The sequence below is a fragment of the Bos mutus genome, chromosome 3, assembly GCF_027580195.1.
Source record: "Bos mutus isolate GX-2022 chromosome 3, NWIPB_WYAK_1.1, whole genome shotgun sequence".
NCBI lineage: Eukaryota > Metazoa > Chordata > Mammalia > Artiodactyla > Bovidae > Bos > Bos mutus.
The window spans coordinates 83534398-83670492 of NC_091619.1; the positions used below are offsets into that span (position 1 = coordinate 83534398).

At 39.5% G+C, this 136095-nt stretch overlaps 1 protein-coding gene across 3 annotated transcripts; it reads left to right on the top strand.

Moving 5' to 3' along the window:
* Positions 1 to 37400: 37400 nt before the first annotated feature.
* C3H1orf87 (chromosome 3 C1orf87 homolog) lies at positions 37401 to 120508 on the top strand. 3 transcript variants are annotated; one of them, XM_005891229.2, is made up of 12 exons: positions 37401 to 37537; positions 38738 to 38867; positions 60295 to 60529; positions 64181 to 64321; positions 64884 to 65147; positions 68641 to 68756; positions 72139 to 72328; positions 80093 to 80190; positions 96422 to 96486; positions 106423 to 106502; positions 110767 to 110974; positions 118256 to 120508. In XM_005891229.2, exons 2-12 carry the CDS (start codon positions 38761 to 38763, stop codon positions 118414 to 118416), a joined length of 1665 nt encoding a protein of 554 aa, XP_005891291.1. In that variant the 5' UTR covers positions 37401 to 37537; positions 38738 to 38760; the 3' UTR covers positions 118417 to 120508. The 3 variants fall into 3 exon arrangements, with proteins under 3 accessions (XP_005891291.1, XP_070224039.1, XP_070224040.1); XM_070367938.1 differs by having other exon boundaries at positions 72160 to 72328; XM_070367939.1 differs by having other exon boundaries at positions 72163 to 72328; positions 118256 to 120507.
* The last annotated feature ends 15587 nt before the right edge of the window (positions 120509 to 136095 follow it).

Sequence of the window (136095 nt, forward strand, 5' to 3'; positions counted from 1 at the left end):
TTGCACAAACTCATGTCCAAGGAGTCGTGATGCTATCCAACCATCTCATCCTCTGTCATCACCTTCTCCTCCTGCCTTCAATCTTTCCCAGCATCAGGGTCTTTTCCAATGAGCCAGTTCTTCACATCAGGTGGCCAAAGTATTGGAGTTTCAGATTCAGCATCAGTCTTTCCAATGAATATTCAGGACTGATTTCCTTTAGGATTGACTCGTTTGTTCTCCTTATAGACAAAGGGACTCTCAAGAGTCTTCTCCAACACCACAGTTCAACAGCATAAATTCTTTGGCACTCAGCTTTCTTTATAGTCTAACTCTCACATCCATACATGACTACTGGAAAAACCATAGCTTTGACTAGATGGACCTTTGTCAGCAAAAGTAATGTCTCTGCTTTTTAATAAGCTGTCTAGATTGGTCATAACTTTTCTTCCAAGCAGAAAGTGACTTTTAATTTCATGGCTGCAGTCACCATCTGCAGTGATTTTGGAGCCTAAGAAAATAAATCTATCACTGTTTCCATTGTTTCCCCATCTATTTGCCATTAAGTAATGGGACCAAATGCTATGATCTTCGTTTTTTGAATGTTGAGTTTTAAGCCAGCTTTTTCACTCTCCTCTTTCAATTTCATCAAGAGGCTTTTTAGTTTTTCTTCACTTTCTGCCATAAGGGTGGTGTCATCTGCATATCTGAGGTTATTGATATTTCTCCCAGCAATCTTGATTCCAGCTTGTGTTTCATTCAGCCTGGCATTTTGCATGGTGTACTCTGCATATAAGTTAAATAAGCAGGGTGACGATATACAGCCTTGATGTACTCCTTTCCCAATTTGAAACCAGTTTGTTGTTCCATGTCAAGTTCTAACTGTTGCTTCTCGACCTGCACACAGATTTCTCAGGAGGCGGGTAACGTGGTCGGGTATTCCCACCTCTTGAAGAATTTTCCACAGTTTTTTGTGTACGACACAGTCAAAGGCTTTGGTGTAATCAATAAAGCAGAAATAGATGTTTTTCTGGAACTCTCTTGCTTTTTCTATAATCCAACAAATATTGGCAATTTGATCTCTGGTTCCTCTGCCTTTTCTAAACCCAGCTTGAACATCTGGAACTTAACATCAGTCACCTAGAGTCAGACATCCTTGAATGTGAAGTCAAGCAGGCCTTAGGAAGCATCACTACAAGCAAAGCTAGTGGAGGTCATGGAATTCCAGTTGAGCTATTTCAAATCCTAAAGGATGATGCTGTGAAAGTGCTGCACTCAATATGCCAGCAAATTTGGAAAACTCAGCAGTGGCCACAGGACTGGAAAATGTGAGTTTTCATTCCAATCCCAAAGAAAAGCAATGCCAAAAAATGTTCAAACTACTGCACAATTGCACTCATCTCACACGCTAGTAAAGTAGTGCTCAAAATTCTCCAAGCCAGGCTTTAACAGTATGTGAACCATGAAACCTGAATACACTCTGTGGATTGTACAATGTCAATTTCCTGGTTTGAATGTTGTAAGTAATATAGTTATGGGAGATGTAACCATTAGGGAAAAGTAATTAAGAGGTGTACATGGGATCTCTGCGCATTTTGTTTGTTTGTTGTTACCTCCTATGAATCTGTAATTGTTTCAAAGTAAAAAGTTTTTTACAAAGCCAGGAGAAACAGTGGAATAGAAACCAAAGAGACAGCAAGAGAGAAATTAGTAAGACACTCATCACAGAAGTCAAGGCATAGACCAGGAAGGTGGGGAAGGTGGGAGCGGTGGCAGGAAACCTCCAGGTATTGAAAAAGGCTGAATGAAGCCTGGTAGGAAACAAACACCTGTGAAATGCTGATGCTAAAGCCTCGAATCTCAGGCCATTTTCTCTCACAGCCTAGAAATTTCGTGCCCAGTTATTATTCTATTCAGAAGACTGTCTCAAGACCCAGCCAGATCAATGGCTGCACATGAAATAGGTAAATAGGAACACAGGATCAGAACCAGAGGGTGCACTGTGGAATGGAGAAGAAGCAGAGGAAAAAATAGTGGCCACCAGAAAACAGCCCCAAAGTGAATTATTCATCATGCTGCATGCGGTTTTACATGTGTCCCAGAGCTTGCTCTGAGGCAAATCTTGATGCATTTGGCTTTCAGGCAGATTGGTGATCGTTTTCTTGTTTATTCAATCCACAGAAAGGTTAATTATGCTAGTGACTGTGGCTGGGAAACAATTCTTAGAAAATGCTTTGGTAACAACAGGTTGGCAGTGTATGAAAACCATCTGCTTCCCACAAATGTTAAGGTAAACTTTCAAACTTGTGGGGTTAGCAATTACAGATTGTATAGTAGTTTAGCACAGGGAAAATACATGCTGTGTTGATGTAGACTTTCTGGATCTTCTTGACACCCAGCCGAAAAGGAACACCCTGTTATAAGAAGGATGGTCTTTGAGCATATAAAAACTTTGAGTAAGCCATCTTTGTTTGCACGTATTAAGGCTAACAGAACAAGAACATCACACAGGGGAATATAGTATTTATACTGAATGTCTCCTAAGTAAATTAAGCCTCTCTGGTTTGCTCTCGCCTTGACCCACTAATGGGAACAGGATCATAGATGGAAGATTTGCTTCTTATAAAAATATTCAGTTTATTCTACAAAGGAGCATAAAATGCTGCTCCTCTGACCCCATGGCAGGAGCTGCTCTCAAGGGCGGCAGTTGTGGTTGTTTCAGCTGCTTTGTCATGAAGAGGTCCACTCTCCAACTCTTCCAATAGCAGGGTGGAGGAAGCTTCCACCTCCACTCTGAAGGAGAGAAACGGAAAGGGCTAATGGGCTCCCAACTTAGCAAATGTTGTCAAGGCTTCTAATCCATCATTCTAAGGGTACTTCTCAAAGAGACATATTCTTGCAAAAATCATTCAGCTGAAGCTGAGAGGGAATATTTTAAGTAGAGTGGAGCTCAGAATTATGAATGGCAGTAGAGACTGGACACAAATCATATTTGCTAATGGAAGTGGAAAATCCAATTGGTCCCTTGTGGTTTCATCTTGAATAGCAACACCTTATAATGCTTTAGGCCCTAGGTGGTTTGTGTCCATTACTTATTGAGGAATGGCCACATAAATATATGAATTAAAGCTTTAGGCACGAGTCAGACATGACTGAGCAACTTCCCTTTCACTTTTCACTTTCATGCATCGGAGAAGAAAATGGAAACCCACTCCAGTGTTCTTGCCTGGAGAATCCCAGGGACGGGGGAGCCTAGTGGGCTTCCGTCTTTGTGGTCGCACAGAGTCGGACACGACTGAAGCGACTTAGCAGCAGCAGCAGCAGCAGACCTATAGGTGATTAACACTCTGCCCACAGCACTCTTGTCCTAACTGAACATTTGTGATGTTTCTGCTAAGATCTGAAAAGGCAGGGTGAAGAAAATGATGATATCTCCCTCAATCTGTATATGTGAACATCTTATAAGGGTGGTTATAAAAAAAAGAAACTTCAATCTTTGTCAGAAGACTGGAGGGCATTAAATAGAGCAAAGATTTAATGCTCTTTCCAGATTGCTCTTACCTGGAATGAGAAGGTATTTATTTTAATAGACTCTACCACTAAATAATTGACCTGGTGCTAGGTAGTTGAACTCTGTAAATCACATAATTTTCATAATTAAAACTAGATCAATATCAAAAATATGCTTCTCATGTATGCATACTAAGTCACATTAGTCGTGTCCGACTCTGCGACGCTACGGGCTGTAGCCCACCAGCCTCCTCTGTCCGTGGGACTCTCCAGGCAAGAATGCTAGAGTGGGTTGCCATGCCCTCCTCCATGGGATCTTCCCAAACCAAGGATCAAATCTGTGTCTCTTAAGTCTCTCCTGCATTGGCAGGCAGGTTCTTTACCACTAGCGCCACCTGGGAATCCCACGCTTCCCATAGAACTGCTATATGAGACACAGCTGTCGCTCCAAGTGATCTATTATTTCCTTCTTCTTTGTTAATCAGGTCACAGTTTTGCTTAGGTGTTCACTCTCCCTGTCTCTAGGCTCAGAGAAAGGACCCCTCCCCAGGCCTAAGTGGGGCTTGACTAATCTTAAATCAAACATGGTCATCCTGTTGCCCCTAAAAAAATCTGGTTTAGGCATAGGCAGGTGACAAAGTTCTTGCCAAAGAGACATGAAGGCAAGGCTTTGGGAGAAGGAGGCCTCTCCCAAATAATAGAAATGGATTATTTACCTTTACACAGAGCCCTATAAAGACAACTTCACTTTCCTATCTCAAGATAGTGTCAGCTACATATGATACTCATAACCACTTCTGCTGCTAAGGCGCTTCAGTCGTGTCCAACTCTGTGCAACCCCAGAGACGGCAGCCCACCAGGCTCCCCTGTCCCTGGGATTCTCCAGGCAAGAACACTGGAGTGGGTTGCCATTTCCTTCTCCAATGCATGAAAAGTGAAAGTGAAGTCACTCAGTCGTGTCCGACTCTATGCGACCCCATAAACAGCAGCCTAGCAGGCTCCTCTGTCCATGGGATTTTCCAAGCAAGAGTAGCCATATAAATCATGAGAATAAAGCTAAGAGAATTTTAAACATCTAAGCTAGATACAGGATACATTTATGAGTTAGCAAAGAGCCATCCTATCTCTGAACTTCTCATTATGTAAAATGCTAAATTTATTCTGTTTAACCTACTTTTTGTTTTATTTGCAGCATCCCAGGGAATCCTATCTGATAGAATTTAAGAATCAAATAAATAATGTCTATGGAGGGCTATAGGCTTCCCAGGTGGTGCTAGTGGTAAAGAACCCACCTGTCAATGCAGGAGATGCAGGTTCGATCCCTGGGTGCAGAAGACCCCCGGAGGAGGACAAGGCAACCCACTCCAGTATTCTTGCCTTGAGAATCCCATGGACAGAGGAGCCTGGCGGGCTACAGCCCATAGGGTCACAAAGAGTCCGACAGGACTGAGCACTCATGCATGGAGGGCTACCCTCCAGATATGGGATGCATCATGCGTGCTTACTTGCTCAGTCATGTCGAGCTCTTTGTGAGCCACTGAACTGTAACCACCAGGATCCTCTGTCCATGGGAGTCTCCAAGTAAGAATACTGAAGTGGGCAGCCATTCCCTTCTCCAGAGGATCTTCCCAATCCATGGATCGAAACTACGTCTCCTGCATTGCAGGTGGATTCTTTATGGCCTCAGCCATCAGGGAAGCCCAGATATACACAAACCCAGCTTCAATGCAACCCAGTCTCAGACTGTATTCATGTGATCTGTCCTCTATTGACCACATGGAGAAATCACTCCAGAGGGAAACGACATCACCAAGAGCTTCCACAAACTCCCATAAGCAATGTCTTACATTCAAATTAAACATTCTGAACGTATCAACAAGCAACACTAAGAGGAAAAACACAGACAGTAGAAAAAGACCTGGTTTGGGAATCCATCAAATATGAACTTTAAAATAACTGTCAGTAAAATATTTTTAAAATAGATTAACTGGCACTTACAAAATAAATAAATAAATTTTAGAACTAAAAAATATAATCATCTAAATTAAGAATTCAATATGGATATAAAAGTGACCCAGGAGTTAAGTTGATAGAAACTATTCAAGCTAACACAAGGAGAGCAAGAAAAGACAAAAATTTTAGAAAGTATCATGAAAGATACATAAGAGAGGATACAAAGGTCTACCCTGTATACAGTGGAATTGTGAAGAGAAAGGGTCAAAGGAAATACTTGAAAGTCAATAGCTGAAAATTATCAAAAATTGACAGTATACATTAAGTCACAGATTAAAGCAGGACATATAAAAAGAAAATCACACCTAGATATATCATAGTAAGACTGCTGCTGCTGCTGCTGCTAAGTCGCTTCAGTCGTGTCCAACTCTGTGCAACCCCATAGACGGCAGCCCACCAAGAACCAAAAACAAAATCATTTTAAAAGTAGCCAGAGGGAAAAACACATTTACCTTCAAAGGAGCAACAGTAAGATTTAATTCCTGACTTTTCAATAGAAACTTTAGAGGCTATAAAACTATAAAAATGCTTTTTAAAGTGCATAAAGGAAATAACCATTAACTCCTCAGACTGAAACCAATTAAAAATGATATTACACCCAATAAAAATAAGTGCTTATGTCCTACAAAGAGAAAACCTGTACAATAGTGTTCATCATAGCCTTATTACTAATAGCCCAAAATGAAAAGCAACCCAACTGCTCATCGATAACAGAACACATAAATGAATTGTGATATAGTCAATGAGATACTACATGACAATTAAAAAACAAAACTACTATTACACATAAGAGATGATTCCACAGACCAAACACTGAGTGAAAGAAGCCAGAAACAAAAGTACATATTGTATGATCCCAAAACTAACTCATGGTTGGAGAACACAGAATTGTAATCACTTCTATAGGAAAGGTGATATCTGTGAGGGAGAGGGCTCTGTATGTTCAAAACCTTAATTCGGTGGCACACTTAAAAATTCATCAAGCTGAACACAGAAGTTTTGTGCTTTTGTATGTATGTAAGTTATTCTTCAATAAAAAATGTTACTTATATAAGGAAAAAAGCAAAGAGGAAATACAAATATTTCTATATAAGCAAACAAAAAAACCCTGAGAAAAAAATTTGTCAACAAAATCACACTAAAAAAAAACACTAAAAAGAGTTATTTAGACAGTAGGAAAATGATTCTAAACCATAAAATCAAAATTCAGGAAAGAATTAAGGGCAATTGGTATAGGTACATTAAGTACATAAACCTAAATGAATATTGTCTATGCAAACAATGATAATAATGTGAACTTTAAAATGTATATGTAATTTTGCTTAATATTAATAACAAAAAAATCAGGAAAAGAATAAATAGAGCATAGATGTTCTAAATCAGCAATATTTAAGAAGTAGTAAAAGATCTAATTTATATTAGACCTAATTAGTTAAGGGTACTTGTAATTTCTAGGATCCTCACTAAAAGTACAGTAAAAGAATATATAAGTAACAGGTAAACAGAGGAGAAATAATAAAGATAGACATGAGAGAAAACAGAACACACAAATACCAGCATACACATTAAATATAAATGAACTAAATATTTCAATTAAAAACAAAAATTAGCAGACCGAATAAAACAAAACACAGTAACATGCTCCTTGTAGAAAGCATATTTAAATGTATAAACAAATTGTAAGTAAAGATAGCTTCCTAGGCTGGCTTTCCTTCGAAGAATTTGAGTGTAAACAGTTTACTACTATTATGTGATGGCAAGATCATATGTAAAGAAATGATAAAATAACACAGGCAAAGGAAGGATACTGGATGCATTAATGAACAGTTTAATTCTTGTGGCAACTATAACTGAATTCTATTATGGACTGCTGTAAGATGGTATAAAACATATATCAGGGTTGTCTCAAGTGAGGTGTGAGAAAACTGAAGCGTTCATCTTTAAACTCCCACACTTTATTGCTAAAGGACTGTGCCTGGAAAACTATTAACTCCCCCCTGCTTCCTGCCTGTCACAGGAGTCAATTAAGATAAGAATGTCAGGCAGAGAGTTGAAGGTGCTTTCAGAAGAACTCAGCAGAATGCTTTGGCATTTCCTGGAAGAGTAAGTGCTGAAAGAGATACAAGTAAATCCACTTGCTCCAGAGAGAGGCAAAGGCTTCAGGACATTTGATATAGAAGAGAAAAACAGGAGTAACATTTGTTCCTATGTAGATTTGATGTTGGTACATAGTAGAAAACCTCAACAGACGATTGATATTTGGTCTGGGTTGCAGAGTGCTCATTTAAAATGTGGAATTATGTGCAAACTATATTTTACATAGAAATGTGTCTCAAATAGTTCCCATTTGTGTTCTCTTCCATTAAAGTTCATTTCTTTGTAAAACCATCAAAATTGCCTTTATAGGTCATGTCCATTTGACGGCCTCTAAACCCTTCAGTTCAGATAGTAAAGCGTCTGCCTGCAATGTGGGAGACCTTGGTTCAATCCCTGGGTCAGGAAGATCCCCTGGAGAAGGAAATGGCAACCCACTCCAGTATTCTTGCCTGGAGAATCCCATGGACAGAGGAGCCTGGGGGGCTACAGTCCACGGGGTCTCAAAGAGTTGGACACGACTGAGCGACTTCACTCACTCTTCACTCAGCCATAAATGAAATGGGTTTCATAGCATGAAAACACTAATTTTTTAAAAGTTAGTACAGCTATATCTGACAATGTAGGCAAGACATTTTTAGAAATTAAAAAATTTTTCATAGGATAAAAAGATGATTTAGCACTTATTAATTAATATGAACTCAATTGCATAACTTCACAATATATGTGAAATATAAACTGGCATAAGAAAAAAGAAAAAAAAATCTATAAACATAGCCAGAAATATTAGTATGTCTCTCTCAATAATCAATATACTCACTGACAAAAATATCAGTAAAAACAAACAAAAAAAGATCTGAATAGTACCAATAATACTCTGGAACTAATTGACAGCTATGTGTACGAGTTGCTAAGTCATGTCTGACTCTTGGGACTCCATGGACTGTAGCCCTAGATCACTGCAGCTGAAAGCATTAATAATAGTATACACATTATCTTCAACTGTATATAAATATATGTCAAAACTGACTACATGCTAGACTATAAAGCAAGTCTAAATGACTTGAAAATAATATAATTTATACATAATATATTCTCTGAACACAGCAGTTTATAGCTAGAAAACAATAACAAAAATCTAAGTAGAAAATTTCTGAAACTGATGATTATGCAAAATAATTCCAAATGAATCTTGGGTTAAAGAATAAATCACAATGAAAATTAGAAAATATTTTATACTAGATAATTAAAAAACATATCAAGACTTGCAGAATGCTGCTGAAATATAGGCTTAAAGGAAAATGTATAGCCTTAAAGGCATATATTTCAGAAAAGAAATTTTTAAAAGCCCAAACCCAATGTTTTAAGTAGTTAACTGAAAGAGTAGAAAGAGGGAAATAAAGAGAAGAAATAATAAAATGGAAAAAATACAATAGAGGAAATAAGCAAAGTGACAATTAAAATAACAAAAGGAATAAATCCTTGACAAAACTGATCAAGAAGAGAGAGACAGAGACAGGAGGAGAGGGGAGGGGAGTGTAGAGAGAGATTTGATAACCAGGTATGAAAAAGAACATATCACAACATACCTTGCCTAAAAATTTTTAAAAAAGAAGGAAGGATAATATGAGGATATTATAAATAACTTCATGCTAGGAAATTTTAAAAGTTAAGTGAAATTGCCAAATTCCTAAAAGAAGAAAACTTGCCTAAGCTGACACAAGAATAGAAAACTTGAATGATCTATAGCTATTTAAAAAGTTATATTTCCAGTTAAAACATTCCACCCAGTGGAGAAGTCCCTAGACTCAGACAGCCTCATTAGTTAATTCTTCCATATATTTAAGGAGAAAATATCAATCTTGCACAAATTTTCCCTCATAAGAGAAAAGAGTAGCTAAGTTTATGAGATCAGCATAACTTTTAGTCAACAACCTGGCAAGGCTATTGGAAAAAAGGAAAATGTCAGAGAAATCTCTCTCAAGAACATGTAAAAAATTCTAAATAAAATATCAACAAGTCCAGTTCAACACTATATAAAAACGATAGCACCCAGAGCAACTAGGGTTTACTCCAGAAACAAAAATTCCTGGTTGGTTTAGCAAAGTTCAATCTATGTAATTTCGTACATTAAAAGAAAAAGAATAAAAAATATGATAACTTAAATACATGAAAGCATTTGGTAAAATCCAATACATTTCCTTCTAAAAATCCCTAGCAAACTTGGAATGTACTGAACTTTCTTAATTGGATAAATGCTATCATTATCATTCAAAACCTCACACCAAATATTCTTTGCAGCCCCATAAACTGTGGCCCACCAGGCTTCTCTGCCCATGGAATTTTCAAAGCAAGAACACTAGAGGGGGGGCCATGCCCTCCTCCAGGAGATCTTCCAGATCCACAGACAGAACCCACATCTCTTGCATCTCCTACCACCAGCACCACCTGGGAAGCCATATCAAATATCATACTTAGTGAAATATTGAAAACTTTTCCCCTAAAATTGAGAATGTGAAAAGAATGCTTGACTCTACCATTTCTATTCAACATTGTACTGAGCACTGGGCTAGAACAATAAGAGAAAACAATTAAAACCATAAGAACTGGTATGGAAGAAATTAAAAATTCCTTATTTACAGATGACATGATTATATGCAATAGACAATCAGAAAGAATACACAGTTAGAATAAGTGAAAGTAGCAACATTAATATTAAAGTGTTTACATATAGCCATAACCAATAGAAAATGTTTTTTTTAATTTAAATTTTTTTATTTTAATTAGAGGCTAATTACTTTACAATATTGTATTGGTTTTATACTAGCAAAGACATGAAATACTTCAAAAATAAAAAAAAAAAGATGTGTAAGACTTCAGATCTCACAACTATGAGACATTACTGAGAAAAAGGAGACCAAATTAAATGAAGTGATATACCATGCTTATTTATTGGAAAACTCATACTATTGGTTCAATAATACCCCATTCAACATCTGCAGCAGGACTAGTTATTATTGTAAACAAAAATGACCAATCAATTCTAAACTTTATAAAGAATTACAAAAGGCTAAGAATATTCAAGAAAATCTTGAAAAAGACAATGCTGTAAGATTTACCTACCAAATATCAAAACTTGTTTAAATGTATATTGATTAAGACATTGTAGCATTGGTGTACAGAGAGACAAATATACCAATAGAAAAAAGGGAGTATTAAAACCTAAGCTTATATGTATATGGTCACTTGGTTTGGATAGTCTCAGCACTCAGGAAATAATGGACTTTGCAATAAATGCTTCCGGGTCAACTGGAAATTATTATGGAAAAAGTGAACCCTGATTCCTTCTTAGCAACCAACAAAAACTAATTCCCAATGAAATGTAGATCTAAATGTGAGAAAAAAAACAGATTCACTGAACTAATTTGTACAAAAATCTGTGCAACTGCAGCAGTCACTTAACTGCTAAGTACCAAACCCTGTGCTATTCTTCAATCACACCAAGTAGGTATTTTATACCCATTTTATGGGTGAGTATAATGAGTCTTCAAGAGATTAGATACCTATGAAAAGTTACAAAACTAGGAAAGACAGAAGCAAGGATATGAATCCCTGTCGATGTGATTTTCAGACTATATTCTCAACTGACACCCTCTCCTGCTAACCCAGCGGTCAATAGTTATCTATTGTGGAATGGGGGAAAGGGAGAGAAGCCCAAGAGGGAGGGGATATATATAATAATAATCGATTTACACTGTTGTATGGCAGAAAGCAACCCAACATTGGAAAGCAATTTTCCTCCAATTAAATAATTTTTAATAGTTATCTAGAGACAGATTTTGAAAGGCTAATAGCAAGGTCTAAAGATCTCCTACATCCCAAACTGTGTTCCTAAGTATTTATCTTCCTTTATCTTTGATGAACAGAAAAGATGTTGCTCAGGAAAGGAAAAATGATGACGCAACAACCACTGACGTTCTCCAAAGCTCTTTGGAGATGGATCTCTGGATGTGTTTGTGGTTTGCACACGCAGGTGAAGGCAACAGGACTCTCAAACAATGTGACTCAAGTACACTGACTTCATCACTCACTAAAGAAAAGCAGTCCTGTGCTCTGGAAACAAATATGTTCCTTCCATCACTCAGAAAGGCCTCCTTGCTTGCAAGCTAACGTTGGTCTCAGGCTGATGTGGCACCTGCAATGTCAAGACCACACTGAAAACCCTCAGAATGATGTCATCATTCCCCTGTGCACTTCTTCCATCCTGACAGCACTTTCCCTTGACTTGTTTTAATACCTTGGCATTCAGTGTCCTACTCTTCTGGAAATCTAATTAAAACATGTTTGTGGCTCACCTAAGTGGTGATCTGATGGCCTCATCACAATTAATCCTTATTACACATCTTTGGGGTAGCTTATTAGATTCCCATTTCAAATTGGAGGAGAGTGAAGGTCAGAAGATGTAAAGGGGTGTGTTCAAGACCACTCAAATATTAAGGGACATAGCTAGGATCTATCATATACTAGAGACAAGACTTTTTTTTCTACATGTGCCTATGCAATGCCTGCAGTTGGAGACCCGTATGAATAGCAAAATGTCTTGAAAAAGAGGGAGGAGTATGAGAAACAAAAAATCAGACAAACACAAAAACCTTAGTGACCTAGGGCTAAATGAAGGGCCAATCTTGCCTATTTCAGTAGCCTCTAAAACATTCATAATTGAATTGCACTAGAATTAGTCAGCTTCAATTTACAGTGAATCAGGTCCACTTATACATGCATTCATTAGTCAGGCCTTTAGTTAACAGTAGATACCAGGTACTAGGCTAAGAAATGGAATGATGATGATGGTGACAATGAGAGAAAACTACCTACCCTCGCTGACCTTACCATCTAACTAGAAAGTTAAACAATTACATTAGCAACATGATAAAGTGTGTTGTCTGTTATGACGGTGGAAATTATGATCCAGGTCAAGTAAAAAGTGCAATCATGATTAGAGTTTTGTTGTCAAGAAGGCACAAAGGTGTAAATGAATATAAAACAAAATTTATTAAAATAAGTCTGGAGCATTTATATGTACTTGCCTTAATAACTAGAAAAATGTTAACTTTGGGGAGATAATCAGAATAAATAAGAGATTTTTCTAATAAGATGGATAATTGGCCCTTGTTTTACAGTAAAATCCAAGCTCATTAACATGTCCAGTTCTACCTTCTGTGTCTAGAGAAGGTCTTTGGAGGCACAAACACTGAGCATAAATATCAAGCGTGTCATTAATTTTTTCTGGTCCTTTTTATTCCTATTTAAAAAGTCATTTCATTGATAAGAATATTGGGCCCAGAGTTAATAAGAATCAAGGAAAATAATGTATATAAACAAAATGTGTTACTCAAAAATTTTTCAGTTGAAAATGCCAAAAGTCTAATTCTACTAGCTTTAAAATTACGTTTGTTAAAAACTTTGATCTACACACAAAGCTGCACACATATGCTTATAGGAACTTTAGTCATAAATGTCAAGACCTTGTAGCAACCAAGGTGCCCTTCAGTAGGTGAATGGTTAAATAAACTGTGGTACATCCAGACAGTGGAGTGTTATTATTCAGCTTTAAAAAGAAATGAGCTATCAAAGCTATGAATAAACATGGAGGAAACTTAAAAATGTATTACCACATGTAAGAAGCCAACCTGAAAGGGCTACATACTATATGATTCCAACTATATGACATCTGAAAAAGGCAAACCTATGGAGACAGTGAAAGAATCAGTTGTTGCCAGGGAGGAGGAGAGAGGATGTGGGTAAATGGAGCGCAGAGGACTTTTAGGGCAATGAAACTACTCTGCACCACTTTTTCCATTACAGCTTATGGGGAAAACCTGAACAACCTTACTGGCCAACCCATTAGAATGGTGGAAGCATATTATAAATTTGTCCAAATCCACAGAATGTACACCACCAAGAGTGAACATAGTGCGAATTATGGACTTCGGGTGATTATAATGGGTCAGCGTAGGTTCATCAGTTGTCACAAATGTTCAGCCCTGGTGGGGATGATGGGGTGAGGCTAACCACGTGTCAGGGCAGGAGGATATGGGTAATCTCTGTACCTTCCTCTCAACCTTGTGATGCACCTAAACCTGTTCTAAAAAAAACAGCCCTTTTTTTAGTGGTACTTACTGACTCTGAGGACTGGAAAGCGGATTTACTGTGGTGGATCTCCCCTCCAGCTGTGCTGGGTCTAGGAGCTTAAAGGATGCAATCAGAATGCTCTCCATCTCTTGCCTTTGTTATTCCATTAACTTCATTCTTTCCTATTGTAAGCAGTCTTCTTATGTCTGTTTACCATCCTGGTTGGCAATCCTGCAGGAGAGACAATCTCTCCTTCCACTCTTACATAAATCTTAGGGATCCTGGCTGGCCAAACTTTTCTCTTGTAGCCATCCCTTAAGTTAGTAAATACAGGGATCCCCAACCTCCAGGACCTAACGCCTGATGATCTGAGGTGGAGCTGATGTAATAATCATTATAGAAATAAAGTACACAATAAATGTAATGTGCTTGAATCATCCCCAAACCACACCTCATCCCACTTCCGTCCATGGTAAAATTGTCTTCCAGGAATCTGGGCCCTAGTGCCCAAAACACTGGGGATTGCTGAGTTAATAGGACTGCTACTGCTAAGTCACTTCGACTTAGTCATGTCCGACTCTGTGCGACCCCATAGACGGCAGCCCACCAGGCTCCCCCGTCCCTGGGATTCTCCAGGCAAGAACATAGGAGTGGGTTGCCATTTCCTTCTCCAATTCATGAAAGGGAAAAGTGAAAATGAAGTTGTTCAGTCGTGTCCGACTGTTTGGGACCCCATGGACTGCAGCCTACCAGGCTCCTCTGTCCATGGGATTTTCCAGCAAGAGTACTGGAGTGGGGTGCCATTGTTAATAGGACTAGAGTGAGAGTATTATTGTGACTGGGTAGGCCTGGTCACACTCTTACCCTGTGGTGACACAGAAGGGCACATGGGATTAGCAGTTCTATCAGAATACTGTGTACTTTGTTCTGAAGGAGGGGTGACTCCCCAAGGAAGAAGAGGGGATACAGAAAAGCATGTTGGAGAGTCAGATCTGCACAATCCAGTATACATAATGTACTTAAGATCTGTGGATTTCTACATATACTTCACGATACCTTAGCTATGTGATCTAGGCCTACATATTTCTCTGCTCTGTGCTTCATTTTCCTCATCTAAAAAATAAGGCATTTCCTTTGTTAAATGGAATAATAAACCCCAGATGCTTGGGACCTTGCACATAGAATTGCTCTATAGAAGGCAGCCATTACTAACAAGATTAATTCCCATCTCAAAGACCTGGGAACAAAGGCTCAGAGAGGTTCTAATTTGCCCTTGGCCATGTCCATTGAACACCCCCATGGAGAAACAGAAAAATAAGCACAAGAGCCTGGAGCCTTGCAGACATCCTCTGCACTCTGGGAATTATACAAATGATTTCTCAATGATGACATCTGGTCCTGAGGGAGATAAGGCTCACTTTTAGCTGTGCTTAAGGACAATCGTATGATCCTCGTAATGTCTTGCGCTGCATGGTGCTTTTATTTTTCAAAGTGTTTCCCATCAATTACATCATTTTACTCTTAAATATCCCTATGAGTCAAGGAAGACATTACCACCATTAGTTGTTGTTCTTATTATTGATTTTTTTTAATGCTCTGCTTGTTATAGAGCAAATATAATCTTACCCATTTTTAAACTGTTTCTAATATATTGTTTCATGAATTCTGGTGCTTGGCTTTCTCTGGCTTGAATTGTTGTCTCCAAATTGAAAATGGCAAATTTCCTTGACAAATGCACTGCAAGATAGTTTAGGATGAGACTAAGGAGTAGGAGAGCTGGAAAATGAATTTTTACATATAAACAAATGACAAAAACTGTGTTTTCCAATCCTGAATTTCTGTAGAAGCTGGAGTCAGGAGGACCAAGGAATCTGTGAACTAGCTAACACCACAAGTTAGCAGCTGTTCACATGGGGCCCTGACAATTGCCAAATGAATACATTTCTCAATGTAAACAGAGCCGATGGAAAGTCTGGGTCTTGTGAAATCCTGAAATCTGTCAGATTACTCCAGCTGCATGAAAATGAGTTCTTACTTTCTTTTTTTTTTTTTTTTTTTATTTTTAAACTTTACAAAATTGTATTAGTTTTGCCAAATATCAAAATGAATCGTAGAAAGTCTGGTGCAGAAAAGAGGTTTATCCAGGAAAAGGTCGGGAGTCCCAGATCCTAACACTCAACTCTGCCACTGACTGCCTTTTAGGAAAGGGACACAAGCCCCATTTGCTTCTGAAGAGTGAAAATATCATGAACTTCTGAGGAAGGTAGGTCTGAATGTAAATCTAGCTTTCCTACGTTCTGAGTGCATAACATGCTATATCATTATCTGAGCTCTAATTTCATCACATGAACTGCTTCTATTTGAAGATTAAACACCATCAATATGTACAAAGACCTAATACAGTGTTTGCTGCATAGTAAGGATAAATAATTATTAGTTTCTTTTTCCCTAGAGCAAAACAAACAATTAAGTCTATGCATATATATGATAAATAGCTATATATGCATAGGTAGATAGATACTCTAATTGTATTCATATATAATTATTGTGATAAAATTAAAACTTTCAGTTATTTTAAATCATTACCAATACAATTGATATGCAATATATACTAAACATTTTATACTCTGTATTATTTCAAATTCTCAAATATTCCATCTTCAAAAAGAATATAATTGTGTACAAGCCAGGATTAGGATCACTATTTTCTCTCATATAGTAATTATTTAAGGACCCCTTATGCTCCATGCATCATTGGAGAAGGAAATGGCAACCCACTCCAGTGTTCTTGCCTGGAGAATCCCAGAGACGGGGGAGCCTGGTGGGCAGCAGTCTATGGGGTAGCACCGAGTCGGACACGACTGAAGCGACTTAGCAGCAGCAGCAGCATGCTCCACGCATATGCACGTGTGCGTGATAAGTCGGTTTCGACTCTTTGTGACCTTATGGACTATAGCCTGCCAGACTACTCTGTCCATGAAATTCTCCAGACAAGAATACTGGAGTGGGTTGCCATGCCCTCCTGCAGGAGATCTTCATGACCCAGGGATCGTACCCACGTCTCTTGTGTCTCGTGCATTTTCAGGCGGGTTCTTTACCACTAGCGCCACCTGGGAAGCTCTCCATGCATATAATGACTAGCAAAACAGATGAGTTCTCCACCCTGCACCTAAAAGTTTAGGCAATGAGAACAAAGAATTGTTCCTCCCTGGAGAAAGTACTTAGGAAGGATATCTGGGGAACACATTAAAGGGCCATCAAATTCATCCTCAACAGCATTTAACCAGGTGAAAGCATAAGCAGAGGATTCTAGATAGAGCAAAGGGCACGTTCGCCTTAGCTCTGTGGAGGAAGCCAAGAGATGTTCCCTAAGGCAGAATCCATGGTAAATGATTGGCCAGAGACAAGATCCTTATCTGAGAATATAAAATAAGCAGTCAACATATGATGAAGGTCTACCTTCTCAAGAAATTTTATCTTTTTCTCTAAAATGATCGGTGCACACATCTGCAAAGACAGAAAGAAGCTGAGCTGCTCAGCTTGCTTTTTGGTTTCCAAAAATTCTTGAACAGGTCTCAGCCCATCCAATGCCTTATGGGAAATCTAGTTTCACAGCCTGATTAAATCACTCACCGGTCACATGTCTTTGGGCAAGTCATTTAACACTGAGGCCTCAGTTTCCCCATTACCCAAGGTTGACAGTCCTCAATCAATTCATTCTTCTTTCAGACACTCACAAGAAACCAGCACTTTAATGAGAAAGTGTATTTTGATGTCACCCCTGCCCTATGATTTTATGCATTTATCATAAAGCCTGATTTTATCATCAGCTGGTTACTGCTTATTAAAAAAAATGGAAACATCCCTATATAATAAGACTCTTGTGGGAATGGGAATGGAATTGGAACTCACTTATAAAAATCACGTAGCAAAATGTTTTAGCTGTTGGTTCATTCCAGCCTAGTCTGTGCTTTGCATGAAAAATGAGCTCATCTTCGAATGTAGCAAATTCTGCTTGTTTGGGTAGTGCTTCTGATCGAGACATATATATTTTCTCTCAATCACAGGAAAACAAATTGTCAGTGGCATATTGCTTTGATATTTCAACCATTTGCTGGATTTCCAACCTCCAAAATATCTTAAACAGAAGCATGAAGCATGAACAGGCCAAACTAGAGAACCCAGTATTTGTGAGCCTATTCGAACCTTGTAAAGATCTGATCAGCAAATATGCCAATTGATACACCATAATGTTTTACAACTGCAGTTGTCTTGGTCTATAAAACTTGTAATTCTGAAGGGATTTCTGCTTTCTTTGCAGACATTTCTGTTTTACTGCCACCTCGTGATGTGTATTAGATCCAGCAGTATTCCTGCTAGAATTTTAGAAGGCAGGCCATTGAAAAAAAAAGACACAAATGATCCTAACAGGCATCTTTCTTTCCTGTCTCACTCATCCCACCTTCTCCATCCAATAACCCCTCCACTTACACACGTAACCACAATATTCCAGGCAATATCTGTTAGGCTTTAGTATGGATTATGACCTAGGAGGTAGAAAAAGCCCCAAATCTGTCTGAACCCTGACCAAAGAGCCCTGACCTTTCTGATCTTTAATGTCTACCAAACCATAAACAAAGCTGATATTTTTACTCCCACTTGGCTCCTCTTTCAAATATGCCTGCCGACTTCTGACAACAGGCACGGAGAAGGTGGTGGTGTGGAAGGGCCAGAATTGGTTTCTCAGGTGGATACCAGGCTGGCCATGGCAGACTCATTGCTCAGGACCAGAACATCCCGATGAGGATGTCAAGCAGAGTTCTTTCCTAAGAGATTCCTAGGGCAGCCAAAGGAAGCAAAAGAAGCCCAATCACATGTATACTAAGCATACAGAGAAAAGGCAGGTCCTACATTACAGAAGCTGTAAGGCTTCCCACAGAAATATTGGATCTATGCCTGCATAGCAATGTTGAGCCCCATCAGACCAATGATTTTCAGCCTGAGGAAGTAGAACCCCCACAATAAGCATTTGAAGTAGGGTTGGCCTATATTTTGATTGCCACAATGAATGGAGTGTGTCCCTGGGAACTAGTGCTCATGAGTTGCGCAAATGCAGGCTGTTTCTTCAGTCATATCTGACTCTTTGTGACCCCATGGCCTGTAGCCCACCAGTCTTCTCTGTCCATGGGATTCTCCAGGCAAGAATACCGGAGTGGGTTGCCATGTCCTCCTCCAGGGGATCTTCTCAATCCAGGGATGGAACCTTTGTCTCCTGCCTCATTATCAGGCAGATTCTTTACCACTGAGCCACTTGGGGGGACGGTGGGGGTGGTTCTAAATATCCTTCAATGGTCTAGACAGTCCTGCACAATGAAGAATGTTCTGTCCAGAATGCCAATACTATCTCCCACAGAGAAACAGCATTCACTCAAGGATGGGGTTGATTCTTCACTTGTTGTATTCTTTAATAAAGACTTTTCTGAGCTCCTTCATGTCAGGCCTTGGGTTAGAATCTGTGGATCTGATACTAAAGACACAACCTCCCATAAATTTCAAAGGACCCCAGTGAGTATTCCATTCATTCTCACCCACACTGTACTTCTGTTGAGTTTCATTTTCTCCCTTGGGGATATGGTAACTAGCCAGGAAGCCACATGAAGACAGTGCAGCCTTGTCACACTCACAGATGAGGAGGCTTACCAGGAAGATGTTGATTATGTTTCAAGCATGCTATGGTCCAGCCTCAAGCACACTCTAAATATCACAACCCTTAAGAGACTCCAGCAGTGCTGCATTCTGATTCTCACTGAGTTCATACTAAAGTGGAAGGGAATACTCTTCTTTTCTCTCCTGTATTACTATTTGTCACTTGCTTACCAAACAAGTGCTGCTTCTGTCTCTGTGTCTCAGAGTCTCCCCATGTCGTCTCCTTTACCATCTACTTCTAGCTATGTATAGACTTGAGTACGTGGATGGGGCACCTAATTTTCAAACAGCATAATGTCCATCCTCTTTCAGGCTAATTCCTAGACATCCACATGGAAGCACTTTATTATTTTCCTTCAGCAACCTCTGGAAAAAATCCCTCGCACAAACCCACCTGAGGCCATATTCACCAGGTCAGTTAATCAGATACATTAAATCCCAGTTTAGACTCAATCTGGAACACCCACTCGCATTGCATAAGAGCTGAATCAATGTCCTTATGTTGATGAGAAAGAGAGAAAGGGAAAGATGGATAGAGGATAGATACGATGTGATAAAATACCACACGTAAAATGTTTGAGACAGACTAGGCTCTTAATTAAATGTAGCTGTTATCCTTAAACCATTTTTGCACAATTTTGCTATTATCAATGCCATTTTAAAGATGAGAAACTGAGGCTCAAAGAGCAATTAGTTCATAAAGTCAGGATTCTGGCGTATTGCTCTCTGACTCAGGCACTTTTGACAAAACCATATTAGCTCTACATTCCGTTCTACATAAGAGAAAGATATTTTAAGAGCATGTAACATGTTAATATCACATTCAGGCAACTGCATATATACACATTATGTTAGTGTTCTTCTTCCCTTAAATGTGGCTTTCTTTCTCATCACATTCTGATGAGGAGACGTCCTGTGGAAGCTGTGGTCTATACTGGTTACATTGAAACTTGCAGCTGAAGCCAACCGATGTCCCACACAATGTACACCAATTTGTGCTGCTCTAGAGATAATAAAAGTTATGGAAATAAGTATATATCTTTCTTTCACTATGTGTGGTGGGTGGATAAACCATAAACAACATTTCCTTCATTTGAAAGTGATAAATGCAACAGATGGGGAAATTTCTGTTAATAGTACATTAGAAACCTTACATCTCTCTATTTTGTTTGTAAATACAATCTTGCTCTGAATCACAGTGATTTTCTGCAAGTGTGGGTGTGGTAGACATTACTTGGGCTCCTCAGTATCCATGTCCTCCTCATTTCCAGACCATACTTCCCAGGCCCTGTTTGCATTAGGAAGAGCCATGGTACTCATCTGGCCAATGGGTTGTAAGCAGAAGCAGTGTACATGTGGTTTCCAGAACAGAGTGCCTTAGCTCCAGGTGGGTAACCTTTCAGAACTTTCTTCTTGCAACAGCCATCACGGAAACATGTGTTGAAATGGAGGTGCCATAGGGTTCACAGAGACCAGATTACTGAGCCAACAAACACACAGGATAATTTTCCTGGAGAGTTGCCCAAGTCCACAGCAGAATTTAAATAAATAAAAATAAACTTTTGACTTTTGTTTTCTTAAGCCTCTGAGACTTAAGCGTTGTCCCTTAACAACATAAGAGACATGACTTAGACTTGCTTGACTAACCCTGTGGGTGAGGTCAATTTCATACCATAAAATAGCATACACATCCTTCTGGCCTAAACCAGAAAAATAGATGTATTTTAATCTCATACTCAAGGTCTTCTACAAACTGGCCCAAACCTACCTTCCAAAATTATCTTCTACCACCTCCAAATGAAACTAGACACCATTTTTTTTTTTTTTTTTTTTACCATATCTCACAATTTCTTACAGCTTCCCAGGTGATGCTAGTGATAAAGAACATTCCTGCCAATGCAGGAGACATAAGAGATGCAGGTTCAGTTCCTGGGTTGGTAAGATCCCCTTAAGGAGAGCATGGCAACCCACTCCAGTATTCTTGCCTGGACAATCCCATGGACAGAGGAGCCTGGCGGGCTATAGTCCATAGGTTCACACAGAGTCAGACACCACTGAAGCGACTTGGCACACAAACACACAATTTATTGCTCTTTTAAAAAATCTGTTATTCCCTTGCATAGCATATTCTCTTTCTTTCACACATACCAAATTAATACCTATCTTTAAAAAGGCCCAACTCATATGCCAACTCTTTCAATGAAATCTCCCCTAATCCTACTATTCTGAAGTAATATCTCTTTCCTTTTCTAACTGTGTATATTGTAGTATGATTACTTTGCATATAACTATGTGAGTTTCAGGTGTACAACATGAAGATTTGAAATATGGATGTATAGTGAAATGATTACCCCAGTTTACTCAATATCCATCACCACACACAGTGAAATTTTTTTCTTGTGATGAGAACTTTTAAGATCTACTCTCTTAGCAACTTTCAAATATACAACACAGTATTATTAACTACAGTCACCATTCTGTATACCGTATCCCCATGACTTAATTTATAACCTGAAGTTTGGACCCTTTGACCCTCTACCAATTTTACCACCCCCTACCCCCTAACCTCTGGCAACCCAACCTGTTTTCCATATCTATGAGTTCAGGGTTTGGGTTTTTTAAATTTTTATTTGTATTTTTAGATTCCACAAATAAGTGAGATCAGACAGTACTTGTCATTCTTTGCACTTAACATCCTCAAGGTCCCACCATGCTATAGTGAATGATAAGATTTTCTTCCTTTTTATGGCTGAGTAATATTCATATATATGTCAAAACCTTTGCCTATTTTTTAACTGAATTAATTATATTTTTATTGTTGAGTTATATACCATAAAGTTTTAATTTGTCTTGCCATAACTTTTTTCTATTACTAGAGTATGTTATTTTTACTGTATGTTTTTAAGTGAGATCTATGACATCCAATTTTAACTTGCTTTTTAAATTTAATATATTGTGATTATCTTTTCATGTGTATATCTAACTACACCACTTCTAATGGCGTAGAAGTGGTTTGTGGTTCGTTAGATGAATCTTCTATAATCTGAAATCTAATACTTTAAATACAGGATTTATTTAAAAGAAAAAAATCGCCATACTACATCTTTGAACACTTGTACAGTCATTTTTTAATCAGGGTATAACTGACACATAACATTAGTTTCAAGTATACAATATAATGATTTGATGTTTGTATGCATTGATACATGATCATCGCAAGTCTAGTTAACATCTATCACCACACGTAGTACAATTTTTTTTCCCTTGGTATGAGAACTTTCAAAATACTTTCTGAGTAACTTTCAAATATGCAATATAGTGTTAGAAACTATAGTCACCATACCATATATACCATGACTTGTTTATAACTGTAAGTTTGTAACTTTCGACCCCCTTAACTTATTTTACCTGCTACATACCCCCTACTTCTGGCAGCCACTAATCTGTTCTCTCTACTTATGAGTTTAGTTTTCTTTTGCTTTTTGTTTGTTTGCTTATTTCTTGTTTAGATTTCACATATGATATAATACACTATTTTTCTCTATCTAACTTTTTCCACTTAGCATAATGCTTCATCCATTTTGTCACAAACGACCAGATATCCTTTTATATGATTGAATAATATTCCTATATCTATAGAGAGATACATTAATTACATTTTCTTTATCCATCCATCAATGGATACTTCGTTTGTTTCCATGTCTTGGCTATTGCAATAATGCTGCAATGAACATGAACATCTTTTCAAGTTAGAGTTTTAATTTTTTCAGATAAATATCCAGAAGTGGAATTGTTGGAAACATACATGAGTTCTGTTTTTAAGTTTTTGAAGAATCTCCATACTATTTTCCCTAGCGACTGCACCAACCCCTTACCAATATATAATTTTCAAATATCTCCTCTCACTTAATAGGTGTCCTTTTCATTTTTTTGGTTTTCTTTGCTCTTCAGAGCTTTTTAGTTCAATGTAGTTCCAATTGTTTATCTTTGCTTTTGTTGCCTTTACTTTCAGCATCAAGTTCAAAAAAATTATCACAACACCATTTACTGAAGAATCTATTTTTCCTCATTGTATATTTTGGCTCCTCTGTTATAAATTAATTGACCACCTATGCATGATTTTGTATCTGGGTTCTGTATACTATTCCATTGATCTAGACATCGATGTGTCTGTTCAAAACAGCTGAGACCATACTGGTTTTATTACTACAGCTTTGTAACACAGTTTAAAATCAGGAAACATGAAGCTTTCAGCTTTGTTCTTAGGATTGCTTTGGTTACTCAGATTTTTGCGATGGTTGTTCCATACAAATTTTAGAATCATTTGTTCTATTTTTGTGGAAGATACCATTGGGTTTTGATAGGGATTTCACTGGATCTGTATATTGCTTTATGCTGTATGGACCTCTTAACAACATTAATCTTTCTAGTCTTGTATTATTATTATTTATGCCCAATATTTAAAAGATACAGATATCAGTGATACTAATACAGTAAGTTTTATCATAAATTCAACTTGCTCTATCAAGAAGGGTTCTTTCTCTCAATCACTTTCTTACTTCCCACCAAAAAGAGGGAGTCTTATCCCAATCAAGTCACTTTAGTAGTGTGGGGGGTGCAGGTGGGATGTTGGGCACTAAAAAGTCCTGCGTGTGTACACGGTCCCTCTTCTAGACCATGAAGCAGGATTAGGAAGTGGAGCAGGCTTCCCTCTTTTCTCCCAGCATTCATAAATTGAGGAGTTTATGGCTCTTGAGCTTCATGGCTACTAGTAAGAAGACTGGAAGTGGGAGGAGAGTCATGGCAGCAGCACTAATATTTACTAAGAATTAGGGTGTGCCAGGACCTGTGATAACTGCTTTATGTATACTTTATCATTTGCTCTTCCCAAGGCAGCTGGTAAAGAATCCGCCTGCAATGTGGGAGACCTGGGTTCGATCCCTGGGTTGGGAACATCCCCTGGAGAAGGGAAAGACTACCCACTCTAGTATTCTGGCCTGGAGAATTCCATGGACAGTCCATAGGATCGCAAAGAGTTGGACATGACTGAGCGACTTTCACACACACACAAGAGAAGCAAGGAGGTGTAGAACATGGTGGATGGTGTATAAACTCTAAAGTCAGACTGCAAGAGTTTGAATCCCAGCCCTATCACTATGTAATTATATAATCTAGGACAAGGTACTGAATTTTCCTCTGCCTCAGTTTCCTTAATTGAAAACAATACTCCCTACCTCACAGAATTATTAATAGACTAAATGTGTTGGTAAATAGAAAAAAATTTAGAAGAGGGCCTGCACATAAATGCAAAACAAATATTGTTTTGAAAAAAAATAACATTATTACGATCCTTTTACAGATTAGAACAATGCATAAATGCTAAGCCCATTGCCTAAGAATAAGCAACAGTAGTGTTGGAGTTGATATTTAAATCAATCTTCCGGTCTCAGAGACAGTGTTCTCAATTCTACCATATAGCCTCTTTGAGGCCTTCAGAATAATTGGGCAAGAATGTTTCAAAGAATATCAATGCATGGGTGGAGGGATAATTACATGAGACAACGTCTGAGACCGCCTTTCAACCTTGAGATTCTGCGATTTACAGTTGTGAAAACTTGAAAATCAGGTAAGGCTCCTAACAATCCAGGGCAGAGGTGACCAGAATGGTCTTTCTGTGATTTAGAATTCCTAGTCAGAAGTCATTCTACAGATAGATGTGAATATGAATCATTGTCCTTCCACTAATTTGTTGCAAGACCTTGGGGAAATTATTCAACCTCCTATGAGACTAATGTCTACCAGGTTCCTGAACTTTGTAACTTTCTGGATACTGTTTCTTCCTCACAGCTAAGGACTCCTCCAACAATTTCGTTCATGTTTCTGCTTTTATTTTTCCCCAGTGAAATAATTCATTGGTTCAGATGAATTGACATAATCCAAACTAGTAAATAGAAGTAGGAAATTCTAGGTATACCTATCTCTTAAATGGAAATAATATAAACTCATGAATTTTGTGGTGAGTGACTTTTTTCCAGAAGGCATGACTTCTCCCAGAAGGCAAGGGTTTGGGATATTTATGGGATACGAATCATGAAATGGCAGGTCTGAGGCATGGGGAGCAGGGAGAGGTTATTGGAATAAGGTGCAGTACTGGTCATTCTGCACAGGGGTTAGGTCATTTTGCCAGTTCAAAAGGTCACTGAGTGGACGCTCACGTATGCCCAATTGAAAGGCCAGTGGTCCTACCCAGTCTTGACTGGCTAGGCTCAAACTAGACACAGCTGACTCCAAGTTTCTAGAAAATAACTCAGGCAAACATCTTATTTAGCTACCTGAAGGACAAGCAAGTCTTAAAACGACCTTGATTAGTGAAATCAAGTGAACGAGATTTAACCCCCATGGGTTCATTAATACTATTAGCTTACTGAAGATAGCAGACCTACCTGCCTAAAGACATTGGGAATAGATAGCTTCACAGAATTGGTAACAATTGTTCTTACCTTGAAAGTTAGAAACAGGGTCATGAGGAAAACATCTCAAGGAAAAACAACAACTTCTGCAAAGGCATGAGGGATAAAACTCCATGGGAGGTTTTTAAGGAACTGCGGACAATTTAGTGCAGCTTCAGTTAGGTGGGATGGAGAAGAAGAGGGAGATGAGATTGGAGAAGTGAGTAACAGCCAAATCTGAGAATGCATAATAAAGTACGTGTATATCATCCTGAGAAGGAAGGCTAATGACAAAACCTCACCGTACACCAAACACTGTCCTAAGCATTTGTTAATTCCTTTCAGCCTTACATGATTGTAGGCATTGGTACTATCCACAAGGAAATTAAGTTTAAAAAAAAAAAAAAAAAAGCACAAAGCAGCTTGTCTAAAGTAACACTATACTGAATACAGAGTCAAAGTTTGGATCCAAGCAGTTAGGACTTCTTATGGATTGAATTATGGCTAAGTTAGGTGAAGTTACAATAACAAAAATACCATAGATTTTAAACAATAACCATTTATTTCTCAAAGTTTTAAAGACAGAGAAATCCAAAATCAAGGTGCCAGCCAACTCAGTTTCCAGAAAGAACTCATCCTGGTTTGCAGAGGTACACTCTCTTGCTGTATCCTCACAGGATGGAGAGAAAGAGCTCTGGTCCTTTCCTTATAAGAGTGCCAATCCCATGACCTCATCTAAACCTAATTACTTCCCAAAGTATCAACTCAAATATCATCATATGAGGGTTAAGGATTCAACAGAAGAATGGGAGAGGAACACAGACATTCAGCCAACAGCAAATTTTAAGTCCCACAAATTCACACGCTGAAATCCTAACCCCCAGTATCTCAGAATATGACCTTATATGGAAATAGAATGACTGCAGAGGTAATTAGTTAAGATGAGGTTATACCGGAGTAGACTGGGCACAAATGTGCACATGGTGAAATATCATGTGAACGTGAAGTCAGACATTACAAGCCAAGGGAACACCAAATATTGTCCATAAACCAGTAGAAGTAAGGACGCAGGCATGGAAGAGATTTTGCCTCGTCACCCTCAGAAGCCACCAACCCTGCTGACACACCCTCTTGGACTTCTGGCCTCTAAAATTGTGCAACAATCAATTTCTGTTTTTAATTCACCCACTGTGTAGTACTTGTTATGGCAACCTAAGTAAACTAATATGGGGCCCAAAGTCAACCCATCTAAGCAGTACGATACATGACCTTATTTTTCCAGAGCATGAGAGCATTTTAAAGAGAAAAGAAACTTGGCCATATTTGCGTTGCGTTCTAAAATCAGCCTGCCCTCACTCGTCTTTTTACCTGACATCCCCCATTAGTCATAAAAGATCATTGGCTTGGGTCCTCTATGTTTCTTTGGCCAAAAAAAATGTATTATATAATGCCCATATTCTTTGCAACGCAGGTCGGTTTACATCAATATTCGTCCCTTCTCTTTTTGGACAGGGACTTTGATGCAAAATGCCTAGTTTTATAAATCTTTGATTAAACTGTTCAAAAGAACAGTGCTTTTTTGCTTCCTATTTATAAATTCATTCTATTCTGACTTCTATGGGCAAAAACAAAACACTGGAGACAATTTTTTCCTCAAATTACTCCACCACCAACTCCCATCCTTACTCATCCTTACAGAGTAAGGTAAAAATCATGAAGTTTTAGGAGGGGGCATTTTTTGGTCCACTTATTACAGCTATTCATCTTTTTTGGTTGGAGTGGGGAGCTGACTCTCTTGGATGGAGATGTTTCTCTGGAATCTTTCTCTGGTGACTCATAATCTAAAGCTGTTGAATTCAAGGAAGGCAGTTTCAACTGAACTATTTAATCTTATGGAGACATTTATTGCACAGTTTTTTGTTTTGTCTTGTTTAATATAAACCACTGGAGAGATGTTTCCTGGTTATGTCATTTCATAAAGCAGGGTGTAAAGTAAAAAATTCCCAGATAAGAAAAGGCCACTGCTTCTTAAGTATTCTGTCATAGAATCTGCTTCTCTAAGGGACTTAGAGCCTTAAAGCAATGCCAATAAGAATATTAGCATTAATGGTAACAATAACATGGCTAACTAACATCCACAGAGGAGATATAGACTTGTGGTTATAAGGCTACTTCTAGAGTCAGACACACCTAGATTTTCACTGAAGCTCTGACTCTTCCTAGTTATGTTCCCTAAGTTTTTTAATCTTTTTTCTTCTTCAGGTTCCTCATCTCTAAAATGGGGATAATAATGTCCTTATTTCACAAAGTTTGCGGGAAGATTGAATGGATATTGAATGAAAAGCTCTTACCACAATGACTACCATATAATAAATATTCATTAAACATTAGCCACTATTGTTATAAACAAGAATAGCATTTATTGGAAGCCTATTGCATATTAAAGGATAGGTATGCCTGGCAAGCTGTAGTCCATGGGGTTGCAAAGAGCTGTACATGACTGAGCAACCAAACAACAGCAACAAATTGCATATTAAGTCTCTTAGGATGTTATCTCTAATCCTGATAGCAATCTTCAGATTAAACATTGTTTGTCTCTACTTTAAAGATAAAAGAGTTACATTGCTTGTTCCAGGTCACTTGGCTAGGAAATGGCAAATCAAAGGCTTCCTGGGATCTGAAAAAAAAATATCAAATTTCATCTTAATACCTCCAAAATGATAAAAGAGCTGCATTATCGAAAGCCTCTTTCCAGTGTTATATGTTTCTAGTTAGCATATATAAAACCTCTAAGCCAAGATAAGGTCAAAGGATACTCTTTGGTAGAATACTGGATTTGATCAGGATCAATTTATTCCATCAAGCTTTATCACAGAATTTATAGTGAAACTTTAAATACCATTCAATTTTTTAACTGCACCCCACATATAAATCTTAGCAACATAAAGTTTAAGCCTTTACATTAGTCAGAACTCTCTGGATAAAGATTAATGAGGTCCATCTCAAAAAGTCCTAAGTAAAAGGGAAATTTATCACTCCTCTGTTTGGGAAGTCTAGACTCTAGCTTCAGGTACAGCTGGATCGAGGCTCTTTGTCTTGTCACCTTTCAGACACTGACTCCATTGTAAGTTCTGATCCAGTTTCCTCCTCTTCTACTGAAAAAACAGTATTTATTGATATAGATCTCTGCCAGCAGCCTCAACACCCTATCCTCAGTTAAGTTCAGTTCAGTCACTCAGGCATGTCCAACTCCTTGTGACTCCATAGACTACAGCACGCTAGGCCTCCTTGTCCACCACCAACTCCCAGACTTTACTCAAACTCATGTCCATTGGGTTGGTGATGCCATCCAGACATCTCATCCTCTGTCATCCCCTTCTCCTACTGCCCTTAATCTTTCCCAGCATCAGGGTCTTTTCAAATGAGTCAGATCTTGGCATCAGGTGGCCAAAGTATTGGAGTTTCAGCTTCAACATCAGTCCTTTCAATGAACACCCAGGACTGATCTCCTTTAGGAAGGGCTGATTGGATCTCCTTGCAGTCCAAGGGACTCTCAAGAGTCTTCTCCAACACCACAGTTCAAAAGCATCAATTCTTCGGTGCTCAGTTTTCTTCACAGTTCAACTCTCACATCCATACATAACCACTGGAAAAACCATAGCCTTGACTAGACGGACCTTTGTTGGCAAAGTAATGTCTCTGCTTTTTAATATGCTAGCTAGGTTGGTCATAACTTTCCTTCCAAGGAGCAAGCGTCTTTTAATTTCATGGCTGCAATCATGATCTGCAGTGATTTTGGAGCCCCAAAAAATAAAGTCTGACACTGTTTCCACTGTTTCCCCATCTATTTCCCACGAAGCTCTGGGACCAGATGCCATGATCTTAGTTTTCTGAATGTTGAGTTTTAAGCCAAGTTTTTCACTCTCCTCTTTCACTTTCAACAAGAGGCTCTTTAGTTCTTCTTCACTTTCTGCCATAAGGGTGGTGTCATCTGCATATCTGAGGTTATTGATATTTCTCCCAGCAATCTTGATTCCAGCTTTGCTTCATCCAGCCCAGCATTTTTCATGATGCAGTCTGCATATAAGTTAAATAAGCACGGTGACAATATACAGCCTTGATGTACTCCTCCACCTATTTGGAACCAGTCTGTTGTTCCATGTCCAGTTACTGTTGCTTCCTGACCTGCATACAGATTTCTCAAGAGGCAGGTCAGGTGGTTTGGTATTCCCATCTCTTTCAGAATTTTCCACAGTTTATTATGATCCACACAGTCAAAGGCTTTGGCATAGTCAATAAAGTAGAAATAGATGTTTTTCTGGAACTCTTGCTTTTTTGATGATCCAGCGGATGTTGGCAATTTGATCTCTGGTTCCTCTGCCTTTTCTAAAACCAGCTTGAACATCTGGAAGTTCACAGTTCACGTATTGTTGAAGCCTGGCTTGAAGAATTTTGAACATTACTTTGCTAGTGTGTGAGATGAGTACAATTGTGTGGTAGTTTGAACATTCTTTGGCATTGCCTTTCTTTGGGATTGCAATGAAAACTGACTTTTTCCAGTCCTGTGGCCACTGCTGAGTTTTCCAAATTTGCTGGCATATTGAGTGCAGCACTTTCACAGCATCATCTTTTAGGATTTCAAATAGTTCAACTGGAATTCCATCACCTCCACTAGCTTTGTTTGTAGTGATACTTCCTAAGGCCCTCAGATCATGAATTCAGTTCAGTCAGTTCAGTCACTCAGTCGTGTCCGACTCTTTGCGACCCCGTGAATCACAGCACGCCAGGCCTCCCTGTCCATCACCAAATCCCGGAGTTCACCCAGACTCACATCCATCAAGTCAGTGATGCCATCCAGCCATCTCATCCTCTATCGTCCCCTTCTCCTCCTGCCCCCAATCCCTCCCAGCATCAGAGTCTTTTCCAATGAGTCAACTCTTCACACGAGGTGGCCAAAGTACTGGAGTTTCAGCTTTAGCATCATTCCTTCCAAAGAAATCCCAGGGCTGATCTCCTTCAGAATGGACTGGTTGGATCTCCTTGCAGTCCAAGGGACTCTCAAGAGTCTTCTCCAACACCACAGTTCAGAGGCATCAATTCTTAGGTGCTCAGCCTTCTTCACAGTCCAACTCTCACATCCATACATAACCACAGGAAAAACCATAGCCTTGACTAGACGAACCTTTGTTGGCAAAGTAATGTCTCTGCTTTTGAATATGCTAGCTAGGTTGGTCATAACTTTCCTTCCAAGGAGTAAGCATCTTAATTCCTTATTGCCAAATTCAGACTTAAATTGAAGAAAGTAGGGAAAATCACTAGACCATTCAGGTATGACCTAAATCAAATTCTTAACGATTATGAAGTGGAAATGACAAATGGATTTGAGGGACTAGATCTGATAGATAGAGTGCCTGATGAACTACAGACAGGGGTTCGCAACACTGTACAGGAGACAGGGATCAAGACCATCCCCAAGAATAAGAAATGCAAAGAAGCACAATGGCTGTCTGAGGAGGACTTACAAATAGCTGTGAAAAGAAGAGAAGCCAAAATTAAAGGAGAAAAGAAAAGATATACCCATTTGAATGCAGAGTTCCAAAGAATAGCAAGGAGAGATAAGAAAGCCTTCCTCAGTGATCAGTGCAAAGAAATAGAGGAAAACAATAGAATGGGAAAGATTAGAGTTCTCTTCAAGAAAATTAGAGATACCAAGGGAACATTTAATGCACAGATGGGCTCAATAAGGGACAGAAATGGTATGGACCTAACAGAAGCAGAAGATATTAAGAAGAGATGGCAAGAATACACAGAAGAACTATACAAAAAAGATTATAACCCAGATAATCACGATGGTATGATCACTCACCTAGAGCCAGACATCCTGGAATGTGAAGTCAAGTGGGCCTTAGGAAGCATCACTACAAACCTTATCCTCACAGGTTACTAAACTGTGAGCAGTTAGAAAACTTGTTTATCTTCTGATATCTGTGTACTGGTCATTGATAAGAACTGTTCGGCCTACTGAAGCCACAGAGTGTGATCAGATCTATAAAGGCACAGAGTTGTGCCTTGGAGGACTGATCGGGCATTGCATTAATTTCTTATGGCTGATATAATACATTATCACAAACTTGATGGTTTATAGCAGCACAAATTGGAGCCCAGATACCCAAAAGCATTTTTACTGGTCTAAAGTCAAAGGATCAGCAGGGTATGGTTCCTTCTGGAGTCCCTAAGTGAGTGAAGTCAGTCAGTCATGTCCGACTCTTTGAGACCCCATGGACTGTAGCCTACCAGGTTCCTCCATCCATGGGATTTTCCAGGCAAGAGTACTGGAGTGGGTTGCCATTTTCTTCAAGGGATCTTCCTGACCCAGGGAGATTGAACCTGGGTCTCCCGCATTGTAGGCAGACGCTTTACTGACTGAGACACCAAGGAAGTCCTCTTTGAGGAGTCCCTAAAGCAGAATCCAATTCCTTGCCTATCCTAGTTTCTGGAGGCCACCTGGATTCTTTGGCTCAGGACATCTTCTTAAAATGATTCTAATCTCTTGCTTTCATGGTCATATCTCATACTTCCTCTTCTACAGTAAAAATCTCCTACTGCCTCCCTCTTTAAAGGACATTTGTGATTATATTTGAACCCACTTGGCTAATCCAGGATAATCTCTCCATCTCAAGATCCTTAACTTAATCACATCTGCAAAGTCCCTTTTGCCTGAGAAGGCAACACTAATAGGTTCCAGAGATTAGAATGTGAACATCTGGGGGCCATTATTCAGCCACCAGCATAGACCAGGAAGGTATGATAACTACTCAAACAGGCAAAGAAAGACACATTTTATAAGAGAGAAATCAAATTATTCAGAGAATGGAGAAATCCTTTTCAGCTTCTGGGATTTGGTTTGGCTTCTTGACAGATAATTATAATAATGATGCAAGCCAACATTTATATTGCTCCTTATGTGTCAGGCATTGTTCTAAATGCCTTATTTATACTACTCAATTAATCTTTATAAAACACTGTACTCATTTTATAGAAGATGAAACCAAAGTACAAAGACATTAAATGACTCACCCCAAATCACACTGAAGTATCAGAGCCAGAATTTGAACCCAAGGTATCTGATTCCAGGTACATACTTTTGACAATTTGAGATGGAAGGAGAGCAGGCTGACACAATGGGAAACATGAGTACTGTGGACAGCTCAGATCATGAACTCATTATTGCAAAATTCAGACTTAAATCGAAAAAAATAGGGAAAACCACTAGACCATTCAGGTATGGCCTATCAAATCCCTTATACAGTAGAAGTGACAAACAGATTCAAGGGATTAGATGTGATAGACAAGTGCCTGAAGAACTATGGTCGGAGGTTCATGACATTGTACAAGAGGCAGTACAAAGCCAGACCCAAGGGGAAAAAAAAAATTCAAAAGGCAAAATGGTTGTCTGAGGAGGCCTTACAAATAGCTGAGAAAAGAAGAGAAGCTAAAGCACAGGAGAAAAGGAAAGATATACCCATTTGAATGCAGAGTTCCCAAGAATAGCAAGGAGAGCTAAGAAAGCTTTCCTCAGTGACCAATGCAAAGAAAAGAGGAAAACAATAGAATGGGAAAGGCCAGAGATCTCTTCAAGAAAATTAGAGATACCAAGAGAACATTTCATGCAAAGATGGGCTCGATAAAGGACCAAAATGGTATGGACCTGACAGAAGCAGAAGATATTAAGAAGAGGTGGCAAGAATACACAGAAGAACTATACAAAAAAGATCTTCATGACCCAGATAACCATGATGGTGTGATCACTCACCTAGAACCTGACACCCTGGAATGCAAAGTCAAATGGGCCTTAGGAAGTATCACTATGAACAAAGCTAGTGGAGGTGCTGGAATTCCAGTTGAGCTATTTCAAATCCTCAAAGATGATGCTGTGAAAGTACTGCACTCAATATGCCAGCACATTTGGAAAACTCAGCAGTGGCCACAGGACTGGAAAATGTCAGTTTTCTTTCCAGTCCCAAAGAAAGGCAATGCCAAAGAAAGCTCAAATTACCGCACAATTGCACTCATCTCACACGTTAGCAAAGTAACGCTCAAAACTCTTCAAGCCAAGCTTCCACAGCATGTGGAATGAGAACTTCCAGATGTTCAAGATGGATTTAGAAAAAGCAGAGGAACCACATATCAAATGTCCAACATCAGCTGGATCATAGAAAAAGCAAAAGAGTTCCAGAAAAACATCTATTTCTGCTTTACTGATTACGTCAAAGCCTTTGACTATGTGGGTCACAAAAAACTGTGGAAAATTCTTAAAGAGACGGGAATACCAGACCACCTGACCTGCCTCTTGGTAAATCTGTATGCAGGTCAAGTAGTAACAGTTAGAACTGGACATGGAAAAATGGACTGGTTCCAAATTGGGAAAGGAGTACATGAAGGTTGTATATTGTCACCCTGCTTATTTAACTTATATGCAGAGTACATCATGCAAAATGCCGGGTTGGCTGAAAGCACAGTCTGGACTCAAGATTGCCGGGAGAAATATCAATAACCTCAGAAATGCAGATGATACCACCCTTATGGCAGAAATGGAAGAGGAACTAAGGAGCCTCTTGACAAAAGTGAAAGAGGAGAGTAAAAAAGGTGGCTTAAAATTCAACATTCAAAAAATGAAGATCATAGCATCTGTTCCCATTACTTCACGGCAAATAGATGGGGAAACAATGGAAACAGGGACAGACATTATTTTCTTGGGGTCCAAAATCACTTCAGATGGTGACTGAAGCCAAGAAATTAAAAGATGCTCTTTGGAAGAAAATCTATGACCAACCTAGACAGCATATTGAAAATCAGAGACATTACTTTGCTGACAAAGGTCTGTCTAGTCAAAGCTATGGTTTTTCCATTAATCACGTATGGATGTGAGAGTTAGACCATAGAGAAAGCTAAGTGCCAAACAATTGATGCCTTTTAACTGTGATGTTGGAGAAGACTCTTGAGAGTCCCTTGGACTGCAAGGAGACCCAACCAGTCAATCCTAAAGGAAATCAGTCCTGAATATTCATTGGAAGGACTGTGCTGAAGCTGAAGCTCCAACACTTTGGTCCTGGTGCAAAGAACCGACTCGTTGAAAAAGACCCTGATGCTGGGAAAGATTGAAGGCAGGAGGAGCAGGGGATGACAGAGGATGAGATGGTTGGATGGCATCACCAACTTGATGGACATGAGTTTGAGCAAGCTCCGGGAGTTGGTGATGGACAGGGAGGCCTGGTGTGCTGCAGTCCATGGAGTTGCAAAGAGTTGGACACAACTGAGCAACTGAACTGAGCTGAACTGAACTGACCTGAGACAGAGGGAAGAGAATGAACAAAGTCCCAGAGGCAGAGAAATGAAAGGCAGATTCAGGCCAGTGAGTACACAAGGTCTGATGGAGGTTAGAGAATCTGAGAGAAGTAGTGGGACAGCAAGCTACAGCTAGAAGACTTCCAGGGCTTAGAATACTCTGAAACCATGGGCCATCTCCATGGCTGATGGGAGCCCTTTGAGACACTGGACTAGAGTTGTGCCTTGGGAAGACTGATCTGGTGACCATGTGAAGGCTGGATTGGAGAAGTGGGAAGGGAGCTTCCCCTTCTCCTCTACTCGCCTGGCCCTTTGTACATAATAGAACATGCCTATATGTCTTGCCCACTAGAGAGTGAGCCCTAAAAGGGAGACCAGTGTATCATCCATCTCTGGCAGCATGTGCCAATAGCTGATACAGTCAAGCACAAAACACAATATAGCTAGAGGGGAGGGGGCAGGGGGTGTGCATGCTGGGGCTGCTGCTTCTTCTGATGAAAATAACATCATTCTGTAGTCAATTTGAAGAGCCTTTATCCACATTTGTTGAAGGCTTTTAACATAATTAAAAATGCCTAGAAATCTTGGAATATGTAGGATTATATTCAAATCTTGCCTCCATCAATTGCCTCTGTGGGGTCTTGGGTAATTTCTAGATATCTCAAGCCTTGTAGTCTTAATCTTTAAAACAGAAAAAAAAAAAAACTTTATTGGTAATTGTTAAATTATAATGTTACTAAAAGGAACTAAAGCACCTCTTGATGAGGGTGAAGGAGGAGAGTGAAAAAGCTGGCTTGAAACTAATATATATATATATATATATATATAAAACTAACATCATGGCATCTGATCCCATCACTTCATGGCATGTAGAAGGGGAAAAGGTGGAAGCAGTGATAGATTTCCTCTTCTTGGGCTTTAAAATCACTGCGGATGATAACTGCAACCATGAAATTAGAAGACGATTGTTTCTTGGCAGGAAAGCTATGACAAACCAAGACAGTGTGTTAAAAAAACAAAGACATCACTTTGCCAACAAAGATCCATATAGTCAAGGCTATTGGACTTCTCAGGTGGCTCAGACAGTAAAGAATCTGCCGGCAACACAGGAGACCTGGGTTGTATCCTTGGGTTGGGAAGATCCCCTGGAAGAGGGCATGGCAACCCACTCCAGTATTCCTGCCTGGAGATCCCCATGGACAGAGGAACCTGGTGGGCTGCAGTTGGGTCGCAAAGAGTCGGACACGACTGAGCAACTAACCACAGCACTTGGTCTTTCCAGTGGTCATGTACTGTTGTGAGAGCTGGACCATAAAGAAGGCAGAGCACCAGAAGAATTGACACTTTTAAATTGTGGTGCTGGAGAAGATTCTTGAGAAGAGTCCCTTGGACAGCAAGGAGATCAAACCAGTCAGTCTTAAAGGAAATCAACCCTGACTACTCAGTAAGAGTATTGATGCTGAAGCTGAATCCAAGAATTTGGTCACTTGATGTGAACAGCTTACTCACTGGAAAAGAGCTTGATTCAAGGCAGATTCAAGGCAGAAGAAGAGGGCGACCGAGGATGAGACAGTGGGACAGCATCACCGATGCAATGAACATGAACTTGGGCAAACTCTGGGAGATGGTGAGGGACAGAGGCCTGGTGTACTGCAGTCCATCGGGTCTCGAAGAGTTGGACACGATGAGGCAGCTGAACAAAAAACGTATAAGGTAATAGTCATCTGTCTCAAATGGGGAATGTGGCAAATTATGACTACAAATTAGTTTTTTTAAATATTCTTATTTAATTGAATCACCAACTTACCTTTATGTCCCTTTTAGTACTTTCCCCCCATTTTGCAGTTATTTGACACTGAACCTCAGGAAAAAGAAGGGATTTAGCCAGACAATGAAGGAGCTTGGATTTAAAGAGACAAGAGGAAGATTTTTGGCTGTATGCACACCTCATAAAGGGAAATGAAGCTTAAGGGAAAGAGAAGGATAGACGCGACCACACAGGTGAAAGAGGTGGACTTCAAGAAGGAAGCTCAGATTTGAAAAGAATATCCAAACTATTCACCAGTCAACAGCCACACCCTGGGAACACACAGCCTCAGGCAGGTAGAAGCTCTGGTCCCCGCCCAGCCCAGCAACAGCCCTCTGCGTCCTTAACTACCTGGGGCGGGAGCTGCCTCCGCCCGGCAGCGGGGCCTGTGATTGGCCCGACTCCTGAGGGGCGCCCCCGCCCCACCTTGGTCCCCACAGGCCTCCTCAGGTCTTAATCCTGGGGAGAAGCACTGAAGGCGCACCCCTGAGCCTCCGGAGCGGTAAGGCAGCCGGGTCTCAGCGCCCCGGGGAAAGGACTCAGGAGTGACACGCAGCTCTTGGGTGGAGGGGACTCCACAATCACTTCTGGTCCTTGAAGCTTCCAGACAGATTCAAAGAATCTATCTGGGGGGCTAACCTCGCAGAGCAGATCCAATTGCTGACCACACACTAAGTGAAACTGGGGTCTTGGGAAGAACCCTGCTTTAGTTATCAGACCGAAGTACTGGAGCCAGGCCTGCCGTCAATCACTGTGTGACCTTGGTCAATTAACACCCTCTCTGGGCCTTGGTTTCCCAATCTGTAAAGAGAGCCTTTGGAGGCTATTCTCTGTTGCGTGGCAGCCTGGATGGGAGGGGAATTGTGGGGAGAATGGATACATGTGTATGTATGGTTGAGTCCCTCAGCTGTTCACCTGAAACTATCACACTGTTAATTATCTATACCCCAAATTAAATACAAAATTTAATGTTTAAAAACCTTCATTTAAAAAAAAGAAATTATTTCTAAAGATCTTTCCATTTCTAAGAGGCTCTAACAGGGAATGGTTAGTCTGGGACCAGGTTTATAGAACTTCTGTTTGCCCTGGCAGCAGACCTGATTAAACTCCCAGTGAATATTAGTGGAGGGTCTCAATTTTAGATTCACTGCATTGTAGAAAAATCAGATCAGCAAAAAATCCCTCTTTTCTATGCACATTGCTCCTTCAGATGCATGTTGTCATTGGATTGTTACTAAATCCAGAGGGCAGCACAGGAATTCTTCTGGTTTCATAAATGGAGATACTGAGCATCAGAACTGAATTTGAGTTCCTCACATGTCCTTGTAAAGCCCTACTTTCCTCTCTGACCTCATTAGAACCCATCTGGTGACTTGTAGAATAGGAAGACAATCACCGAATGGCTCAGTCAACCAGTTTCGCAAACCTCTTAGATGGGATTTCCAATTCTGCTAATTACTGTTATGTGATATTGGAAAAGTTACTTAGCTACATTATGCCTGTTCCCTCAACTGTGAGACAAGAATGATAATAGTAATTAAGAATATCTTTCTCATGCTTTTTTTGGAACGATTAAGTGAGATTATAATATAGGTAATAGACTTGGACTCGCTATTATTATTGTTGTTATTATTGACAAGGATGTTACAGTTGCCTAGTGGAAAACCCAGAGGAATAGTTTTATTTATTTTCCACCCCCAAGGACTTGAAGAGGTTTGGAGAATTATGTCTTCAGTTTGGAAGACTCCCCGTGGATCAAATGCGATGCCTGAGATGATGGTAAAAATCATTGGAAGTAAACACTTTCGATACCTTGTGGAGAAGCCAAAAATGTAAGTTTACTCTTTGAAAAATATGTTTTGCTTGGGTGATAATGAAGTTTAGGCTTTTCTTAATCTAGAAATTTACATTTTAAAAATGCTCTCTGTGGAAAATTAAGTCATTAAGATGCAACCGTAAAAGTAAAATAGTGTTGATAACTTCTATGCACAGTGTTTACCTGAATTTTTCATCTTACAAAGATGCTCTTTCCCCATGCTCTTTAATTACTTGAGCTGATTTTCCAGATAGATGGGAAATATAAGCATTGAGCCATTTATACATATTAATGGGCCATTGCTGCTTCTCCTTATCAAGTTTGTAATCTACCACATGTAGTAATTTTTTGGGGGTGGGGAGAGGGAGGGAGGAAGGTTGTTAGTCAATTTGTTATGAATTAAAGGAGTGGGATTAGTAATTAATCATAAATTTAAGAGTTTCACTTACTTTTGCTTGAATTCCATACTCCTGTAAGCAGGGGCTTCTAAGAACATAACTAAGAGGGCTTTCTTCCTCCAAACTCATCACAGTCACATTTGAAGGGGGACACTCACATATCTCTAAAATTCACTCATTTTTTGACCAATTCTTCCTTGTGGAGTTTTGATAGTTCACATAAGAAAAAGACAATACTAGACCTGCCTTTCTTCTAGTAGACATTCCATAAATAGTAGTCAATAAGTGCCTTTCCCTCCTAAAATCATTTCCTTAGCTCTTTCTTCTCTTTCAGAAACCCACAGACCAAACAAATAGACAAACTGTAAGATCTAGCCTCAATGAACATAGGTTCAGAAAGCAGTGGACACCAAACCTGGCTATCATCAGGTGGAGAATCCTTATCATCACCTGGAGAATCCTTAAAAATAAAGATGTGGGGTTCAAGACCTATTAAGTCAGAATCCCTGAAGATGAGACTATTAGGACTACTGTTATGGAGTATGGGCTTTAGAGAGGAAATGGGCTTTACCTCCCTACCATCAGTACTAAGAGATTGTAAAGTGAGGGCCCCAAGAGATTCCAAAGTGACTACTGTGCTGCTGCTGCTGCTAAGTTGCTTCAGTCATGTCAAAGTCAGTACTGTAGTCAACTAGTAATGTCTGCCATGGCACAGGAAGTGAGCTTTGCAGCAGGAGTCATGTATTTGGAATCCTTACAGACTTAAGAGATGTGAGTTTGAATCCTGCCTCAGTGCCTTTCTAGCCTTTTGACATTGAAAAAGTGAGTTAACATCTCAAGCCTCAGATTCTACAGCTATCAACTGAAGATAAAGCTCATCTACCTAGTAGGGTTGTTATGAGAAAAAAAAATGAGAAAAGTATGCAAAACATCTTTCCAGTGCCTAGAAGTATATATAGTGTGTGTGTCAGTTGCTCAGTTGTGTCCGACTATTTGTGACCCCATGGACTGTAGCCCATCAGGCTCCTCTGTCCATGGAATTCTCCAGGCAAGAATACTGGAGTGGATTGCCATTCCTTTCTCCAGAGGAATTTCCCAACCCAGGGATAGAACCCAGGTCTCCTGTATCACAGGCAGATTCTTTACTGTTTGAGCTACAGGGAAATCATATTCCACATGCTTAATAAATGGATCTGCTATTATTATTGAAGCAAATGTTTCCATAGATATGACATTAATTAAAAAATCAAATATCTTTCTATGAAACACTTGCCATCCCTTTTATATTCTATGCCAGTTTATCTCTGTTTTGTAGATGAAGAAACTGAGACACTGATGAGTAAGTGATTACTTCAAGATCTTGACAAATTCGTCATTATCCAGAAAAGTAAATAAGATCACTAGGAATGCTTTGCTCAATTCTCCTTCTACCTGGAAGACATTGTTAGTCTACTAATTCCATTCCTCTTTGAGGTTGTTTGTTTAACCCCAACATCCCCAACTCCTTCCTTTTTCCAATGGTATCAGAGTCTAATGTGTTCCTAATCGGGTGGTGAGGAGAGGAAGGGTCCTTTTCCTTTTAAATTAGAGAAAAATTCCATCTTTCTTATAAGAAGGTGCCCTTATTTCTCTTTATTCTTTAAATTTTAGATTCTGGAAATAAGAGTACAGTACATCAGTTACATTAATTGGGAAATAAAAAACACAGTTCTGTTTCTTCTGTGACAGACAATAAGATAATTGTTATTTTTTAATATTAAGATAAGTTTTGTTGTTTGTTTCTATGGACTTGATGTTACTGTTGCTGGAATGACATAGGACAGTTAACAAGCTTTCCTAAAATATTCTTGTATGGTTCAAAAGTAAATAACTCTCAAGAGGCTTCTCGTTGCTGAGGTAAGGACAGACCCACCACAAGCATGCTTTGCATGTTCCAGAGTCTGTCTCTAAAAAACATTCAAATCATGCTACATCTACACCCTTCAGCCCGGGTCTCAAGATGGTATTTTCTTTGAGTTGAATCAACTGATCCTATTAGTAAAAAAAATCTACATAGAAAAATAAATAAAAGCCAAAAGAGAAAGAAATCTCTAAAAGAAAAGTCTGGATTAAAAAGAAAAATTATAAATTAATATTGGATGGAAAAACAGAAATCTTCTTGTGTAATGACATTTATTAATTTATTTGAATTAATTTTATTGGAGTATAGTTGCTTTACAAATGTGTAACCACATTTAGTTCAGATGTCTTACAGGTTGTGTGGAAAGATGGATGGCGTGTCAGACATAAATATGATCTTCAAAGTACAAACCAAAATCAGTCTGTTAGTTTTCTAGGACCCCTCTATGACCACACCAAAAATGGGTGGCTTAGACTAACAGAAATGTATTGCCTCTCAGTTCTGGGGACTAGACAGCTGAAGCCAAGGTGTCTGCAGAGCCTTGCTCATTCTGACGCGCCCAGGAGGAATCCTGCTGTTCCAAGTCTCTCTCCTTATTGGAGAAATAATATGTGTCTGTGTACAGGTTTCCTCCTTTCATAAGGACACCAGTCAGTTGGCTGACAGCTCTACTATTCTAACATGGCCTCATCTAAACTAATTACTTCTGCAGTTACCCTATTTCCAAATAAGATCACATTCTGAGATACTGGAAATTAGGACTTAAAAATATGAACTGGGGTAAGGGGATAGAACTTAAACCATAACAACCAGTCTCCCATTTTACAGATGAAGTGAAACAACTGAGGTCTCAGTGAACTTAAAGTGAGGCCACTTATTAAGAACTAAGCCTGGAATTTACTCCTCTCATTTTTTAGTTTAGCCTGTACAGTGATTAACAGGAGATAAACAGAAAATGATCAATGCCTACTTAGAACACATATTTTTCATCAAGGAGATCAATATATAGGTTTAAGTGTCCCTCAGTTTGTGGCATCATTATTTTCCTCATAGACCCCTACACCAGCCTTCCAATCCTGATCCCCACCTCTCATCTCATTCTCTGATTCATTCTCTGGATCCATGCTCTTCAAAGTGTAGTCTATGGACCATCAGCATCAACCTCACCTGAGAGCTTGCTAGAAATGCAGACTCTCAGGCCCCTTTCCAGACATATTGAGTCAGAATCTGCTTTGTTGTCAATTCCCAGGTGAGGCCTTTGCATCATTACAGATTGAATTACAGATCGAGAAGACTAGTTCTTAAGTATGGCTAGCAACCACATAGAGTCCCTTGGATTGAAAGGAGATCAAACCAAGGAAATCAAGCCTGAATATTCATCAGAAGGACTGATGCTGAAGCTGAAGCACCAAAACTTTAGCCACGTGATGCAAAGAGCCAACTCATTGAAAAGATCCTGATGCTGCAAAAGACTGAGGGCAGGAGGAAAAGGGGGTGACAGAGGATGAGATGGTTGGATGGCATCACCGACTCAATGGACATGAGTTTGAGTAAATTCCGGGAGATAGTGAAGGACAGGGAAATCTGGCATGCTGTAGTCCATGGAGTTCCAAAGAGTTGGACACGATTTAGCAACTGAACAACAATCTTTTTTAAAATGCAAATCTAATCAGGTGTCACCACCACCAGCCCTGGATTTGCCTGCTTCCCTCTCCCGTGACCCCCATAGCATCCTTAGGGATCGCCGTGCTCAATGACAATTTTCTATGCATTTATGTGTCCCCCATTTAACTGTAAATTCTGTGTGCACAACCTTACCCTCAGTACTGAGTGTAAAGTCTTGTACATATTGAAAGCTTAATGAGTTAGAATACAATGGTGGTTTAGTCGCTAAGTCATGTCCAACTCTTGCGACCCCATGTACTGTAGCCTGCCAGGCTCCTCTGTCCGTGGGATTCTCCAGGCAAGAATACTGGAGTGGGTTGCCATTTCCTACTACAGGGTATCTTCCCAACCCAGGGACCTAACCCGAGTCTCTTGTAGCTCCTGCAATGCAGGAGGATTCTTTACCACTAGCACCAACTGGGGAGCCCAGAAAGACAATACTGAGTGCTTTAAATCTATATCTAAAGGCACATGTTGCTAAAATAGCATGAAGTTGTTACTATGGAACCCTGATGATTAATGGGACAGCTGATCCAGGAGAAAATACGCCAGATGATAGGAGACAAATATTCTCATTTTCTTAAAAGAGATAAACATTGGTAGTGAAATCATGGAACTTGAAGCTTATAGACAATCCCTGGCAAAATCACAGGCCAAAGAATTAAATATATTAGATGTGACTACAAAACACAAAGGCCTTCACCACTGAGAGTTAGTCCATTTTGACCAAGAACAGAACATGCCAAACTGGCCCCATTCTCTTTATTGATGAAGTTACTGTGGTGCAAATGAAGGGAGTCATAAAGCATAGTCTTTGTTGATTTCAGTGAGTTACTAGGAACACGTTTCTCACAAAGTTTTGAAATAGGTAGAGAGTTCTAGACTGGATAGTATTAAGATAGATGACAAACCAACCTGGTAGTGATTGAACAATGGATTTAAACACAATGTTCTGGAGGTGGAGAGGTTGGCAGGATTTGTGTGTGACTCAGTTCTTAGTCAACATTTTTTAATCCTCAACTAAAGGAAGACAGATAAATCACTTCAGTAAGCAGGTAAATAGTAGAATGCTTGGAAAATATAGCAGGAAAATGAGCTCAAACCAACAAGATGACATCTACAGAAATATACACAAAGTCTCTAGATGAGGGCACACATACATAATTATATACAATAAATGCTTGGGATTTACTTGCTACAAAGTAATAGAATATATGCTGGGCTCTGGGAATTCCCTGGTTGTCCAGTGGTCAGGACTCCATTCTTTCAATGCCAAGGGCCTGGGTTCAATCTGTGGTTGGGGAACTAAGATGCTGCAAGCCTTGTGGCATGACCAAAAATAATGATAATTTTCTTAAAGAAAGAATACATACTGGTCTCTGATCCCACCCAGTTCCTGGCATGGAAGCTCCTAAAACTCTCTCAATTTTCTATGAGATAAGAACACTAGAAGTATCATTTGTTTTACTATTTGGTCTTTGATTCTGTTCCCTGACACAAAACTTGTAAAGTCCTTAGAATTTCCTGAGTGATCAGGTGTCTTTTGTTCTAATGAGGATACACTCGGTGGGCTCCTGGATGGCTTCAGGATGGAGGTTGTGACCAGAAAGACCACACATTGACTAAAAGCTTAGAAACTTTCAGCCCAAACTTGCTCCCTATCCTCCCGAAGGGAAGAGAAGCTGGGTGCTGAGTGAAAGATTTATCCCAACTACATGTTGAAACTTCCTAAAAATCCCAAAAGTATGGGGTTCAGAGAGCTTCTGGGCTGCTAAACACACCTATGTGCTGGGAGGTGTTATGTCTGCAGAAGCCATGGGAGTTCCATTCTCTTTCCCACATACTTTGCTCTCTGCATCTCTTCCATCTGGCTGTCACTTAGTTGTATTCTTTAACAGTAAACTAGTGACTCCAGCCACATAATTAAAAGATGCTTACTCCTTGGAAGAAAAGCTGTAACAAATCTAGACAGTGTATTAAAAAGCAGAGACATCACTTTGCCAACAGAGGTCCATATAGTCAAACCTATGGTTTATCCAGTAGTCATATGTGAATGTGAGAATCGGACCATAAAGAAGACTGAGAGCTGAAGAACTGATAGTTTCAAATTGCGGTACTGGAGAAGACTCTTGAGAATCCCCTGGATAGCAAGGAGATCAAAACAATCCATCCTAAAGGAAATCAACCCTAAATATTCATTGGAGGAACTTATGCTGAAGCTGAAGCTCCAATACTTTGGCCACCTGATGCAAAGAGCAAACTCACTGAAAAAAAAAAAAAAAAAACAACAATGCTGGGAAAGATTGAGAACAGGAGGAGAAGAGGACAACAGAGGATGGCATCACTGACTCAATGGACATGAGTTTGAGCAAACTATCCGGGAAATAGTCAAAGACAGGGAAGCCTGGGTGTTGCAGTCCATGAAATTGCAAAGAGTTGGACACAACTTAGCAGCTGAACAACAACATCATCTAATGAGTAAATGGTTTGCCTAAGTTCGGTGAGACACTCTTGTAAATTAATCAAGCCTGAGAAGGAAATTGTGGGAACTCTGATTTATAGCTAGCCTGTCAGAGATACAGGTAACAGCCTGGACTTGTGCCTGACACCTGAAGGAAGTAGGGCAGTCTTGTGTGACTGAGACCTTAACCTGTGGGGTCTTTGCCAATTCCAGGTAGATAGTGTCAGAATGGAATTGTAGGACACTCAAGTAATGTCAAAGAATTGCTTGGTTTGGGGAAAACCCACATATATTTCATGACCAGAAGTAGAGTGGAAGATAAAATGGAAGGCTCCCCCAGTACACTTGTGTTTAATAAGCTCAGCATGAACCAAAGGTGTCCAGATAGAGGAATGTGGGGGTGAGGGGGTGGGCATCATACTCAGAACTAGATCTGTCACCAGGGGATACTGTGCTTCATCCTGGCACACTGAAGGTGCAGGCACTAAAAGCGTAGCATTATGGAATCTCCAGGGTGTGAGGTTTGGCCTAGGAGAACATTTATAGAACCTGGGAATTGAGTTGTTAAATAAAACAGGAATTGAGTTCCTTTCAAGAAACTCCTGTGAGTAGAGATGCTTCCAATGAATACAGTTGGCCTCTATAGTTCCTTCCAGTGCCAAGAATCAGTGACCCAGAGCATTTTATTCCATAGTTACACTGCTGTTGGTATAGAATTGTTAAGCACAAGGGAAGCTGACTCCTTTATGGGTGGTTTAGTCACTAAGTCATATTTGACTCTTGAGACCCCATGGACTGTAGCCTGCCAGGCTCCTCTGTCCATGGGATTCTCCAGGCAAGAATACGAGAGTGGGTTGCCATTTCCTTCTCCATGGGATCTTCCTGACCCAGGAATTGAACTTGGATCTCCTGCATTGCAGGCAGAGTCTTTACTGACTGAGCTCTGAGGGAAGCAATAAATACTTGCAACTGTGTATCACATATATTGATATTTAGAGTCAATAAATACAAAATTCTGATGTTTTTCCACATGACTCTCCTGGAGCCCATATTCTGTCATTTTTTAATCCCTCAAAGTCCTTCATATTAATACAATATTTTGAGTTTCTTTTTTTTAATGAGTTATTTATTTTGGCTGCTCTTTGCTGCTGTGCATGGGCTTCCTAGTTGAGGTGAGCAGGAGCTATTCCCTATGATGCATGGCTTTCTCATTGAGGTGACTTCTTTTGTTGAAGAGCACATGCTCTAGGGTGTGCGGGCTTCAGTAGTTGTAGCAAATGGGTTCAGTTGCCCCAGGACATAAGGAATCTTCCAGGACGAGGGATCTAACCTGTGATCCCTATATTGGCAGATAGACTCCTAACCACTGGATCACCGGGGAAGGCCAGTATTTCTGAGTTTCTTGAAATCTTTTAAAGTATTAATAGTTTTAGAAAGTAATGTATGTATGGAATCAGCATCTTTTCAATTAACAAATATTAATTGAGTATCTGCTGAGTGCCTAGCCTTGGGGACCCAGCAGAGTACCCAAAGTTCTAGTGACAGAAGACACACAACAAATATATAATAGTAAGCATTCAAATGAAGATAGCGCAATGAGGGAAAATACAGTAGGCCCAGAGGGTATGTGAAGTCACAGGGGTGCTCTCAGAAGGCCTCTCTAAGCAAGTGACACTTAACTGAGACTATGTAAAGATGAGTGGGAATTATCCAATGAGATTTATTCATGGTTAGCTAGCAGTGAGCTGGCTAAGACTGGCATAGCTTTGTCCCAGTGCATGAGGCTTTCCATATTTCAATCTTCCATAAAACTCATAGTTTCTTCTTCCTTCTCCTGCCCTAGAAGAAGAGGCTGCAGCTTCCCATGGGCCCCAGGTTCTCCAGATATTTCTCTTTCCCAACAACTGCTACAAATAGCACCTAAGATGAGCAGCACCTGGAGCCCAAGTAGATCTTTTTTGGTACACGGCCACCTTTTGCCTGCCTCAAAAAAAAGTACCACATCACTTTCCAGGAACACAGCTCTCAGAGATCAAGGCAATCATATAGCTGCTGATTTTTCACCCATGAGATCCAGTCTGTACCCAGCAACACCACAGGTGTTCATCATTATCTGCTAGCCTCCACAGTTCTACACAGTTCTACTTCAGCAAATAGCTGAAGACATCATTCTGGGCAGCAGGGACAGGCAATGAAAAGCCTTTTGGCATGCTTAAAGAGGAGCAAGGAAGTCAGTGCGGGTGGAGGTAGTGAAGAAGGGGAGGAAATGAGGTCAGGGAGGCCTGCAGGACTCAGATCATGGGCCACGTGGTCCACGTTAGAAACTGGATTTGTTCTGTGTACAATGGGAAGACATGGAAAATTGAGAGCAGTGGAGGACACAATCAAATTTACACTTTCTAAATAATGGTTCTGGCTGCTATGTGGAGGATAAACTAGAAGAGACAGGAATATTAAAATGAGAGAGACCACTTAGGAGTCATTATGGTAATCCAGGCAGGAAATGGTAGTGTCAGGCGAGTGTATTCTCATCATAACAAAGATTTGAAGTGATGGACATTAAAGCCCTCGGCACACCACAGCTCTTGGGTCTTGGACAGACCGTGTTATAGCTCTCAGGTATTGAACAGACTGTGTTATAGCTTTTAGACAGATCAGTGTTACAGCTCCATGTTACAGCTCTATTTTATTTAGAAAATAGAGGGAAAATCCATCCTCGAGGTGTGAGGGCATGCCAACCCAAAGATGCGAAGAGAAGAAAGTGGGGGAGCGTGCGAGCATGCAGAAGAGAGAGAGAAACCTGGCCCTTTGGCTCCTCATTTTGTATGTCTTTTCCTCCCCCCGGCCCTGCCCTATGTAAATTGGGCTAGCCAGGAGTGCTGTTTGTTCTACCTGAGGTCCTCACTCCGGTCCTCGGACCTTCCTTTGTTCTATTTTCACTGGCTTTTCCCTTCCTCGTCTTTTAGCCACTGCCATTTTGGACTCCTGTTTCCTATTCTAACTACCTAACAGTAGCAATAATCAATTATATTCCCTATATAAAACCTGGGTAAACTTTGTGATTTAAAAATTCACATACCTACTCATCCTATTTTTAAAAAGTAATAACTACTTGTAATATCTTATCTTTGTTTATTGCATTTCATTCTATATAATCTACATATTACCTTACTCTCCATGAACTCAGTCTCTCCCTAAAACAGAACAATATCAGAGAACAAACTATTGCTTTTATTTTCACAAGTTCAAAGAAATAAAATAATATGCTAAAATCATACTTCTCCTATGACCTTTCCGCTGTGTTTTTTTTTAATTAATCTCCTACAATAGGTTTTAAGTTATTATCATTATTCTAGCACTATGAGAAGTATAAAGAAGCATGAGATATTGTTTTGGACATATGCCTCCAGCCCAAAACATAGGCATAGATCTTTAAATAAGAGTATATGGCTTTGTGTGAGTGAATGTCATATCAATGTTATAAAAAATAGGTGGCCATTGATCTTAAATCTTGAGACTGTGCAGTAAAGGTTGGTACTTTACCATTTAAAATTCTACATTTCCAAAAATATGATAAGTAGTAAAAGGCAAAAACAAAATGCTATTTAAAATATATATGACAGGAAAAAATTATTCCTCTTATGTATAAAGAGCTCTTACAAATCAATAGGAAAAATATGAGCTGCCCAGTTTAAAAAATTGGCAAGTCATAAAAGAAGAAAAGAAAGAACATTAGATATATGTATGGTTGAGGGACTGGGGTGGGGAATTAACCTGAGTGGTAATAAAAGAAATTTAAACAACAATGAAATATTATTTTCTACCAATCAAACTGATCTTTTTATAATGGAAATATCCAGGGTTGACAAGGGTTTAGGAAAAAGAGTACTCATATGCTGCTCGGTTTTTAAGTATACTTATCAAAAGCTTTAAAAGTGTATTTCTGTGGCATAAAGTCTTCTTCTAAGAATCAATTCTGTGGAAACAATTATTGGTGGATGTAATGGTTTGATATCAAATATCAAGATATATACTAGTCTGTGTCCAGTAGGAAACAGATTATATAAATTAAGATAATTCAAGGAGGATTTGGTTACAAGAGTAAGAGAGTTGCAAGACAGGGCACAGGAATCATGGGCTAGCAGCTGCAAGGTTATCACAACCATGGGTCTGCAGAGATGGGAAGCAAGTGTTCTCAGTTATGTCAGACTTTTGCAGCCCCATAGCCTACTACGCTCCTCTGTCCATGGAATTTTCTAGGCAAGAATACTGGGGTAGACTGCCATTTCCTCCTCAGGGAATCTTCCTGACCCAAGGATGGAACCCACATCTCCTGCATTGGCAGGCAGATTCTTTGCCACTGAGCCACCAGGAAGCCAAGATGGAAAGAGGGGAATGTTAATGAGGAGGGAACAACATTCTTGAGCTAGAGAAAAATAGTGACCTTCTAGCAAGAGACACAAGTAGTTTGAAGCACTCTTACAGGGAGAGCCATCTCTCCCAGGAGAGCCAGGGCCAAACCAGTCAGAATCAGAGGACATGAGAGCTGACCGGCTAATCAGTCCATAGCAGTCAGCTTCTCGGAGTTGAAGAGGAGGCAAGGAAGTAGGAGCAGAGGAAAACGTCCAGCAGATAAGCAATATTTAAACTAGTAAAAACCTGGAAACAGTAAACATTCTCAAATAATATAGGATGAGTTAAATAAACTCATGTATATCCATACAATGAAAAACTATCTAGATACTTCAAATGTTCTTGTGGAGATATAAACATTGATGGATAAGGTATCCATGTGATATTGTCAACTGGAGCAGATTTTAAAAGATCACAAAATTGTATAACCACAGTTTGGTTTGAGAGTAAAACAAAACTTAAGCTCGTGTGTGTACGTGTACATATATATCTTACTGCGTATAGTGTAACTACTTATAATTTTGAGAAAGCACAGATTTGTGTTAATGTAATACTTCTTTTTGAACTTTATTTTCCAGAGCAGTTTAAAGTTCATGACAAAATTGAAAGGAAGATGCAGAGATATCCCATATATCTCCTGCCCTCACGCACATGTAGCTTTCCCCATTATCAACATCCCTTACCAGAGTGGCGCATTTGTTACAATTCATGAACCTACACTACCACATCTTAATCACAAAAATTCCGTGGCTTACCTTAAATTTCACTTTTGGTGTTGTATATTCTATGGGTTTGCACAAATGTATAATGACATGTGTTCATCATTATAGTATCATACAGAGTACTATTGCCCTAAAAATCTGGTGCTCTGCCTATTCACCTTCCCCTCCTTTCCTAAAGTGCAGTTTTCAAATACATGGTCTTTTTACATACCCCTGTTTAGTTCAACATAATTAAACAAAATCACATATTAATCATTATTGCTCCTCATTCCCATAGACCCTGTGGATGTCTCCAGAAGGTATTTGCAGAAAGGAGAATGGTTTGCACTTCATCCTCTGAGGGTGGATAGAAGCCCTGCCTCAGAACTGTGCCTTAAAGCACAGAGATAATTGATATAGAGGCCAGGCAGTTTCACAGTCATCTTGTTTAGAAATGTAAGAATACAAGTGCAAAGGACTTTAAATTTCAAGCCTATAGACAGCATGTTAAAGAGCAAAGACATCCCTTTGCCAGCAAAGATCTGTATAATCAAAGCTATGGTTTTTCCAGTAGTCATGTATGGATATAAGAACAGGACCATAGAGAAGGCTGAGCGCTGAAGAATTGATGCCTTCAAATTGTGGTGAAGACGCTTGAAAGTCCCTTGGATAGCAAGGAGATCAAACCAGTCAATCCTAAAGGAAATCAACCCTGAATGTTCATTGGAAGAACTAATACTGAAGCTCCAACACTTTGGCCACCTGATGCAAAGAACCAACTCATTGGAAAAGACCCTGATTCTGGAGAAGAGGGTGGCAGAGGATGAGATGGTTAGATAGCATCTCCAACTCAGTGGACATGAATCTGAGAAACTCTGGGAGATAGTGAAGGACAGGGAAGCCTGACATGCTGCAGTCCAAGGCGTCACAAAGAGTCAGGCATGACTTAGCGACTGAACAACAACAAACAGTTGAAACTGTCAACACAAAGATTTTAAAACAACACAGTTTGCACAGCTCCTAGGAATAAGTCACCTGAGGACATTTTGATAGAACAATGTTGTAGGTATTGGGTTTTTTTTGTTTTTGTAAAATTAAGGAAAATGATTCCAAAGAATTGTGCGTTATCAGAGATTTTAAATACAAATTAATCTGTTTTTAAAGGTAGGTGACTTCTATAACTTGTATTTACAATTATTAGTAAATAAACAAGGCAGCTGGAGAGATTACATTAACTCTCTCTTTTTATCCATTTAAGTAGTATTCCTCGGTTCCTGTGAACTATGAAATGTTGATCCTATGAACTTTAGTTTTACCTATCAACAAAAAAAGTTTGGGGATCAAAAGGAAAGTTCATCCCTTCTGTACCCGGAATTAGAAAGGTGTTGATAAAGGAGATAGCACTTTGATTTAGGACTAAAACTTACCATTTGTCTTGGGCTAACTGGGAACTAGGTTCAGTGCTAAATGTTCAATACATCGTATCTTAATAAGTATCATTTTCCTAATCTCACAGATGAGAAACTGAAAATCAGAGATGTGAAATAACTTACCAGAAGTCACACAAGTTATGTTTGGGGCTAGGACTCAAAACCAGGTCTCTTGGACATATAGCTCGCATCCTTAAACATTGCCTGAAATTATGTGTATATTTTTCACAACTATGGAAAAGACTTTCCTTTTTCATTTTCTATGCCATTGTTTATCAAACTTTAGTGTACATAAAAATCATCAGTGATGTTTTCTATCTCATATACAGGGTTATTGTTACCATCTTTCTAAATTCCATATATATGCGTTAGTATACTGTATTGGTGTTTTTCTTTCTGGCTTACTTCACTCTGTATAATAGGCTCCAGTTTCATCCACCTCATTAGAACTGATTCAAATATATGGCAAAACGAATACAATATTGTAAAGGTAAAAAATAAAATATAATAAAAATAAGAATCATCAGTGATGTTTGATAAGAATTTTCTTGTCCAGCTTTCAGAAATTATGATTTAATAAGTTCAGAGTGACCCAAGTTTCTGTCTTATTATCCAGCACCCTACAGGTGGTCTGAAGTTCAATCACTGTCTTTTTCTCTAAGAACAAGCCCTTCTTTCAGCTTCTCTCATAAAAATAACTTCCTTCATGGATTCATTTCTATTCCTCTTAAGCAGATTCAGTTTGACAGCCCTCTGTGATTATCTCTTTTACATACTCTATATTTTTAATTATCATTTTATATCATAACTTTGTTTAAATGTCTGCTTTCTCCACCTAACTATGAGATCTGTGAAGACAACACAGTCTAAAGACAGTGAGTGGGTTAGATTCTCACTGCAACCCAAAGAATGTAGTAATGTAGAGCTAAAAAACAAAACAGAAGAAAACCTTCATGGCATAAATATGTCTAATGCTGTAGAATTGGATTAAGTGTAAAAAGAAGGTTTCAGAAGAGTAGGTATATTGGGATATCATCTCTATGAGTTAATTTATCCAAAGAAAATGAAAACACTATTTGAAAATATATGTGTATTCCAATGTTTATAGTAGCATTGTTTACATTAACTGAGAAATGAAAGCAACTTAAGTGTCCATCAACAGATGAATGGATAAAGAAGATGTGGTATATAGGCAATGGAATATTACTTAGCTGCAGAAAAGAATGAAATTTTACCATTTGTGACAGCATGGATAGAACTGGAGGATATTATGCTTAGTGAAATAAGTCAAAGAAAAACAAATACTGTATGTTTTCACTTATATGTGGAAGCTAAAGAGTGAAACAAATGAACAAATATAGCAAGACATAAAGGACTCACAGGTACAGAGAACACACTAGTGGTTGCCGAAGGGCAGAAGGGTTGGAGGAGGAGAAAATAGGTAAAGGCCACTAAGAGGTACAAACTGATAGGTATGAAGTATGTATAAAATGTACAGCACAGGACATATAGCCAACATTTTATAATAGTTGTATATGGAGTAAGTTTTATAATGATAATAAATTACTACAGTGGTAAAGAGTCTGTCTGCCAATGCAGGAGACGCAAGAGACATTGGCTTGATCCCTGGGTCAGGAAGATGCCCTGGAGGAGGAAATGGCAACCACTCCAATATTCTTGCTGGGAAAATTCCATGGACAGAGGAGCCTGGTGGCTACCGTCCATGGGGTCACAAAGAGTCAGACACAACTGGTCAACTGAGCATCCACAATGTCAGAAACTAATATCACATTGTAAGTCAATTATACTTCGATTTAAAAAAGAAAAGAAAAAGAGGTAAAAAAAAAAAAAAAAGTAAATCATACCAAAGAATAATTGGTGATTGAACTGGCTACTAATTTTGCAGCCAAAATGACCCCAATTTGAGACACTATTTTTATTCCATAAATCAGTATAGAGTAAATGCCATGAAAAGTACAGTTCAGTTATTTTCATTGATGTCAGAATGTGGCTCAGTGCTATGAATGGGATACTTTATAAATAACTTTGGGAGTGATGAACCTCTCGTTCCTGGAAAGGTACAAATCAAAGCTGAAGGATGGCTACTTAGGTGTTCTGAAAGGGACTCGATGCTTAGGTTGGAAGATGGACTAGGTACTTTTATATGTGCTGTTTTTTATTAACATTTTAAAAGAGAATCAACATTCTGTTGTTTAGCAGTAGTCAGTTTATTTATTATGGGTGTGAAATTGAGGAGAGATGTGAAGGAAGGAGTATACACTTTGGAGGCATGCAGACCCAGGTCTGATTTCTAGATCTCTACCTATTATCAGTTTATCAATGAGCAATTTACTTAACTTCTCTGGTGTTTTGTTTTCACATCTGTGCAATGACGATCATAACACCTGCCTTTCAAGATTATTAGTAAAACATGAAAAATGTATATGAATTTATACACAGTGGTTGACACATGAAATAAGAATTTAGGGCATGTTAGCTAGCATAATTAAATGATGAAGAAAGGATTTGGGCATAGGTTGGGAATTAATGTACTTTAAAAATCTTTCTGAAGACTAAACATCAATGATGATAATATATGGATGGCTCCATGGCGTTAAAGAGTCAAAAAACCCTCACACTCCATTACAACAACATCTTCTAAGTTAGCACTAGCTTTACATTTCAGCTTCCCCATGGAGTTTAGTGAGATTTTCAGCTGCACTCCCCTCCCGTCGCATTTTATTTTTTATTTTGTTGTTGTCTTTTTAAAAGAGAAAAGTCTGGTTGTGACGATTATCTGTTATTACTTCCAAATAAGAACATGCTTTCATTTACTGAAATTAGATCCCCATTCACTATGTTGGCACACTCTGGGCTGTCTCCTCCAGAGGGCTGGAGGCCTGTTAGATGGTACTCAGTTGGAAACTGGCAGCACTGAGTCTCTGCCAAGGCTGGCAGACCTTTAACGTGGCATCTGGTGACCTTTTTGCTGAGCCCCCTGGGTCCTCCATTTGCGATTTGATGTTCTCAGCAGGGGTGTAATCCAAATCAAATGTGAGATCTGGTGAGATGGGGTTGCAGGGGAGGTGGGGCCAGTGTGGGATCTGTACATTGCTTTGGGCAGAGGATGCTGCTAGATAACCCTTGCCATGTTTCTTTCTAATCCTGAGAGTCTGAACTCTAATAGAGGGTAGCACTAAAGTCTAATCCTGAGACTCTGAGCTCTAATAAAAGACTGGTTTGTAGGAAGAGCCCAACGTGAAAGGGAACAATTGGACAATTTTGTCCTCATTTATTTATCATCCAGCCATACTGTCATTCTCCCTAATTGCTGTAGTTCCCAGATGACACTAAACTCTTCACAGCACCCCTGAGAGCAGCAGCTGAGGTTAGAAGTACATATGAGGAAGCTAGCTGTGTCTTGTTTCCAAGATAGTATTGATGGCATTGTTTTTCCCTTTTTCTGAAATGGCAAATTTCTATTTTCAACAGTGCAGGTAGATAGCACACAAGCCTAGAAGAAAGAACTGTGGATTTGTGAACAACATATCAACCAACGCGTGTTGACAAATTGTGCTAACAGCAGACACATGCCATTTCTCAGCTGGGGAGTCTTTTTCATGATAAATTGAAAGTGTTATGCATGTTGTTGTTTTTTTAAAGCAGCTTTTACTTTAAACAGATTTAACAGATTATTTTTAATTTTACATACACTATGGCTGTTTTAACAGACAGGCAGTTATATTTCATAGTTCTCAGGCAATTTTATCCTAAGACTGCCCACAAAAGGATTTTAAAGGTCATGAAAGCAAAAATGATTTAACTCTCCTTGTCTTCATCCAGAAGAGTTAACTGTTTGCCCCATTACCATTTTTGCTTTTAAATCCTGCACTTCCTGCTTGGTGCCTTCTCTAATTTCTGTTTCTCATATATTCCCTAATTTCCACAGACTTTTTTTCCTGACTCTACTGGCACCTGGAACAATCAAGATGCAACCAGGAAGATTTAGATTTAAATCCTGGCTGTACCATTGCAAAGCCAGGTAGAATTAGACAATGATATAAACCCTCTGAACCCAAATTTTTCATCCTAAAATGAGAATAATATGAGCACCTACCTATAGGGCTGATCTAAAGATTAAATAAATGAATGTTTGTAAATGGCTATAATGTGGCTGTCATATACTTGCTCAGTAATACTATTATTTTTGAAACCCCTGCAAAGTATAATTACTTATTTTTCTTAAGAACTTCAAATAGCACTGATTCTCTGTAGCATTCTATTGACATTTATTTATATACCAATTAGGTATACTTCTTGTGGTCTTCCCCTGTGGCTCAGCTGGTTAAGAATCCGCCTGCAATGAGGGAGACCTGGGTTCCATCCCTGGGTTGGGAAGATCCCCTGGAGAAGGGAAAGGCTTCCCACTCCAGGATTCTAGCCTAGAGAATTCCATGGACTGTATAGTCCATGGGGTCGCAAAGAGTTGGGCACAACTGAGTGACTTTTACTTCACTTCACTTAGGTATATTTCATATTATTTATGTAAATCTTATGCCAATTTCTTTTAACACTTTGTAGAAATATACCTATATAATACATAAAGTACACATCATAAGTATACCACTCACTCACTGAATTTTCACAAACATGAAATACCCTTGCAACAGACATCCAGATCAAGAAACGAATTGGTACCACATTCCTAGAAACACCCCTGATGTTCCCTTCTGGACTTTATACCTCCCTGCAAAGGTAACCACTATCCTGACTTCTAGAAACATGTTTATATCAGTTGTTAACTTTATTACTCCTATATTTTTGGATAGCCAAATGAAATTAAGTTTCTTAAGATCAGGGACTGTATATTATATGTCTTCTCTCATTGAAGAACTATATATTAAATATACACTCCCCCAACATTCCCAGTTTACTCTATTGTCATCCAGCTACATCCTATCTGACAAGTCTCCAGCCCTGGATGAAACTGTCTGCCTGCCTTGTATCTCCACGAGGACTGCAGAGCATGCATCCTCTCCAACTGGTGCCACAAAATCCGTGGTCTCCAGCCTTCGAGTGACCACTCGGTTGTGTCCAGCCAACCTTCCTTCTTTGTCTGATCGGCTATCTTTATAGCAGCTATTTCAAGCCATATTCCCTTCAATTCAGACCTGCTACCCCAACATTTCCTTTTTTGAGACCCAACAGGTAGTCAGGAAACCTTGTATGTCAAAGAGAAAATTTAAGCTGTCAGCAATTTGGCCAGTCTCCTGTCACCAAATGTTAAAATTTGCCTACATCCTCACCCATCTTCCTGCTACCTGACCCTGAGGTTTCATTTCTGTCTCTGTCTTCTCAGTGACATTCCATCTCATTTTGTCAGGGTTCATCTTACGTCATCAATGATATCCTCTCCTTTTCCTTGGTCAGTTGGCTCTTCATTTAAATGTGTTAAAGTCCCTACTGTCTTTAGTTTCTTTTATTTAATTTTATTTTTTATTGGAGTATAGTTGATTTATAATGTTGCTCCAATCTCTGCTGTCTAGAGAATGACTCAGCTATATAATATAGACATGTTTATAATGTCTTTTCCATTCTTTTCTGTTCTTTTCCATAATGGTTTATCGCAGGATGTTAAATACAGTTCTCTGTGCTATATTGTAGGCTCTTGTTGCTTATTCTTTCTATATATAATAGTTTATATCTGCTAATCCAACACTCCCAGTCCTTCCCTTCTTTACCCCCTCCCCACTAGTAGCCATAAGTCTGACCTCTATGTTTATTTCTGTTTTGTAGATAAGCTCATTTGTGCCATATTTTAGATTCCACATATAAGTGATATAATATGGTATTTGTTTTTCTCTGCCTGACTTACTTCACTTATGATAATTTCTACTTATATCCATGTGTTGCAAATGGCATTATTTTACTCTTTCTTAAGTCTGAGTAGTATTCCATAGTATATGTATATTACCACATCTTTATCCATTCCTCTGTCAATGGACATCTAGTTTGTTTCCATGTTTTGGCTATTACGAATACTGCTGCTATAAACATAGGTGTGCATGTATATTCTTAAATTACAGTTCTCTCCAGGTACATGCCTGGGAGTAGAATTGCTCAGTCATATGGTAACTCTATTTTTAGTTTTTTAGGAAGCCTCCACAATGTTTTCCATAGTGACTGTACCAGTTTGCATCCCCACAAGCAGCGTAAGAAGTTTCCTTTTTCTACACACCCTCTCCAGCATTTGTTATTTGAGATTTATTTAATGATGACCATTCTCATGGGTGTGAGGTGGTATCTCCTTGTAGTTTTGATTTGCATTTCTCTAATAAAGAGCAATGTTGAGCATCTTTTCATGTGCCTATTGACTATCATATGTCTTCTTTGGAGGAATGTCTATTAAGGTCTTCTACCCATTTTTTGATTGGCTTATTTATTTTTTTGTTGAGTTGTATGAGCTATTTGTATATTTTGAAGATAAATATGACGATAACAAAGCCCTATCTGAAACCAACATTGTACTCCAGTCACCCCATTTCTCTCCTCTCCTGAAGCCAAAATTCTTCACAGAGGTCTTTATACTTCCTACCTTTGGTTTCTGATCCCTCCTCTTTTGTCAACCCCCTTCAGTCTAGCGTCTACCTCTATTACCTCAGGGAAATTCCTCATGTCAGGTTTCCTGATGATGTCCTTTTGGTTTAACTCAATGGACACTTTTCAGAACTCACTTTTCTCAACAGCATGTGAGGTGTTGATTATGCCATCTCTCTGGCAACATTCTCTTCACTTTATTGCTAAGATCACACTCTTCTGGTTTTTCTTCTACCTTACTTAGAATTTCTTCCAAGTCTCCTTTTAGGGCTCTTTGCTCTGTAAATGTAGGTGTTCCTCTCAGCTCTTTCCTAAGCCTTCTTTGCTTCTCATGCTGCCATGACTTAAGAGAATTAATGTAAAAAACATACATATGTCAATCTTGGCCTTATTCAAATCAACAAGTGTTGTAGCCATTGTTTTATGCTCAGATTACATGACACACTTTAACATGGGTCCTTTCCACTGCATCAATAATAACAGCTAAAATTTATACAACCTTCTAGGCATAATGCATAGCTATTTTTTAAAATTATTTTTATTGATAATAAAATAATATTTCTTCATGTTAGAAATTTAGAATAATAGTTTTATTATATAGTATAATATGGTATATAGTATAGTATATAATATAGTATAATGTGGGCTTCCCAAGTAGCTCAGTGGTAAAGAATCCACCTTCCAATGCAGGAGATGCTGGTTCAACCCCTGGGTCAAGAAAATCCCCTGGAGAAGGGAATGACTACCTATTCCAGTGTTCTTGCCTGGAGAACTCCATGGACCGAGGAGCCTGGTGGGCTATAGTCTGGGTCACAAAGAGTTGAACATGACTGAATGACTAACAACAGTACACTGCCTGTAGTATAATGTAATATCCTGGCTTCTGTTAGGAGGTTCTTACTGTTTACTTCTGACATATTTCCTTCTACATATATTATGCACTCTCACACAAAGACACATGTATTTATACATGAGTTTATATAGTTGAGATAATTATCTTTTTCATTTATTTGTATAACAAGATATTTTTTCATTAAAATTATTTGTAACTATTTTAATAGCACCATGCATTATCTCATACGAACATAGAATGAAACACTCAACACATCCATCTATTAATAAAGTTTAAAATTTTTCTTTTTCCACATTTTTTACTTAATATAAATTCTTAAAAATTGATTTACTAGGTCAAAAATTTTAGCTTCCTGACTCTTTAATATATTTAGTCCAGTTACCCACTGTAAGAATTCTATTTATTTATGTGACCATGAGCATTTGTATTCTTTATTTCTGAAGAAGTTTTCTATATTTAAAATAATACCATGTAATTGTGACTTATGTCTTTTAGTTACTAAACAAAGTTGCATAATTTGTAGATTTTTGTTTTTATATAAATTTCTTTGAGTCATTCCTACAATTTTTCCCCCTCTATTTAATATTAAAATTAAATGGAGGACTACTGAGAGAAAAAGAAGCCTTCTGGCGAGACAATTAAGGAGAGACACAGAGCAGAACTGAAGCTGGAAAAATGCCTTGACTTTCTTCTTTTTCTAGTTGTAAACACTGAAAATACCTGTTAGACTTTTAAGGAAGAAAGATAAGTAATAACCTTTAGGGTTCATCTTTGAAACTGCTGTTTCTTACAGTAAGGATTTTAGAGCAGATGGATAGATTATAAGAAAGGTAAAGCCTGAGAAAATAACATGGTTTCTCTATGGTAAATGATCCCTAGACAAATAACTAACGTTTACTTCTTCATTCAGTCATGCTAAATTACCAATATTCCCACCACCAGACTAACACCTGCCTTTTCTTATGCCAGCTTAGTGCAGGTGGAGTGTGCCCTGAGTAACAAAGTAAAAACTTGTTTCTTTGCAGCAAGGAGAACCAGAACTTGAAGGCAGAAACTCAAACAGTGCTCCAGAAATCAGTGACTGGTGATGCAAAGCCCATCGGTGGAGACCCACCAGCTCTGACTGATCCCACAGATCATCAAATCAATCATGACCCAGATGATGTGAAAGAGAGCAAGCACCAAGAGAACAACCAGAAACCAGAGGACAATGGGAAGCTCCTAACAGGAGCACTCAGTTGTAGATTTCTGGATGGCAAAGTGAGTAACGAATTCTTAAACTTTTCTTGGTAATTGGCTAGGAAATTCAGTTGGGTTGGAAACATAGACTCACATCAACACATGCTTGTCCTAATGGTAATTAATACATTTTGCATCAAATAGAATCAAAATCATTTTTTAAATCTGAAAATGAATTTTGAGGTCATTCTGTATATTGCATCTTCACTGACTGCTAACTGAATTGGTCAACCTACTCTGTGACTAAATGATAGTTATACAGTGATGCATCATCACTTGTGCAAACTTGGGGTGTGTTAGAGGAGGAGGGTTTGTCTGCTTTAATGTTATAGGAAAAGATAATTTATTTTCAAACCCAATGAAATCATGTTTAGATATCAAAAAATTATCAGCCCTAAACTATCTTGATAGAAATATTAATACATTATCACTGCCCTCTGCTAAGAATCAACCAAACAATCCACAACAGATTAACTTGATAATGCTGAATCTAAATGATTATTAATTTGTAATTAAAAAGCAAGAGTAGCAGCAATAGAAAATTGGACCCAATTAAGACCAACTAATGATTCATTGGTAACAAAGTGCCATTTCAAAAAATTGCTGAAATTGCAATTAAACAAATATATAGAGGAGGAGTTTTGTAGCACCGCCAAGAATGAAGTGACAGTCGGATATTTTAGTAGAATACTGAATTAGAGTCTGCAGTAAACTCTAACATAACTATCTTTAGTTTATAATTTTAATAGCCCTTTCTAAATCACTCAGATGCTCACTAATTTTCAGTCATGAGAATTCATTAGAACTCTGCAAAAATTACAATATGGAGTGGCTACCAGTTCACCAATGGACCTCAGACCATGTTCTGCAAGGTCTCAAACACTGGGGACTTCTCATTTTTCTCCTAAAATTTTTATTGATCCTTCTAACTGTACCATATTATATACTCACGTAGAAATTTTGGAAAATGGAAGAATATAAATAAGAAAAAATAAAATGCAAAGAAAAATAATAGTTTATTTCTTTCTCATCTTTTTTTCATGCATAGATACCAAATACGAATCATCACATATATGTTCTTTGTCATCCTGGTCTATTCACTTCATATCCAGAATTCTCCCACAGCTTCAAAAAATTCATCCTAAGCATTATGTTTAATGTCCCTGTGAGAGTCATACCCAGAACTAACACTTAGAATTTGCTACGTGCCAGGCACTATTCTAGCTTCCCTGGCGGCTCAGACAGTAAGGAGTCTGCCCTCGGTACAGAAGATCCCAGTTCAATTCCTGGGTCGGGAAGATCCCCTGGAGAAGGGAATGGCAACCCACTCCAGTATTCTTGCTTGGAGAATTCCATGGACAGAGGAGTGGGCTCCGGTCCATGGGGTCACAAAGAGTTGGACACGGCTGAGTGACTCATATCCAGAGGCACTATTCTAAGCTCTTTACATATATTAACTAACCTACTACTCCCAAGCACTCAGTGAGGTAGGAACTTCTATTATCTTCAGATCATAGAAGAAGGAGCTGAAAAACAAAGAAATCAAGTGCTTTGCCCAGGTCATAAGGCTGAGAAGTGGCAGAGCCACAGTTGAGGTCCAGATTCTAGGGCCTTAATCCCCAAACTATATTCATTCGTTTATATGGATATAAAACGTCTCATTTAATCCCTATTGATGGGCATTTAAGTCATTTCTAGTTTTTCTTTTATAAATGAAAGTTTGTTTGACCCTCTCTCTACCCATCTGGGATACAGGGTCTGCATTAGCCACTGTGACAGGCAGAGTGTTCACTAGGTAAGTTGTTCTTGGACCTCCACGGTCTGGATTCTTTACTAGCTCTGCAGTGCCAGAGGGAGACAATTTGTCCCTCCCCTCCCAGGATTCAAGGGGTTTCTTATGGGAGGCTCAGCAGGGCTAACACCCACCCATCAAACACAGCAAGACCTCGTGGGAAGTGTGGGGCCTGACTAATTGGTTCTGTCTGCCGAGTGTAGGATCCTGGCTGGCCAGATGGCAGCCATGGCTGCCTGGTACAGAGACACTCATTACCACCTTGACTAAGTGGTAAGTGGAATCCTGCCACAGTGAAAGAAGTAAACCAATCAGAGCTCCTTCTAGATTCCTGTTCTTCACATATAGATGAAAATAAGCTTTCCTGTCTGGGATGTAGCAGGCAGTCTGGACTGGCTGAATTTGCTCTAAAAGAAAAGTAAACGTGGGTTAAGGACTGGCAAGTGTGAAACTCTGTTCTAAATTACAGGTAAACTCGAAGATAACCCTAGGAAGAGGTAAGTAAAGCTGAAAATGTTAAGAGAAGCAATAGGAAGATATCTTATAAATCAGCAAATACAAACTCTCATTTCACAAATGAATAATAAGAGACCCAGAGAGCTTAAATGATGTTTCAAGATCTCACAGACAGAGCCTGGCTCTTCTCACTGCCAGCCCTAGGATCTTTTGTGTCTTAAATTCTCTCCTTATACATTTTTAAAAATACATATATGCTGTTTACACTGTTTCTCAGAAGTATCACCTCTGCTTTCTCTCAGAAAATAAAAAAGAATCTGTGACTAGCGGCAAACTCAGTAGCACAGTTTCAAAAATAAAATTAAAGTGTGCTTTTTGCATCTGGCAGCATGAGAATGAAAGTGTTAGTGCTTTAATTTTAATAATTATCACAGTTGATTGGTAGTACGTTCCTTTCAAAGCCATTTTGCTTGTTTTGTCTTGCTTTTCCTCCACAACTGCCTGTTCTAGAACTCTGCCACTCCTGCTCACTCAGCCCACTCTAGAGAGACTTTGATTTTTCTTTAAAATGTTTAATGACTATAAACCCTTCAGGTTGCTATTTATACTGATAGGTTATTCAATATAAACTATCAAATGAGTATAGACATTCAGTTTTTAGTGAATCCCTCTCATAATGCCTCCTTTCAATGACCTGATATTAAATATGGCCATGTGGTTAAATTTGTACCCAGGATTTCCTTTGAATCAGGTATGGTGAGGTGACAGATAAAGAGACAACTGCCTTTGAAAGAACTTGTGACTTAGATTTCCCAGGGGAAGCGGGTATGCCACACTGTGCAGGGCCGCATGTGGAAGCACCAAGATCAGGAGGCAGAAGAGTAAGGGAAAAGCACAGGCCACGGCCTTTATTGGGGTTTCCATGGGAAAGGTAATGCGGGCAGGGTTAGCAGATTAGAACTGGCTGGCTTGAACAACTCCAGTGAGTGGGCTTTGGGTAGAGGGGCTATCCCCAGTCTGATATGTGGACCTAGGTTCATTTAGGACAGGGGAAATACTGAGTTGGTATGTGAGTTAGATAAGGGAGGTGGTTAGAGACATAGATTTAGGTTGATTGGTTTGCATATGAAAGATGTGTTTGCAGGCTTACTTTTCCTTTGTCACAAACACCTTTTATCATGCACAAAAGAAAACGTGTCTAACTGCCCATTTATCTATCAAACTTGTGTTAACTGCATAATGATGAAATTAATGTTGAGATAAGCTCTCTTCTTGGGGGATTAAATGACTCAATGACCTCGGGGCTTGAAGTCTTTTGGAATGGGACCATGTTTTAAGAATCAGTTGGCTCACTCATATTTTCCATTTTTTTTCCTCTTTCTCTTCCCCATCCCTTCTGATCCATTTATCTTTGCTTCTTTAAGGTTTCCAACCAGGCAAATGTCTACTGCATCTCTCAACCAACTGGAGACCAGTCCCTGTCCTATATCCATGGCCTCCCCAGGAGAAACTTTAGAGACTGGTCCTTAGAACAGATGGCAAGGAGCAGCTCTGACCAACCCAAGGTGGGAGCTGTTGAGCTGTTTTCTATTGTAGATGAAGGGATATTATTTGTCAACTGTGTATTTTGATGTGGAACAGATAATAAGATGGTCTAAGATAGACTGGTGGATACCACACCTGATATGTCTCATCAGCTTTCCAGGAAACTTCCCTGGGAGCCCACAGGCAAACCTCAAATGTTCCGCATGACCATCGCATCTTCCTTCCCTCTTCCTCCTCCCAGATCCCGGTCTTTAAGATTTATCATTCTAAATTCTCATATAATAAAAAATATATATTTTGTAAAAGACAAATGATATACCTTAAAGAACCTTCTATCAGAGTATGTACTCTGAAATGATTTGCTTCTTTTCTTCACCTGAAGGAAAAGATCTTGAGACGTTACAAACTAATGAATACATCCATATTGAATACTTACTTTCAAGTATAAGTATTCTTCTTATTCGGGACAAGGCCTGAATGTGGAGGCTCTAATACCAACTCAAGCACTCTTCTGCTTCCTTGCATTGGTCTTCAGTCACTTTGGTTTAGAGCCCTGTTAATTTGTTGTTGTTGTTGTTTCAGGATATTGGCCAGAGACCAAGTGGAACAAAAAAAGAAGACACTTTTCTTCTTGCCCTGGTCAGAAGAGAACTCAAGTCTCTTCCTTTGAGTTCTGGCTTATTAGACAAACTTCAGAAAGAGCTGAAGATATTGGATCCTGTCTCTTCAGGATTTCTTCTCCAATCTCAGCTGAGCCACCTCTTCTTAAGGCTTGAAGTCCCTCTGCAGTTGCCAACAGTCAAGATCCTTTGCCAGAGATTTTCTAGGGGGAGCTCTCCTGAAATGGTAGGACCATCTTGCTACTTTATTGAGTTCCCTTTGTTTATTTGACTTGTACCCACCAGAGTAATAGAATCAAAAGGTAAGTTTCTTTCTTGAAAATAACCTTTGCCATTGACCCCTAAGCTACAAAGCCTATTAATAGTCATATGTAGAAATCTCTAGTCAGATAAGACCCAAATAGAAGAAAGATTTAGGTCCTTTGTTGTTGGTGGTGCTCAGTTGCCCAGTCATGTCCGACTCTTTGTGACCCCATGGACTGCAGCACACCAGGCCTCCCTGTCCCCCACCATCTCCCGGAGTTGGCCCAAGTTCATTTCATTGCATCAGTAATGCAGTCCAGCCATCTCATCCTCTAATGCCCTCTTCTCCTTCTGCCCTCAATCTTGCCCAGCATCAGGGACTTTTCCAATGAGTCATCTGTTCACATCAGATGACCATGATACTGGAGCTTCAGCTTCAACATCAGTCCTTCCAGTGAAAATTCAGGGTTGAACTCCCTTAAGATTGACTGGTTTGATCTCCTTGCTGCCCGAGGGACTTTCAGGAATTCAACACCACAGTTCACTGGCATCAATTCTTTGGCATTCTGCCTTCTTTATGGTCCAGCTCTCACAACTGCACATGACCACTGGGAAGACCATAGCCTTGACTATAAGGACCTTTGTCGGCAGAGCAGTGTCTCTGCTTTTCAACACACTGTCTAGGTGTGTCATTGCTTTCCTGTCAGAAAGCTATCATCTTCTGATTTCATGGCTTCAGTCACTGTCTGCAGTGATTTTGGAGCCCAAGAAGAGAAAATCTGTCACGACTTCCACTTTTTCCCCTTCTATTTGCCATGCAGTAATGGGGCTGGATGCCATGATCTTAGTTTGTTTGTTTGTTTTTCCCTAATATTTAGTCTTAAGCTAGCTCTTTCACTCTTCTCCTTCACCCTCATCAAGAGGCTCTTTAGTTCCTCTTCACTTTCTGCCATAAGAGTGGTATCATCTGCATATCTGAGATTGTTGATGTTTCTCCTGCCTATCTTGATTCCATCTTGTAATTTATCCAGTCTGGCATTTCTCATGATGTGCTCAGCATATAGGTTAAACAAACAGGGTAACAACAGACAGCCCTGTCATACTCCTTTCTTGATCTTGAACCAGTTGTTCCATACAGGGTTCTAACTTCTTGACCCGCATACAGGTTTCTCAGGAGACAGGTAAGATGGTCTGGTATTCCCATCTCTCTAAGAGCTTTCCACAGTTTGTCATGATCCACAGAGTTAAAGGCTTTAGCATAGTTGATGAAACAGAGATAGATGTTTTTGCTGAAATTCCCTTGCTTTCTGTATAATCCAGTGAATTTTAGCAATTTGATCTCTAGTTCCTCTTCCTTTTCTAAACCCAGCTTGGACATCTGGAAGTTCTTGGTTCACATAATGCTGAAGCCTAGCATCCAAGACAGTACCACCATGTACCACCAGCGGGGTTAGCCCTGTTTAATTTCTCTTTAAAAGGTTCCCTGTCCCAGATTTCATTGTCTGCTCTTAACACCATTGGAATAGTTAGAGATTCAAGATAACAGGTCTGTTTACAAGCTAATTGGTCTATAAGCTCTGAGGTTAGAATGGAGAACTTGATAAAGATGTATCATGACAGTTCCTAGAGATTTAGAGATAGCAGGCATCTTTGAAATATGGCTCATCACCATCATTTTACTAATTAGGAAACTGAAACCCAGAGGATCAAGGAATTTCCTCAGGATACTCAGAGAATTAATGGCAGACCCAGGGCAGAGATAAAGATTCCCCAAAGATAAGGCCAGGTTCTTTTTCTGAGCATTGCACTTCCTGAGTTCACACTGTAAGTGAATACACAGCATAGTCCAAGTGTAACAGAATTCTGGGAGTGAGAAGACAATATCCTAAAATAGGAAGAAACAATAGCAATGGAAAAATCATAAATGAACATGTGTTGATGGAAAATCAGGCCAAAACCAATCTCATAAGGCTAACGTGAAGATTTAGTAATATAATAAATGCAAATGACCTGGCCTCATGTTTAACATTTAGTAGGTTCTATCTCTTGCCCACTCCTAACCTGCAAAAATAGAATTAATTTTATATTTATGAAAAGTATTTAGCAATACAATGTCAATCTGTTAGTGCAACCTTTATGAATCTTTAATTCAAGTCAATTCTCCCGCCTGAGTCCTAGTTTCTATCAGGACCTTATCTGGCTTCCCTTCCCCACTGCTACCCACCTCCACTATGCTGGAGTTGTCTGCCCATCAGAGTCCCTAGAATAATCATCCAGTCAAGCAATGGAAATGGATGACATTCTTTTAGTCTTTTCCTATGTAAAAAAAAAAGAAAGTCTTAAGTTTTTCACTTAGGTAAATAAAGCCTTGCCCCCAAGTAATCTGACTTTATCTTTTGAATATATCTAAATATAAGTATATAATATATATAATAAATATATGAGACTTGTGAGAGAGAGAGAAGGTAGAGGCTAGGTCATGCTGTTGTAACAAAGAGCCCCAAAGTCTCAGTGGCTTAAAAGAATGAAAGCTTATTTTTCATAATGAGTCCTGCCTAGGCTCTTCTCAGTACCATCATCATCTTAGCTCCAAATCCAGGCTGGTGAAGCATCCACTCTGGAGTATTAGTGGATGTGATAGCAGAGGGGATAAAGAGATATTTGGGTGGGGGTGGGGTTCATGTCAGCAGTTTAATCCTCAGCCCAGAAGTAGTGCAGGTCACTTATGCTCTCAACTCATTGGCCAGAACTGATCATGACCCTACTCAACCATGAAACAACCAGCAAGTATCATTTTACCACATGTCCAGAAGGGAAAATAAAAGGAATTGTTGGACAAAAAAAAAAAAAGCACTAGTAATTACTATAATATATTTTAAAATGTTTTTAAATTTTTCAATGCTAAAAATTTTTCCAAATACATTTTATCTCAACAAAGGTCCATCTAGTCAAGGCTATGGTTTTTCCAGTGGTCATGTATGGATGCGAGAGTTGGACTGTGAAGAAAGCTGAGCACCGAAGAATTGATGCTTTTGAACTGTGGTGTTGGAGAAGACTCTTGAGAGTCCCTTGGACTGCAAGGAGATCCAATCAGTCCATCCTAAAGGAGATCAGTCCTGGGTGTTCATTGGAAGGACTGATGCTAAAGCTGAAACTCCAATACTTTGGCCACCTAATGCAAAGAGTTGACTCATTGGAAAAGACCCTGATGCTGGGAGGGATTGAGGGTAGGAGGAGAAGGAGATAACAGAGGATGAGATGGCTGGAAGGCATCACCGACTTGATGCACATGAGTTTGGGTGAACTCCAGGAGTTGGTGATGGACAGGGAGGCCTGGCGTACTGTGATTCATGGGGTCACAAAGAGTCGGACACAACTGAGCAACTGAACTGAACTGACATTTTATCTCAGCAGGTATCTTCTTTCCCCTAAGTGTAAATTAAATGAGGATATTCTCTTTGATATTTAATTTTCAGGTGAATTATGAAAAGCTACTCTGGTTTTTAAAAGTTGCAGCTTCAGAAGATACAGAGCAAAACAAAGGAGTTGAGGACAGCAACGTAAAAGAAACTCAGAGTAGTAGCCATCAAAGGTACTTTTCTCCCTATTTATGGGCATAGTGTGTATAGACTTCAAGAGCTGGCAGGGATCTTGGAAGTAATACATTTGAAAACTTCACCCAGTGCAAAATCACTTTACTCTTTACCAATGCTTTGCCTTTTGCTTATAGTTTTCTTTTCTCCTTCCTGTGCAGGCATGCATACAAAGTTATTTGCAACAATGCGTCTTTTTTATGAGATTGCCATGTGAAAATGAAAAACCTCGTTATGAAATAATAAATGAATGTGTACCGGGCAGAGTTCCTGTCCACATGGTGTTATTCCAGAAATACGTTCAGACAGTGAACTCCTGGGTTACGAGCACTAGCAGAAAAAGGTTTGAGGTACAGAAATCAGTAATTCCTTCATATAATCTCAAAGGAAAGAAAGAACCCAACATAAATATAGGACGTGAGGAACAGCATTAGAGATGAGACACAGTAAAGCATGATAGTCTATATTCTCCACAAAAAATGACAAAATGCAGTGGTTAGGAGCTTAACTTCTATTGACAGAAACCTAGACTCAATTCCTGTTTCTGCCCATTAGTGACTCTGTAAACTTGGGCTGTTCACTTACCCTCTCTGTGCTTCCATTCTCCAGCTGTTTAATGCAAACAATGATAGATTTCCCTTCACTTTATAGATTTGTAAGAGGAACTGAGTTAGTCAATGCATAGTTCTTAAAAATGGTACATGATAGGGCTTGTTACTATTTTGAAACTATCCCTGGAGGTTCAGATGGTAAAGAAACTGCCTACACTGCTGGAGACCTAGGTTAGATCCCTGGGTCAGAAAGATCCCCTGGAGAAGGGAATGGCTACCCACTCCAGTATTCTTGCCGGGAGAATTCCATGGACAGAGGAGCCTGGCAGGCTATAGCCCATGGGGTTGCAAAGAGTCAAATACAACTGAGCAACTAATACTACTATTACTACTACCAGAAAACATCCTTTCCAGTTCCAAATAATGTGACATAGTGAGCCATGGCACTGAAGTATGTCACTTCACTCTAGGAAAAAGGCAGGGTTTCCTATAAAATTGTCCTTGGACCAAGTGACAGACTTAATTCCATTCTACAATGTGCAATGTGGCCTTTTTGATTGCATTACTTCATTCTACATGCATCCATCGAATGCCAGCTGTTAGCCAGGCACACTTTGCTGAGCACAGTGAATTCAGAGATTGGCAAGGCTCAATCTCTCCCTCAAGGGCTAACAGTCCAAAGAAAGTGATGCTGCCATATGGGTACACCAGTCAACTATCACTTGGAGCAACTTCCCTGCTGAGAACCATAAATCCCTAGCAATATTTAATAATCAGCAGCCATACTTCATATAGTAGAGATAGTGAGATTTGCAACCTGAGAAGTAGGAGATGATGCATCAGAACAAATGGCCACTTACTGGCAGATATGGGTCTCATGAATCCTAGACAGGAAGTCTTTCCTGAGCCCTAGACTAGGTTATATCTCTTTGCTGTATAACCTCATAGCCCTTTCTTTTTATAGGAGTCGTTGTGCTTGTAATTACTTCTTTGACATTTGAGGTGAGGAATAGTGTCTTTCCTGGCCAACTCAGTGTCCAGCATAGTTCTAGCATAGTTCCTGGCACACGGGAGATGCTCAATAAATATCTGTGGAATGTCATCGGCACCTCCAATTATCCAAAGAGCTTGCATTATTTCACTTGCAGGAACATTTGGATATCTACTATATAAAAAAGGTCCATAAAGATATCATTTTGAATTCATCAGAGAAGGTGCTGCTCTATATAAACCAGACAGTGTGTTTGCGGAAGTGCAGGACTGATGGCCTGCAATGAATCCAGGCTCTTTACTAATTAATGTACAGCTCAGAAAAAGTCCCTCCCATGTTCTGTCAGGTAGAGCTTTATGTGGGACAGCTCTATGATGTTTAAAATGCCTCCAGCATCACCAGTGGCAACAGCTTTCATCACCTAAGTGGGACCAGATGAAGTAAACTCCTGCAGAAGGTTTTTCTATGAAATCCACCAGCTGCAGTAAATGGGCTCCATATAAAACCTCCCATTCAGTACTCCGTGTACTGAGCCGAGGGCCAAAGTCTTTCTTATGAATTCCTTCCTACAGAAACTGGTGTTACAAGAAAAGGAAAGAGGAAGGAAACCTGATTCAAATCTGGAACAGATTTGCCAATCTGTACAAGATCCACAGATATATGTGCAAAACAGACTCGGCCCACATCTTACGGTACAGTTTACAAGGGAGGTCAGACAGAAAACAACAGCTAAAAGAATCAGGAAGCAATCGCAACTTGAGGGAAACTTATTACAGGAAAAGAACAAATAAATTTGAAAGAGTTTCTCAAGCAGGGGGTTCAGGAGCACTAGGGGGGCTGACTGTGAACCTCAGTTCCCAGTGCCTCACTCAGGGACATCATATTGGCAACTGGAAACTGACCACGGTGGGAGTTTTTGCACCATAAAATTTAGTAAGGCTGCAGATTACAGCTTTATCTTAGAGAGCTGGTCATTAATGATTTACCAGCATACCACTGAAAGGAAACTGATTTACATGAATGGAGTTTGGGGGATATCATAGAATGTCTGTCTAGAGAAGTGGAACTTAAGTTGAAACAGAGGAAACAGGAAAAGCTTCACTCTGAAGGAGATAGCACAGCTTGGATCTGGAAGAACATATACACTGGAATGTTAAATGAATAAACACCCCAAAGTAGTTTCATAAAATAAATGGCTATAATACTTTATCACCTTGTTTTCACCAATCATTTAAAGAAACAACAAACAGATACACCATCTTAGTAACTACATACATTTGGATGCCAGACAGTAAATAAATAATTGTTCCCAAAACTTTTCTGGGTTTTCCAGACTCAAAGAGCAGAGTCAAGGATAATGAAGGAGGTTTACCTGGTTCAAGATTTCCTTCTAGATAGCTTCCCTGACTACAGGGATCTGGTAGGATCTGCTTTGCTTGTGGCAATGGACAGTTTGGGAATTTGCTATCAAATTGCTATTGATATTTGCTATCAATAGTTATCTGGACTTAAGAAAAGTGTTAATAAGATTGAATAGGTAAGTAAACTGCTATGGTCAATTCTAAGTTTCCCTCATCTGGAAAAAAATTAGTGGATTACAAGTTGTAGTCTATGATCTAGTTGAATGGATTCGTACCTCTGAGAGAAGAGACTGTGGGACTCAGTAGAATAGAACAAACTTTAGTTGACCTGTGCAGTCTCCTCATGCAGTCCCGTGATGAGGTTACCCAGATTTAGAAGGCCTTGCTGGGTGGGTTCTCTGGTTCCACAGTGTATGGCAGGGGTAAAAGATCGGGTATGAAAACACACAGCAGCTTTGAGTAAATTGTCTTTTCACAGCCTTTCTCCTGCTTCTCCAAGCAGTATCGCCCCTCAAGACTACAACTCACAGTCAGAAGTGAACGAGAGCCTGTTGGAAATCCTGAAGATGGCACTGAGGGCAACCAAGGCCAAACTCAACATAGAGAAACTCAACCTGAGTTTTCGAAAAGAAGATCGCTCATTCTCTGGCTGTCTACCCCCACCCAAGGTAACCTAAATTAGATTTCAGATTCATTCATCTCCAGAAGGCTATCTTGGGGCACTGGGTCTATAGTAAGAAGGCACAGTTCACTAAGAATAAACATACTGAGATCCATAACTGGCTAGCTTTGAAAGTAGGAGTGCATATATACTAATTATGTAGGTCCTAGGAAAATTTAAACTATGTAAGTTCAGTATTTATTATGTAAGTCTAATAATCACTTCCCAAATTTTAATCAACTAAGAGGAAAATAATGAGCTAAAGAAAACAGAATGTTTACGGTAAAGATTTCCATTTCCTGTTTTTACTTCTAATTTCTTATGTAATAAATTGGCCATCTCTTTCGAGAAGGAAATGGCAACCCACTCCAGTACTCTTGCCTTGAAAATGCCATGGACAGAGGAGCTTGGTGCAGGCTACTGTCCATGGGGTTGCAAACAGTCGGGCATGACTAAGCGACTTCACTTTCTTTCTTTCTTTGGAAATCAAGCCATTTCTTGTTTAATAGAAACTTTAAAATGAGGGCTTCCCTGGGGGCTCAGTGGTAAAGAATCTACCTTCAGCCAATGCAGAAGACCTGAGCTTGATCCCTGGTCCAGGAGGATCCCACATCCCCAAGCCCATGTACCACAACGACTGAGCCTGTGCTTTAGAGCCCAAGAGCCGCCACTACTGAGCCAACGTCCAGCAACTACTGAAGCCCCATGCCCTAGAGCCCGTGCCCTGCAACAAGAGAAGCCACCGTGATGAGGAGCCTGCACAGCACAGTGAAGAGTGGCCCGCCCTCACCACAGCTAAGAAAGCCCACGCAAAAGCAATGAAGACCAAGCACAGCCAAAAATAAATCAATACAATTATATTTAAAATAAAGTTTAAAGTGATTAAAAGACACTGAAATAAAAATTCAAATTAAAAAAAAAGCCCAGTTTTGATCTGTGTTCTGCCTGTGGATTACATTTCACAATTAACTTATTTTCTGCGCTCAAGAGAAAAAAAAAACAAGAGTAAAGAATTGTGAAATATGCTGAATTGGTCCAGGAATTACTTACACTGGGCTATGTTTTATGCTAACAATAGACAGTATGACAATATCTAAATAATATTTCACAGTGGAAAACAAATATTTTTTCCAAAGCTAAGTGTTCATGTATCACATCCTCTACCAGCTTCCGGTGAGGTCACCAGGCAGTACTCTGTTCTTTAGGGACACCAAATTGTAGGAACTGATGTGGTTTATTGCTGATAGAGATTAGCAATGCTGTTTTGGAGCATTAATTAACTGGATAGATATGTTTCATAAAAAAGGATCCAGAACCATATTAACTCATGTGTTGTATTCACCCAAACAAACTCCAGTCATGAGATTACCTTGCATACAGGCAAAATAATAGTGACCACATTGACTGCAATTCCATTCACAACAACTTGCACCACCAGGCTTTGCTGAGTTCTTCCTAAACTGCCAAACACTGCATTAAATGCTTTACTTATATTTACTCATTGAACATTTACAGGTAAATGGAAGATCTAGGTAGATGTTATAAAACCCATTTAATAAATGAAATAAACAACTGATTCTCAGAGAAGACAACTGAATCTCTCAAGAACCACAGCTAGCAAGAGGCAGAGCCAGGATTCAAATACAGAAGAATACTGGACACTGAGAGACAGAATTGGAACTCCAATAGGCAGATAATAGCTGGAAGATTTTACTGAATCTAGGATACAGGAATTAAAAATCCAGAGGAACAAAAAGGATTGTAATTTATAGGGGAAAAAAGGTCCTGAAGCAAAGATTGGAAAAAGCCTTTCATCCAGGTAAACAGGAGTTAAGAATTGAGAGAGGATTCAAAAAAGCAAGTGATATTTACTAAGAAACCAAGGACACAATATATTGAAAGTGGATTCTTATTCTATGACAAGTAGCTTTCTTTCTTTTTCATTTATATAGTCAACTAACCATGCAAAGACAAAGTCACATGATAGTGTGCATGTGTGCTGTATACATGAATATTAAACATTCAAACATGTTTCACTGGAGGAGAGAACATTACAGGAGATTCCACACATCATAAATGGCCTTTATTGTGTTTTTGAGAAGATCAGCAGAAATTGACTAAGCAGGAACCACTCTTTGTCAGATTAGAAAATACATACCAGTATCAGTGAAGCTTGAATGTTCTCAGATGACACTCATAGAATGGAATATGAATGACTTGAAAATCAAAATAAATTTGCTTAAGCTCTTTGAGTCTCTGATTTTCCATCTGGAAAAAAGTGGGCTCCAAATATCTACCTCCTGTGTCTATTGTGAGGATTAAGTAAGATAAATATGTGAAAGCACTCAGTATACTGTTTGATATGTGAGGCACTCAGGAAATAGGTTTCCTTCCATATATATATATATATATATATATATATATTTTTTTTTTTTTTTAAATCAGTGTTTGGTGAAATTGTCACTGCAAAATAGTCTAAGGAAGGAGGCTCTTTCCCAGGGTCAAGTGATGGCCACATGGAGTGCTGGCTGTCAGAGCAGGCTCTGAATGTCTTCCCCCAACAGCTGGCCCTGAAAGCTTAAATTTGTGGTTCATATTGAAGAAAATGGGGCACATTTTCCTTGAAGCTGGTCTGCCTCTCATGAGCCATCTGGCATCTCTTAAGACATCTGGAACTCACTCAAAGTATATTACAGTTCCGGGAGGCATGGCAAATAGAACTGTGATTCCCCAGAATGTGAGATAAATTGAGGCCCAATGGACACTGGATATGACATGCAGCAGCAGCTGCACCCCAACATCCTTGTTGCTGGACACAGGACTTCAGAGGCAACTGGGAAAGGCCATATGAATTGTTTCTCTTTTTGATCAATAGTTGTAAAGGGCACAAGGGAGAGGATCTCAGACCTCCTTGAGTTTCTCATGAAACCTATGCACGCTGTATTCAGAGGGGGAGAGGAGCATATCCCCACAGCCAGTATTTCAGAGGGTTCACGGATCACCTGTACCTCCTCAGATAACTTAAAGTTGTTCTGAAGGATGATCTATGGGTCCTATCACTCCAATCAATGGCACTGTCACCAACCTCAAAGAACAGTATAAAAACATATCTGATATCTGTCATCCTCATTCTGTGGACTCGCTCATTCTGTCCCTGTCACATCCTTCATTCAATGATGGCTCAGGAAGGACTCCTGAGGGCAATGTGGACCCACATACATTTATTTGTTAACTTCCCTGACCATTATTCATATCAGGTATGATGGTAAAGAATCTGCCTGCAATGCAGGAGACCTGGGTTTGATCCTTGGGTCAGGAAGATTCCCTGGAGCAGGGAATGGCTACCCTCTCCAGTATTCTTACCTGGAGAATTCCATGGACAGAGGAGCCTGGCGCATACAGTCCACGGGGTCACAAAAGAGTTGGATGATCAACACTTGCACTTTCTCGTCCATGGATTGAATAGGCTGTGGAACCTAAGAAGTTTCCAAGCATAGAGGTTCAGTTTAACACTTTTATACATAATCCATATTCTTTACCTTCTGAACTCCTTTCTGCTCTATAATGCACAGCCCTTCCAAACTACTCCCAGACCTTCCTGCCAGGAGGAACTGCTAGAACACAGGTTACTCTACCTCTAATTACTCTTTGCCTGATGTTCATGCAACCTCCTCAGTATCATCAGGAGGGAATCCCATTACTGAGTGAACAGGGGCTTACGAATGTGAAATTTGTTCCCTTGGCAAGACTACAGCTATGACACTAGTTTACCAAGTGACCAAAACTGTAATACATTCTTCTGCAGTTGGCCAGACTCCTTTTTTGTGTTTAGTTGTTTCTCCATCAGTACACTCTGCCCTAAAATATAAATGATTTATACTAGCCTCAAATCGTTCCCTACTTCCAAACCAGTCACCATCTTTCCGATCAATATGGCATGTTTATTCTTGCATTCAACATACTAATCACACAGTGTGCTCTGGGCAGTGTGATAAGGCATTGAGGACAACACACGATTATGATTTCAGTTTCAGAGTTCTCCAGGAGTTCAGGGAAAAGGTAGTATTTTAAACATGTTACAATTTTGTATGACAAACACATTGGTGGCAGTAACTTTGAACACAAAGAAGGAATAACAACCTAGCCTCACCCAAAAACTCCAGAGGAAATAAAGCAAATACTGCATCTTAGAGGACATGTGAATTTGACAAAGAATTTTGGTAGGGCAGAAGAAAGGACAGGAAAGGTTTTCTAGGTAAAAGGTGCAATGTGAAATGTTACTGGATGGAAGAGAGCATGGCTAGTTCAGGGAATGCTAAACTACTCATATAGGCAGAACACAGTGAGTGCATGGTGACTGGGGTCAGTGGGAGATGCTGCTCAAGTTGATGTTAGAATGGTTGGAGGAACCAGTTTTTGAAGGGTCTTTCTAAGGAATGTGACTTTATCCTGAACTCGAGTGGAATCATTGAAGAATAATAAATAAGTGAATGATATGATCAAATTTGAAATTTGAAAAGAGCACTCTAATAGATATGGAGAATTAAAGACATTGAGAAACTTTAAAAGGCTATTCCAGTAATTCAAGCAAGAAATTATGAGAATTTAAACCAGGAAAGTAGCAGGAGGGATGGAGATATCAAGGAGGTAGAAAAGTAGGTCTTGGTGACCTAATTAGACATAGATCCTGAATTAGGAGGAATGAAAAATGACTCCCAAGGTTCTGACTTTGACTAGATGGTGGTACCATTCTCTAAGACAGGAAACAGAAAAGGAGTTTGGGGAGGCAAAGGAAAGAATGCTGAGTTCACTTTTGAGCATGTTGATGTAGCTTGAGAGAGTAAAGCTAAATAATGACATAAGGGTCTTCAATATGGAGTTGAAGCTTTGTGAATAATTAGAATTATTAAAGGATATAAAAGAAGGTAAGAAGCGAAGGTTGAGGAGGACACCTGTTGTTAAGGAGCAGGTAGATGAAGACAAGCCAAGAAAGGAGACCAAAAATAATCAAAAGAGACATGGAAGTGATCAAGAAAGCCAAGAGAAGAGATCTAGGAAAGGATGGCACGATCAGCCATGCCACAGGCTGCAAAGAGATCATCTGTAATCGGGATTGAAAAATATTCATTAAATGGAAAACTTCAGAGGTTACTAGTGACTTGGTAAATACAATTTAAGTAGAGTGATGGGGTAAAATGCAAATGAAGCCACAAATGGGAAGGAAGTAGAGAGAGCATCTGTGCATCAGTCTCTCCAGGAGCATTTTGAGGAAATGTATTTATTTTACTTGTCACTTTCTAAATAACATAGGTATTTTATTTACATTTGATTTTTTAAATGCCCTTATTGAACTGAAGAAACCATATACAACCAAACATTTTCTTATTGAATAAAGACATCATAATGAATATTCATGGATTTTAAAAATAATCCTAGATAACACTAAATTGCCAGGATTTTCTGGTAGATGTTTCTATTGCTCTTCCACAACTGTCAGTTCATAGCAGCTATCAATCAATCTACTTCTAGGAACCCTGATGTACTATTTCTAATCTGCTGTTCATTTAGCCTAGAGCAAAACTCAATGTTGCCAGGAGTAAATAAACTGTTTTTAGAATACCCTGTTAATACTGATGTTTAAAAATACATTAATATGCTCTAATCATGAGGATAAGTTGATTTTTATTTATTTTGTAAAATGGCATAACATAACTAATTTCTATCACTCTGTTTTTGCAAACCTATGCCTTTACCTTCAGTACTTTTAACTAATTCATTCATTCCTAATTCATCTATATATTCATTTATTCAATAAGTAATTTTCAACACTGTGCTTGGCAATGGTGATAGGAAAATGAAGGAAACACAGTCCAACCCTCAGTAAACCAGTCTTTTAGAGATGCTATAATGAACAGATATTTACTGCCCAGTGAAAAGGAGTATAAAACTATAGTAGAGTGAATTATGCCAAAATACGTTTAGTTTCTAAAAAGCACAATGCTCTTTCTCACCCATTATTTACACATGCATTTCTTCTGCCTGGAATTATCCTCAACTCCTTATTTTTCTGGCACATTATTATTCCTTTTTTTCATGTTTTATATCTGTCTTTTCCCTTCCCTGAAATACTCCTCTACAGCTAGTAAGTAACATGTTTCTAACCCAGATTGGTTGTTTCCTTCCAAAAAGACAAATGAAGATTAGGCTTTTGTCACTGTATCAAAATATAGGTTATATTATTCAAGTATGGTCAGACCAACAGATCAGGAGGCGATTGCCATTGGAAAGATAGTCTTTTACTCACAGTTCCCAAGAGGAGGGGCACAGACACCACACGGGCCACATGATGAAACACCAGAGTTGGTCAGGAGGCAGAGGGGATGGGGGCAAAGTGTGGGCAAGAGCATTTATTGTGGGTGGATGAAGCAGGATAAGAAGATTTAGGATTGGCTAATTTGAATAATTTCAGTGGGCTCTGGGGCACAGGGGCCATAATCAGGACCTGGAAATAGTGGCCCAAGTATGAAAACCTCAATAAAAGAGGTAGTTGGTTTGCAGATGAAAGACATACTTTCAGGTAAGTCCTTTACTATCTCTAGTAGTTGGCTAGCCCTGGAAGAGGCAGTTTCTCCAGGGTCAGCAGGGCCCCATGATGGCCAAGCATCAGATTTAAAAGACATGCGTAATACAGTCTCTATGTGGAACTTCCTCTCAAAATAACAACAGTAGCTACAATTAGTCTAAACACTAAATAAAACACTTCTTTTATTTTTTCTTTCTTTGCCCCTTCCTTCCTTCTCTCATTTCTCTCTCTCTTCCACTCTCTTTCTTGTACTTTTGTGCCCCCTTCTCCTCTTTTCTTCCCTCTCCCCTCTTCTCTCTCTCCTCTGTCTCCCTTTTTCTTCCTCTTCCCTCCTTTCCGTCCTTTCTTCAACACATGTTAGTCAAATGCCTCCTAAAATCCAGGCATTATTCTAACTGCTTACTGTCTTCTGAGAAGTAGAAAATACTAATCTTATTTAGTAGGTGAAGTAATTGGGCATAAAAAGATTTAGGAACTTCCTGAGGTCACACAAATCACAGACAGCATTCCCAGTGTTCAAAATAAATCATGCCTTATTCTTAAGACTCTGTGTTTAAACAGTATGCTGAACACACAAGAAAGAGTATCATGACCTAAAAGTTTGGTGTGTTTGAATCTAAGTATCGCACACCTACCAACTTGAGAACTGAACTGGATTGTTGGCTAGACTCAGAAAATATTAAGTACTCAGGAAGTTGCAGTGACTCTTCATTCATTCATCCAACAAATATTAATTGAATATCTGGTTTCTAGACTAAGTTCCATCATTTATTAACCACGTGACATAGAGAAAGTCAATCTACCTCTTGGTTTCCTCATATACAAAATAAAACAAGATTCTTTTGTAAATCAAAGTCAATATTAAAAAACACTTTGTAACTCACCTATATAATAAGTGTATATAATTTCTGGGCCTTGACCACTCATTCCATAGCTGTCAAAAATGTAAGATCAGCATTTCAAAGTACAGTGGCTTCTGAGTAATGAACTATGCCTCTGTGTCAAGCATAAAAAAATTTGCTGTTGATGAGCAGTCCATTGAACATTCTTGTCCTAAATATTATTCTAGTGGTATAGTCCACTCCTGGTTATTCATTTTTTGTCCAAATTATGTAAGTTCTAATAATGGGAAGGAAATTCAAATCAACTTAATTATACTGAAATTTCAAATCTTTTTCTTATTTTCAGGTCAGAGCTATATGTGGGAAACATGGATTATATCTGACTTTGAGTCTTTTGGAAACATTGCTTAACCATCAAGATTTGGGTTACCAAGATGAAATAAAGTAAGTTGATTTTTTTATTTACATAGTCCTTTATTAGAATACCAAATACATAAGTTTGTCTCTAGGCTAAAATTTTATATGTGAAACGATCAGTTTATTACCTAAAGACAGAGTTAATAGATGTTTGTTTATATTAAGATCACAGAATCTTTTTGGCCATAGAAAAATGAAAGCCGTAAACTTCCACTTCCAGTTTGCTGGTAAATGGCAAGTCAGATTTACCATGTCATTCTAAACAACTAAAATATAGGACAAAATATATGAAATGATACTTTCTGGATGACTTTGGACATCAGGAAGCACAGAACAGTGATTCCTGAGAGAAGGAAATGAGGTAAGCTCAGTTTACTGAACAAGAAAGAGGACTCCAAACTTAGCCCAGCATTCTCCTTGAGCCAAAGGAATAGAGTATGAAGTTCAGGAAGGCCAAGAAGTCTAGAATACTTGGTACAGCATAGCAGTGAGGCGAGATACCCTAAGAGGCCTTTCTAGAGACTTCCAAAGAGTTACCCTGAAGTCTTCACGTGCAAACTTGGCTAATGAATGCATTTGAGGAAACTACCCAAGGCCAGCAAAAGAAACATCAAGAGAAAAAAGAGGAGAAAATTTCAGATCTCACACAGAGTTGCTGCTGCTGCTGCTGCTGCTGCTAAGTCACTTCAGTCGTGTCCAACTCTGTGCAACCCCACAGACGGCAGCCCACCAGGCTCCCCCGCCCCTGGGATTCTCCAGGCAAGAACACTGGAGTGGGTCACAGAGAGTTGGGAATAGTTCAAATTTATACCAGTCAGAGAGGAACACATGTGGGATGGATTAGAGTCCTCAAAATGGTATTATGCTATAGTGAAACCTAATGCATTAGATGGAGAAGGCAATGGCACCCCACTCCAGTACTCTTGCCTGGAAAATCCCATGGACGGAGGAGCCTGGTGGGCTGCAGTCCATGGGGTCGCTAGGAGTCAGACAAGACTCAGCAACTTCACTTTCTCTTTTCACTTTCATGCATTGGAGAAGGAAATGGCAACCCACTCCAGTGTTCTTGCCTGGAGAATCCCAGGGATGGGGGAGCCTCGTGGGCTGCCGTCTGTGGGGTCGCACAGAGTTGGACACGACTGAAGCGACTTAGCAGCAGCAGCAGCAATGCATTAGAAACTGGAGTCTCAGAAGGAGATAAGACAAATATAGGGAAAGAAAAAAATGTTGAAAAAAATAATGGCTGTAATTTTCCAAAATTGAAAAAAACTATAAAGACATGGACCTAAGAAGTTTAATGAACTTCAAATATAAGGAATTTGAAGTAAACCATACCAAGGCTCCTTATAATCAGATTGCTTAAACTAGTAGTAAATTAAAAATCTTAAATGCACAAGAGAAAATGACAAATTACATAAAGAGCAACAAAGATAAGAATTATGACAGATTTATCATTAGACACATAAACAATAAGACTGTAGAATAACATCCTTAAAGTATTGAAGGAAAAATGATCATCCTGAAATCCTACATCCAGCAAAACTGTTTCAAAAACTGATAGAAATTAAGATGTTTTTTACACATACAAGGACTTCCTAGGTTGTGCTAATGGTAAAGAGTCTGCCTCCAGTGCAGGAGACTACGCACAAAAGATGAGAGAATTCATAACCATCAGAGCAGTACTGCAAGAAATAGTAAAAGAAGGCCTTGGGCAGAAGGAAAATAATCATTTTTAATCTGCACAAAGAAATGAAAAGTATTGGACATAATATGTCAATGAATAAAAATACAATTTCCTTATTTTAAAAAAATCTCTCTAAATAATAATCAATTGTTTAAGATAACAATAATAACAATGTACTGTGGAGTTTGTAACATAATAGAGGGCAGCATTTGACAACAGCATAAAATACTGCGAGGGGAAATAAATAAAAAAAAAGTATACACCTGTATACTCTCAGCTAAGTAGTATAATTTTGGTTGAAGGAAGAGTATTCGGTTAAAAATATGAATTGTTGTTTAGTCACTAAGTCATGTTCAACTCCTTTGTGACCCTGTGGATTATAGCCCACCAGGCTCCTCTGTCCAAGGGATTTTCCAGGCAAGAATACTGAAGGGGGTTGCCATTTCCTTCTGCAGGGGCTCTTCCTGACCCAGGGATTAAACCCAGGTCTCCTGCATCGCAGGCAGTCTCCTGCATTGGGAAGTGGGTTCTTTACCCCCTTAGCCACCTGGCAGGCCCAGAAATACTAACAGAGAAGTTTAAATTGAATAATCACATATAAATACTAAGAGTAAACCAAAAAAAGGAGGACAGGCAAACAAGAAACAAATAGGACAAGTAGAAAATAAATGCAAACAATGATGCTAGATTTAAATCCAATCATATCAATAATTACAGTAAGTATTAATGGTTCAAATGCACCAATTAACAGGCAGCAATTTTCAGATTTCATTTAAAAAGCAAAACCCAACTAAATGCTGTCTGAAATGAACCCTTTTATAATATAAAGGCAGACCCAGTAAAAGTAAAAGGATGGAAAGTGATATACCATACTAATTGGTATGAATGAAAAATAAGCTGGGATGGTTACACTAAAGTCAGACAAAGTAGATTCTACATCAAGGGGTATTGCCAGAAATTCAGTTCATCAAAAGGATATACAGACCTAAATGTTCATGCCCTCAATAACATAGTTTCAAGTTAATAAATTAAAAACATAAATCTGGAAGGTGGAATAGACAAATTCACAATTTTATTTAGAGAATTGAACATATTTCTGTCAGTAACTGACAAAAACAAGTAGACAGAAAATCAGTAAGACTATAGAAAATTTGGTTTTTCCAGTGCTCATGTATGGATGTGAGAGTTGGACTATAAAGAGGGCTGAGCGCAGAAGAATTGATGCTTTTGAAGTGTGGTGTTGGAGAAGACTCTTGAGAGTCCCTTGGACTGCAGGGAGATCCAACCAGTCCATCCTAAGGGAAATTGGTCCTGGGTGTTCATTGGAAGGACTGATGTTAAAACTGAAACTCCAGTATTTTGGCCAGCTGATGTGAAGAGCAGACTCATTTGAAAAGACCCTGATGCTGGGAAAGATTGAGGGCAGGAGGAGAAGGGGATGACAGGGGATGAGATGGTTAGATGGCATCACCAACTCAATGGACATGAGTTTGGGTAAACTCTGGGAGTTGGTGATGGACAGAGAGGCCTGGCATGCTACAGTTCATGGGGTCACAAAGAATCAGACACAACTGAGTGACTGAACTGAACTGATAGAAAACTTGGACTATATTATCAACTAACTTGATGTAAGTGGCAATTATACCCCACACAACAGCAGAATACAGATTCTTTTTAAGTGTTCATGAAATATTTAAAAGATAAACCCTATCCTGAGCCACAAAACAACTCTTAGTAAATTTAAAAGGAATAAATCATATAAAATATGTTTCCTGACGACAAAAGAAATAAATTAGAAATCAAAAAGCAAAAATAAAACAAAACCAAAAATAAAGCAAAATAAAATCCCATAATTCTCCCAACATTATAAAACTAAACAATATACTTTATAAATAACCAAAGGTCAAAGAAGAAATCACAAGGGAAATTAACAATATTTTAAACTGAATTCAAATGAAAACACAACATGCCAGTAACGTGTCTTTTTTTTCTTTTCCTTGCATTTTATATCCAATCCATCAGTAATTCATGAATAAATCAACCCTATCTTGAGAGTATGTCAAGATCCTGCTCCTTTCTCACCACCTCTATTATTACTTAACTACACCCCATCCAAGCTACCATTATGTTTCTCTTGGATTACTATAATGGCCTCGTAACTGAATTCTGCTTTTCCCTTGTTCCTAGTTTATCCTCAATACAGAAGCTACAGTGGTCTATTGAAACCTAAAACAGTTAATGTCACTGCTCTGCTTATTACACTGCAAGACGATGTTATTTCACTCAAAGGAAAAAGAAAAATGAAGTCCTCATAAAGGGCTCTACATAATCTCCCTCTCCAATTTCTCTGGCTCCACCTATAATTTCATTTGCTCATTCTGTTCCAGTCACACTGTTCTCCTCTTCTTCCTCAAACACACCAGGCACACATCCACCTTAGTACCTATCTTCTGAATGATTCCTCAACCTAGAATATTCTTTCCCCAAATATCTTCATGCTAACTCCTTCACCTCCTATAAGTTTTTGCCCAGTGTTACCTTGTTTATAGGCTTATACTAAACATTATTTAAAGTTGTAGTCCCCCCATCCTTTCTTCCCCTTAACCTGTATTCCTTTTGCTTCCTTCTATACACTTACAAACAATTAATGTATTAGGTAACTTATTGATGTATGATGTTTATTGTTGTTATAAATTAATCTCTGATAGACTATAGACTGTAGTGCCATAGGGCAGGCAGAAACTTTATTTATTGATATATCCCAAGTATATAGAGCAGTGCCTGGCACCTAGTAAGTATTTGACAAATATGTATGGAATTGAACTCAACTAGGGGAAGAATAAAGTTTCAAAATGCTGAGGAATGCAGATACATAAATTTTCCCTAGTCCTTAGCTCATGGTCAAATTGAAAAGCAGGCTTTCCCTAACCATCTCATCAAAATAATGTTCTTTGTGCTATACTCTCTCTTAGCATTCAGTAATATTCTTTCCTATCACTTATTACTATTTGTAATTATGTATTTATTTGTATGACTTGTTAATTTAATGACTCGATAGTGATCTCCTTGCTGGCAAGGATCATGACACATTATATTCCATCTTCTTGTAGGCCAGTATTTGGTACATGATAGACACAGGGTAAATATTTGATTAATCCATTTATTCATTCATCTAACAAATATTATGGAGTGCCTACTGTGTACCAATTACTATTCTAATCATTGGGAATATAGATATGAATAAAACAAAGTCCCTTCCCTTATGAAGCTTCTATTCTAAAGGGAAAGAGAAACTATAAATAGCTATGTGACATACCACATGGTGATAAAGGTTATGAGAACACCAAGTGGTAAATGGCACGTTGAGCCTAGCCAGTGAATTTCCACTAGACCAGTTTTGGACATGGGAGTTTTCCTTCTGTAAAATGTTGGAGGTAGTTGGGTGAAGGTGAGGGAGGCAGTTAAGCAGGAAAAGCAAACAAGTGGACTAAGAGCTGAGTAGAAAATCAATAAGCTAAAACTGAGACTCCCACAGGCACTGGTATAAAAGGCAAAAGTGCAAGTGTCAAAGTTCATGTTATACTTGGTACGCTTGATAGAAGTTCGGGTCCAGAACCAAGATTCCAGGAAATAGAAATATGAGGATAAGAGTGAAAGAGAACAAATGAGGTTAGGCTACTTATAATTATATGAAAATTCTCAGCTTCCTACAATTTTATGTGTATTATCAGAGAAGCACATTGATTTTTTATTCACCTATCTTTGACCTTTGAATGTTCAAGGACATCAAAACCATGAGGCCAATGAAGAATTGCGTTTATAAGTGATAAACCTGTTTCATTAAACAGTCATTGGCTAAAGCTCTTCTGTTGAATTAAATCCATTCCGTTAAGGGCTTTGTATGCAAACCTATATCCTTAAGAGATTAAAGATGCAATTTAGACATACATTTTAGAAGCTGAATGCATGAATCATTATTTTAGTACATATTGTCCATTAATCTGCTGTTCTATTGGGAACCCATTTGGAATGTGGCTGCTTACTAATTAGCAGGATTCTAGTGCTGAGCTGCTTCCTGATTAAATGTCCTTTAAAATCAATAAAACATCAGGAGGGATTATGGTGATGTGGGATTAGCCCCATCTAACCAAATAAAATGAGTTGTGTTCTTTTCTTAAACTGTCACATTGCAAGAGCTGATGAGAGGAACAATTTCGAGCATGCTGCAGCAAAGTTGTTGTTTTGTATGTCTGAGTGTGTATGTGTGTGTGTGTGTGTGTTTTAACATTGAGATTTTGTTTTTTTCCATTTGCCCACCAATTAGCAAAGACATTAGTGAATGACTGCCAGAGTAAGGCGATTTTGAGAAAGACTTGATTACGATTTCAAATCTCTACTCTGAATCACCCTTATGTAAAATGAATTCAGGTTGTGTTGGATGAAAATTATTATCCCAGTTCTTGGCCAGGAACGTGTAAATCAGAATTAGCATTTAATGTTTCTGTGTGACTTTGCAATAAATGGTAATTAAGGAGAGCAGAGACAGAACAGGAGGCAAACTAATACTCTAAAATTGTATTGGCAAAATTAAATGCTTCAAACCCAGTTTAAAACATAGGCACTCAAGCCAAATTGTGTCGGGGGAGGGGATAAATAATGAAGCTGCTATGGGTGGCTTCATAAATAGAGCGGCACAATTGACACAGCCCCAAGTAGACCTTATCGTACACATCTGGCCCATTATTGGGAGTGCAATTAGGTTGAGAAGGACTGGTCTGATAATCCCAGGAACAACCAGAGGATTTTAAGAGATAAAGGAAACATGAGGTGTCCAATTCAGCAATTACTTTTTAATGGGAATAGGAAGATTGTAAGGGAATAGGAAAATTGTGAGCTATTAGAGGTATGGTATGAAACCGCCCATTGGTTGGGTCTTGGAAACCAGATCTGGCTTTTAAGAGTTCATTAATTACAATCTTCTCTTCCAGAGCCTGTAATTCCTATGGGGTAAGAATTCTAATAGTAATATTGCTAATAAAGTTAGTAGTAGTAGTAGCCAACATTTATATAGTGCTTACTATATTCTCAGGCAATGTTCTAAGTGCTTTATAAATATTAACTCTTTTAATCCTTGCACATACTTCATGAAATAGGTACTATTACTTTTCAAATGAGGAAGCTGGAGCACTGAGAAGCTAAAACTAGTATGTAACTGATAAATGAATTCATCAGTAAGACTAAGTCAATACAGGCTCTCTAGCTTCAGGTTCTTGGCTTTTAATACACCATAACAACTCTCCTACAACTCCTATGAAATTTAAAGGCCTATACGATGGTGCCCAGGCACAGGGGCTTTAGGCAATCTGCCTGCATTTCACGGTCAGCTCTAACCTTGGGCTTGGTGCTGAACACGGGTTTGGATTTTGAGGAACTCAGTATCTTTCTGCCCTAGGACGTGTAGGAGGTGTAGGTTATGAATACAAAAGTGAAGAGGCTTTAGTTCCGGGATCAGGTATGATCCAAGGAACCCCAGGGCTTGCACGTAGCATCTCCTCACTGGTAGAGCACCTCCACTGCCCCTTCAGCCCCCATCTATGCAGAAAGGCAACATGAGCTCTGTAATCACACAGGCCTAGATGGAAATCCCAACAGTCATATGCACTGGCTTTGAGAACATGGACAAGTCACTGATTTCTCTGAACATTACATTTTCACCTGTTAAATGAAAAAAGACAAATCGTTTTGTCTAGATTTGAGAGTTTATTGCCTGTCTACCAAGTAAAGACTGAGCTTCTCACGGGTAAATGGAAGGTGAGAAGAATACAATTTAGGCTACATGATTAGGAAGATGAAAGCAGAGAAAGATGCTGCAGTTGGATGAGATTTTCCAGCAGCTGAGTTAAATAAGAACCAAGATAACCCCCTGACTCACAAGGATTGATGTATCTCCACCTACTATGTTCACAAATAGGGCTACATGCTCTACATGGCTTATCTCATTTTATATTTCCAACAGTCCTACAAATTAATGTTTTTATACCCACCTCACAGATGAATAAAATGAGGTTCAGAGTCTAGGGAAAGGCTACCCACTCCAGTATTCTGGCCTGGAGAATTCCATGGACTGTATAGTGCATGGGGTCGCAAAGAGTCAGACATGATTGAGCAACTTTCACTTTTGGAGTCCTTAAGTAAATTGTCCCCAAAGTTGGGACTCTTTAAACCTTTCTTCCTATTGTGGGTTGAATTGTATCCCCCTAAATTCATATGTTGAATCCCTAACTCCCAGCCTGTAGACCATGTATTTGAAGATAAGATCTTCAAAGAGATGACTAAGATAAGGTCATTAGAGTAAGCCTCCATCCAATCTGACTGGTGTCTTTATAAGGAGGAAATGTAGACACATAGACAGACTCCAAGGATGGGCTCTTACAGAGAAAAGACCCTGTGTTCAGTTCAGTTCAGCTGCTCAGTCGTGTCTGACTCTGTGACTCCATGGACTGCAACCCACCAAGCTCCTCTGTCCATGGGGATTCTCTAGGCAAGAATACTGGAGTGGGTTGCCATACCCTCCTCCAGGGGATCTTCCCAACCCAGGGATCAAACCTAGGTCTCCCACATTGCAGGCGGATTCTTTACCAAATGAGCCACCAGGGAAGCCCCCCCTCCCACCTTTTTTTTTCTTTTTTAAATAGCAACCCTAGCAGACTATACAGCCCCCTGCAGGCTAACAGTCTCTTCCACGGTCTTCTTTCTACCCACCTCCTTTTCCTAGAATATGTTGTGCCCCTCAGTTGGAATAGTAGATTGCAGGATTCTCAAGGGAATGGCTTCAGTGATTTAACTTTTCAAATCATGGGACTTAACCTATAATTCTACCAGTCTGAACAGAGGTGGCTCTTCGGTACTACTAAACACTCAGCGGAACTTGGTGGGACTTGTAGGAGCCAATCAGATGAGAGATGGAAAGGAGTATCTCAGAGACAGAAGGAGCAGTATGTGCCAAGATAAAAAAGCAAGCAAGAACATAACAAGTTTGGAGAACCACAGACTGTCCATTTTGTCCAGAGTATACATTTCACAAGGTAAAGAAAGGTGATGAGTTTCAGAAGGAAGTACCACACATGCTTGAGTGAATCCTGTATGAAACATCATCAAGATTATAAGGGTGTTTCTATAAAATAGCCCCCATTTTGAGTTGTTACTATGGTTAGACTTTTGGGTTTTGTGTTAATATATAGGAGTTTTGTGTAAAATGTCATCTCCTTCAGAGATGACATTTTAATTTTATTAAAATTCCAATGAACAAATGAAGTGGCAAGAAAAAAAAATACCAGAAGCAAAAACTAATAGCCACTCTAATGTCAGAAGCTAGAAAGAATCTCCACTGGCTAAGAACAATGGAATCTGGGAAAATCTTGGTGCCCCAAGCTTTGTCCTGCCTACTTATGGAAAGTGCCAAGAACAGAAGATATTTTTGTCCCTTCACCACAGTCTTCTCCTTGATTTGGAGGCCCCAAGTCTTAAGCAACCAGAAAAGTACATAGGTACTACTTTCTGTATCTGTTTGAGTACAGTTCCTTCCTCTCCTTCTCTCATCCAAGTTTACATACCAGTACACTTTGGAAGGAATGATGCTGAAGCTGAAACTCCAGTACTTTGGTCACCTCATGCAAAGAGTTGAATCATTGGAAAAGAATCTGATGCTGGGAAGGATTGGGGGCAGGAGGAGAAGGGGACGACAGAGGATGAGATGGCTGGATGGCATCACTGACTCAATGGACGTGAGTCTGAGTGAACTCCGGAAGTTGGTGATGGACAGGGAGGCCTGGCATGCTGCGATTCATGGGGTTGCAAAGAGTTGGACACGACTGAGCGACTGAACTGAACTGAACTGAACTGAACACTTACCCTCATACTACTTCTCTGTATCTGTGCAGAGATCACAACTCCTAGGAATAACAGAGCATAAAGTTGGTGTGAGGAAGGCAGAAATGGCTAAGCTCGGCTGTGGTATTTGTATCTGGTGAAATGTCATCCTAGAAATGTAACATCATGTAGGTGGGAGCAGAAAGAGGTGCTCCCTGGTAGTTGTGTATGTTGGGAAGTGTGTGAAAAATGAATATACAGAAATGTCAGAGTTGAGAGTCCAGAAGAGGGGCGCTCTCATGCCCCACGATACTAGAACTCAACAGTAAGGAAGATTCCTCTTTCTTGGTAAGAAGCCCTCCCAACCCCTCTTTCCTTTCTCTAAAAAGTGTGTTCTCTTTCCCTTGCTGTCTGGGCACTTGAGCAGGGCTCACCATGATTGGAGACCACAAATTACAAATTTCTGCTGCTGCTGCTGCGTCACTCCAGTCGTGTTTGACTCCGTGTGACCCCATAGACACCAGCCCTCCAGGCTCCCCCGTCCCTGGGATTCTCCAGGCAAGAACACTGGAGTGGGTTGCCATTTCCTTCTCCAGTGCATGAAAGTGAAAAGTGAAAGTGAAATTGCTCAGTTGTGTCTGATCTTCAGCAACCCCATAGACCGCAGCTTTCCAGGCTCCTCCGTCCATGGGATTTTCCAGGCAAGAGTACTTTACTGATCCTGAATAAACCTGCCTTTGCTGGAGAAATATCTGGCAGTCTGTTTCAGGTTAACAAGTGTACCCATTATGACACTCTATACCAACACAGTGTCTCATATCCAACAGTTGTGATGGGAAGATCCCACCTCTGAAGTGGTCCCAACTGAGAGGCACCAGGAAAATGTCTAAGGAGCACCAAATGGTAGGAGTTGTCACCGCCCCTTGACTGAGGGGCTGGATGAGCAGTGAGTAGGGCCAAAGGAAACCTATTAAATTCTCCTACTGTGCTGTACTGAATGTGAACAGTTTCTCATTTGACACCAAATAAAGAGAAAACCCCAACATATGAGGCCTAATTTTTAAAAATACTGTAGAACAAGGAAAGTAACCATGATCCTGCAGACTCCAAATAACAGCAAACTTCTGAAAATGATTTACTCTAGAAACTAGAAAACATTTAGAAAGACATTGGTATTCTCTATAGGATATAAAGAGCCATGTCTCTGTTGAAATGAATTGGAAAGTAATAAGCATAATGAGATTAAAAGACTATTAAAATGAAATGCAAAAAGCACTAAAGTGAAAAGAAGAAATTAAACTGAACTTGGTGAAATGTGGCTAGGTTCAAGGAAACTGAAACTTCTACAGCATAATGAAGAGGTAGCTGGGATTATAACTATGTTTGGTGATGGATGTTACCTAGACTTATTGTGACCATTTTGCAATCCACACATATTGAATCATTATGTTGTATACTCGAAGCTAATATTTTATATGTCAATTATATCTCAATTTAAAAAGTATAATACAATCAAGGAAAGCTGAATATCGCTAGATATTCTATGATATTAAGACACTTATTTAAATGTTTAGGTCAACAAACCTTTTTTATAAAGGGTCACACAGTAAAATTTATAGGCTTTGTGGGTGTATAGTCTGTTGCAACTATTCAACTATGTCGTTGTAGCCTGAAAGCAGCCAAAAACAATACATAACAAATAGCCAGGACTGTATTTTAATCAAATATTACTTACAAAAGAAAATGTGATAACCAGAAATTAATGATTAGCAAAATTAACACTAAAATAAATCTAATTCAGAACATCAGAATTGAGAAGTTTACACAATATCTAGAGGAAAAAATGAAAAAGGATAGTAGAGATAAAAGAATAAGAATAGAGACTGAACTAAGATGCTTGATATTGTGGAATGAGAAACTAGAAGAACTGACAAGACATTAAAGACAAGACATTAAACAAAAGGTCACAGCTAAAAAAACTTTGCAGAAGTAAGAAAAAAGAAAAACCCTGTGTACAGACAATGAATTCATTAAGATATAAACTAAATTAAGAAAAAAAAAAAAGCATCCATGTTTCTGCTGACAAAACTTTTGTGCTACTGAGACAACGTGAATTATTTAAGCATGTAGCCAAAACAAAATTAAACTAAATCAAAGCAAATGAATTTAAAAATAATTATAAATATATCCAAATAAGACTGACCTCATACTTCTGCAAAGTGGACCAGTGGAAAGGAGGAACCTCTAATATGGAGGACCAACTATAAATTATACATGAATTTTTGACTGGGCAGAGAGTTAGCACCCCTAACACACCCCACCCCTCATCACACTGTTCAAGAGTCAACTGTAGTTTGCTTCTTTCAATCTGGCATTTAAACACCATAATAAAGTTTAAAGTTAAAAAATAAAAGCTACAATAATAAACATCAGAAGACCCTGGAACCATGTTCATGGAATTCTAAAGGGGGGAAATATAACTGAAACCAAGTTATATTACATTTCATGTGTAAGGCCATAGAGTTAAGGGTGCAGGATTTGGAGTCAGAGTTTAAATCCTGGCTGCCCCATTAATCAGCATGTCCACAGCCAAGTCATTTACATGTCTCATGAGATGGTTGTCTCAATTAAATGAGAGAATGCACACAAGAGACTCAGAATGCTCATGAAAGGCCATTTTTAAAGTTTGAATGACATTAGAATTTGAACTCGGATCTGCCTGAATCTAGAATCAGGTTCACAGACCTTGTCCTTCAATCCTGACCTCTCTGACTCAACGTGGGGCATCTGGCACCTGCTACTGTGCTTAGAATTATATTGCCTTTTGTGGCAGCAAAAACCCATTGCTATGTTTAAGATGTCAAGGGCTCTTTGGAGGTCCTAGAGTAATGTAAAGAATATGGGATAAAGAAGATATTTTATTAGAGGACCTTAAGGATTTCATTGGTCATATATCACTTAAATCAGGCAGTGTCCAAGTTCAGTACTTAGAAAATATGTCCTGTAATTTCCTTCCCCTTCTATCAGCAAATATTCAAGAAGGGGCATGAGAGTGTCTGGTGCCATTTTGTCCAGAAACCTTGCCAAATATTTGCTAACTTCTAACAGCTCTAAAAAATAAATGTTATACAATGTGGAAATATCAATAGATCTGGGTTTTTGTTGTTGTGTTGTTGTTCAGCAGGTCAGAAGATGTAGCCTTAAGCCTGGCCCTCCTAAGAGGAAGGAATTTCAAGAAGTGTAGCAGACAGGAGATGCTTCTCTTTAAGTTTATTTCCAGATCTGTGCTAATATCAGATCTTTGTATGTTAATTAAAATTCCTAGAGAGTGCTACTTTTCCAACCTTCTTTTCCATGCCTAGCCCTTGTAGCCGCTGATGTAATCATCAGCTTATCTGGCTGGTGGTTCTGCTTACCTATGCCTTGTCTGTTCTTGTACCCAAAGTGACATGAAGCTCTGGAGGTTATATTTTCTACACTGACAAAGAACTTTTCTGACTTGTGATGCCAGGTATAGAAAAGTTTTATTAAGTATAAGCAAAATGAACTAGTTACATATCTAATGAATTCATGGAGGTTCCTTAAAAATATTAAAAAGCTACCATAAAGCTTAAGTATTAAAAAGCTACCATAAAGCATAAATATTAAAAAGCTAGCATAAACCCAGCAATCCTACTCCTGGGCATGTATCTAGAGAAAGTCAGAGTTTGAAAAGATCCATGCACCCCATTGTTCATTGCAGCACTATTTACAGTAGCCACGAAACAGAAGCAACCTAAATGTCCATCAGTAGATGAATGGATAAAGAAGATGTTACAAAGTAATATTACTCAGCTATAAAAAGAATGAAATAATGCCATTTGCAACAACACGGATGAACCCAGAGATCATCATACTAAGTGAACCATGCCAAAAAGAGAAAAAGAAACAGAATATGATATTGCTTATGTGTGGAATCTGAGGGGGGGGGGGAGATACAAGTGAACTTATACAAAACAGAAGTAGATCCATAGACACAGAAAACAAATTTATGATTACCAAAGGGGAAAGGAATGGAGGAATAAATCAGGAATTTGGGATTAATATATGCACACTGCTATATATAAAGCAAAGAAGAACTAAAGAGCCTCTTGATGAAGGTGAAAAAGAAGAGTGAAAAAGCTGGCTTACAACTCTCAACATTCAAAAAACTAAGATTATGGCATCTGGTCCCATCACTTCATGGCAAATAGATGGGGAAACAATGAAAACAGTAACAGACTAAATTCTTGGGCTCCAAAATCACTGCGATGGTGACTGCAGCCATGAAATTAAAAGTCACTTGCTCCTTGGGAGAAAAGCTATGACCAACCTAGACAGCATGTTGAAAAGCAGAGACATTACTTTGCCAACCAAGGTCCATATAGTCAAAGCTATGGTTTTTCCAATAGTCATGTGTGGATGTGAGAGTTGGACCATAATGAAAGCTGAGCACTGAATAATGGATGCTTTTGAACGTGATGTTGGAGAAGACCCTTGAGATTCCCTTGGACTGCAAGGAGATCAAACCAGTCATTCCTAAAGGAAATCAGTCCTGAATATTCATTGGAAGGATTGATGCTGAAGCACCAATTCTTTGGCCACTTGATGTGAAGAGCTGACTCATTAGAAGAGACCCTGATGCTGGGAAAGATTGAAAGCAGGAGGAGAAGGGGACAACAGAGGATGAGATGGTTGAATGGTATCACTGACTAGATGAACATGAGCTTGAGCAAGTTCTGGGAGATGGTGAAGGACAGGGAAACCGGAAGTGCTGACGTCCACGGGGTGGCAAAGAGTCAGACATGACTGAGCAACTGAACAACAACAGTATATGACATAGATAACCAACAAGGACTACTATATAGCACAGGGAACTATACTATACTAGACAGGAATTATATAGTAATAACCTGTAAGGGAAAAAAATCAGAAAAAGTGTTTGTACATGTACATCCATGCATGCATGCTAAGTTGCTTCAGTTGTGTCCAGCTCTATGTGACGCTGTGGACCATAGCCCACCAGGCTCCTCTGCCCATCAGGATTCCCCAAACAAGAATACTAGAGCGGGTTGCCATGTCCTCCTCCAGGGGATCTCCTCGACTGAGGGATCAAACCCACGTCTCTTCTGTCTCCTGCACTGGTATATAAGTTCCTTACCATACCACCACCTGGGAAGCCTAAATATATATACATATATGTGTGTATGTGTGTGTGTGTGTATTTATAAATCAACTATACTTCAATTAAAAATAAAGAGAATAAAATCACATGACATTAAAACTCTTCTAGACAACGTAGGACATATTCTCACAACTGGCTGTTTATATTTGCTTGGCTTCTGATGGGCAAAGAGGTGCTAAAAATTCTTTTCACTTAAAGTTCAGTTGCTACCAACAGAACTGTCTTGCTAGCATAAACAAACAAACAAAAAAATACTTCAAAAAGATACAAAGTCACACACAAAATTAGGGAATAATGAAACTTTGGGAAGCGTTGAAACCAAAAAATAAGGAGAAACACAGAGACAGAGAGTGGGAGAGAGGAAAGAAGGGAGAGAAGGATGGGAAAAGTGATAGATAGAGATTAATTAGACAGTTTGGATCACAACATTGGCTAGAGAAGGGTATAGGACATTGATTGTAGCCCAATATCCTAGAGAAGCATATTTTTATATAAATTGAGAATGGATGCTGGGCAAGCAAATGTAAGTTATTTTTCCTACCAAAGTGTTCCTAAATTACTTGTAAGTTTTAAATGACTCCCTGATTATCACATGCCCACACATTGCTCAATGCAATTTCTGCTTGGGGATTTCACTAAATATTGTCTATTTGCACTTAGCACCCATTTCTATCCCCTTCTATGTTCTTTCCCATGTTGTAATACTTCCCATACTTGAGAAGCCTATAAAGAACATTTCCAAAGCTCCCTTGACATTGAGGTTCTGGAATTGATTTAAGTTCCATCACTGGGATGCCACTGCATGAGATTTGAAAGGCAGAAAGAGTGGTGAGAGGGGCAGGGACGTTTTAGTATATATTACTTTCCTGCAGCAGTAGCAACTCCAGACCCTCAGTTTTTGCAGTGGCCAGAATGCCATCTATACTGTCTAGTCACCAAACTCATGGTCAAGGGCAACTGAGACATCAGCTAGAATTTCCTGCAGTTCCCTGGACTCTGGACTACATCTACTGAGACCTAACCTTTAGCCCATGGGCAGAAACCAACCTCCATTCTACTAGCCCCTGAAATCATTTTATGGGCATTTAATTTCCATTTCTAGAAGAAACATCTAAGAAGAAAAGAAAGAAAGAAAATGAAGTCTCTCAGTTGTCCAGCTCTTTTTCACCCCATGGATTGTAGCCCGCCAGGCTCCTCTGTCCATAGAATTTTCCAGGCAAGAATACTGGAGTGGGTTGCCATTTCTTTCTCCAGGGGATCTTCCCGACCCAGGGATCAAACTCGGGTCTCCTGCATTGCAGGCAGACTCTTTACCGTCTGAGCCACCAGGGAATCCCTGAGACACATAAAGTAGCTTCCATTTCCTTCACTGCACCCCTAATGATAGAGGCATCTAAAAATTCCTATGATAACACAGTCTATATAACTTTTAAGGTTTTCTGTACATTCTTTCAGAGCTTCCTACTTTGATCACAGATACTATGTTTCCTTTTCTTGCATAGATGGGAGAATTTTGTTGAGTGGTTGGGCAGAGCTTCCTCTGATTTGTCATCTGATTTTCCTCCAGGTGAGTCTGGTTATTTTGTTCCTTAAGAGACCTCCCATTCCCAGAGCTCTTGTTGATGCTGTGACTTAGCTCCAATGGTCTGTTCATTGGATTTCACCTCATTGCTCCGAGAAATGTAAATGGCTTACCAGTGATGAAAAATTAAGAGTGAAGTTTGCATTAATGGCTATTTTTTAAGGTCAGTTAGATCATAAAAGGCATAATTCCCAGGTTTGTTTTTTTTTAATTAAAGAGTTTATTTATTTATTTTTAATTGAAGGTTAATTGCTTTTCAATATTGTGTTGGTTTCTACCAAACATCAATATGAACCAGCCATAAGTTTACCCATGTCCCCTCCCACTTGAACATCCCTCCCACATCCCTCCCCATCCCAGCCTCTCTAGGTTGTTACTGGGCCCTGGTTTGGTTCCCTGAGTCATACAGCAAATTCCTATTGGCTATCTATTTTACACATGGTAAAATAGCTGTTTTTATGTTTCCATGTTACTCTCTCCATACATCCCACTCTCCCTTCCTCCCCCACCCCAGCTGTGTCCATATGTCTGTTCTCAGTATCTGTGTCTCCACTGCTGCTCTGCAAATAGGTTTACCAGTACCATCTTTCTAAATTCCATATCTATGCATCAGTATATGATATTTGTTTTTCTCTCTCTGACTTACTTCACTCTGTATAATAGGCTCTAGGTTCATCCACCTCATTAGGACTGACTCAAATGTGTTCCTTTTTATGGCTGAGTAATATTCTATAACATACATGTACCACAGCTTCTTTATCCATTCATTCATGTAGTATATCATGAAGCATTATCTAGAAATAGTCCTTTAATATGGATGTAGTTCATTTATAAAAGAAGTTGATATAACTTATTAGAATTTCAGTTGTATAGTCCCTTAGATCTGGGAATCCTATAGCTAGGTACTTTCCCTACTAATATCTCACCAAAAAGCTCTCCAAGATTTATATACAGTGGTGTAATTTTTGTGTGTTCTGTGTGCTTAGTCACTCAGTCATGTCTGACTCTTTGCAACCCCATGGACTATAACCTGCCAGGCTCCTCTGTCCATGAGGATTCTCAAGGCAAGAATACTGGAGCAGAGAGCCATTTCCTTCTCCAGGAAATCTTCCTGATCCAGAGATCAAACCTAGGTCCCCACATTGAAGGAGGATTCTTTACCTTCTGAGCCACCAGGGCAGCCAAGATCCTTCAAGGACCATTTTATTAAATTACAGTATATCCAATTAATATAACTATGCAGCTATAAAATCACATGGCTGATCTAATACAGGAAGATTTCCAAGATATATTATTAAGTGAAATGATGAAGATGAATTGAGCAAAATATTTAGCAATTAACAAGTGTTAAATATGACAGGTGAAAAAATATGCATTGATACTAATCTGTTGTTGCAATTCTCTATTTAGTACATCCATCAACCATTTACTGGTTACCCTTTGGATCAAAATACAAGGTACTGAGAGTTTGGTGGGAAGTGTAGTGTATCAGTTTGCACTCCAGTGAAAAACAGAAACCTCACTAGGTATTTCAAACAAAGGGAATGTATAGCCCGTGGTTGAGGGATTGGTCATTACCCATAATTAGAAGACTGAAAGCACAAAATGAGAATAATGAGTGTATTCATTTCCCTAGGGCATTTGTCATAACGAAGTCAGAAACTGAGTGGTCTAAAATAACAGAACTTCTTCTCTCATGGTTCTGGGCACTAGAGTGAGAAATCAGGGTGTCAGGAGGGCCATGCTCCCTCTCAAGGCTCTAGGACAGAGTGTTTCCTTGCCTCTTCCAGCTTCTGGTGGCCCCAGGCTGTTCTTGGCTTATGGTTACAACTACAATCTCTGCCTCTGTCTTCCTATGGCCTTCTTCCCTCTCTGCCTCTCTTTTGTACCCATGTCTAAATCCTCCCTCTCTTTCCTTGTACAAAGACACTACTGTTCATTCAAGTTTGGGCCCACCCAAATCCATAATGATGTCATCTTAACTTGATTACATCTTAAGTTGTTTTCAAACAGGGCCTTATTAACAGGTTTCAGTGGTACCTGTTTAAAGGATATATTTCAACCCATGACCATGAGATAACCCAGATATTAGTAACTATAGAAAGCAGCTATCATCCTTAGGGCTGAAGGAACATAGAGAAAGGTGTACTATTAGCAGAACCAAGAATCTCATAGGGTGATTGTAAGTCTAACAAACAAAAAATGCTGGTCAGTGTTACACTCTAGAGCAACAGGAGTGCAGTGGTGCTGTTGCTGCATTGTTGTGACAGCCTGTGGCTTACTGAGAAACAAAAGTCTTGGTTTCTTCCCATTCCTATACTGCTGGAGCTATGATTATTAAATGCTGTTAGGCACCGGGTGGGCCATTTTGTTTGTTGGTTCTTTAGCTCAACAGGTAAGTGTCATAAAAGGAAAGAAGGGATATTATAAGAAACTAAAGACAGCTATGCATTTGGAGTGTGTAGAACTGTGAATTTTCTCATTCCCATTTTCATTAGAAGATTCTATGATAACCTGATTAAAATGATTCATTTTCATATATACTGCCTCATATTATAAACTTGATCACATCTGGAATCACAAAAATTCTATGAACTTGCTTTTAATGTGCATATGATATTTGCATATCACATAAATACTTAATGTCTGTAACTTAGACTAAGGACTAGAATCTTGGCAAGGTCAACCAGAAGACAAGATAAAATACAAAATAATATTTCTTTGAAGGCTATTATTTGGAATTCAAATTGAACAACCAGATAGAAAAGAGGAAAATCCCCTCTGTATAAGAAGTTAACATCTCATAAAATCTCTAAAATTATCCATACAAAATGTTTCCAGCATTCAATTAGAAACCATCAGCAATGGTATAAGAGAGGATATGGATTTTCAAATAACTGTAATTAATACATTTGAGAAAATTAATAAGATGGAGAATTTTCAGCAAATAATTTGAACCTATAAAAAATATATAGGACAAAAAAATTTTAAAATAACTAAATTTTAAAACTCAATAGATGGGTTTAACAAAAGACTGGGCATATCTGAAGAGAGAATTATTGAACTAGAATATGATTCAGTAGGAAATATTCACATTGAAGTATGAATGAGAAAAAGAGTATATAAAAGATATATAGGAAATGGTGACAATATCCAACATACATGTAATGAGGAGGACGAGAGTAGAGCTGAAGCAAGATTGAAGAAAATTATGACTGAAAATTGCCAACAGTGATAAAATATCTCAAGCCATAGATCCAAGAGATGCTGAAAACTCCCATAAAGACAAATACCAAAGAGCTCAGACCCTCCAGATACATATGTTATAATATCTAAAGTAGTATTTTACAAAAATGAAGTACGACTCAACTTTGAATCTCTTCACAATGGAGCTGGTGAAGTGAGGGAGAAGAAGAGGGGAAGCAGGAAGCAAGGAACAGGGCTATCTCATGACTGCAGATGGGAAATTAGAAGGGAATGATGGTCGCCTTGGAGACTCATTGATCCCCCAAAACATTTATTGAGGGCCCATTACTCAAGATAACATAGAAAAATGGCTGAGTTTAACCTCCCTCTTATTAAGGGTAAAAAAAAAAATCCATAGTAATTTCTACTTAGAACTACTTATACTGAAGGAACAGAAAAGCCAGATTTTTGGTTTATGTAACTGAAAACTCTGGCAGCAGCAAGAGCTAAAATGGTTTTATCTAGCCATTGGGCTTCCCTTGTGGCTCAGCTGGTAAAGAATCTGCCTTCAATGTGAGAGACCTGGGTTCGATCCCTGGGCTGGGAAGATCCCCTAGAAAAGGGAAAAGCTGCCCATTCCAGTATTTTGGCCTGGAGAATTCCTAAGCCCATGGTGTTGAAAAGAGTCTGATATGACTGAGCGACTTTCACTTCAAGTGTCAGATCAAGAATCTGCTCTCTGGCTCTCTGCCTTCTTAATCTGGTGTTAGCATCATCTTCAGGCTCTAACTGTTGGTGTCCAACTGCACTGGGCACCCCTGTAATAGCAGAATAGCTCTGGGAGCTAGGCTTATCATCCCTCCACAGCACTTTCTTTTGGGAGGTCCTGCCAAGAGGGAGAGAACTTTACTAAGAAACTATAGCAGATTGTTGTTCAGTTGCTTAGCTGTGTCTGACTCTTTGCGACCCCCATGGACTGCAGAACACAAGGCTTCTCTGTCCTTCACTATCTCCCTGAGTTTGTTCAAATTCATGTCCATTGAGTTGGTGATGCTATCCAACCATCTCATCTTCTGTCGCCCTCTTCTCCTTTTACCTTCAGTCTTTCCCAGCATTCAGTGAGCCAGCTCTTCATATCAGATGGCCAAAGTATTGGAGCTTCAGCATCAGTCCTTCTAATGAATATTCAGGGTTGATTTCCTTCAGGATTGACAAGTTTGATTTTCTTGCAGTCCAAGGGACTCTCAAGAGTCTTCTCCAGCATCACAATTTGAAAGCATCAATTCTTCAACACTCAACCTTCTTTATGGCCAACTCTCATATCCATACACGACTACTGGAAAAACCATAGCTTTGACTAGACAGACCTTTGTCAACAAAGTGATGCCTTTGCTTTTGAATACACTGCCTAGGTTTGCCATAGCTTTCCTTACAAGGAGCAAGCATCTTTTAATTTCATACACGCACGCGCGCACACGCACACACACACACACACACACACACACAGGGCTTCCATAGTAGCTCAGTGGTAAAGAATCCACCTGCAATGCAGGAGACATGGGTTTGACCCCTGGGTTGGGAAGATCCCCTCGAGAAAGAAATGGCAACCCACTCCAGTATTCTTGCCTGGGAAATCCCATGGAGAGAGGAGCCTGGAAGGCTACAGTCCATGGAGTCACAGAGAGTCAGACACATCTTAGCAACTAAACCACCACTATGGCTTTTCAGATGCCTTTACACTCTAAGTTGTTACAGGGTATTCAATATAGTTCCCTGTGCTATACAGCAGGTCCTTACTGTTTATCTACCAATCTCAAATAACCAATTTATTCCTCCCCACCCTTTCCCCTTTGATAACCTTAAATTTATTTTCTATGTCTGTGAGTTTTTATAAGTTTTATAAGTTCTATTTTATAAAAGTTCATTTGTATCACTTTCTGTTTTATAAATTTATTTGTATCACATTTTTAGATTCCACATGTATTTTGTCTTTCTCTTTTTTACTTACTTCACTTAGTATGATAATCTCTGGGTCCATTCATGTTGCTGAAAATGATATTATTTAATTTTTTAATCTGTTTTTATCTATGACTTTATTTTAGGTTTACCTGGGAATTTTCTAGAAGTCCCAAACTGGGTTCTCACCCCATAGAAATTCTGATATAATTGGTCTGGTGTGACACCTAGGCACTGGTAATTTTTAAAGCTCTCCAAGTGGGAGCATTTTAGCACTAGTGCTGAAGACCACTGATTTCGTTATTAGTGGGTGGTGTGGGGAGAGATGGTAGGGCTGGCTGTGTAACTCTCAGAATCCACTGGAAGCCCTGTAAAACCTGGCCCTTGCAACACCTGGAGATCTCTAGAAGCCAGCTTGGCCTATTTCCTCCAATGCAAATCTTCAAGGCAGACTAGACAGATGGTTATTATTTGTCCTTCCTGCTGTGTTAGAAAGAAAAAAAAAATCATCCCTATCTTGGATTTCTCAATTTCCACATGTGAAAACCATTACCTTTTAAAATATGCTTATAGGCATTATGAAGGGGAAAGGAAAGCTTAAAAGAAACCAAGGAAACAAGCCTGCATTTTCTCCTTATGGGACTTTTAGAAATGCCAACAATAGAGAAACTGGACTGGGACAAACTCTATGTTCTAGATGTTATATTAAAAAGAATAATGCATGTGAAAAATTCCTGGCACATAATGTAAAGTTCTCTTTTCTGGAGAAACTAGATTGCTTAAGATCACATAATAGTAACACAATGACAAACAATACTACATTGCATTGGGCATCTTCCCTGTGTTAAGCATTTTTATGTAGGTAATTTTTAATTACCTATACAGATCATAATTTCAAAATGCAATTATCATTCCCTTTTCACAACTGACAAGACTAGGATCTGAAAGCTTGCAGCTGGTAAAGGGAAACATCTGGATTATATTAATAGCATTTGTACCTGACACCAAAGTTCACCTACAGCATCTGGGTTAGATATGGAAGAATAGAGAAAAATCCTTCCTCCTATAGGGCCTGCAAAGGAATGGGAGACACAGAAATATACAATCAGTGGTTTTATTTTCCAAACTTCAAATTAAGGTCACATGATCATCCATTTTACATGCATTGAGTACTTATTCTCATGCTGGGTTCTGGGCCTTCAGAGATTATGAAATCACATTGCCCTCTCCATCAAGAGACTATGGGAGAAGATTCATAATGATTTGTAAGTGCAATGTTAAGAGTCTAACAAAAGGCTTTTTAATCCAATTTGTTTATTTTATAAGCATCCTTACATAGATAGCTCCTAGTTAATGTTTACTGAGTACTTGCTATGCTCCAAGTATTTGCTTTACATTTTCTAGTCCATTTAATCTTCACGGTAACCTATAGATGGCATTATCCCCATTTTACAGAAGTGGAAACAGACACCAAGAGGACAAGTTCCTTGCCCCAGATCATGCAACTAATAGAGAAAAGAGTCAAGCCAGGACTCAAACCCAAGGGATCTGGCTTCAAATCCTCTATTCCCCCACCATTAGGTTATACTATCGACTTCTACCTTTTTAAAAAATTCATTGATTGAATTGTTTTATTGAAAATAGCAACAGCCAACTCAGAAACAATAGGTATTTGCTAATGGCATATTTGGGGCTTCCCTGGTGTCTCAGCAGTAAAGAATCCACCTGCAATGCAGGAGCCACAGGAGATGTGGGTTTGATCCCTTGGGATTGGGAAGATAGAGGCAACCACCTCCAGTATTTGTGCCTGGAGAACCCCATGGAGAGAGAAGCCTGGTGAACTATAGTCCATAGAGTTGCAAAGAGTCAGGTACAACTGAAGTGACTAAGCACACACACAATGGCATATTTGAATTATGCAGTAAATATTGAAGCTGAAGCTCCCAGAAATCTGTGCTGTGTAGCTGTCATATGAATTTGTACAGTAAAGAAGTTGCCAAGTCTGATGACAGATGTTGAGTGATGAATGAATGATGCCCACAATAAGCCTTAGTGGACTTAAACTGAAGGTCTTTATGTCTTTTTCCTACTTCCTAAGGAAATTTCTTCTATTCATGAAGGCAGCAGCCAGAGCAAGTAGTATGTGGGTCATAAAATCCCCTGGGGTAGGGATGCCATACTCTTCCCATATAGGACCTCTGACCATAGAAAGGAACAAGAAAGGGGAAGACAAAAGTTTTACCTGATCCCTCAAGTGCAAACTCGAATGGAAAGGGAGGTGGAAGTGCTTCATTCTCTAAGAGGCAAGACCACAGGAAAAGGCCCCTTGCCACTCCCCAAACTGGAAAAGCCCTTTTCATTCAGGGAAGTTCAACAGGCTGTTATCTCTGTTTATCTGGAACTCTCTGCTCTATGCACATGCCCACCATGTTTTGTTTTGTTTTGTTTTAATTTTTTAAAATTAATATATTTTAATTGGAGGCTGATTTACAATATACAATATTATGGAGGGTTTTGCCATACATTGACATGAATCAGCCACGGGTGTACATGTGTCCCCCATCCCAAATCCCCCTCCCTCCTCCCTCCCCACCTCATCCCATCCCTCTGGGTTGTCCCAGTGCACCAGCTTTGAGTGCCCTGTTTCATGCATTGAACTTCCATTCTTCTTTCCCATCTATTACACATATGGTAATATACATGTTTCAATGCTATTCTCTCAAATCATCCCACCCTCACCTTTTCCCACAGAGTCCAAAAGTCTGTTCTTTATATCTGTGTCTCTTTTGCTGTCTTGCACATAGGGTCATTGTTACCATCTTTCTAAATTCCATATAAATGTGTTAATATACTGTATTGGTGTTTTTCTTTCTGACTTACTTCACTCTGTATAATAGGCTCCAGTTTCATCTACCTCATTAGATCTGACTCAAATGTGTTCTTTTTAATATTCCATTGTGTATATGTACCACAGCTTTCTTATCCATTTGTCTGCCGATGGACATCTAGGTTGCTTCCATGTCCTAGCTATTGTAAACAGTGCTGCAATGAACACTGGGGTACACATGTCTCTTTCAATTCTGGTTTCCTCAGTGTGTATGCCCAGCAGTGGGTTTGCTGGGTCGTATGGCAGTTCTATTTCCAGCTTTTTAAGGAATCTCCACACTGTTCTCCATAGTTGCTGTACTAGTTTGCATTCCCACCAACAGTGTTAGAAGGTTCCCTTTTCTCCACACCCTCTCCAGCATTTATCGTTTATAGATATTTTGATGGCAGCCATTCTGACCAGCGTGAGATGGTACCTCATTGTGGTTTTGATTTGCATTTCTCAAATAATGCATTTGCAAATGCATTTGCATTTCTCAAATTGCATTTCTCTGATAATGAGTGATGTTGAGCATCTTTTCATGTGTTTGTTAGCCATCTGTATGTCTTCTTTGGAGAAATGTCTGTTTAGTTCTTTGGCCCGTTTTTTCATTGGGTCGCTTATTTTTCTGGTATTGAGCTGCATGAGCTGCTTGTATATTTTTGAGATTAATTCTTCATCAGTTTTTTTGTTTGCTATTATTTTCTCCCATTCTGAGGGCTGTCTTTTCACCTTGCTTATAGTTTCCTTCATTGTGCAAAAGGTTTTAAGTTTTATTAGGTTCCATTTGTTTATTTTTGCTTTTATTTCCATTACTCTGGGAGGTGGGTCATAGAGGATCTTGCTGTGATTTATATCAAAGTGTTCTGCCTATGTTTTCCTCTAGGAGTTTTATAGTTTCTGGTCTTACATTTAGATCTTTAATCCATTTTGAGTTTATTTTTGTGTATGGTGTTAGAAAGTGTTCTAGTTTCATTCTTTTACAGGTGGTTGACCAGTTTTCCCAGCACTACTTGTTAAAGAGATTGTCTTTTTTCCATTGTATATTTTTGCCTCCTTTGTCAAAGATAAGGTGTCCATAGGTCTGTGGATTCATCTCTGGGCTTTCCATTTTGTCCCACTGATGTGTATTTCTGTCTTTGTGCCAGTAGCATACTGTCTGGATGACTGTAGCTTTGTAGTATAGTCTGAAATCAGGCAGGTTGATTCCTCCAGTTCCATTCTTCTTTCCCAAGATTGCTTTGGCTATTTGAGGTTTTTTGTGTCTCCATAAAAATTGTGAAATTATTTGTTCTAGTATTGTGAAAAATACCATTGACAGCTTAATAGGGATTGCATTGAATCTATAGATTGTTTGGGGTAGTATACTCATTTTCACTATATTGATTCTTCCAATCCATGAACATGATATATTTCTCCATCTATTTGTGTCATCTTTGCTTTCTTTCACCAGTGTTTTATAGTTTTCTATATATAGGTCTTTTGTTTCTTTAGGTAAATTTATTCCTAAGCACTTTATTCTTTTTGTTGCAATGCCACCATCACTTTTGCCTGGAAACTCCTATTCACCCTCAGGTCCCCAGTTTAAGTGTCACTTCCTCCAAGAAGCCTTCTCTGATCCTCCACCACTCCTACCCCTAGCCCAAAAGAAATTTAGTTTCACATTTTCCTTTGTTGTGTTTATGGTAGTTTGTAATTAAATAATAACCTTGAGTGATTATTTAGCACTTACCTCCCCTTTGTGAGCTTCATCAGGGCAGTAATTAGATCCTTCTTATCCACCAGTATATCCCCATCACCCCATACAATGCCAACCACATAGCAGAGTCTTAATGTTTTCTTTGCCTGGCTGTATAAGTGTATATGTTAAAACGAAGAGGCCAAGTTAAAACCATTTTTTCTTTCTTGTCCAGGAAATAAAGGAAAGGAAATTTCTGCTACTCCAGGGCATCCTGAAGCTCCTGAGATATCTCAAGGAGAAACTGAACAAATGGTATGCAGCCTAGTATAGAACTTGGGGATGGGCTTCACCAATCCTTTGCCTTCTATTCTCTGATGCTGAGTTAGGCCTTCCCCTCTGAATTTTTGATTTCCACCCAGTACCTCAATATCAGACCATCTCTGACTTTGAGACTCTACTCAAGCAGAGAAGGGAAACAGAAGAACTCCAAGAGTATGGTTGATTTCTGTCTGAGCGTGTACGCTTGCAGAAACTTCTCATCACCACTCAGTGACCGACTTGCCATTGGCCCCCAAACATTGAACCTGTAGCATGTGAAAGAGTGTCCTTCCAAAGCCTGTGACCAGTCATCAACTGCCATCAAAATAAAGGGTGGTTGTGAGGCCTATTTTAACATCTTAAATCCAGCTTCCAGAAGCAGGGTGACCTTTTCCCCAGACATCACATTTTAAAATGTAATGGGCTCTTTGATTTAAAAAAAGAAAATCTGGCAAGCAGTTAAAATTCTTTTTAATATTCTCAGCACTTAGCCAGAAGATGCAGACAAAATTGAAAAACAGCCTGAGTTTCTCTGTTGTTGTTGTTTTTTTAAATGCCTGGATTAGAACATAATTCATCTTAAAATGACGGGAGGCCTCTTCATACACTTCACACTTTGAAATATTTTAGAAAATAGTATCCATTTTGGCATGCCTCTGCCATGCAAGAAACAACAGCAAATGCTTTTCTCCTTGAGTGTTAAGTCTGTTGTGTGTAATATTATCAAAAATATATAGTTTGCTCTTTTTCTTGCCTTGTTTGAAGATTTTACTGCATCTCTGCAATAATCGATTCTTCTCACATTCCTATATAAGCAGCATTCATTGTCTCACTTTTTAGAAAGGGAAACGGAAGCAGAGGTTTGGTAAAGCGGCTTTCTGATTATCCCAGAGAAAGTTTTTCATTTATGTATTCACTTATTCATTCAGTAAACATATCCTGAGAACCTACTGTGTGACAATCACTAACCAAAACTTGTAGATACATAAATGACTATCTCACAGGCCCAGCCTCTGGATCTCTGGGGGAGGGGAGAGATACTCTAACAGACACTATCCCATAATAAGTGCTATGATGGATAAAAGGGCTACAAAAAATTGCCCCTCTCCTAGCCTGAGGCTGTCAAGGAACGCCTCCCACAAGGAGTGAAATATGAGTTGGGCCTTGAAGGATGAGTAGGAGCCCAATGCATGGAGGCATAGAAAGGCAAGAAGGACTTTTACAGCAGAGGAAACAGCATGTAAAAGGCATAAGAGCATCAAGCAGCTTTATTTTTTTCCGTTTTATGTGGCTGGAGAAAAAGATGCATACATCAAAAGAGAAGCAAGAATAAGAACTTAAATGATTTCAAGGGCCAAGAAAGGAATTTGGACTTCATCCTGGCACAGTGGGACCAAAACAGTATAGGGTGTGTTAGTCAGTTACTTACTTACCTACTAGGTTGAGCCTGTCATTTCAGGCCCATACAAATTTCCCCATTCCATGTCTTTAGTGGTCAAAGAGAGTGTGGAAATATCCGAAGAAATATATAATTATTTAAAGTCAGTTCCCCAACTCCAAGGACCTCTTTGAACTTTCTAAAATCATACAAATCCTATGCAAATGTGCATTTATCTGAGTAGATTATCTGAAGCTTTCATTGGATTTCTAAAGTAGTCCAAAGCTCTAAAAAGTATAAGAATCCCTACGGTATTTACTTTATAAAAACTTTCAGCTCCTCTCAAAATTGATTTTATAAAAGTAGAACTCTTATACATTAATCTCTTAAAATGTCCTGGTCACTGGTCATCCATATGGATACAATTTTGTATAGCATTATAGTATTTCAAACAAGATGATTCTTCATATCCCCCAGCATGGATCTACATGGATCTACTGAATTCATGTTTGTTGTTAACTTGGCCTCTTATTGAAATTACTATTCTTTAGAACAGTAGGATCTCCACAGCTTATATGTGAGAAGTTTGAGACAAGGATGGAGAAATCCAGGTATTTGAAAGTTGGGAGAAGCAAAGATGGTATACAAAGTGGGAGGCCTAACTCTGTGACAAATTAGTTAAGAACATTTGGATTGCAACTAACATAACCAACTCAACCACCTTAATTTATTAGATGGATCAGATCAGATCAGATCAGTCGCTCAGTGGTGTCCAACTCTGCGACCCCATGAATCGCAGCACGCCAGGCCTCCCTGTCCATCACCAACTCCCGGAGTTCACTCAGACTCGCATCCATCAAGTCGGTGATGCCATCCAGACATCTCATCCTCTGTTGTCCCCTTCTCCTCTTGCCCCCAATCCCTCCCAGCATCAGAGTCTTTTCCAATGAGTCAACTCTTCGCATGAGGTGGCCAAAGTACTGGAGTTTCAGCTTTAGCATCATTCCTTCCAAAGAAATCCCAGGGCTGATCTCCTTCAGAATGGACTGGTTGGATCTCCTTGCAGTCCAAGGGACTCTCAAGAGTCTTCTCCAACACCACAGTTCAAAGGCATCAATTCTTCAGCGCTCAGCCTTCTTCACAGTCCAACTCTCACATCCATACATGACCACCGGAAAAACCATAGCCTTGACTAGACGAACCTTTGTTGGCAAAGTAATGTCTCTGCTTTTGAATATGCTATATAGATTGGTCATAACTTTCCTTCCAAGGAGTAAGCGTCTTCTAATTTCATGGCTGCAGTCACCATCTGCAGTGATTTTGGAGCCCCCAAAAATAAAGTCTGACACTGTTTCCACTGTTTCCCCATCTATTTGCCATGAAGTGATGGGACCAGATGTCATGATCTTCGTTTTCTGAATGTTGAGCTTTAAGCCAACTTTTTCACTCTCCACTTTCACTTTCATCAAGAGGCTTTTTAGTTCCTCTTCACTTTCTGCCATAAGGGTGGTGTCATCTGCATATCTGAGGTTATTGATATTTCTCCTGGCAATCTTGATTCCAGTTTGTGTTTCTTCCAATCCAGCGTTTCTCATGATGTACTCTGCCTATAAGTTAAATAAACAGGGTGACAATATACAGCCTTGACATACTCCTTTTCCTATTTGGAACCAGTCTGTTGTTCCATGTCCAGTTCTAACTGTTGCTTCCTGACCTGCATACAAATTGGAGCATATTTTATATATATAATTATTTACAAAACAAATTGTGTATATAATTTATATTTAATATATAAACAATCATATATATAATAATATATATAATTATATCCAACAATAGAAACATAACAGATTAAAATCAGAGACTTGAATTTTGAACATCATCACGACTTCTCATATGCTCTCTCTTCTCTGATGTCAGTTTCACATCCCTTCTCTCTCTCTTTCTTCTCACTTCTCACCCAAAATAATCTCTTTTTTCCTATCTCTGCCTTTAACTCTCACAAGTGGTTCCAAAATCACTGGATATTGTATTTATTGGTCATTTTGCATTAGATGTCCAGTCAAGCACTATGTGCTTAGACACATGATGTTTCTCTCTACAACCATATGGATCAACAGGAGGGGTAATTCCTGGAAAAGTGGGGTTGGGCAGGTCAATAAATGCCCACTCTCTTTACATGGCAGGTGACAGAATGTCCTTCATGGATCTACTGAAACTCATTTGTCTATTTATTCTAAAAACATCTCTATTCTGTACTGAACATGAGTTTAGGATACAAAGATGAGACTGATATAATCTCTATACCCTTGATCTAGTTTTCTGTCTACCATTAACCGTACAATCTCAGTAAGTCTGTTCCCCACGCTGGGCCTCAGCTTCCTTTGTTAAATGAACAGGACAGGCAAAACTAGAGGCACCTTGATTCATTACAGTGAGCCCACACATCCAAGGTAACATCACATTATTGCTTAGATCATTTTTGTCAAGAATCTTACACTCAAGGATTCAGAAGTTTTCCCACCAAGAAATTATAAGCATTGTCTATGCATCCCCATAGTATAAGGCAGAGTAGAACATGATGAAAAATCTTAGCTAGTTACAAAACCTCTGTGTAAAGTAGAAATGCAAGCTGAATAAAAGTCACAATTTTACCTTTCCTTTAAAGAAAAAAGAAAATACTCAGCATAGTAGTCTGTGTCCAGTAAGACTTGGCAGATATGGTCCTATAGCACTGAGGACTTGAAATCCATCCTCCAGATTTACAAGACAGACCTACAATAAATATTGCTAGTTGTGTAGCCTTGTCATTGGCCAAGAAACTGGAGGAGCTCTGGGTGGTGAATGCATTACCAGTGAGATGTTTGTGTTGTTTTGTAGAAAACTCCAGAAAAAGATTTGAAACCAGAAAATCCACCTGCTGAGACTTCAGCCCCCAAAGATATCCTGAATGCCTTGAAGATCAGGCCAATCTCACAGCCTTCTGTCAGTCCTGTGATGAAAAACGCAGCTGAAGAACGTGAGACATGGATCGACAGGTTCAGGAAGCTAGAAAATGCCCTCTATCTGTGTGATCTGAGTAATACAGGTGAAGTGTGCAGCTTACAGCTCATACACCTTTTTTTTTTTTCTTTTTCATTTTACACTGAGATCCACAAATTTTATTTTTTTTATTTTTGTTGGAGTATAGTTGCTTTACAACATTGTATTAGTTTTTGCTGTACAGCAAAGTAAATCAGTTATACATATATCCATTCTTTTTTAGATTCCTTTCCCATTTAGGTCACCACAGAACACTGAATACAGTTTCCTGTGTTATACAGCAGATTTTTATTAGTTACCTATTTTATATATACATGTATATTTATGTTAAGGGTTTCCCTGGTGGCTCAGACTGTAGAGAATCTGCCTGAAATGTAGAAAACCTGGGTTCAATCCCTGGATCAGGAAGATACCCTGGAGAAGGGAATGGCTACCCACTCCAGTATTCTTGCCTGGAGAATTCCACTGAAAGAGAGCCTACAGTTCATGGGGTCACAAAGAGTTGGATACAACTGAGCAACTAACACTTCCACACTTTCATATACGTTAATCCCAATCTCCCAATTTATCCCATCCCCTCTTCTCCCCTTGGTAGTCATAAATTTGTTTTCTGTATCTGCAACTCTACTTTTGCTTTGTAAATAAGTTCATCTGTATTATTTTTCTAGATTCCACATATAATCAATATTACGCAGTATTTGTCTTTTACTTTCTGACTTACTTCTGGCTGTATAGCAATCTCTAGGTTGATCCATATCACTGTAAATGGCATTATTTCATTTCTTTTTACGGTTGAATAATATTCCATTGTATATATGTACCACATCTTCTTTATCCATTCAAGACAACCCTCAGAATGGGAGAAAATATTTGCAAACAAAGCAACTAACAAGGGATTAATCTCCAGAATATACAAACAGCAAATGCAACTCAATATGAAATAAAATAGCCCAATCAAAAAATGAGTGGAAGATCTAAATAGACATTTCTCCAAAGAAGACATACACGTTGACAAAAAAAAACACATGGAAAGATTCTCAACATCACTAATTATTAGAGATATGTAAGCCAAAACCACAATGGTTGGCCATCATTGTCAAAAAATCTACAAATAATAAATGCTGGAGAGGGTATGGATAAAAGGGACCTTCCAACACAGCTGATAGGAATGAAGAACAGTATGGAGTTTCCTTAAAAAACTAAAAACAGAGCTACCGTATGTTCCTACAATCCCACTTCTAGTCATATACCAAAGAAAACCATAATTTGAAAGGATGCATACACCCCAGTATTCACTGTAGCACTATTTACAATAGCCAGGACATAGAAGCAATCATATACCTTTCTATTTGTGTTGCAATCTGTAAGTGGACACCTCCCTTTCTTTCACTTCTTAATAAATATAATTTGTACATAAACCATGTGCCTGGCACTGTGCTGAGCACAATCAGGAAAAAAAGATAAATCAGACATGAATCCCCTACCAGGTTGCTGACAGTTTCTGAGTCTAACCCACAATCCAATCATTAACTCCCCTGATTGAAATCTTCAGGATACCTGCTAACAGGCTGACCTCTAAACTCTTTAACAGGAGTTTGTATTCCCCATTATAATGATTAATTTGCCTTCCTCAAACGTGCCTTGCTTTCTCCTGTGGCTATGCCTTTTCTAAACCTACACCCTCCACCTGAGCTATCTGCCTCTCTAACTACCCCACCCCCTGCCAGCTCTTCACCTTGTCTACCTGGCTAATTAGTGTCTAAACATCTTTTAGGTTGGAACTCAAGCTCTACTCCTCTGAGACTTTCACGATTTCCCCAGACAGATCTAGGCCAACCTTTATCGGCCTCTCAGAGTTCTTTAACACCCATTATCATATTTCTATATTGTATCTTTCTATTTGGGACTTCCTACTATCCACCCAGTAGACTACATTCCTTTTTTATCCTGGCACATTGCACAGTTCTGTTTGACCTTTTTTTGAGTGAACAAACAAATGAGTGAATGTTCATAAATAACTAAACCCAAAATAGAAGGTAATAAATGCCATTAGAGGGTGGTGCTACGCGGGCATTCGGAGAAAGGAGAATTCCTTCATAGTGAGGTGATCAGGAAAGGTTATATTAGTTTGAAATTGCTCATTAAAGATAAAGTACTGTTATATACAAAGGAATGAAATAGAGGGCCCTTTCTGGTAAAGGTGCAAGTTAGCCAAGCAAAGCATTATGTATGAAGCTCAATACAAGGAATTTGGTTTGAATAGAATATAAGTGCCATTAAGAAGACTATTAATTGAAAAAGGTGAAACTATAGGATGGGATCAGATCTAGGAAGATGTCAGATAACAGACCAAGGAATTTGGATTTAATTCAAAGACAGTGAGTAGCATGTTGAGTTTCTAAGCAGGGATTGATATGGTGAAGTTGTATTTCATAAAGGTCCTTGATGGCTATGTGGAGAATGAAGGAGAAATTTAAAGCATAAAAAGAGTAAAGGATGTTATTGCAATGTCTAAGTGAGAGAGAATGAAATTCAGAACTAGGTCAGAGACCCATGGAATGGAAAAGAGGGAGCAGATACAAAAACATATGCACTGAAATTGTTGTGCTTAATTACATACTGTGTTCATGAAGAATTAGCATTATACATGGAGTCTAAAAATAGGGAACATTCTAGTTCCATACCACCAATGGTGGTTGCCAGGAAAAACAGAGAAATGTCGGTCAAAGGGTACAGACTTTCAGCTAGAAGATAAATTACAAGGATTTAACATACATCATGGTGACTCTCATTAACAATATTGTGTTGTGTACTTGAAAGCTACTATTAGAGTAGAGCTTTAATAGACTCACCATAACAACAACAACAGAATGGTCATTATGGGAGGTAGAGGATTTGTTAACCAACCTTATTTTAATAAACATTTTCTAATATACATGTGTATCAATCATCACATTGTACACCTTAAACATATACAATGTGATATATTAATATCAATTACATCTCAAAAAAGAGTTAATGTGCACATTAGTACTTTCTAGAAGTGATCATATAATAATACTAATACTTTTTCATTCTCTGTAATGTTTTTGTTTCATCTTGCTTTGAATTCTAGATCACATAAAATATAAATATCAAACAATACCCAAGGACTTCTAATAACTATACCAAAGAGAGGGGGAAATGAAAATTTTAGATGAAAAATTCATCTAGCTGAATTAGAAACTCATTTATTAAACTTCTGTTATAAGCCTGGCACTGTGCTAGAGGCTAGACCAAGAGGAAAACCAGAAAGGATGAGACATGAACTTTTAGGTAAAGAACTTTTAGGTAAAGGCTTACCTAAAGGCTGGCAATAGTTCAATGCCAGTAAAACAAAAATTTTAAAGACAGATTATAGTAAAGCATTATAATTGAAGACACAAACTAGAGCTAAAGAATTCAAAGAAAAGACAGAAGATATTTTTTTTTTAAAGCACACTATGTAATGTGGGCAGGTACTCAGAGAGGGCTCATTGGAAGAACTTGAGCTGAACTTGGAAGGAGAGGTACAGAAGACTTTGAAACCATCTTCTGCAAAGGTTAGAAGGTGAGAATGAGTATGGTGGGGAAGAGAGTAAGAAAGATAGGACTGAAGGTCATGTTGAACCAGATGGTGAAGCTGATACCGTGTTGTGAATCCTGTGGGCTGGGATGAGCTTAATTCTCTACTCAGTGTTCACCAAGTTTCAACTAGAGGAGAACACTGTGAAAGCTGAAATGGATCATTTAGGGAAGATACTGGAGAAAAGGAGATCAAAAGGTTACTGAAATAGTCATCAGTCTAGGTATACATAGCAAAACTGCAAGAGTGGTAATGGGGTTACAAACAAAACCAAAACTCAAGCAGAGAGAAAAGATGTTTCTAAAGAAACAAACGCTGAGTTTTGATGATGGATGACAGATCATAAACTTAGTTGCTAAGAGACTCCCCAAAGACTGGGACCTTTCTCATACTTCTGAACTGTTCTGGGGGAAAAACGCAGTTTTGTTGACTTTGGGGCAGATTCTGGCAGATTTAAAATGACTTTCTCATGGCCTTTTCACTATTTATGCCTGTTTTCTCTGTTTCTATGAAATTCATTAGTTCTTCAATAGCCAAGGAATGTGTCAGCCAGATCTGGAAACATCTATAACTATCTTTAATGAGGAAAGAGGATTAACTGAGGTCATCTTCTTGGTTTATTAGCCACAGTATTTAGCAGACCACCACAGCCTTCCTCTAGACACTGAGTAGATGATCCCTACTCTGCCCAATGATGAATCAGTGATCTTTATTATGTGCAAGGAAATATGTAGGGCAGGGTGTTCTTTATCCAGGCTGAAGGCAGAACATCCATCATTAAATTAGCATTTCTGGGAACCTACTCTGTGCTTATTCTTTAATGGGGGTTGTCAAGAAAATATCCTCGAGGAGAAAGAATAAGGAAGGACTATGAATAGCTGGTCATGCTTTCTAAAGAAAGATGGGTGGTTGGGATAAATGTCTGAGTGACTGGTGGATTTGGAATTTTCCCAGTGAACTAAAGGCTAAATAGAAAATATTTTAGAGTTCAAAGAGGCAGAGTGCAAAGAGAGCCCTCAAGGATATTCTCTGCATGGGTCTGGACTTTGTATACATGGCATCACTAATTCCTCACATCAACCACTTGCTGAAAGGATTAATGTTCTTATTTAGAGAGAAGGAAGCCAAACTCAAAGTGATAAAATATCAGCCAGTGAGCAGTTGAGGCAAAATTCTAACCCCAGTTCTACTGAACTTCCCTCTATACCAGACTCCCATGACATACTGGAAAGAGCATGAGATTCGGCTTGTTGCTCTGTTGGTTTGTTTCTTTGTGTGTTTTTAACCAGATTCAAGTTCAGACTTCACCAACTGCTGTCACTTTTATTCACCAAGTCTGTTTCCTCATCTGTAAAATAGTAAAACTGATAAAAATAAAACATACCTCCCAGATTTGAGAAAGGATCCAGGGAGATTTTAAAGTTCTTTACAAACTGTAAAATGAAATGCATAGTAAAGAGGTTCTTGCTGATTTCTTTTTGGTTCTGGTGGGATAGGGACAGGCTTTGACAACACTAAGATGGATTGTAAAGGTTATTTTATGCAGTTGTTTTGGGCATTCCCTAATGACAGCAAATCAGACAGAAATAAATTTCAGCCAATGGACTTTTGTCTAATACTACAAAATCCTCTACTAATGGTAAAGCTTAGAAGATAAAAGAAAAGGCCCCCAACACCACCATTGGTGATTCTTATATGTATTTCTTAGCATTAATTCTAATTTTTAATTAAAATATAAATTATACACAAATAATCTATTCTAGTTAAAATATATTCCCATGTGTTTTAAATAATGTTGGTGATATAACTATTATAACCATCCTATCATAGTATCTACACTAATGAGTGCTTTATAGTCCTAACACTGTGGTAAGCACTTATAATTTTATTCATTTTCATCCAATTTAATTATTAGTATTTTAGAGTCAAGGAAACTGAGGCTCAAAAAGTTAAAATGTCTTTCTCAGTCAGGCGTACTCCAAAGCTCAGGACTTATATTTCCAGAGGTAGTGTATGAGGAAATGTCTTGAGGGGTCCAGCCTAGACCAGGTCAAGAGCAGCCGCCCCATCCAGAAAATTGCAAAGATGCAACTGACCAACTCAAAGAAAGATATTTCTGCAGAAGAAAGGATGAACATTATCATAGGAGAAAGAGACCACAAATAAACCTGAAAAGAAACAGCTAACTGGACAGAATGGGATGGGGTGAGATGGGATAGGATGATATGGAATAGGATAGAATGGGATGGGAAGGGACAAGACAGAACCGAATAAAACTGGATGGAATAAGTCATACTAGGACCCCAGCTGTCTAGACCCAGTCTGCAGTCCACTGTTAGAAACACTCATTAGAGAGTAGTTCAGAGGAGAACATGACACTCAACTATCGTTGCACGTTTGAACAAAAACAGAGCTTAAACAGAGATGACAGGTGTCACTAGAGCCCAACACTAATTGACTGGCCATGGTTTTCTACAAAATGACCAGGGGACCACTCCCTATGGATTCTTTGAGAAAAAATGTCACAATCATTATGACAACTTATGCAAATACAGGAGACTAGAAGAACAACATGCAAAGGATATATCCTTTACCCCTATAACATGATATGATACCTGTAGTGTAGATGTTCACAATTCATGGAAAATATTTAGAAAAGTATCTGAGCCCTGCTTGAAACAATCTCTTTCCCTTCTTTCTATAATACAATGTGATGATTAAATGCAAGGACTAAGCACAACCTTGGGCAAGAGAATTCTCATCTCCATGTCTCAGTTTCCCTCTCTTTGCAAAATGAGTTGTTGTGAGGATTAAGTGAGTCAATATTGGTTAAGTTGTTTGGAGGGATGCCTGCAACATGGTGAATGCTGTATATGAGTATCAATCAATATTGTTGTTGTTGCACTCTAGTTAATTTTCTGCTTCTGTTATCATCCTGACTGGTTGGAGATCTTTCTAAGGTAACAAACCCCTTCTCAATATCCTGTCTATTCCCAGGCACAGTATGTGACATTTATAAACTCACAAATCAAGGCTTATCAATGAGTTATTGATTTTTGCTGTTATCGTGTTCTACACTTGCACTCCTCTCTGCAACTATCAAAATCTGCTTACCCTTAGCATGAAAAGCACATCAGCATTGCTACACATAACAAGTGGGTACTAGAGTGTATCTTGTGATGATAAGTACCACCATCTCTATTCCACAGATTTAGACTCTAAGCCACAAGAAGTTAGATGATTTACCTGTAATCACACAGCAAGCTCGAGGGAGTCACAGTAAATACATTTCCAGAAATGCATAAAAGTGAGCTATTTAAATGCTGCATGTTTAGGAATGTGTTTGGATATTTCAATAAGATAAACATAAAACCAGAGCAATTATGAAGTGTTTTTAAGCAGGCACCCCACCATTTTCAAAAATTGGTCTCTTAAAGTTTTATGGCTACAAAGAACAAGCTAAAATTGTTTTAGAGTCTACTTATGGATTTTATTGAACCCCATCCCCTCTTCCCCAGATCACTGTCAAATTCCTCTCAGCATCTATGACACATGGTCAGGACTGTATCTTTTTAGGATGTCATATTTTTTTTTTAAAGCTTAAAGTTTCAAAATATTAGCATTTAATTTTTGCTCAGAAGTCATTCAAACTAATGCATTTTCCTCTTTTGTGTTTTCTCCATTCTTTTTTAAAAACCTCTCACTCACCCAACCTAATGACAGGAGTCCTAGAGAAGGAACGAGCCAGACGCCTCATTCACAACTACAATCTCATTTACAACCTGTCCCTGAGCCCTCGGAAAATTGACCAAGCCTTGCGGAGTTTCTGTGCTGGAGAAAATATGCTCTTGGAGCCAGCGCTTCGGTACTTAAAGGAGCTATGATAACAAGCCCATATTGTGAGAACAGATGTTCGCTTTATCTCCCTTTTTACCCAGACACGTGTTTCTCCCCAGCCTGAGTGCAGTGGTGGAGGCACTGTCAGAATTGAGGCCGGCGCAGCTATTGTAGACACTTTGAACTTGGACTTGGTTTCTGGCTAGGATGCTTGCTCATAAGCAGCTCCAAGTGATCTGAGAAAACCAGGTTTTTCTCTTCTGAGGTGGCAAAAGCCCAATTTTTTAAAATCCTCTTCTAATCTTATAAAGCTGATGATGAATATTCAAAGATTTTTTTTCTATATTGCTGATCAAACAGTATTTTTTGCAAACTCTGCAGTTCCATATAGTAAAAAAATATGCTGCTGCTGCTAAGTCACTTCAGTCGTGTCCGACTCTTTGAACCCCATAGACGGCAGCCCACCAGGCTCCCCTGTCCCTGGGATTCTCCAAGCAAGAACACTGGAGTGGGTTGCCATTTCCTTCTCCAATGCACGAAAGTGAAAGTGAAGTCGCTCAGTCATGTCCGACTCCTAGAGACCCCATGGACTGCAGCCCACTAGGCTCCTCCATCCATGGGAATTTCCAGGCAAGAGTACTGGAGTGGGTTGCCATTGCCTTCTCCGGAAAAAAAAAAAAAAAAAAAATGCTAAATGTTGTCAACTTCCAAAAATGGTATACCTGTGGCGGATTCATTTTGATATTTGGCAAAACTAATACAATTATGTAAAGTTTAAAAATAAAATAAAATTAATTAAAAAAAATAATAATAAGTCAATCTTTCCTCTAGTCACTATTCTAGGATTTCCACACTATAAGAAAAATAAAAGTATTAACAATGAATTGTCTTAATACTAAGCAGCAGAAGCAGAATTTCAAGTGAGGTTTTCCGAACAAGTCTAATATTTTCTCTAGTACAAAACTAGACAGCATTACACTGTCCCCAGGGATGTTTCCACAGAGTAGAGGATACAAGTTTTTAGGAGGGACTTCTGGGACAAAGGATTCTGTAAATAGGTAACTTCTTCTTTGTTTCCTCTGGTAGCAAAATCAAACAAAACTTTCCAGTCGTTCCCATAGTTCTCCCCCTCCCCAATTTGCACCCCCTGCATAATACACATTTACATTCACATCGCACACACAGGTGGCATGAGTTCATTGAAGGAAATCTAGGACTTCGGAGAAAGAAGTATTCCTAGTACTATTATTAATGCTGAGGGACCTGGATCCTGAGTTTCAAATCTCTGTGTGTGGGAGACAGGATGAAGGAGTTAGGTCAAGGGAAACAATAAATCCAAGACCTCTGTTTTTGTTTCGTCTCTAACTCCTGTCTGACTCTGTGACCCCATGGACTGTAGCCCATCAGTCCATGGGATTTCCCAGGAAAGACTGGAGTGGGTTGCCACTTCCTTCTCCAAGGGATCTTCCCAACCAAGGGATCAAACCCACGTCTCATGCATTTGCAGGCAGATTCTTTACCACCTAGCCACCAGGGAAGCCCCTGAAAGTCTCTGAGTATCCCCTTTAATACACTGTATATTATGGGGTATCTCATAAAGTCTTATGAATTAAACCTTAAGAACCAAATAGTTTGGATCCATTAACATAAATGATCTCTGAGGGCCTTCTATTCTGACATGCTCTAGTTTTTGTAATCCTTCAGTTGCCCAGAGAAATGCCTCTTGACGCAGACCAACTACTCCTCTAACATTCGAGAACCCTCAGGCTTGCAGGCTGCCTTTTAGGGCAAGTTCAGTTCAGTTCAGTCGTTCAGTCACATCCAACTCTTTGTGGCTCCATGGACTGCAGCACGCCAGGCTTCCCCGTCCATCACAAACTCCTGGAGCCTACCCAAACTAATGTCCATTGCATCGGTGATGCCATCCAACCATTTCATTCTCTCTCGTCCCATTCTCCTCCCGCCTTCAATCTTTCCCAGCATCAGGGTCTTTACCAATGAGTCGGTTCTTCACATCAGTTGCCCAAAGTATTGTAGTTTCAACTTCAGCATCAGTCCTTCCAATGAATATTCAGGACTGATTTCCTGTAGGATGGATTGGTTGGATCTCCTTGCAGTCCAAGGGAGGGATGGTATGAGGAGGGAGGTAGGAGGGAGGTTCAGGATTGGGAACACGTGTGTACACCCGTGGCGGATTCATGTTTATGTATGGCAAAACCAATACAATATTGTAAAATAATTGGCCTCTAATTAAAATAAATTTTAAAAAAAGTCTTCTCCAGCACTGCAGTTCAAAAGCATCGATTCTTCAGTGCTCAGCTTTCTTTATAACCCAACTCTCATATCCATACATGACTACAGGATAAACCATAGCTTTGACTAGACAGACCTTTGTTGGTAAAGTAATGTCTCTGGTTTTTAACATGCTATCTAGGCTGGTCATAGCTTTTCTTCCAAGGAGCAAGTGTCTTTTAGTTTCACAGCTGCAGTCACCATCTACAGTGATTTTGGAGCCCCCCAAAATAAAGTCTCTCACTGTTTCCATTGTTTCCCCATCTATTTGCCATGAAGTGATGGGACCAGATGCCATAGTCTTAGTTTTCTGAATGTTGAGCTTTAAGCCAGCTTTTTCACTCTTCTCTTTCATTTTGATCACTCGTTAGTTCTTCTTCACTTGCTGCCATAAGGGTAATGTCATCTGCGTATCTAAGGTTATTGATATGTCTCCCGGCAATCTTGATTCCAGCTTGTGCTTCATCCAGTCCGGCATTTCACATGATGTACCCTGCATATAAGTTCAATAAGTAGGGTGACAATATACAGCTTTTACATAACCCTTTCCTGATTTGGAACCAGTCTGTTGTTTCATGTCCAATTCTCACTGTTGCTTCCTGACCTGCATACAGATTTCTCAGGAGGCAGGTCAGGTGACCTGGTATTCCCATTTCTTTAAGAATTTTCCACAATTTGTTGTGATCCACACAGTCAAAGGCTTTGGCATAGTCAATAAAGCAGAAGTAGATGTTTTTGGGGGAACTCTCCTGTTTTTTTCGATATCCAACAGATGCTGGCAATTTGATCTCTGGTTCCTCTACCTTTTCTAAATCCAGCTTGAACATCTGGAAGTTCACAATTCACGTACTGTTGAAGCCTGGCTTGGAGGATTTTGAACATTAGTTTGCTAGTATGTGAGATGAGTGCAATTGTACAGTAGTTTAAACATTCTTTGACATTGCCTTTCTTAGGGATTGGAATGAAAACTGACCTTTTCCAGCCCTGTGGCCACTGCTGAGTTTTCCAGATTCCCTGGCATATTGAGTTCAGCACTTTCACAGCATCATCTTTCAGGATTTGAAATAGCGCAACTGGAATTCCATCACCTCCACTAGTTTTGTTCATAGTGATGCTTCCTAAGGCCCACTTGATTTCACATTCCAGGATGTCTGGCTCTAAGTCAGTGATCACACCATCATGGTTATCTGGGTCATGAAGATCTTTTTTATATAGTTCTTCTGTGTATTCTTGCAACCTCTTCTTAATATCTGCTGCTTCTGTTAGGTGCATAGCATTTCTCTCCTTTATTGTGCCCATCTTTGCATGAAATGTTCCCTTGGTATCTCTAATTTTCTTGAAGAGATCTCTAGTGTTTCCCATTCTATTGTTTTCCTCTGTTTCTTTGCACTGATCACTGAGGAAGCCTTTCTTATCTCTCCTTGCTATTCTTTGGAACTCTGCGTTCAAATGGGTATATCTTTCCTTTTCTCTTTTGAGGGCAAAGAAGAAGGCAAACAAGCCTGGCTTTCACATGTTACCAAAGTGCCAAATGAGGAAAATTAGAATATTTGACCAGACATTCACTATGCATTGGGCAACTACTGTTTGCCAAGAACTTGATATATTTTGTTTCATCCAACTGTGACAACTAGATGTGGAACGTTTCATGACTCCATTTTACAGATTAGGAAACAGAGGCTCAGAGAAGTGAAGCAGAAGAAAGCTACTGAGTTTTACCCATGGATAACTGGTTGGAGGGATAGGATCTTCTGGAAAGCACTGGGCACATGATACTTTAGAATGGCCTGGTAATGCTTATAAATAAAATATATATAAAGATAAAAGGAAGGTGGGAGGGAAGTTCATGAGGGAGGGGGACGTATGTATACCTATGGCTGATTCATGTTGATGTATGGCAGAAACCAACACAATATTGTAAATCAATTATTCTCCAATTAAAAATAAATAATTTTTAAAAGTAAAGATAAAAGGAATTTCTGCCTATACCAGATATACCATTAGGCCTTGCCACTTGCTTTAATGTAGACTCTCAAAAGTCCAGAATGAACTGAAGTGAACACATTTTTGATGAAAACTGCTGTGCTTATAAGAATGCCCTGGTATATCCTACATCTCTGTGGAAAAGGGGCCTGGAGAGGTCCTTAGGGTGAAGGGAGGCCCTATACCTGAAGCTGGAGTTGCTAGACTTAGTCATAATGTCCTGAAGGGCAAAGATTTCACCTTGCCCAGTTCTCTGCATCTAACATCTTGTCCAACACGTGACAAACAGCCTCAGCACCCAGCTTACACAGCCGGAGGGGACTGCACTGACACAGAATGAAGCATGAGAGTGCTCCCACAGCCACGTGACACGGGTCATGCACACCCTGCAGCAGTGGTGGGTGGGTGCTTCTAGAAGCGGGCTGGCCACGGCCAGATCTGGATCCACAGTCACCTAACCACTACCCGCCCTCCAAGAGAGCAAAAAAAAAGAAGAAACTTTAAAACCAGTCTAGAGGATTTCCCTAATGGTCCAGTGGCTAAGACTCCACACTCTTAACGCAGGGGGGCCAGGTTCAATTCCTGGTCAGGGAACTAGATCTCACACGCTGTGACTAAGAATTCTCATGTCACAACTAAAGATCCTGCATGCCACAGCAAAGATGGAAGATGCTACGTGCTACAACTAAGACCCGGTGCAGCCAAATAAACAAAGTAAAAGGCTATCCTTAAAAAAAAAAAAAGAAGAAGAACAGCCAAATCCCGCTCTGGCACTTAGTAGGTGGAGGTCTTGGCAAATGCTAACATCTCCCTGAGCTTCAGTTCCTTCATGTGCAAAATGGCAATAATTGTACTTTGGGGGGAAGTTTTTTAAACGCTGAAAGCCATTCCATTTGGACATGTAGTAGAGATGGAACTTTCTTAAGTCTCTCCCCTTAGCTGCTGACCCTCAGGAAGTTTGAACAACAGTCTGTGTGAAATGACACAGAGCAGTAAGGCTACTGCTACATCACAAACAAATTTTAAGATACATCTGCCCTCTAGAGCCCAGTGCCAGGTGCTCTTGGGTCATTTCCTGACTGGAATTCTCCACTGCTCTACTCCCGGGTATGTGTGATATGTGTGTGTCAGGGGGTGATATTTACAAGACTGGCACTTGCAAAAGTGAATACTCATTAGATTTTCTCTGAGTAAGCATTAGAAAACAGAAATTCAACCTAAGTCACAGAAACAGCTTAGATATAAAGTGACGGCAGAGGTTAAATGAGGCCAGGCTGTGGAGCAAACAATACTGGACACAAACAGCAAAATGCCATGAGGTCATTATGCTTTGGAATATTTTTAATGACCTCTATGCTAGGACTGGAGTTTCAGCTTTAGCATCATTCCTTCCAAAGAAATCCCAGGGCTGATCTCCTTCAGAATGGACCGGTTGGATCTCCTCGCAGTCCAAGGGACTCTCAAGAGTCTTCTCCAACACCACAGTTTAAAAGCATCAATTCTTCGGCGCTCAGCCTTTTTCACAGTCCAACTCTCACATCCATACATGACCACAGGAAAAACCATAGCCTTGACTAGATGGACCTTTGTTGGCAAAGTAATGTCTTTGCTTTTGAATATGCTGTCTAGGTTGGACATAACTTTCCTTCCAAGGAGTAAGCGTCTTTTAATTTCATGGCTTCAGTCACCATCTGCAGTGATTTTGGAGCCCCAAAAAATAAAGTCTGACACTGTTGCAAAGAGTTGACTCATTGGAAAAGACCCTGATGCTGGGAAAGATTGGGGGCAGGAGGAGAAGGGGATGACAGAGGATGAGATGGCTGGATGGCATCACAGACTCAATGGACGTGAGTCTGAGTGAACTCCGGGAGTTGGTGATGGACAGGGAGGCCTGGCGTGCTGGGATTAATGGCGTCGCAAAGAGTCAGACACGACTGAGCGACTGAACTGAAATGAACTGAACTGATGCTAGGACTTCTCCATGATTTGCTTACAGAATATCTGTTACCCTTCTCTCTTCTTTTCTTTTTCAGACCAGAGGTATTTCATATACACCCTGTGACTGTGTCATTGTGAACTTCTAGTAAACATTGAGAGGGAATCTGGGCTTCCCAAGTGGCACTAGTGGTAAAGAACCCACCTGCCAATACAGGAGAAATAAGGGACACCAGCTTGATCCCTGGACGAGGGCATTGCAACCCGCTCCAGTATTCTTGCCTGGGAAGTCCCATGGACAGAGGAGCCTGGCAGACTACAGTCCGTGGGGTCGCAAAGAGTTGGACACGAATGAAGAAACAGCGCATGTGCAGAGGGAGTCTGGTGTCTGTGATCCTGACCACTTTGTCTAGCAGGATCTTTCTGGGTGTCTGTGTGCGGTGGATAGGTTCACCTCCAGGATACCCCAGAGAGACTTGGTGTCAACTGCACCTGCCCTGACTGTCCAAAAACCGCAGCCTCTACACATGGAAGGAGCACTGAAGACATAGCAGAGGCTGGATCTCACGGTCTGGGCAGACTCTTTCCCAGACGTGTGACCTCCAGCAATCCACTAGGTCCCCATTCATACTGAATCAGATAGTGTGCGCACATTGCCTGACAATACACTTGGCACACAGATGTGCTTGATAAGGGGGGACCAGCTTTCTGTTTTATTCTTAAACAGTGTTCCCTTTTACCCCGTACAATGGGCCATGCCATGATATGCCCTTTCCAAATACCGACACCTGATAAGTCAACATTTGGCTCACTTATTGTGTGGTCCCAGAGAAGACAGACCATATCATCCAACTTTCTATTCCTCATTCTCTCGCCTGTCCTTACTCCTCACTGTAACCCAACCAGGTTGCCATCCCTATGCCTACTGCACAGATGCGACACTGAGGAGCTACCTAAAAACTAAAAGCTAGTGAGTGACTCAGTCAGGACCAGAACGCAAAACGTAACTTCAAGGCCAACAGTGCCCTACAGCTCACAGAGCAAATAACCCACAGAATTCCCGTTAGTGTGAGTGGCCTGGCTCCCCAGAAAGTCTAGCAGACATGCCAAGCCAGAGCCAAGGTCTTCCTGGTCTGTGTCTCCAGCACAGAGCAGGCACCTGGAACACATCTGTAGAATGGCATGCGTGCATGCTCAGTCACTCATTCATGTTCAACTTTTTACAACCTCATGGACTGTAGCCCACCAGGCTCCTCTCTCCATGAGATTCTCCAGGCAAGAATACTGGAGTGAGTGAGTTGCCATATACTCTCCAGGTGATCTTCCTGACCCAGGGATCAAACCCACATCTCCTGCATTGGCAGGCAGGTTCTTTACCACTGAGCCACTCGGGATGGAATGGCATGTCCACATGAGCATTTGGAAAACCCAGCAGCCTTTTGCCCTCTTCTAGTTCCCCCAGCTCATCACCACCTTCTGGGGACAGAATAAAGGGTGTTTTCAGGACTCTGGGCATGACAGGTTCACACAAGCAGAAGCACAACTGGGCAGATCATGCCATCCAAAGAGTTTGCTAAGTGCCCACTGACTCTTCAGAGGAATTTCCCAAGATCATTAAGAGAAACAATAACAGGGTTTGATATTCTAATTGAGACCAGAAACTGGACAGCTTTGGAGCTGACTGGAGAACTGTGTGACTCGAAAAAAAAACCCTTGCCTTTCTGCTCCCCATTTCCTCCCCACCCGCCTCTCCTAAGTGCCTTTCAACTCCATTTCCAAGGCTCCTTAGTGACAAAGGCTGGGGGGGAGGGTTCCCGAGCCAGTGCCTCTGGAATGCCAGCCGTTCCCCTCATTAGCATTCGGGGCCCCTCATCTGCCTGCACAGTTGGCCAGGGGTCTGTGTAAAAGGCAGAGCGGCTTGGGGGAGGCCCAGCATTTAGCATGGCTCATTGGGACATGGGAAGCCTCTACAAAGAGTTTCCAAACAAAAGGCATCAATATTATTTGTGGAGCCATCAGCCTGCCTGGGGCACAATATGGCTCTGGCTCAGCCACACGCTCTCCCCCAAGTTCTGTGTGCAGACGTGGTGGGCGCTTCCCAGACACATTCTGGCCCTGAGCACCAGTGCGTTGGAAGGTCTCCCTCCTCCTCCCGCTCTGTCCTGACAGGTCTCTCCTCAGACTCAGTCTATCCAGGTCGAACAATGGGTGGGCTCTAACTGGTGGTGGGAGTGCCCAGGGAAGGGGGCTTGACAGAGGGTAAATGGTCAGATGGTAGGACAATCATGAACAGATGGTGCTGCTGGGAATGGATTCCAGACAAATTCACAAGCAGATTGAGCTCCGACAAAGACTTATCTGGTGGAGAGCAATTGGCGCCTTATACCAATCCCGCTCTCCCATACAATCTTTGACAGTTCCGTGAGGTTCTGTCTCACAAGAATTCCAAAATATTGATCAATAGATGAGTCCCTGAGAGATTCCAAGCAGCAGAGCTATTGCTCAGCATGCTCATAAAGCCAAACGAATTTCCTTCAGCCTCCCTGTGTTTGAATACCTTCAGAGATGTGGATCTCACTACTTGTCATCTTTTTCTCTCCAGACAACTCCAATTTGTTCTTCTAAAGTTGGTTACCCTTGCAATCCCCTTTCTACCCTCCCTTGGGGCCAAAGGAAGAGGAGGAGGAAGAGGAGGGGAAAGAGGAAGGAAAAGAAGAAGAGGAAAAAGAGGGAGTGGAGCAGGAAGGTAAAGGAAAGCAGGGAGGAGAAGAGGGGAAGAAGAGAGGAAGAGGAAAAGGAATTAACCCACTACAAATTTGGGATTGTCTGTTATTAAGGCAAAACTTGGGTAAGCTTGCTGATACGCCTTTATTTGAGCAAACTCTGGGAGATGGTGAAGGACAGAGAAAGCTGGCATGCTGCAGTCCATGGGCTTGCAAAGAGTCGGACACAACTGAGCGACTGAACAACAACAACAATGCCTTTGACAGTCAAAGAACAGGGGACATGATCCCATCAGTAGTTCTTGGAACTCTGCATGTAAAGCTGCACATTCAGACTCAGGTTTCTTTAAATCAGTCATGGAGTCTTTCTCAGACTCTGTGGCAGAGATAGCTAACTGTCCACCCAAAATTTTACTCCCTCTTCTGTAATGGGCATTTGAAGGTATATATATATATATATATATATATATATATATATATATATATGAAAGTAGCTGTCCAGCAGAGATTACATTTCCCAGCATGCCTGGCATTGAGGCATGACCTCATGGAACGTGAACTGATGTCATATGTGATCCTTCTCAACCAAGTATTTTAAGAAACAGCTGGCCTTCTCCAGTTTCTCCTTCCACCCATATGCTCTTAATGATTAAAACCATTCTACTTCTTAATCAAAATCACAATGAGGTATCACTTCACACTGGTCAGAATGGTCATCATCAAAATATCTACAAATAATAAATGCTGGAGAGGGTATGGAGAAAAGGGTTCCCTACTACACTGTTGGTAGGGATGTAAATTGATTCAGCCACTACAGAAAAATAATATGGCGGGGGGGTGTCTGTCCCTAAAAAAATAAAAATAGAGTTACTACATGATCCAGCAACCCTACTCCTGGGCTCATATCCCCCAAAAGGTGAAAATTCTAATTCAAAAAGATACATGCCCTCCAATGTTCATAGCAGCACTATCTACAATAGTCAAGATATGGAAACCACCCAAGCGTCCATCAACAGGCTATTGATTTAAGATGACCTCCCCACCTCTGGATTTTTACTCGCAAATTTTAAATGATATTCCAGGCCTCAGGTGTGACAGGTAAAGAACCAACGAACAGGTAAAGAACCAATGGAAAAGTATCTAAGAACCCCTGTAGTAGCTAACAGGCTTCTGAACATATCACTGTGGTTCACAGAGGAGGCTAGGCAAGGCAGTAAGGGGACACTATATCAGCTCCTACAGCCCAAAATAAAGTTGGTCTCTTTATGACTTTAAAATAGTTCCTATGCAGCTTATTTTCTTTTTTGCTTAATCAAATAAATAAGACGGCTTTTTCGTGGGGAAAAAAAGATGGAATACTACTCAGTCATAAAAAAGAATGAAATATTTCCATTTGCAGCAACAAGAGTGGGCCTAAAGATATCATACTAAATGAAGTAAGGCAGACAGAAAAAAGACAATGTTATACGATATCATTTATATATGAAATCTAAAAAATAATACAAATGAATCTATGTCCAAAACAGAAACGGACTTACAAAGAAAATAAACTTATGGTTACCAAAAGGGAAAGGACTGGGGGGAGGGATAAATTAGGAGTCCGGGATTAAACAGATACAAACTAGTATCCATATAATAGATAAGCAACAAGGATTTACTATGTTGCACAGGGAACTGTATTCAATATTTCATAAAAACCTATGATGGAAAATAATCTGAAATATATGTGTGTGTGTATATGTGTGTGTGTGTATATGTGTGTGTGTGTGTGTGAATGTGAATCACTTTGCTGTACACCTGAAACTAACAAGATAATGTAATCTACTACACTTCAATAATAAAAAAATAAATTAACATTCTTCTTCTGTACTTGTCTTCTAATACCTATCGGTCTGTGTTTAGTTTCTCAGACTATGTTTCCTGGAACACTAAGACCAAGCAGTACCCCTCCAAACAGGAATTCTGTGTTCAAGTTCAGGAAGTACCCTAGACTATCTCTCTTCCCCCTTGGTGAATCTAAATGCCTACTGCACAGGCAATTGAAACAAAACAAAACAAGACAAATTATCTCACCCTTATTTAATCTAAACTCATTTGACCAAAGAACTTTTTATTTTTAATTAATATTTTAAGATTCCTTGGAACTAGTGTTCTATGCAAGATACCAAGAAATTCTGTTCAAAGTAAAGTTCTAGCTGTTACATTTATTCAGAAAATACATATAAACCACATATTATATCCAAGACGTTGCACTGCCAATGTTTCAGGGCCCTGAATAGGGTCTGGCCATAAAGGCTATCAAATAAATATTAATAAACAAAAAATGGTCACAAAACCACATATTAACCATACAGTTGTTGATTACCTACCAAATAAGACCAACTATAGCTTGGCTAAAATATTGCTAGAAATAAACATTTCACTGCATTCCTGTCTCACCACTGCCTATCTCTCCTGTCTCATTTACCACTCATTCCCCATTTTTATTTCAGCAACATGAACCATTCACTGCTAAACCATTCATTCCTAAAACCATTCCTAAATTCGTTCCTAAAACTAGCAAGCATGTTAGTGATTTCTTGCCTCTGCATATACAATTTTCTACTCCTGCAATATCCTTTTCAAACTTTCTTTTAATTCTTTTTTAGGTCTTCATTGAATTTGTTACAAAATTGTCTCTGTTTTATGTTTTGGTTTTCTTTGGCTGCCAGACATGTGGGATCTTAGTTCCCTGTCCAGGGATTGAACCCTCACCACCTGCATTGGAAGGCAGTCTTAACTACTAGACCACCAGGGAAGTCCCTACTTTAAATTGCTGAATGCCTTTTTATCCTGTAAGATCAAAATCGTATGTCCCTCACTGTGTAAAACTTTCCAAAACTCAAATCCTGACTTACATCCTCCACTTTTAACTTCCATATGTGTACACCTCTGAGTATACAGCCCATCCCAAATAAGCCATCTCAAGCTGAGAATACTTCTACCAGGGCTGACCTTGGTTAAGGATACTTCCTACTCCCTGCTCAACCATGGCACCACCTACCGCACAGTCAGCTTGTGGGAGAGAGAGCAAAGAAACAGAAAGACAGGTAGAAGTATTGTTTCCTTTCAGTTCTAAGAGTGGGATGAGAAATTAAGAAAGTTATTAAGGAGATTTTGGTTCAACTTGAGAGAATAGACACACTAACAATCAGAACTGGTGGGAAGCGAAGCAGACTGCTCTATAAGGCAGGTATTTTTCTGTCCTCCAGAAGCTTTCAAGAAGGATAGAAACCTGTCAGTAAAGGGAAAGATGAATGGGTCCTCCCTATTCTAGAATGACAGAACAGTTGGGTGATGAAGCGTCTGAGAGATGCCCAGATACCACTGACTAACTTGGGTTTCCTTCCTTCCAATACTCACTCTAGTCTGAAATTGGTCTGTTGGGAGCTTCTCTTCCTGGCACTTAGCAGGTCAGGAAATGCATGTCCTCCCTCATCTACCTGTCCCCGAGCTCAATCCTTCCCATTCAGAGAATAGCACTTAGGTGATACTATGATTTTCTTCAGCCCCCTCTGAAGGAAAATGAGGCACTGGTGACTTACTCCTTTACGGATAACTTAGTTATTTGTTGATCCAAGGCCATTATGAATACCACAGACATACTATATGGATGAATTAGCAGGGATATTTCTTTCTCCCTCATATCTCAGTTGGTAAAGAATCCGCCTGCAATGCAGGAGACCCCGGTTCAATTCCTGGGTTGGGAAGATCCGCTGGAGAAGGGATAGGTTACCCATTCCACTATTCTTGGGCCTCCCTGTGGCTCAGCTGGTAAAGAATCTGCCTGCAATGCGGGAGACCTGGGTTTGATCCCTGGTTTGGAAAGATCCCCTGGAGAAGGGAAAGGCTACCCACTCCAGGCCAGAATTCTATGAATCGTATAGTCCATGGGGTTACAAAGAGAAGGACACACTGAGCAACTTTCACTTTCAGTTTTCTCATTCTTATCCATCCATCCATTCATTTATTTACTCATCAGTTCAACAAATACCCCACTATACTTGAGCTGTGTTGGGTACCAGACATACAGTGATGAGTAAGGCAGGATTCATCATCTGTCAGTGCAGACGTTAGAACTGTAAGTACAGTGGAGTTAAGTGCTGGGTGAAAGGAAAGCCAGGAGTCCCTCCCCACAAAAGAGGGTCGTTCAGCTCAGCCCAGTGATAGGAGTGTCACTGTCATCAGGAAAGGCCTCTGAGAACATTTGTAAGTGAGCCAAGTCCTGGCAGAGGAGAAGCAATTGCCAAAATATGGACAGAAGTGAGGCCCTTGGGTGGCAAGGATGAGTTTTCCCAGGTAGGCCAAACAAAATGAGCAAAGCCCCTGAAATAGCCACCCACTCCAGTATTATTGTCAAGATGGTCCTATGGACAGAGGAGCTTGGCAAGCTATAGTCCATAATGTTGCAAAAGAGTCAGACATGACTGAGTGACTGAGCACATGTGCAAGCGCACACGCATGCGCACACACACACACACACACACATATACACACTTGAGATATGAACCCTCTGTTCTTGGAACTAGAAACTGTGGTTACATACACTTGAAGCATCATGCCCCAGTGAAAGTGAAGGAGGCAAAGCTGGAGAAGGTAGGATCAGATCCTGAAGACCCTTGGTGCCCAGCTAAGACTCCAGACAGAGGGTACGGGGTATGATGAGACCAGGTGAGTGTTTTGCTTCCTCAGGGGGGTCATTTGGAGGAAAGCTCTGACACATTAGAATAGAAGCAGGCAAAACCTCTTCCATATTATTGAGTGACTTGGGTCATGCCATGTCACTTAACATCATTAAATTTCAGTTTTTTCATCTGTAAAGTAGGTTTTTAAGTACCTACCTTGCAGGACCATCAAAAGGGCTAGATATCTGGTATGAAAAGCACGTGACATACAGTGCCTAACACTACACAGGTCTCATCAAATGGCAGCTATGTATTTATAACTTTCATGTTCTGTAATGACCTGATTGCAAAAACAAAGGACCTTGCACTGAGAACAGCCTTTCTTGGGAAGGGCATGAGGGATAATGCTATCAGCGGAACAGCTTCAGGGAGTCATTGACACTGATGCACACACAAGTAAATAATTTATGTGTGTGGACCATTTTTTAAAAGGCCCATTATTATTCCTACTCCCTGCCTCACAGTGATGCTGTGAGTCGCAGTGCATTAGTTAATTTCATGGCCCTGTTTTGAATCTTACAATATTTCATCATCCTGATTCAAAATATTCATTCCAAGTGGTTCCAACTTCACAAATAAATAATTCCTGTTGGAAAATGGAGTTTTCCCATCTGCACAGCCCATTTTCCATCTGTTCTACAAGCTCGTAGTAGGATGGATCTGGGTCTTCAGGCCCCGTTGATTAGTCCTGATTTAAGAAGAAATGTCTTTCTCCCAGATGGATTGTGCATTAGTGCTAAAGATTAGTTTCCACTGTTATTAGTTACTATGTTAAAAGACAGCTTTAGAGATCTGGAAGTGGATCAAAAAGTATATGCTAGACAGGAGGAAGGAGAGAAAAGTCACATTGACTTAGCTCCCATCATATACTTGACATTCTTCTAGGTACTACACACACCATCTATAGGTAATTTGACCATTATAACAACCCAGTGGGTAGATGTGATTATGTCCGTCTGATAGAAGAGGGAATGGAGGATCAAAGGGCCTTAAAAGCTTGCCTAAAATCACATAATTTGTAATTAAGGGAGCTAGAACTGATTCCAAAACTCAGGCTTTCTCTAAAATACCAGAGGTTCAAAAGAGCACTGTGCTTTTTGAACGGACCAAAGAATGTATATGTTGATCAAAGAATTGTGCTGCTGTTTCTTTCAATAAGCAGGTCATGTTCTAATAGAAGAGCATCCTATGAAGTAAAGGTAATTCATTTTCAAGTCCTTAAAACGGCATGCAACTGTACAGAAGGAGAGAGCCACTTTTTGATATGATCAGAATCTAGTGCTGTCTTAGAAAGAACAGTAGGCTGTAAGTTAGAAACCTTGGACTTATTTTGGATCCCCAACCTATTTTCTTAAGAACAAATCACTTAATTGCCTGAGCCTAATCTCTTCAACTGGAAAGTGACAATCTATCTTATGCTGCCTCTTCAGTAACCTCACAGCATCTGGAAGGCATATCTATAAGGAGCATGTAAGAATGTAGATGGGAGCACAATTTGTCAATGGGAAAGTGAAAGAAAAGTGAAAGTGTTAGTCACTCAATCGTGTCTGACTCTTCGCAACCCCATGGACTGTAGCTCACCAGGCTCCTCTGTCCTTGGAATTCTCCAGGCAAGAATCCTGAAAAGTTTTGAGCAAATATTAGATGCCATTTCCATTTCTATGTCTGCTTGCAACAAAATGCTTGCCTGCAACAAGATGAGGAGTTTGTGCCAGTGTACAAATCTATGCAATGCTTTCTTCATTGAAAAACTCTGTCTACAAAAAAAAATATTAGGTGAACAAAATGGTGTGCTTAGTGACACAGTTGATTTCCTTCATCACAGACTATGGACAGACATCAGACCATGGCCTGCACATTGAGTCTTGCTATCTAGACTACCCTGAGGGAAGCAGATGGTATAAACATTGAAGTATACAGTCTCAGCTCCCTGCTTACAAGCTTACCTTGGTCAGTTTATTTAATCTTTCTGTACTTCAGTTTACTCTTCTGTAAAGTGGGGTTACTACCAAACTCAGCATAGCTGTGAAGATGGGATGAGAATACACATGACTGGGTAGAACAGGACCTCGGACATAGTAAAAAAAAAAAAAAAAAAAAAGTTATTTATCATCATCGTCATCATCAACCCAAAGCGTCTGTCCTCCTGGTCTACCACAATGTGACTGTTCCCAACATTAGATGGGTTGTAGCTTGGTTGTTACAACTCAGGCAGTTTGTGATGCCACCAGCATCCAGTGAGCAGAGGCCAAGGATTCTGCTAAACATCCTACAGTGCACAGGGCAGCCCCCCACAACAAGAACTCATTCAACACACAAAGTCAGTAGTGCTGAAGCTGAGATTCTTGCAGTAGAGACAGTCCTCGGGGTTGAGCTCTCCTGTTATCCAATAAAGATCTAATAACAGAGCTGAAGTTTTATCTAAGCATGTGCTTTCATGGAATGTCAGCCTTAAAAGAGATCTTTGACCCTAAAATGCACCACTGTGTGGTCCAACTACCTGTTTTATTGAAAGCAAACCTCAGAGGGGCAAGGACTTGCCATCTTCCTCTCTCATCTAGTGGTGAAAATGATACTTTTGTTTATCCTGTCCTTCAGTCTTGCCTCCTAAAAGCGTACTTCCTCAGACTGATGAGAGAGACCCAAGGTCAGTGTTGTCAGGCTACCAAGCAAGAGAGCTAAAATTGCACCCCATGTTTCCAGATCCAGTGATTGAGAAGCTCAAGTAGGGGAGAGGTTAGTGTAGCCCAGGGCACCTGTAGCTCAGAGACTGCTGCTGCTGCTGCTAAGTCGCTTCAGTAGTATCCGACTCTGTGCGACCCCATAGACAGCAGCGCACCAGGCTCCCCCGTCCCTGGGATTCTCCAGGCAAGAACACTGGAGTAGGTTGCCATTTCCTTCTCCAGATCAGAGACTAGATTCCTGTCTCCCCGAGAGACCCTGGTCCAGAAGGTAGAGATGGGCAGGAAATAGAATAGTAGTACAAGGCACTGGACTTGGACTTGAGACTGAGTTCTGCTCCAACATTTTCTCTGTTATTGGTCAACCATATAAAGCCTAGACTATTAGCACTTAAAGTATCTTTTGAACACTTTAGGTCCAAGTTTTCAAAATTCATCTTCCCTCATTCATTCTCTCTCTCTTCTCCCTCTTTCTTTCTCTCTCCCCCATTCTCCACTAGTAAGATGATGTATTATAATAAAATGTACTTACCACATAGAGCTGTTGTAAGATTCAGTGGCATGAACAGTGCAAATGCAAGATGTTATTAATGGTTAAGAGGACAGATCAACTGTGTGACTTTAGAAAAGTCACTTAACCTCACACTGCCTCAGCTTCCTCATCTCCAAAATGCACATATTAATATTGTTACCTACCCCATACTGCTGTTGCGAGGACTTACTGAGTTTATACACATCAAGTACTTAGAACAGTGTTTGGCTTATAACAAGTTTCATGCAGAGTGTTAGCTAATATTGTAAATGACCATCCTTTGCCCATCTGGTTGCTCCTAGTGAAGTCTAAGAGCTATCCACATGCAATAGTCCTAAGTAACTCAGGGAACTCTACAATGGCCACCGAGAAGAGGCCAAACTTTCCCCAAACTCCCAACCCAGGGATGGAACTGAGGTTCCTGTATTGCAGGCAGATCATTGATCGTCTGAGCTACCAGAGAAGCCCATCAAGGGGGTTCAAGTCCTGCCGAATCTTTCAGGACTAGGAGACAAGAGCTCCCTCTGCTGCCCAGAACTGAAACGGCACTATCCTCTCTAACAGCTTCATTAATATTCTGTCCTCTCTGCCCTGCCAATCTTGAAAACGCGCTTCCCAGACTGATGAAATTGCTTCTATATACTAATATCATCAGTGAGGCATTTTCCTAAACAGCTGACTCATGATTTTTTTTTCCATCGAAAAGAACCATCTTTCTAGGCTCTAGTTAGAATGTGAATAGCTGCCTGTTCTCCAGTTTCCATTAGGAAGCGATGCTCAGGAGCCTTGGTAACTGAAGAGGGCACTCTCCCCACTGGGAAAGAAGCAGCAGAATTGGAGCATTATAACAAATTGT

Bases quoted from the DNA above. Each gene is read 5' to 3' on its own strand.
- C3H1orf87 (XM_005891229.2), top strand. From the start codon at position 38,761: ATGTCTTCAGTTTGGAAGACTCCCCGTGGATCAAATGCGATGCCTGAG. The intron at 65,148-68,640 runs GTAGGACCATCT...TTTAATTTTCAG, and splicing joins GGGGGAGCTCTCCTGAAATG to GTGAATTATGAAAAGCTACT. The intron at 72,329-80,092 runs GTAACCTAAATT...TCTTATTTTCAG, and splicing joins GCTGTCTACCCCCACCCAAG to GTCAGAGCTATATGTGGGAA.